Source organism: Camelus dromedarius, chromosome 1 (genome assembly GCF_036321535.1).
Source record: "Camelus dromedarius isolate mCamDro1 chromosome 1, mCamDro1.pat, whole genome shotgun sequence".
Lineage (NCBI taxonomy): Eukaryota > Metazoa > Chordata > Mammalia > Artiodactyla > Camelidae > Camelus > Camelus dromedarius.
Window position 1 is genome coordinate 44,600,853 of NC_087436.1, and position 144,179 is coordinate 44,745,031.

Consider the following 144,179-nt stretch of genomic DNA (forward strand, 5'->3'; position numbering starts at 1 on the left):
CATGTGGTAGTTTGGGGATGATTCAAATCACTTTTCAGTTTGAAAGCACATTATGATTTCTGTTAAATAGGGACATGGATAGTTGGGAATGCTTTGGATTAATGTCTAATTTACTCTATTTGCCTTTCTCCTTATAACTGGACAACTACTTGTAGTCTCGTAATTTTTGAATCATCACCCATGAGTCCTAAATCTTTAGAATGAGCTTCCTGACTCCTTGTTATTAGTTAGCAAATTTAAAGAACAGGGTGCATTGGCCAAATCTCCATATGCAAACCAAGTGGAAATTAAATGATCTAATGTAACAAAGGAACAAAATGAAATTATTTCTCGCGGTATCCTTTGTTTGTCTATTCTTAACCACCATCTTAGAGAAGTGTAAATTAAAAGTCGAAATGATTTATTTCAGAAACTAAATAAATAGAGCACACTGCTGCTTTTTCATTTCATTGTGTACCTTCACTTCTGGTATTTTTTTCCTCCCTCTGAAAGCGCTATTTCAACAAGACCATGTAAATGTCTATAATTGCGAGAGAAAATGTTAATATAACATTTACACAGTTCAACAGCTTCAAAGCTGTTTCATTGACTATGTTTAAAAGGAAACTTACACACAGAGGCCCCAAGTCCACATAAATGCTAGTTTAGTGGGACATTTGGTGACAGAGCCTTGAAAACAGAAACAAAAAAGAAGGGAAATCAAACAGCCCCATCTTCCAGCCTAATTCAAGCCATTTAGAAGCTCTATGCTTAAGCCTAGGATTACCAGTGATACTATCTACATCAGCTTTGCTGTTCAGGAAGAAATGTCCTTCTTATTACAGAAAAAAGGAGAAAAAGAAAAGAGGGGGAAAGAAAATAGTTTAAAGCTAAGTAATTCAGGCTTGCATAAATCTTTAATGGGTTCTGTCTTCGTATGATTGGCCGTGCGTTCTTTCCTCTGCCCAGGGGAAACACTGCATGTCTTAGAGGAGAATAGTAGTAACTCCATCTTGTGTGTTATATGATATCTTCAAGTAATCCCTAGGATTTCGGCTTTGTCTGCTGTAAACAAAAGGCCACCCATACATAATGTGTCTGGGCTATTCCAGACTCCTCACCTTAGCAGGTGACACCCATAGATGGACACGGACGACTAAGCCCACATGTGGCTGGAGGCAGTTTTGCTCCAAAGACAACTCGGAAAATGTAAAAACAAATAGCATGTTTCTCTCATGAGAACAAAGTGTGATCAGCACCCTGCAGTCGTGTCAATTTTCTAGGCTTTTCTCAGGAGTAAGAATGAAACACCAAATAATACACTTTGCTTTGTGAGCTGATGCCATAGATTCATTTGTTGACAATATATGAATGATTCCAAGCCCTCTGTGTCAAACCAAAACCAAAAGCAAAAGAGAAACTAAAGAGTAAATGTATCCATCGTTTGCATGTTAAGATTTTAATAAAGATTAATAAGAGTTACATAGAAGATTCTATTTTGTCTATTTTATCATCATTCTTATTTTTTATTTTGTTGGGGATGTGCTTACTGAGCTAGGCTCTGAATGAGTAAGCTTCCTAATTAATGGATTTATTCACTCAGCAAATGTACACCTACCACGTGTAAGAGACTTTCTTTCTCTCTGACAATATGAGAAAACTTTGACTTTTAGATGTACCTACTACACAGGCTAACTTGGTAAAATTTTAAATCTGAAAGCAAGTCAGACCCAAATCTGCTGTTTCATTATCACCTCTGATACAATATCAATTCTCAGCAATTCTATGCTTACTAATTGCATTGCATATACATAGCATGCCTTTGTGTTGTTACTCATTAAAGAGTACCAACAAACAGAGGGGGATTTTTGAAACTGGCTAAAATCAATCATTTAAAAAGCTAAATCTTATAATAAATGGTATTTTGAAAAAAGGCCAAAAAAACATAGTTTCTGCTCTTCTTCAGTAAAATCAGAAATCGTTTCTAGGATACATTTAATTTTATTCATAAGTGCATGTTTAATTTTATTTCAAATTCCCAGGAAAGTTTCTGTGTGAGGTGGAAAGAAAATATGCTTTATCAAATATCAATTCTCAGTGGAAAGTTAAATTACAATTTTGAGTCAATGAACTAATGTAACAAAAGACAAGATGTTCATCAACAAACACATATAGTAATTCAAATATTGAAAGTTTGATGCAATATATAACATATGGTGGCAAATATAGTAAATGAAAAAGCATGTGGTTGGTAAAAGAGAAAAGGGATTCACAGAGATACTATAATTTTTACCATGTATTTAAAGCATCCATTTCACAATATATTTCTAAGCAGGGTTAATATCTTTATATGGTACTTTCTTAGTTACCAGAATTATATTGATAATTCATTCTGAGGCTACGCATCATGAACTAAGAAAAAGCTAATTAATTGTTCAACAGATCAAGTTGTTGTTTGAGGTTACTCAATCTCCAATATGTAAATTTCACAACAAATAAATTTTAAAAATCCAAAATGAGAGCAGCATATCCAAATGGCCCAATCATATTATAATTCCATTAGTAACATGTTAATGTATTTTCTATGACCCATAATTAAATGTGAAAATATATAGAAACTCTATTATATGTTAGTTATTCAATGGCAACCAAATGCTTCAAGTATGAGTCATATAATTCAGTATTTAATGAGAGATGTTTCAACAATTAGGAATTCAGTATATAAACCCTAGGTGTTGACTCCTTTCTTTCCTTTTATCTTTAATTTTTTTCCTTGCTGTTTTATTGAGATACAACTGACACAACAACAGTGTAAAAGTTTAAGGTGTGAAGCATAATCATTTGATTTGTGAACATCCTTAAATGATTATCACAATAAGTTTAGTGAGTATCAATCATCTCATACAGATATAAAATAAAAGAAAAAATTGGTTACCCTCTGTCACCATACAGAGATATTACATGATTATTGACTATCTTTCTCATGCTGTACATTTCATCCCCATGACCCACTTTAAAAATTTTTTTTTTCAATTATAGTCAATTTACAATGTTGTGTTAATTTTTGATGTACAGCTTAGTGATTCATTCGTACATGTGTATGTATATTCCTTTTTGTGTTCTTTTGCCCTACAGGCTATTACAAGATATTGAATATAGTTCTCTGTGCTATACAGTATGACCTTGTTATTCATCTATTTTATATATATTTACACTTTATTTACATAAGGTGGCAAATATGATTTTTATTTTAATATATTTAATGTAATCTTTATCCATATTGAGCTCAGAATATTTTATCTTTGGCCAGTGAGAGTCTCTTCAGCTTCACTTTTGAACCCATTTGACAAGAATTTAGTAGATTTTGACGCTTGCCTTGCTATCTGATGTGCCAGATAGTCTGAACTTATTTTATGTATTTTGTGTTTCCGAGGTATAATCAATCATTTCTGTAAAAGTTTCTGGTTTATTTTAATGAGTCATGAGATTTAGAGACACAATTTAGAAATGTTTGTTAATACTGGATTTTTCATTGTTTCTAGACCTTTTCAGTGGGTAGAATAGTAAACATATAAATTTAGTGAATATATAATTTAACGTTTTTGTGCTATGTTTGAAGATTATCTTCTGAGTTATGATATTCCTGATTCAAATTGAGGACTATAGAAATTGTATTTAAATATTTTATTATATGTCTACTTTTTTTTTCATATACCAAGCCTCCTGGGATTGCTATAATTAGAATACCTCACGATTATTTGCACATACAACAATTTCAGAATAATGATGTTAAAACCAGCACCACCAGTTTTGACAACTATAAAGAATCTAAGTTTTTGCATATGCTATTCCTTTTCTCTATTATTTTTGTGTGTTTGTTTTCCCATCAGAATTGTCAGGTTATATAGACATTATGTTTTATAATTTCTACCTTTCAGTTCTCAGTTAGTGTTAGTTCTACAAGTAACTACCTCATTAAGGCTCACCATCAGCATTTAGCTCTGTTTCTCGAGACATTTTGGTTTCTGAAGCATATTTTTTAGTAGACTCCTTCAAAAGAACTTATGAAGACAATATTCCCATAATTCTTGCATATTGATAGTAGTTTTTCCCTGCCCTCTGGACTGAAGGTCAACTTTGATAGATATTATATATTTAATTCACATTATCTTTACTTGAGCATTTTAAGTATGTTATCCTATTTTCTTCAGGCATAAAATATTGCTGTCAAACTATCTGATAATGCCCTACATTGTATGCCAGCAGGGAAATGCAAGTGAAAACAACAATGAGTTACCACTAAACACATACTAGAATGGCCAACATGCAGAACACTGATGACACCAAATGCTGGTGAGGATGTGGAGCAACAGGAACTCACATTTATTGCTGGTAGGAATGCAAAATGGTACAGCCACTTTGGAAGACAGATTGACAGTTTCTTAAAAACCTGAAAATGCTGTTACTATATGATCCAGTAATCACAATCCTTTTTTGCAGGGTGGGGGGGTATTAATTAGGGTTTTCATTTACTTACTTATTTTTAATGAAGGTACTGGGGGGTTGAACATGGGACCTGTGCCTGCTAAGTATGCACTCTGCCATTTAGCTATTCCCTCCCCTCCCTGCACTCCTTGTAAACCCAAAGGAGTTTAAAAGTTTAAAGTTTGTGTCCACACGAAGAACCTGTACGTGGATGTTTATAATAGCTTCATCCATAATTGTCAAACCTTGGAAGCAACCAAGATGTTCTTTAGAAGGTGGAATGAATAAATAAACTGTGATTCATTAGGACAATGGAATATTATTCAGCACTAAAAAGAAATGAACTATAAGGCCATGAAAAAACATAGAAGAACCTTAAATGCATATTAATAAATGAGAGAAGCCAATCTGAGGAAGCTACATACTGTATGATTTTAACTATATGACATTTCGGAAAAGACAAAACTATGGAGGCAATAAAAAGATCAGTGTTTGCATTCTAGTAGCTGGTGGGCAGGGAGGGATGAGTAGGTAAAGCATAGTGAATTTGGGGGAAGTGAAACTACTCTATATATTATAATGATGCATACATGTCATTATACATGTGTTCAGATTTTTCAAACCCATAGACTGTGCAATGCCAAGAGTGAACCCTAACATAAATTATGGACTTTGAGTCAATATAGTTTCATCAACGTAGTAAATGTACCATTCTGGTGAGAGATATTGATAATGGAGGAAATTTTGTGTGTGTGGGGGCATGGAGTATATAGGAAATCTCTGTACCTTCCTTTCAATTTTACCATGAACATAAAACTGCTCTACAAAAATAGTATTTTATGGAAAAAAAATTCTGATGATATTTTAATTTTCTTTTCTGCATAGATCATATTCTTTTGTCCTCATACCACCATTAGTTTTTCCCTTTATTTTTAATGTTCAGTGATTTTCTTAGAATATGTCTTGTTGTTGACCAACTATATTCTTTGGTAAAAGATATGCTTTTTCAATAGGAACCTCAAGTTTTTTTTTTTTAATTTTAGCACATTTTTCTTGAATTAAAGCTTTTAATGTAGTTTCTGTTTTCTTGCCTTTGTTGCTGTCTTAGGGACTCCAGTGATTTTTTATGTTGAATTTTCTTTGCCTGTCTTCAGTGAATATCAATATCCCTTTAATCACCTTCTACTTCTTTCTTAGACATAATATTGGTTTATAACATGTAAGTTTCATGTGTACGGCATTATATTTCTAATTCTGTATACACTATAGCATGCTCATCGTCAAATATTTTATTTACATCTGACATAGACTTGACCCCCTTTAGCTATTTCTTCACCTTGCCCATCTACCCTCTGGTACCCTCTGCTCTGTTCTTTGAATATGTATGTTTGTTTTTGTTTGGTTTGGTTTGTTCATTTGTTTTGTTTGTTTGTTTTTGTATTCCACATAAGAGTGAAATCATATGTTATTTGTCTTTCTCCATCTGACTTAGTTCACTAAGCATAATACCTTTAAGTTCTACTTATGTTGTTGCAAATGGCAAGATTTTGTCTTTTTTATGGCTGAGTAGTATTCCACAATCTCACATCTTCTTTATCCATTCATCTGTCAGTGGGCACTTGTTGTGTTTCCATGTCTTGGCTATTGTAAATAATGCTGCAGTGAACATAGGGGTGCATATATATCTTTTCAACTTAGCATCTTTGTATTCTTTGGATAAATACCTACAAGTGGAATAGGATCATAAAGTAGTTCTGTTCTTAAGTTTTTGAGGAATTGCCATACTGTTTTCCATAGTGACTGCACCAATTTACACTCCCACCAACAATGCACAAAAATTCCCTTTTCTCCACATCCTCTCGAACATGTTTTTCTTGACTTTTTGATAATAGCCATTCTCAAGGATGTGAGGTATTATTTCATTGTGATTTTGATTTAACAGCATGATATTGGAATAAAAACATACACATAGACCAATGGAACAGAACTGAAAGCCCAGAAATAAAGCTACACATTTATGGACAGTAAATGTATGACAAAGGAGCAAAGAATATGCAATGGAGAAATGATAGTCTCTTCAATAAATGGTGCTGGGAATACTGGAAAACTACATGCAAAAAAAATGAAACTATACCACCACCTCACACCAGACACAAAAATCAGCTCAAAATTGAGTAAAGACTTCAATCTGACACCTGAGACCATAAAACTTCTAGAAGAAACCATATGCAGTATGCTCTTTGACATTGGTCTTAGCAATATCTTTCTGGCTCTGTCCTCAGGCAAGAAAAACAAAAGCAAAAAAAAAAAAAAAAAAAAAAAAAAAACAAAACCAAAAAAACCCCAAATGGGACTATATTAAACTAAAAAGTTTCTGCGCAGCAAGAGTAACCATCAACAAAACAAAAAGACAACCTCCTGAATTGGAGAAGATATTTGCAAAGCATATATCCAATAAGGGGTTAATATTATGAAATACATAAAGAACTCCTCCAACTTAACAACAAAAAACAATCCAAGTTAAAAAAAAATAGGCAGAGGAGCTAAATAGACATTTTTTCTGAATAAAACATACAAATAGCCAACAGGCACATGAAAAGATGTTCAAAATCACTTCATTCTTTTTTTAAGAAACTTTAAAATTATTCTTTTCAACTGTAAATTTCTCATGAAGCATTATTTATTTTTTCAAAATGTTTCTGTGTTTCTTCTTATTTTTCATTCCTTAAGAGACTTCTTATTTATATCTAAATCTATTTGCATTTTATCATCTCATTGCTGAGTTTTTTTAATGCTGATCTATAGCATACTTTCATCTCTTTTATTATTTTCTTAAGATCTGTGTTGCACTAAAGATGGCTACAAGTTCTTTGACACTCATCAGGTTTATGCTAGGAGTGATGGTAAGGTTTACTTTCCCTCCCTTTACTCTAGGCTGGTCTGTGACTGCTTTGACCAATAGAGCATGCCTATTAGTGACACCTTACCAGATCTGGATGCAGTTTTCATAAAGACTGGGGGCTTTCTTCCTGCCCTCTTTGAGCCTCAAACCACTGTGTAAGAAGTCATGTTGCCCTGAAGCCTGTGAAAAATTCAAGTCACACAGGCAGGATCTTAAGAATGAGATTCCTTTAGGAAAGAGCACCAAAGAACATCAAGGTGCCTGCTGCCTGTGTGCTTGGATACACTGGCTTGGGACTGCATCCTCCTGCCCCGCTGCTCTAGCTGGTGCCGCACGGATTAGAGACAAACTGTCCTGACAGGCTCTTCCTAAATTTCTGACCCATGAAATCATGGGCAGAGTGAAATGATTGTTTTGAGCTGCTACATTTTGGGATAGTTTGTAACCTGTGAATAGATAGCCAGTTTCCTTCAGCTCCTTTTGAAATAGTACATTACAATTTTGACCTTTTTAAAAAACATCTTTCAGCTTCATTTTCATTGACTATAGGAATGGTTACTTTGTGCCTTATTCTCCTTCTTGTTTGTTTTTAAATCGTATCTTTGTATGAGATTTGGCCTCATTAATTTAGTTTTCCTAATAGGTTCCCAAGGCATTTCCAACTCTACAACTCTACAGAGCTCCCTCTTCTGCCATTTCATGCTGCTGTATTAAAATATTAAAATATTTGGCAGCTTTTTTTTTTTGATATATCCTAAATCTGTTCTCTTGCCTCACTTTTTCCTGGATTCACTTTTTCCTGTGTCTTTGCTGTTCTTTTCTGCCCAATTTTGATTCCACTTGGCACTTTCTCTTAAATGCAATGCCCCCTCCTCTAAAGGAGTCCTGGGGCGTGATGGGAGGTCAGTTTTAAAAGCTCATCGGGGCAAACTGCTACAGCTCCTTCTGACTGGACCTCTTGCACTTATTAGAATTAAAGAGAGGAAACCACACTCGGTTTCAGTTTTACTGGCCCACTATGCTTTCCATTTATTTCTAGTTATTAACTGTTTGTTGGGTATTTGGGTTTCTCCTGTTCCAGGTCTGCCAGACACTCTCTTGATTTCTCTCTGCTTTCTCCTTCGCAGACACTGCTAACAACACAGATCTTGGAACTATTGACAATTCATTCTTTCACACTTCTACTTTGTTTTGTGAGAGATACTTTGTCACCTAGTTTTTTTTTTTTTTTTTGTATATATTGTCCACGTGTTGTTGGTATTGCTTTCTAGTTAATCTTTCTGTTTTCACACTGGAGTCAGGAAGATCCAAAGCTATGTGGTCAGTTGCCACCTCCACCATCTTCCCATAATCCTCACATCGTGCACTAAATTCTTAAATTATGTGCTGTTTTTTTATAAGTGTTTAAAAAAACAATCTGCATTGCTTATAAAAGAGATCCCATTGTTCTGAAAGTTTATTCCCCACACATAGACATATAATTCTTCTGTGTTTAAGTTTGACCCAAAAGTAATATACAAATATAATAAACAGCAGTTAAGCATCTAATTAACTATAATTTTATTTGTCTTAGAATTTGGAAGAGTTTTTGTAAGAAAGATTAGGATGAAGTCTTGTAAAATAAATTGTATAAGAAGTTGTGTGCTATTGCTGCCTTTTCTTTTACCTCAGGAAAAGATCCATTTACATGGAGCCTCAACTCAGTGCTGCAGTGGCTGATAGCACAAGTTTGTAGTGAGGAAGATGGAATTGAATTCTGCAAACAAAAGCACATTTATTAAGGAGAGGTGATTGAATATTTTTCTTTTAATTAGCAAGCATTTATCGACCAATTACTATGTGCAATTCTTTATCCCCAACATAATGAAAGTAAAAAGGATAAGACAAAATCATCCAGTGTGCCACAAACTGGCCAATGAAATTTACACGTATGTAATTACCAATAATATAACAAAGGGTGGCTATCTGAAACCTTGTTCGATGTTTATAAAAACATCTACCTCAAATACAGGGTAGCTACATGAGTTTCATAATGCATAGGAAGAGCATTAAAATGACCAATTTGGTTGATCCTAAATGTAGTTAATAAATGTATGCACTTGGACAAAGCATTAATGCATCTAGATACTCTGCACCTCAGTGTTTTCATTTGTAAACTACAAGTTCCAACAGTTTTGAAGAAATAGCCTTTAATACTTCTACGACTTCTTGTTAAATACTTAAAACGTATGTATCCCCCGTCTAATCTTAAGCTACTGATTTCCTGTGTGCAGTAATTTACAGAAAGTACACAATGCAGTCTGGTCCTTTCATAGGTTTTTCCTGTATTTGCATATGCTTAGAAGAACACATTTTCTACTTGGTTAATCAGTGGACTTTCTAACTTTCTAGCAGTTTCACAGTTAACAAAAGTCCATTTGTATCACAGTCACCATCTTGGAAAACTAATGCTTTGTTCGAATTTACAAATTCCTTTTGTAATCCTTCCTCTTGATTTTTATTCCATTAATTATTGAGTCATTTGACTTTACTTAGTTACCTTATTAACCAAGTACACTATATCCAAAGGACCTAGAATTCTTTACATACTAACGATATCTTCTGTCATGAGTGCTTCAATCTGTGACCTGACCAGTGATCTGGGAAGCATAGGGATAAAAAAGAGAGCATCCTTGATTAAATCAATCATTTAATCAACAAGTATTAAGAGCTGTGAGAGAGATTAAAAAAAAAAAAAGAAGATAATTATCTCTGCTATCAAAGAGCTTACAGTCTTGTTAGAAATGTAATACATGCAAGAGGCAATTAGAGAATAAGACAGTATATAATGAAGTGTTTAATCGGGGTGTGGGTGTGACCTCAGCTTCTTTTGCTGTAAACTAAAGGGTTAGATGAGATGGGCTTTAAGATCACTTTCAGGAATATGATCTTGAAAATTGGAATAAGAGGACATCAATGAAGGTAAAACCTTAAAGAAATAACTTGTCTCTTTGCCAACTGTTTCTTTTCTCTGACCCACTCCCATTTCACTCTCAGCATTTTCTCTTTATAAGGTCCTCACTAAAAAGTATAATTTAATTGGTCACACCTCATGATTGTAAATATAAACTTTTTTGGCAAACAAATACACCATCAACTAAAATAGAATAATAAGCAACTAAAAAATACCAATGTCTAAAAATCTTTAATGTAATTACTTTTGATGAAAATAGACATACATGTTTTCAGTGAAAGCATGAGTTCTAAAACACTAAAACACAGTGCCTGGTTGGATTTGAATCTCAGTTAGAAGAGAGGCGGGTGATTCTTGTTGTGCAGATGAAGCAGTTACTAAAATTACCATCTGAGACAGCCTTGAAAACAGTGCTCATTGAGGGTGTGACATCACATACCACATGACTGCTTCAATCAACCATCGTGGAAAGAGCGGGAAATACAAAGACTGATTTAGGGGAGCTGCTTCTAAATATTCTGGTGAGTTAAACGAAGAAGTTAGCATGCAGGAATTTACATTCTCAGATTGAGGTGACACCAGAAGACCATGATCATCCATGGATGTCCTATGAGGTTCATCGCTTTATTGTATCTAGTTGGAATTGCCTAAATAGATTGTCCAGTCTGACTCTGAGTTGCTAAGTTACAGTATAGGTTATATTCCAAACCTCTCCAAGATTCTTGTAAATTTTACAGCATTTATTGGGAAAGAGTGAGACCCCCCAAACTGGAAGAGAGAGATTATCAGGATTCTAAAAACCCTCAGTATCTAACACTGTAACACCTACTAAAGACTGGCCATGCTTTGTTTGAATACCTTATAAGTACCCCACCTCATAACAAAGGCCTCCAATCCCAGTCATTCACCTGATTGTGACTGAAACTGTGTTAAAAAGTGGTAAGGGCCGGGACGGGGAGAAACAGAGAGTCAGCTCTCAGAGTCCTCCTTCTACTCCTAGATTATCAGTTTCTTTAGCTCCTAGCCCAGGTCTGCACGTTCTGTGAGGTCACTGTCATTCCCTCTGCTAAGCAGGGGATTGTGACAAGTTCAGTCAAGTGTTACCTCCAAGTCCACAGCTGCTCCCGAAGTTCTGTCTTCAGTGAAGCACATCAGCCCAATCCCCAGCACCAGGCATGGAACAACTTATCTGACAAGAAGCAGCAGAGGATTCCAGAGCACTTTGCTTTCGTCTCTCAGTGGCAGTAGTATGATTCTATTGCATTCCCCTAGTATGTCAGTTTTCTGGTTCTTTGTTGTAATTTATTCTGCAGGGACCCTGTTTGTCTCACCATTGTTAGGGTATTATGCAGGTCCATCCTTTAGAGGTTGAGGAGCTGATAGGAGCTGGTAGGCAGGAAATAACCGTGATCTGTGTTTCTACATAAGACACATGTGCATGCAAGGGGATGAGAGATGCATGCTCTGAAAATCCAGTGAAGCTTGTGGAGATCCAATAGTGTGCAGTCTCCTTGAAGGAAATCTCCTTGAATGTAAAAGAACACTTGCCAGACTTTGCATCAACTGGCCCCGAGAAAAAGGCATAATGCCTGTTGGGCTTCTTTACATTGAGAGGCAATTTAAACCCTACTTGTGGGTGTTTTCATACCCCATTTACTGAGTATTCCTTAAGGCTGCCAGCTTTGAGCAGGTCCCAGAGAAAGAAAAGACTCTTCAGCTCAGCCAGGCAAAAGTGGAAGCAGCTTTCTCTCTTGGGTCTATGGCCCAGCATGTCCAGTGGTGCGAGAAGATCAGAGAAATTTGTGAAGCCTCCGGCAAGGCTGGAGAGCAGAATCACAGCCTGAGCGCATTAGATTTTGGAGCAAGGCTTTTTGTGGTTATAATTGTTCTGCTGGCATGTTACTGGAATATATCGAACACTCGGAGACACCACGGGATCCCGTGTCCTCGGCTGTTCTTGTAGCAGAGCCATGGGATTAGAAGCACCCAGCAGCAGCGCATTGTCAGCGTGATGGAGTTTGCACAAGACCGACCTTAAGCACTTTTTAAAGTCACATCTAAGTTGCTAGGGCAGGTGTCTTAGACTCACGTGGTACCTCTTTGGCTGCATCGCCATCCTTCCCTGCCCTGCTACCTGTGGCCTCATGAGAATTCCCACAGAAGCCGCCTGCCAGTTTACAGGTCGCTGAGGATGATACACTCTCCCCACCCAGAAGTGGATGGTTCCTGCGTTACAGCTGTATGTAAGAGTGGGCTCTAAGGGCAGATCTTCCTAGCAGACAGAACCTTTAGCAACAGTTTTCTAGGAGACGTGGCCAGGGACTCTTCAGTGGCTAACGTTTTGGTCAGGTGATCAAAAGATGAGTGACAAGAAAAATTTAAGAATTTTCTTTAAGACTTCTGCTGCTTCTCATGGGCCAGGGGAGAGGCCGTCTCCATTCTGGGGAGCCTCTGGGGTCCTGGCTAGTACCCGAGGAATATGACATAGCGACCTAGGCAGGCAGGGTCTTCAGGAAGGACAGTCTGTGTTACTCATCCCTGTAAGGACCACGACCAGCGGGGTGCCATGGCTGAGAGCAGCGGGAACATGGACTGGGCATTAGAGGAAAGGATTTACCAGATTCCGTCTCTGAATTCATTGTCATTACAGAAATGAGGACTGTTGTCAGTACCTGTAGTGTATACATTTATACAGAAAACACACACACACACAAAGCTCCCTGCAATACCAGTATTTCAGATGCAATGAGATTGGCCATGGACTCTCCTCTTCCACCCAGTCCCTGCGTTCAGATGGAGCGGAACTATAGTTCTTTTCTTCTGTGAGTGTGAAGGAGTGAGATCCGCAGGGCAGAGAGGTGAGGCCAAGTCAACAAGCAGCAAGCAGCTCCATCTCAGGAAGCTTGGGGTGGAGGGCTTGTCCCTCCATCTCCCATGTCCTCTGGCCCAACATCCTGTGTCAGGATGACTGGAATCACTGCCAAAGTCCTAAAAGTCATAGTCAGAGACATGACACAAATTCTTCCCGTTGATACTTAAGGCAGAGTAGACATGGACTCCCAGGTGGTTCCTAACCACAGTGGGGCCAGAATAGATTTGGTCTGTGCAGGTGAACCCCTCTCTAACTTTCAATACAGGTTCACTCCAGCCTGTTCATTAATTTCATTTGACCCCCACATTTTCTGTGTCTGAATTTTTGAATCCCACTTATTCCTTGTCTTTCCACACCCTCTTTTATTCAGTGTCTGACTATGATTGTTAAGTTTATTATTTAATGTCTAGATGGTAAGATAATAAGGCAGGACTCTAACTCAGTTAGAAGAAATAGACTTATCAGAGATAAGCACAGTAATGGACAGAACTTTGTGTCCACCCTTTGAGAGGGGATGGGACATTTTCAGTTCTATTTGTTGTACTTGTGTGATAGTGGGAAAATATTATTCTCCTTGTTACTAAGCTTCTATTTGATAAGAAGTGATATATGGATGTTAGGAGCCAAAGGGATGGACTGGTCACCTCTTTTGTCATGCTGTTCTTTCTATATTGACGAGGTTAAAAAGCGGAAAGCCCTATTTCCCAGGCTCCCTTTATGGTCGGTCCTGGATGTGGATCCTCCAATCCAATGCAAGGACTTGAGATTGAAAACCAAAGTGAGGCAGAGGCCATGCTTCAGGAAGACCAATTGCATCTGCTGACAAACAGTATTGAGAAGGCATTTGGTTTCTCTTTTCAGCATTAGCCGTGCACTGGTGTCTCACCAAGTTGGTTGGTATTGAGAGCCAGGCTCCAGGAATCCACTGGCTGAAGTACATCGTACCGGGCGTGGCATTGTTCTGGAGCGGGTGGAGATAGCAGTTCACTCATTCAGTTCATTCAACAGATGCTTACTGAAAACCTGTCATGTTCCAGACTCTCTTCTAAGTCCCTGGCATATCAGTGAACAGAGCACCCCATGATCGCTGCTCTTTTAAGCTTACCTGCCAACAGTTTCTTGGTTTTGTGGCTTATGCACTGTTTCCTTAACAGGGACAGTGACAGTGTGTCCTTGGCCAGGGAGTTCCTGACTATAAGGAAAAAATAGCAGTTCCTTTGTGTGCGGCTCTGTATATGACTCTGGAAGTCATTTCAGGAAACTCAGTTGAAAGTCTTTTTTCAGTCTTCCCAGAGATTTATGTGTTAAATAACATCCTATATTAAATTCCTTCTTGTTTAAGCTATTTAGAGAGAATCATGTTCTCAGGAAGGGATGCTCACCAATAATGACTATCTTGGAGCGCTCTTTCAGTCCCCCTTTGGCCATGTTGAAAGTCCCACACATTCTTTAATGTCTACCCAGCTAAACTCTCACCTCTGACTCTCTGACGCTTGTCTGTCCCCCACGCAATTAATCGCTGTTTCCTCTAAGCTGCCCTACCATCATAGCAGTTTGTAAATGCTTCTTGTATAGGGCTTAGAACTGGGTTGCCTCCCTTGCTCTCCTCCTGTTGCCCATTCAACGCACAAGACAGGGACTGGGTCTTGTTGACTTCTGTGACTTTGACTGCTGACAGTGTCGGGTAAATTAGTTAGCCATGTTTCATTTGCTCGTATATTAATACATGAATCACAAATATTCTTCTTACAAAAATGTTTTTAACTGCATTTATATACCCTTCTTTTCCAAATAGATTTATTTGTACCACTTTAAACATTATATAGTAAATTATTCTTGGATTTTATGTTTAGGAATAACATCAGAAATTAGGTAGTCCAAACTCCTTTACAGCTCAGGAATTTCAGGCCAGAACAGTTTGGTTTCTTGTTCCATGTTTAGTGTTCTTTTGTCTTGTTCTACAGTTCCTGATAACAGATTAGCTTGACCTTGACCTGGTTTGTAATTGTCTTTGTAGCTCCTCAGAGCTCCCCATGCTTTGCAAGTGAGAGGGTGATTGGCCAGTGAAGAGCTCAGTCCCTCAAAAGTGTATTTATAGGACTTGAGTTGCAGAGATGGGGTGTTCTTCATTTAGAGCAAGTGCCTTTGTCAACCAATAAGTTCATGGACACTAGAAAAACTGTCAAATATTTGATTCTGATTCCATAAATTATATATCACTCTCCTCTGCATTATAGCTTTCCTCCATGAGGTGCAAAATGATTCTAAATATGAATGCATGTGCTATTGTTTATAAAATTGGAGTACAAACTAGTTTGGTCAAAAACAGTATGTTAAAGAACACTTTGTACAGATTTTCCTTTCAGCACTGAACCTATTTTATTGTAAGCATGTCCTTCCATTTCTCTCCCAAGAGATTGGTCTCCCTGAGAACAAGCCTCGTGTCTTCATGGAAGTAGATTTAATTCCTAACAAAGTGTTTGGCATAGCCTGTATGTTTTATGTTTTTTCAGGAAAGTTCTTGGACAGAAATAGGCTATCTAGGCTATCTGTGAGACAACCAAACTATTAAATTTGCCAAATTAAATGAAGTGAAACCAATTTATTCCATCCCCTTAGACTAAGAGTTTATTTTTTGTAGAAATTGATAGGTGCTTCCGACTAGTTTATAAATTGGCCATTTAACTTTAACCAGTTTCTGGAGGCCTTTACAGTATTTCAAGGAAGAGGAGCATTTTGTTTTCTCTGTATTAGTTCTTTGCAAAGGCTGCTCAGTTCTCATCCCCAAATTGCTCCACACGGCGTGGAGTGTCTGGAGTACAGGCGTGGCAGCACTTTGAAATGACCCCAATTAGCAAACTTGACAACTGCTTCCACAAATACAATCAAAAGTGGAAAAGGTTCATTTTTAAGTGGTACTTCTGAGAAGGGTGAACTCATGATGGAAAACATACTCACATAATCACTTACAAATGAATCATCTTGAAAATGAGTCCTACACAAGTTAGATATAAAACACTGTGGTCATCACAGAGCACACGTGTGAACGCTAATGAGTGTAATGTGAGGCCCTTCATGTTGACTGTCGTGGTGGACAAGCAGGTGCTGTATGAAGACCACGGACTAAGAAAGACAGTTGTTCAGGAAGAGTTTCAAGTGAAGCTGAGTGACAACGATTCCTGCATGCTTTAGAACAGGAAGAGCAAGCCGGAAGGACTTTTTCTTGATCTAAATTCAAAGACATTGCAGACTTAAGTGCCATAATAAAAACAGGAATCAAATTTAGGACTTGGATGCTTAGCTCACTCAATCTTTTTGTCGTATTTCTCAGATGAGTTGAAGAGTAGATGATAGGTCATTTGGGGATGAATTTTTATACATCTCAGGGAATATAACGTCTCAGACTAGCAAAAGTAAAAAGACAGTAAGAATTTTTTTTTCCTACAAGAAGCTCACCTGGATTACAAATACACATTGACCATAAATTAGAGCCCCCAGACCCAAGCCTTTAACACTCTTAGTGAAGAGTTAGGTCCTGTGAGCAATTAATGTGTTAACTTGATTCATTAATGCAGAGAATATTCACGATTTTTCGCCTCGGAAGAGACGGATTCTGTCATCGCTTTAATAGCACTCTGCTGGAAATCAAACACAATTTTTATTCTAGGGAATGATTACTGTGTCTTGTTTAATTCTCCCCTAACAAATGTCAGCACTAATGTATTACAGATTATTCAGTCAATTTGATGGTTCCAGGTGAAAGAAAGGAACACAAATCTCTTCTTTTAGTGTAAAAAGGGTCAGCCGGATGACTTCCCCTGCAGGAGCCGAGATGAGGCTTGACATGAATCAATCAAGAAGGCTCAATTTTACAGTTATAGTGCCTAATGCCTAAACATGAGCGTACGGGTGGAAATTAGCACCCGATTATGAGCATACATGATCTTCCCCTGGAAGACAATAATATTGGCATTAAGCTTCTCAAGAGGGAAGATGCTGCTGGTTTTTAATATGTCTTAAATTATGTCAGGAAAAACACTGGAACATCACACAAAAGCCACAGTCAGTGTCTATTGCTATCTCATAAAGCTGGAGATCTTTACAACAATATTGACACAGGAGCAGGCAAGCAAATGTCAGCCAATATAACATATGAAATACTTAACGTAACCAATTTTCAGCTGTCAATCAGCAGGGAATAATGACTGATGCAAGGAATCAATACGCCACAATTGAATTCCAGCTCACAAACTTGTTTCGTTCTGTGCTATAAAAGACTGTCAAATGTCACACCCCAAGAGATGCAACAGGATTCCAAAGATTTATTTATTTCAAGCTCTGAAGTCTATTAGCAATCGTGCTCCTTTGCTATTGGAAATAGAGCTCCAGTGACATTAAATTTTCAGAAATGACAACTCGCTTTTCTGACAAATTAATGATAGGACTTTCTTAGTCCCGTATTTATTTATTTTTTGCCAACATGAAGTACAATTATACTCAACCAATTCTTGGGATTTCGGAAAGCAAATATTTGACATAATTTGTCAAGTAAACTGCTCACAGAGCCAGCCATTCTTAAATAAGTTGTCCTATACATTGTAAATAAGTGGAAATTGCATATGACAAACCTTAGGCTTATGTTAAATCCAAACCTTAATATGCAAATGCTTGATCGCAAATTAAATCTATAAAATTTATCTTCCCCGAATAACAGTATTAACTTCTAGTCTCCCTACTGCATGGTTAACTTTTAGGAAAAAAATTCATACATCCGTGTAAAAAAAAAGCTGTATTATCCCAAACACCGATAACTTATTTTATCTCATTCTGTGGTGGCAATTTTAGAGTTGATAGTCTGAACCTATTTTTTTAAATGCTATTTTAGTATTAATCAAGCCGCTTTTAAAATGTAACTTTGATGTGATGTAGTAACTAGAGAGATGCTTCCTATAAATGGGGAGAAAAATAAAATATAGAAAGTTGCTCTCTACCGTTTTCTTGGTATTCCCACAGGAACATTTTTTTTTTCTTTTCAGCCCTATTATTATACGTTCTGCTAAATATTCTTCCCGAATCAAAGAGGAAGAACATGAGTTTTATAAAAGAAAGGAACACTGTGTCAATGGCGACCTCCTAGCAAGCAGTCTTTTTCCCTTTGGGGCCAAAGGGAAATACAAGTCACACACCCTCTAAGCAAAATGAAGCAACAAGTTAGTCATCCCTCAAGATCCAGTTACACGCAGTGGGCAGGTACAGATTTCTGCCGTTACCAATGGCTGTAAAGGCAGGGCAAAGTGAAGGCCTGCCACTCTTTGGGCCGGAGCTCACAGAGGCATCGGCTAAAGGAGCACAAATATAACCAGGACTCTTATTTGGTCAGGCCCTTGCCTGTGGCCTAATTTTAGGCTTTTTTTTTTTTTTTTTTTGCATAAAGTGCCAGTGTGGTGGGACCATATATCGGATGGACTTAGCACTCCACGGGGGCTGATCCCTAGGGTAGATTTTATGATCTCATGTCAACTACCATTATTAAGTTGATCTGACTTAGCATTAAATATTTAAAAGGAAATTATTATCTTCAGATGTACTTGGTGCAAGAAAGATAATAAATCCCGAGTAGAACACGTTGAGAATCTGATGTTTGTTTATGAACAGACCAGCAAGACGCCCACATTGTTTACAAACGGGAATAAATACTGTTAAGGCAGAGTTACTCATGTGGTTGAGTGGGCTGATTGAACCTGGAGAGAACATCTTGGGCAGAGCTGCTGTATCCTTCATTTGTTCTTCACTGACAATGATAACATCGAGCTGTAAAAGTTGAGATTGAAAGGCCACTAGTATGTTGTCTAATTTCAGCTGCAGAAGCTGCTGTGCTCTCCTGGTGACTTTATGAGGGAATAAGATTATAGGTCACAAGAGCTTCTTTATTTCCCACCTGTAGCTTCTAACAACATTTTATTAAGGATTTTCCTATCTTCTTTCTCTGACCTGTAGGGGTTGAAATCCTAACAGCTGTTGCAGGATCTTGACCAAATGGTATTAACATAGGTTACTGACTCCGAAATGAAGTTGCCTTTTATCGGAGCTCTATTTCTGGATGGCTACTAATATTTTTACTGTGCTAATAAGATAAACATATCATTAGGTAAATAAAAAAGGAGCCCTTAATGCGGTTCAACAGTTAGAGCTTCATGTGTGCTTCACAGAGAATCACACCAAGCTATTATTATTTGAAGGTTTAGTGTTAATTTGTAAAACAAACATGTTGGAGAGTCGTCCATAAATACCTTCTTGACATGCGGTTGCTTCCTGGCTTGTTTAGATGGTTTTTTAATTACTCGCTCACTGACTAGATCTCCAAAATAAAAACTAGAGGGAGAATTTTAATTCATATACGTATAGTATACCATCTTATTGGAGGAGAGAAATTCTTGTTTTCAAGAATTGTTTTTGAGACGAGATGTATGGTTTCTTGCCTGGATAGTTTTGAAGAGTAATGAGATATTTGCAGGACACTTGGAGAGCAAGGGAAGGTGCTAATAAGGACCCAGTACTGTCAGTGGTCTTCACTCAGAGCTATACTTTAACTGAATAAATGTAAACACAATAGAACAAGAACACCCTATTCACCACTCTGGTAGACTGAAAACTGGAGGCAACACATGGGTCACATATATTCCTGTATTGTTTTATGCCAAAGGCAATGTTGCTGTTTTGTTTTTTTTTTTTTTTTAAAGAAACTGATTGTATTTTCCAGACATTATCTCATTAATTCTAAATCAATTTAGTTCCAGACACAGTCAAGTTAGACTCTCTTGAGGTCTTTTAGGCTTTAATTTCTAAAATTGTTGACAAACTTTTACTACTATTAAGCAAATCGATTGGAGAGTCCACTTCATTTTTTGCTGTTAGTAAAATGTGAAAAAAAAATAAAGTTCCATTTGTTCTGTAGTCAGAGGGAGGATTTGAGAACACTCTGACAGTAATTGTGTTTATATGAAACAGATCAAAAAGAGTCAATCTGGTGTTTTCAGCTGTCTTAATGACAAAATCAGATTGTCTGCAAAGCTGATTCAATCAATAGTGGAGAAATCGGTTGATTTGGCAAAGTGTGATTGGAAAGAAAACCAGTGGATTCAGTACAGTCATGGCCTGTTTATCTAAGAACCAAGTATCTAATGTGTTATTTACATTGAGGCATTTCTCTGCTCTGCATTTGTCCTTATGAATGTATACATAAGTCTAGTAGAGAAACACTCATTGTATAGGATATCTTTGATTATTAAAAGGGATCAGATTGAGAAACCACCAAAATTTAGCTGTTGAAAATTTGGATTATGTGTTGCTAGAAAGACTCATTAGGTAAGAAGGGTAAGAACTAAATGATGACAATAGGGATATATTTCAAAGGCATGTATTTAATCTAAAAAGAGGTGAATATTCAAAACTAAGTTGATTTTATTTTAGAGGTTTTCTTGAGCCTCTCTTTATGTCCACCTCTTTTTTATATAATACAATTCTTACAGGAAAATTTCAGTTTCTAATCTGTGTCAACTTCTTAGAGGTTAACAGAATTGAAATGCAAATATCAAACTGGGCAGACCCAGTGTTAAAGCTTGAATTGGGTCCCCCCAAAAGATGCTGAAGTCATAACACACAGTTCTAGTGAAGGTGACCTTATTTGGAAATAGGGTTTTTGCTGATGATCAAGTTAAGATGAAGTCATTAGAGGGGGGGATAGTCCCATATGATTGTGTCCTAAATAAAAAGGAGGAATTTGGACACAGATATGCACACAAGGAGAACATCTTGCAAACATGAAAGCAGAGATGGAGCGATGTGTCTACAAACTGAGGAACACTAAGGATTGCCAGCAAGCCACCAAAAGCTGGGAGAGGGACATAGAACAGATTCTCCTTCCCTCAGAAAAAACTAACCCTGCCAACACTTTGATCTCAAACTTCTACCCCCAGGGTTTTGAGACAATAAAATTTGATTGTTCAAGCCACTCAGTTTGTGGGACTTTGCTGTGGCAGTTTTAACAAAGAAATACACCCAGTAATCACAGACCAGTATGTGTTATCAAACTTTAACTTTTTATTTTTTGATTTATGATAAGAAGACAAAGAATAAAATCAGCTGAGGACCTTCAAGTCGCCTATCAATTGCATCTTTTCCTTGAACATGGGTCTGGGGTAGTGTAGTCGTCCCAAATGTGCTTGAGAGTCTACCACAGAAGGTACAACTCCTGAAATTTCCAGAACATTCTAGATCTTGGGCTAAACAGGATTTTACTTATCTTTGGGCAGTATCCTACTAGTGTACCTTGAGAAGAGAGAGAGAAAAGTTTCTTTCTTGAAACTTTACATTGGAAATAAGTTTTTTTCCCTTAACTGTTTTATCAATAAAGTCAAAATAGAACAAAGATTCTCACCAAAATGTGGAGGCAAAGCTCACTGAGTCAAATTAGTCAGAAAGCCTGTGTGAGAAAGATACGGCTCCACTAGTCCCCTCTGCATGGAAACCAAGTCACGTGAGTCAAATATTTTAGAAGACAAGATAGCTAAATGACCTTGTGTTTGTGTCTGAAAACCAGCTCATTTGACTGTTAAGTACCTGATGCCAATGCCTTGATGGAATTGATTTATTCCTCACCAAAAAATGTTTCTCCTCCACTAAATATACAAATTGAAATTAAACTGACTGACCTAAAAAGAAAAACATACCATGAACTCTCTAGATGAAAAGAATATTTTCTCATAGGTTAATATTTTTTTCAGTCTTATCATAAGGACATTACATAAGCACAGATTTACTTCATATGCCCATTTCTTTTGTATTTGGTTATTATTTTGAGATCAGACCTCCCAGTGAATTTGTACATTACTAAACACTAGGGAAAATGTGAAATGTGCTGTTACATAATATTGTAAAACATCTCTATTCCTCTCTCTCTCTCTCTCTCTCCCCTGCAACTCCGCTCTTTCCCTCCCTCCTTCTCTCCCCTCCTCTATCTTATTTCTAAGTGGCCCCCGTTCACAGGTGAGAAATGGCAGGATAGCACAATAAACTTGGGAAAGCAATGATGTCATTGAAAGAATGAGGACCAGCACTTTCAGCCTTCTGATTGGTAGCCCGATATAATTATTCTCTAAACCAAACTTCCTGTCCATGTACTTAGCATGCAATATATATTGGGTTTAAAATGATATTTTCAAAGCCTCTTTGCAATGCCAAAAGTACCATTATGTAGCCTATTCTCTTTATTAAAAGATAATACTAAAAGGTTATGTAAAGGCAAAAGATTAAATTGTTTAAAGTAAAAATAAGGGCCCTTTACAATTGACTTCTTGCCTGCATTTTATAAAACTAAAATGAGTTTATTTTGCTAAGTCAAGCAGTAAAAAGAAGGAAATACTTCTCTTTTATAGCCATGTACCTCTAAAACCACTGTCCAGGAATTTTCCAGCACTAACATTTTTGGTCTGCAGAGACCAAAAATATGCAGATAACGTTAGTCCCAGCAAAGATTCCACAATGTAACCAAGCTTTCTTTACATACACAGGGGAAAACAAACCCATAGACTTATTACAAATTTCAAAAAATGTGGCCTCATAAAACTGTCATTCAGAGACCAAAAAGGACTCTGCTTTATCTGCTTCGTGGTGGACCTTAACAACGCCTCTGAGCAAACGATGGTCAACATAGTACTTATGCAGAAAACTGTGACAACTTGCAGAGGGTTCTTTTTCCTATGAAAATATTAATACTGCTGCACAAGGTTTCATAGGATGCATGGTGACTTACTAACAAAGAAATCTGAAAAACCCTTGAAAGCAGGACCTACAACAAAATTAGAGAGTTGCTCAAATTCTAATAGGTATTTGTTAAGGGTCTAGAAGGTATGCAAATTTTTTTCTATAAGCCACAGAAATTTCTCTGTCTTTACCAAAAACGGAATTGTCAGTAAAACCTGGTAAGCCTCATTTGGAAACGTTGCATTCCAAAAAGAGCATCTTGAGGTTGGGCGACGAAATTCTAGTCAACTATTGTACAGTCTTCAATTTGGGCTTCTTGACTGAAAGTAAGATGACACTGATGGACTGTCTGGGTTGGTTTGCTGTATTGGGAGTAATTTCTGATTAATTTACAACATAGTATTTGTATATTGGCCCCAAATAATCTTTTTTATCTTATGTATTTTTTAAAGAAACTTGTCATCTCAATCACAGGTTAAATATGATAAAAGCAATCATAATTCACTTACCAAAAAAGAGGCACCAAATTTACATTATCACCTTCCAAATTTGTTCATTAAAAAATTCTCTTCAGAAATATTACAGATAATAAAATACCATTTATTATTTTTCATATTAATAACTTCTAGATAACAATAAAATTCCTCTAAGTTATACATGTAATGATATTATGAACCTTGCTTTCTCCTGCCTGAAAGTATTGTAAAGATATTTAGAAACAAATAGTCTTAGACTTTTGGATTTCAGAGGTCAGGACATTCTCTTTTTAAAAAGTGGGACTGGGGAAGGATCAGGAGCAATGTAAGTTTGCTAACTTATTTTGTCAAGTAAGGACATTATTATTTTTTTTAAAATCTGTCCCATATCACCACTATTTTATAAAAGAGTCACTTTATTACAAAAAAAAAAAAGAACTACGATAGATTCTTGTGTTATGTTCACAAGACAGAATAGTTGACAACTTTACCACCACATACATAAAAATCTTGTCTTATTTTTCTCATTTTGTCCTGAACTTGTGAAGACTTGCTCAAAGCCAGCCATGAGAATTGGCACATGGAAACCACAGCATTGTATTTCCTTAAGAGGAGAAAGAAAATTAAACATAAATTCTGCATTTTAGAAAAGACATGTTCTAAATTAAGGATGCCTGTTTAAACTCTTTTGGCTATCTGGCTCTCTATTCATGGTTATAATACATGGAGTTTTTAAAGAGACAGACTCTTTGCAGCTTCTTTTCTTGCAGGAACAAGAAAACGCGTGTGGCTGTTCAAGTTAAGTGGCCTGTGTGTGTATAGACGTGGGGTTTAGTCAGGCTGCCACCTGGGAAGATGTTTGCGGCTTTAGGAAAGAGCAAAGAAGAATATGTTGACTATAGTGGGTGATGATCTTCAAAATCTCTCAGTTTTACCTTTGTGACTTTGATTTTGGGAGATCAAAGAAATGAGTTCCCCACCAGTGACAGTTTTTGGATGAGTTATGCCCCAAAACTCCTAAAGTTATTTTGTACTTTTAGATGATGTCATCTTACACTTGTATTTATTTTAGACTAAAAATATAATAGATAATTTCTCTGATTTCCATAGTTAGGAAAAAACATGAGCATGTTTTTTGTATAGTTTCCTTCTCCTATTAAAAAAGAAATAAATGGAGCATCACATATCTTTTATTTTTCTCTTTTAGTTCTTTTATTATGCTTCTGAAATAAAGGAGGAAAATAAAACGTCTCTAAGTTATACATATGATGGTATTATGAACCTTGCTTTCTGCTGCCTAAAAGTATTATAAAGATATTTAAAACCAAATATGTGTGTTTTTACATATACGTATTGTCCTAATATGAAGAGTAATAGGAGTTATTTAGTCTTTAAAGTAAAATGATTAACTATGATTTAAGAAATGTTGATTAAATAGCTTGTACATTGACACCTTTCTAAAATTTCAAGATAAACTTTAACAGCATGAAAATTACGTGATTTTTTTCTCACTCAAATTTTAAAATTAAATTAAATTAAATCCATGAAACATTGGATTTGCAGCATTGCATCTAAAATCCAGGATCCTACCAAATTCGGGCTATTAAAAATGTTCTTTATCTCAAGCAGAACTTTGGCAAAACAGTTTCAGAAAATGCAGGGTAACAGGACAGATTTTTCCATTCTATCAAATCATCTTACTTTTGTGGGTTTATGTCACGACCTAAGCATTATTCATTCAATGTGGCATTAAAGGACAGTCACATTTATTCAGTGGAGAACGTTTTTTTCTTTTTAATGTTCAACTCATAAAACTATGTCAAGAGGTGATAGAGTTTTGACAAATTGATTAGAACTAAGATGGTTTAAGTTGGAAAAACTCTAACGTACATGAAGAAGACACTACAGAACGTACAGAAGTTTCAGACACTAATAATATGAGTCATGTGAATCCAGTTCGGCAGCAGTGATGCTGAAACGTTTCTTACCCTTCGGATAACACGATAAATGTGAGACAACCTAAAAGTATCTCACCACATATTTTATAATATCATGGGTCTTTTAAAGGATAATTTACTGAATCTGTAAGAAAAAATAGAGCAGTGACATTTAGTACTCTTCAAGAGACTTTCAATCCAAGAAGAAAAGGCACTTTATAAACTCTGAAGCTCATTAACCTTCATAAAATACTGGTGAGTTAGGTGGCAAATGTTACTCTTCTCAGTTCATAGATGACTGAACTGAAGCACCAGGAGGTTAACTGATTTTTCCAATTCATAAAGCAAGTCACAGCATAAAGGGCGGTCACACAGAATTCTTGACTGTTGGCTCATGTGAGGCTCTACTCTCTGGATAAATAATTTATTAAATAAGCAGATTATAATTTACTGGATAATGCCATAGACATTTGTCCAAGTAATTTGCTCCTGATGCAATTATAACTCTCTAAAGGGACAAGATTGTCTAATTTCCCCAAATACTGTAATAGTCTGAATCACTGCAGGTGAGTAATTGAAGGAAATATTCCAGACTGCTTTTATACTAGTGAAACTATTAAACATATATGACTATTTTGAAAGAATTAACAGTAACTTACCAATAAATAAGATAAACATCACATTTAATACACCTTCTATGAGGAACATTTCAAATACAATAAATGGGAGAAAATTATATACATTTTTATTTATTGTTGCTAAGGCAAAAGTGAAAGGATATCTGCTTGTTTAAAAATAAGGGATGATAAAAAAGGTAGGAAATCTACATATAAAAACATATTTGCTAGGGTATTATTAGAGCTAGGTGATGGGTCTATAGGAGTTCCCTTTTATTATTTTTCTTACATTGTATAAATTTTAAATTCTGTGTCACAAAATTTTAAAATAAAGTATCTAGAACAGTTTCTAGAACATGTAAAATAATTATTCAAAATAAAAAATAAGATTGAAGAATACACATTTCACAGTGGGTATAAGTTTGACATATTTTGGCCAGTGATCTAGAGTGTTATTTTATACCAAAAGCTATTTAGGTGTATAGAGTATTCCCAAGTTGTAAAATGTTGAAGGATGAGCTCGTATGTTAGCTTCATTTTTTTTAAGACAAAACAGAAAAAAATGAAATAATTTGCTCAATATTAAATATTGTGGTCCTAGAGAATTCTTTATGTTTCTTGGAATTTGGGGACCCTGTTGGACACATAGTTTCAGACAACGGCAGGCTGTCTGAACAAATCACAACATCTTCATTTACATTGACGAAAGTGAAATTGCCATCAGTTTAATTATAGTCAAGAGAATTAGAATAAAAAGAAAGGGAGACAAGATGAAGAAAGGAAGGAAGGAGGAAGGGAAGAGAGGGAAGAAGGAAGCCAGCGGCTTCTGGACAACAGGGAAAGTTCATAAACTTTACCTTGCACCTTTCCTTCTCTCTTCCTTCCCATCTCGTTAGGTTTGTCTCTCATTGTTTATCACTTGAACGATTGTAATGGCATATGTATGAGTTTTTTCACTCTGTTTCCTCCAGCTTCAATCTATTTCACAGGCCATTGCTAGTCATCTAAGCACAATTATGATCATATTAAGTCCCCCACTCACAAACTTCCAAAGGTTTTCTGTTTTCCACGAAATTAGGGGAAATAAATCTCACTTGGGAATCAAACATCCTTCACAGTATAATGACTACCTACTTTTCCAGCTGCATTTCAATTCTTCTACCACTTGATATCGCATGTTTCAAGCAAACTTAAACCTGTTCATTTTTCCTGAGTATGCCTGGGCTTTCAAGTCACTCATGTATATACATACACACGTCGAATTTTGGCATCCATCTTTCTCAGTGCCTGGGATGACGTTTTCTCATCCTTCTGCCATGTCTTTTGCCTTTTGTTCCTTGGACTTTGTAGTCAGTTCTGAGTCTCAGTGCACAGAAGTGATGAGAGATGTCTCATGAGTAGACATAGAACAGGGAACTCTGTCTTCCTGGTAATCTTGGCTCTGTTTTCTCTGTTAGGCCTACTCTTCTAATAACTAGAAATCTATCATTTTTATTCTTTGAGAGTGTAGTCATCTTCTTCAAGTAACAGTATTTCAGGTTTTTTGGCTTTGGGGAACTAATTTCCCCTTACTGTCAGTTCATGGGATGATAAGACAAGGACGCGTGTAATGTGGAATACATTGAGCTGACATATATAGCAGGGAGAAGTGATGGTCACTCTATTCTAGGCTGGAAAGTCTGCAATTTTGGTTATGTGGTAGCAAAACTTCTGTTGAGTGGTAATGTCTTATAGTGGAACACAGAAAATATGACAACCAAAGTTAGAGTTTAGGGACATAGTAGAAAATTTCAGAGGCTCCTTCTCTCTGTGAGAAAGCAAAAATGTATGGCTTAAAACTTAAAAATAGTGATCCTTGGATGATGGGAAAATTAAAATATGAGTCCTAGGCTATAGTTAATTTCAACAAAGGGAGAAAGATGAACAAGAAAGTGTGAAATTGTGCTGGGACCTGGAGAAAGCCTCCCCAGATTTCCCTACTGCTTATTGTTTCCCCTTCCAGTCAATGGAAACCATCGGCACCATTGTAAAGAGCCATACGTAGAAATGTAGCCTGGCGCAAAGGGGCAGATTGATTGCCACCACGCTGCGTACTGTGTTTGTGCATTGCTCTCAGGCCAGGGACAAGCGAGAAGCACTGAGACCTTAGACACTGAGACCCTCACACTGCTGGGATCTAGATTCCAGGCTTATGATAATGCAAGATCTCTGGCTCAGTTACTAGTTTATGGAATTGGATGAATGCAAATAGAAAACCCACAAACACTTGGAAAATTGTGTTTCTGAGAAACCCCACTTCGATTTTCCTTTCCAATGTTATCTCCATAGCCAAACTCCATGCGTTTTGGGTGTGGCTGGCTCAATATTTGGTCTCCAGTTCAGATGCCTGATTGACTCAGATCTGGTCAATTAAATTTCCACATAGCCTAGAACACAGGGATTGCCTCATAGATGGACAGATGACCTAAAGTGGCCAATAATATGAGAGGTAAAAATTCTTTATCTGTTGTGGTCTAGAAGAACTTATTAGAAGTTCTTAACTGGAAGAACTTAAGTTTAGAGTTTTTGAAAACCACTCAAAACTTTTTGCTTGAAATCAATACAGGAAAGTAGATCTGAGAGATTGGGGAATGGAAAATGCCTAAGAACTGAACATATTGTTTAAACTTATGAAGTATCTATATGTAAAGACAATTCTGTTCATAAACTTTTCTGTTCTGTGAGGGAATATATTTCCTTTTTCACTTGTGTCGATTTGGGATTCAGTCTCCAATAATAGAAATTCAGTAATTACCACATAAACAGAATTGAATTAAGTTAAATTGAATTGAGATTGTTTCCATTGCCACAATTTAGAAGATTAAAACGATTCTTCCATCTGATTAAAGATATACCTAACAAAAATTAACTACAGGGTGGATTCTACTTTGGGACGATAGTATTCCTTTGAGGTAATCTTTTCAATTCCCACTGTAATGCTTAAGAAGCACCAAAACTTGTGAACTCAAAATGACACTGAAAATTAGCGCCAAATATTATTCTAGTGCCAGAATCTGGGAGGAATTTCCACTAACAGCAGAGCTAATAGAACAGAACTGAAAAAAACACCCATCATGATGCACTGCAGGATGAAAACAAGCCTCATGATCTGAAAGTGAATGAAAATATTTATCACTCGCTATTTATTCCCTATTTCCAAACAAGTAGGCTCTAAACAAACTTGAAAACTCAGAGGCACCTTGTACTGCCCGGTGCCTCTGTTCCTCTCTTCCCTTAACCCTCAACCCCACACACCCCTGGTAGTGCTGTTAGCGTGTTCTCTGTGAGTAAACTTTCTCCAGGTGGGAAGTAAGATAGAATACCAAGGGTCTATTGTCAGCCTGAGTTTTAGGAAGCAAGTTGAGAGAAACTCTCATCTCAGGACACCATAACTTCACAAGCTACATGCCTAGCAAGGCCAGATTTGGGATAGGAGTTGTATGTTTCTGTTTAACTTCCAGTTTTAGACCTAAAAATACTAAACATGTGCACAGAGAATGAAGAGAGACTGAAGATTCCATACTTTATTGACTAATACATTTAAGTGTACGTAGATTTGATATTTCCTGAGGATTGGGCTCATTTCATTAATGAGATTTCTCCTAGTTTTAGAGTAAGTAAAAAAGAAGTAATACACCATGACAAAAATGAGGCATGACCAACTGGAAGACTCAGAGAAGGAATAAACCTCACAAAAGGAAATGACACAAGAAATGTAGGAATATCTTTTTTTTTTTTTTAATGATTTGCCATTCTCAGTATACAACAAGAATCTGTGGTTCTTTGATATGGAAAGAGAAAACTAAAGGAAAAGCTGTCAGAGACTATAAACAACTTGATGATATAAAAAAGTTCACTGAAACTAGGTAGGATTACATGCAAATTAAAAATTTATTGACTAGCAATATGAAAGTATTGTTGGAAGCTTTAAAGAATAGGATTTCAGCTTTTTCAAGTTTTGACTGACCTTACAGTCTTTGACATCAGATTTTTCTAATTTTTTTTTTCTTTTTAGTGCAGAGTTGTGGAATAATGAATCATGGATGAAAAGTAGAAACAGGAGATTGACAAATGTAAGGAGAGGAAGACGGCATCTCTGTTGTACATAAACCAAGTTCTCTAATGGTTGAGAGCGTTAGTTCAATCTTAGTGGGTTATATGTTCCCCTGGGGGGTAAAGACTTCAAAGAAAAGAAAGTGAGAATTTATTTCTGCTATTGTATATGACTTGCTCTTGGGGAAAAAAAACAAAACCCAAAAAACATCAACAACACCAAATTCATAGAATCAAAGGGTGCGATGGTGATTGCCAGAGGCTGAGGGGACAGGAAAATGAGGAGTTACTAATCAGAGGCCATAAAACTTCAGTTAATCAAGACGAATAAGTTCTAGAGACCAGCTGTATACACTGTACCTATAGTCAACAACAGTGTACTGTACACGTAATTTGTTAAGAAAGTAGATCTTATGTTAAGTGTTCTTACCACAATCAGATAACAAGGTAAAAAAAATTTTTTTAAGAGAAAAGTGTTGAGAAAAAAAAACAACAAAAGTACCTGGCACAGGAGAGATTTAATGTATAATCGAAGATAACTTTCTTTTGTTACAATTGAGTTTTGTAGATTGAATAACTAAAAATTCAGAATTAATCAATCTCTATCACAAACAAACTTACCAGTAATGAGGCAGGAGAAAAACTTAAAGATTTATTGTTATTAATGAGTTAAAACACAATTAAGAAATTAAGGGAGGGGGTGGTGAAAGTTACAGAAAAAGTTATGATGATGTGCATTAAATTAGTCAAGTGGGATTAAGTCAAAATACTCATTAGAGATTTGTTCTTAAAAGTATTTAAGGCTTAAAAAATATATGCCTGAAAAGCAAACAGATAATGAAAAATAAAATGCTAATAATGATAATCTTGTTCCTAATCCCCCTTCCCAACCTGGAAAGTGAAGAGAGATGGTGACAAGACATGGGACAAGTACAGACAGGTCAGTATTGCCTCAAATTATAGAATTCGTTGTTGACTTTGATAAGTAGATAAATATGTTTAAAATGTTCTTTAAAAATAAAGTATCACTAGTAGAATTTCTAAAAGCTTAAAATATATTTCTCAAAGTGCTAAAGACTTAAAAAGGTGGGAAAACAAACAAGCAAGTAAACATTAGCACAAAATGTTAACAACATTAGAATACTGTATTACTGAGTAAAGCAAGCAGGCTGTGAAAATAAAAGTACGGTATGGGCTCACTTGTTAAACTCAAGAAGAAATAACTAAAATGTTAGTGGTGGTTATATTTGGCACAAAATTATAATTTTTTCTATATAATTGTCTGTCTTATACATGGAGTACAAAATTACTTTTGTAATCAGAAAATAAGCTTTTCTTTTAAAAAGAGAAGAAACAAATGTAAGCGCCGATGTAGACTATTTCTAGAGGGTGTAGCGGAGAAACAAAGAGTTGAGGAAATTTGAGAACTTGAGTGTTTGAAGCAAGAATTTCGAAGTATATAAAAAGATGTACATATTTGTGGGGCGAGAAAGTGGAGAAGGTTAGCTTATATTTGCAGCTGTGTTTTTCTCAATTTAAAGACTGCTTCTGCGAGCACGATTTCAATGGGCAGAAAAGCATGATTGACCCTAGTGAAATAACGGAGTATATAAAGTCTGTCTTCTGATTGCATCAGTTCCTTTAGTTTTTTGTTCTTATCTCTTATACCTGAGCATTCCATAGCCAAAAGTTCAGTTGGCCTTGTGCAATTAATCCAGCTGCAAAGAAAAATATAGGGCCCTAACCACAGTATAATTTTAAAAAGTGTTGAAATATAAAATCAGGCAAGCAGTTTCAACAAGTATTGGATTTTTCCAGTCTACCTTCTTTTGGAAATGTCATTTGTTGAAATATTAGGAAAAAAATGTCTGCCTTTGCTTCGCCAGTGCCTTGACAAGTGGTTGATAATCAAAACTACAATATCTTCATATTTCTTCCCACAGCAAAGTCTCTTCTACGTGATTCATTTACGAGCATTAACATTGAAGTAACTGATCACGTTTCAACCAGGCCTCACCAGGAGTGATGTCAGTTAATAATGCTCCGTGTCTTAAGTTAGATTAATTTGCATCATCTAGTAGGAGGGGAGACATCCTGGAGAAACTAAAGGTCTCTCATCATGACTGTGCTCTGGCCTAAATCTTATGAGTCACACAGGACAAGCAATTCTTTTTGCCCCTTTTTCCTTTCTTTGTTCATATGACACCAGTGAAGTTTGTGGATTCCTTTTGAAAAGAATTAGTGAAGTCATTCCAAAGATGGACACACTGGGGTCAATGTTGAGGTTTTTAGAGGCTGGCGTAAAATAACCATCACTACTGTCTGTTCCACAGGGCTCCTTCTGACTCTTATCTTAGATGGACTGTTTTAAATCTCTCCCATCCTGTCCACATTGATTTTGATAGATGTTTAATCAACATTCATGTCTTCTAAGTATGAAACCTTGTGCAATCAATCTTTGTAAAATAAAGCAATTACAATATGTTTATTAACTTGTTCATTTAATCTTTCCACAAACTTTTATTTCGTACTAAGTTTGGTCAGACATTTGCTAAGAAATGAGGATATAAACATGAATAACACAAATTTCTACCCTGATGGAGTTTATGATCCAGTGGGGTATGATTTCAGAAATCTTTATATTCCACCATTCATGATTCTATTAGCTCTTCTACAAGTAAGTTGGAGGGTGTGGAGGGAGAGGTGAGAAAGGCAGGTGAGATACCTACCGGAATTTGCCATGGATGTCATCTCTTCCTGTCGGTCCTTTCCTTAGCATCTCTGTGAATTAGAAGAGCAAGGTCTGGCCAAAAGGGAGCTCCGTCTGCCTCCAGGGGTCAGTCTCTCCTTGAAAATCCTTCCCCGAATCGCCTGAAGCCACTTCTGAGGATCGCAGACTTTCAGGTAAGAAGAAGTCTTCAAGAATTTTTCTTGTATAGAGAAACCAGTTCTACGTTTTCTTTCAAACATGAACTGAATCTCAAGCAAGTTTTTCCCTTTGATTGAGATGGAAGGGCTTGTGAGGGTGCTGTATGTTTACATGCACTTTCATATGTCTTTGAAACCTAGACAAAGATTTTTGCCTTAGGCCACTAAGGGAGTGAATATCACAAAAGGGATTAGCATGCTGTGCTTCATAGCATCAAATCTTGGATTGAGGTATTAGATCATACTTTTAATTCAAAAAAGCTTCACATATGTCCAATGCAAGTCAGAATCATGAAGGCACATGACTGAAAAGAGAAAAAAGATTGGCTTTAATTTGAAGTGAATCTACTATGATGGTTTATTTGAAAGACAACACAAACTTGTGCATTCAGGATGCTAACATTCTAGCCCCACTAAGAGGCCGCCCCATAACCACAGGTACGTGCTATTTAAGATCTGCCTGCTTATTAGGAACCCCTCCTTCATTCTACCCTGTCCCAAAAACTCACTTAGCAATTAACAAAATGAAAGCATTCTCTTCCTGGAATTTTGACTTTCAGGTGGGGAATTTAATTTGCAAAACTGCCTGCAACTAATTAAAATGAGTAGTCACTGTTGGTTTCAAATGGATTATCTCTGAGAAAAATCACACTTCAGATTGTCAAAAGAGGGTTTATATCCTGATTTTGAAAAAGCATCTCCTTCCATTGTAAATGCTTTCTCTGTTCAGCCGACTGATGCTCATTCAAATTAATGGAATCTGAAACCTGAAGCCACACACTGAAGCTGATTGATAATCCAAGGTTAGTTTCATACATAGATGCTTTACATCAGAGTATTTTTGAAAGAGTTCTTAGTCCTTTTTCCTTTCTCTTCTCATTTCTTTTGCTTCTGACAGCTATTTCTGTTGCGGAATATACAACCAAAGAAGTGATGTTGTAGATTTAGTGACTAAATTTAAAATACTTTTTAGCTCACCAGATATTTATTTGTATTGAGCATTTTCACCAAGACTCTTCACAGTTAATTTCATGTATATAATCCAGTAACAATCGTGTCATAATTGGAGGAGGTATAGCTATAATGCTGCCAACTTTAAAGCAAAATTCTACATGTCTGAATACTTGAACATTTTTTTGTTGTTGTTTAAGCAACCTAACTTTTTCAAGTTTAATCAAAAATTCAAATTTCAACCCATTTGAATACTAATATGGACTTCATTTTCTTACATTGATCAACTTGAATTAATTTGGTTAGTCTAATTATAATAAAATAGGTCTACTAACATTTATCATCTTTAGAGAGTTGATAACAGGAAGTGTTCACAATGTGCCTATTTCTATACCCAGTACTCCAATTTTTCTTTTTTAAGTAAATCAGTTTAGTATTTGTATGAACTAAAGGGTCAAGAAATACTAAACATTGAAAGAATTTTATGTTTTAAATATAAGTCAGTATCATTAAGCTACTGCTCATTAATGTAGAGGTAATACAAACAAAAAATTGTTTTCATGAATTTGAATAGGGATAAATGATACAAAATTAAATGAATTTCAACAATACAAGAAAATAGGCAGCTCATTATATTTTGATGCCTTATCACTGTGAGTAGGTTCAGAAAGGATTTTCTGATTTACTTCTTCCTTCAGGAATATTAGTTTACACTATATGAACAAATGTATCACCTTTACACAAGTTTCGAATTTATGAAGAGATTTGAATGCTTGGAACCATAGAAAAGAGATGTCACTGCTTAATTTTCTTAAATTATCAGAAACTTAATTTACAATCACAACTGACCAGTGATATTAAACAAAACTACGTAATATTATGATGTTTAAAAATATCACTCTAAAGTGGAAGTAAAATATAAATATATTTGTACTTATATATTTTCTTGCATACATGTTTTTCGTTACACTTTGCTGGTTTGGAGCTGGTTAGGAACTGTCTTTTAAGAGAGCTATCTAGAAATTAAAAATAGTACTAATAACATTTTGGAAACATTTGTTATGATTCATCTCTCTAGATCATGCTCCAACAAGTATACAGTTTAAAAGAAACATAAATGTGCATCATTTAGGAGTATGCCCAAAGAATACTGTGCTAAAAAACACAGAGCATTCAGCGAGAATGGGTGATTACAAAATGCATGATAGTAATAGGTATTGAAAAGAAATGTGAAAAAATCAGGAAGATATTTAAAGTTCAAACCCATTTTGAGCACACAGAAAGGGTCCTGTACACCAATACTTAAATTTTGTTTTCTGGCAATGTGTTGCTCCCATAAATAACATTGATAGTTGACTTAGCTAATTTATGGGTTAACCCAGGTCATTCTCATTAATTTACCAAAAGCTTTAAAGCCATTAGCCGTGCTTGCCTTTGATCATTTCTAAGTTTGCCCCAGGATTCTTTTCTGAAAACTGTTAGTTTACCTCTCCCATTTTTTATGATATAATCCTCAATCTTTCACTCATGTTGTGTGTTCTTTAGGTGTTGATCTGCGCCCCACTAAATCACTTCAGTTTTCCTTAATGGGTCAGGATTAAGAGTTTCCAACTTGAACACACACTTAGGTGCTTTTTCATGTACATTCCCTACTGCCTTCTATGCCAAGGGCAATGTGGAGCAAATGACAGCCTTAAAAATTCATATTTTTTATTTCTTTGGAAATCACTACTAGAAAAAAAGGCGGTGGGGGGGGAATGACAACTGCTTGGGGCATAACCTGTATGAAGAAGCAAAATACTCACATCTGCCTCATAAAAAAAAATCCCACAGATTTTGCTATCAGGTGGAGAAAGTTGGGCTAACTTTTTTTGCCAGAGGTTTACTGAAAAAAAAAAAAAAAAAAAAAAAAAAGAAGATTTACATCTTGGAATGTGTTCCTGACTCAGAGGAGGGCACTGTCCGTGATTTCACTGGGCAACACAAAACAAGCACTACCGTCGGGTCGAGGGGCGGGAATCACACTGACTTCCCACATGCTGTGTCTGATGACATCTGTTCTGTTTGCTACATCTCAGCTCCTGAAGAATGACAAGTTCAACACAAAATCTCTAACCAGATACCCAGACATATATTGTAACCTTTCAACAGTCTCTGCGACCATAATCATGGATGAAAACAGTCAGAAGGGTGGGATAATAGTATAGAATGGGCATGGATATTTGAGTCAAGAGAGATCTGTGTTCAGATTTCGGTTCTTCCATTTAACCTCTTTCTGCCTCAGTTCATCTATGAAAAGGGATAGTGATACCTATTCTGTGTGTTGAGATGAGTTATTGGAAATAATGTATACATTGTGCCTAACACAATTCCTAGTACTCAGGGAATATGCATTTATTTCCATAACCCCTTGTACCATGATCAACAACTCCAACGTTGGGCTGAAAGGGAAGTTTAAAAAGGCAAATGGAAATGTCCTTTAATATTTCTGATCATGACAGGCCATTGACACTCTGAAGGATACACTTAAAGACACAGATAACAAGAGGTCATACTATATCTGGTTATCTTGTATGGATTGATTCTTGTCATGGTTAAGGACCATGGATTCACCCAAGCTAGGTTTTCTGAATGGAAGTATGTTAGGGAAGCCCACATTGGGAATACAGATAGCTTTTCAAAAAGTATTGTTTTCTTTATTGGAGGGTCTTGGCTTCAACTGTATTTACAGAAGGAGATAAGACTCCAGTGGTAGTTTCCCAAAAGAGTATCTTTTCATTTGCTTTTCTCTCTTCATGTGGGTTGGCAATGTTTTCTTCCTAGCTACTAATTTTTCTCTTGGAGTGAAAATAGAATGTTCTAAATAATTTAGGACAACTGAGAGCCTTAAGGGATTTTAGATTTCACTGAGGCTCATATCAAATGACTAATATGTTGAAGTGTTCTAAGTGTTTGGAATTATTCAGGGCAAGGAGGACCACCCCTTTATTGATTGTAGACTGAAGAATATCATGGAGACTTCTACTCTCCTAACGTGAAACCCAGGGATAGTTCAGAGCCTGATACCTGTCAGAACTGAGAGTTAAAGACACCCCATGAAGAGCACATCTTTAACTGTAATGTTTTGACCACCTCTCAACTTGTGTTTTCCTATTATATAGTTTAAAGTAGAAGAAATGGTAACCAAATGTGATAGGATTTTCATATCTTAAGTTGAATTTCTATGACATGATGCCTAAGCTAAGCAAAATATTCCTTATATGATTTGATCAGAGCAGAGTTCTGTGGTACTAATTTTACTAAATTTTGTTCTGGATAATCTGCTTCTATCAGTTTGGTCTATAATTGCCTTAGGTTTTTGTTTGTTTGCTTGTTTGTTTGTTTCTTTCTTTTATACCTTTTTCCAGTTGGCGTGTCATCCTTAAACTTTGGGTCATTTTTGTCTCCACATCATTTCACACAAATGTCAAAGCCACATTTCCTCTATTCTGTTAAGATACTTTGAAGTTAAAAAAGAGGATTTTATACAGTTTAATAAATTTCGCTCTGTTTATTTTGGCTAATCTTTCTGGAAGATCAAATTTTTAACAAATTTTGATTTAACCATTCAACAATACATGAAAGTATCTTTTGACTCTGAGAAGTCTATAAACCTGATCAAAATGTTTTTCTTGCCTTAATTTATATCTGATAAAACTGAAAAGCAAAACAGGATCACACCATAGAAACATCCTTTTGCTTTGACACAACACTGCTTGCACCAGAGAGGCAGAACTCAGCAGTATTATCAGTCATAACTCTATAGCTTAATGGTCAGGAAAAGGGTATTTCTCCATTTTACCAACATGGATGTCATGAGGCTCCACCAGAAATTTCTTTGAAATTATGAGTCATTCTTTGATATGTTTTCTTTTTTTTTTTTTTTAACATTTTTTATTGATTTATAATCATCTTAACAATGTTTGATATGTTTTCTTAATCTACCTGTCTAGTAAACTTATTAAGCATAGAATTGATGTTGGTTTAGACTTTTTCTCCCCCATTAGTAAGGTCACATTAAATTTTAGTAATCACTGTTTTTTTTAGATACTCACATTATTTATTCAAAGTTTCACTTGAGTTTTTTCTAGTAAGAAACTGTGAAATTACTCGATTCTAAGGAGATCTAATATCTGAGGCAAAGATAATATGATTCACATCTCTATTTCCTAAGATATAAATGTTTACCTCTTCTTGTGTATTAGAAAAACCTATATAGAGTTTTTTAAAATGCTGAAACCTGAGCCCTTCCCCAAGAGATTCTGGTTGAATAGTTTGTGATGAACTAAGTTACCTGTAGTTTTTTCGAAAATTATACAGGTGGAGACCTTCACTTCTGAGAGTAATGCAATAGGTTATGGTAGGCTAGTGGTACCACTACCTTAAATAGAAAAATACAGATAATTTATTAAAAATTTATTTTTTGAATATATTAACTTGCTCTGGAAGCACTGAGATAAGTAAAATTCTAGGTAAAGAGAACGATATTAAGTCTTTCAGGACTAAGGACACAGATTAATGCCAGCCTCTCAATCCAAAAATGTGGTTCAGACCTAAAGAGTAGGGGAAAATCAGAAGTAAACTGAGTTCTACTAAACTAAACCCAGCCATACCCCAACTTAATTTTTGAGTGTGTTATGGTGATTAGACCTTCACCCTCTCTGCCTAACAAACTCTCTTTGGTTGAGAATAACATCATCTAAAGTCTATATTGGTCTTTAGTTCAAAATGCTTAGCATAATAAAAAAAATGTAGACACACTAAGAGGGAAGACAATCTGATCAATAACTGAAAGAAAGTCAAATACTGGAAGCTGGTTCACATGACCTAGATATTCAGGTTAGAGGAAATGGAGGAAAATACAGAAAAAATATGTGAAAACATGAAAGTTTCCAATAGAGAAAGTATCTGAAAGCAAAAATAATAAACTGGACATCCTCAAACTGAAAACTACAAGATCTAGAGTTAAAACTCAGGGTATTAATTGATTAAAACTCAGAAATTAAAGCAGTTCAGACAGAGCAGAACACAATACTAGCGTGTATAGCGATCTATAATGTGAAGAACCAATTCAGCTGAGTGATTTTATCTTACTTAGAAGGTCACAAGCTAGCCTACTAGTCTTTCATGAATTCTAGCAGAAGGCAGAAGATCCTTGAGTCAGAGACAAAGAATTTTATTACTCAGAGCCCAATAGACAGCATGAACTTCATTTTTGTACAAGTTCCTGACTCTCACCAAGTCCACAAAGTAATGCAGGGGGGCATGTGTGAAGACCTACACACAACCACACGATGCCACATTGTGTTTCAGGAGACACATGCTGGTCAGAGGGGGTTCACCACCCTTATAGCAAGCAGAAATAAGCTTGCTATTTGTCCTCAGTCCTCAAGTTTCCTTACTGCAAACACAACCCCGAGAACTGTCCCAGTAAAGTGTAGTCAGGGTCGTCTGTTCTTGGCATATCCAGCAAGTACATGCGGGAATGCTCAGGGCACATGATGGAAATGTAGAAATGAGGGAGAGAATGAAGCATCAGAAAGAGGAAATAAGTAGTGTGGGTAAATATAACTGAATATAGCCTCTATAGAACAATAATTGTAGTATTTTATAAATTTTAAAATATATGTAGAGCTAAAATGCATAACAACAAAAATGTAAAATGTGGAAAGAAGAAAACACTTTAATGTTTCTAAAACTCAAATATTTCTATTTTTTCAGGAAATTAGAGAGTATTTTTTATTACTCTGTTGTTAAGGATACATGGTATACCCTCTGGGGTAAACACTAAAAGAATATATTATTAACAAATTACTAGAGGCCACTGAAAATTTGAATGGTTTGTTACAGAGTACAGTAAGCCCTAGCATACAGATATATGTGAGAAAAGTGTGGACTGTGTCATTAATTAGAAAAGTGTCTTAGTGTAAAATAAATGGAGCAATTATTGTGTAATTATTATTAATACAGAAGTGGAAGAATGAGTGTCTGATGCAGGACAAGGATTATAAAGAAATTACAGGACAGACTTGAATGACATCTTGTCAATAGGAAATTACATACAATTCTATGTGTAAAATATAGTTTAAGAAGAAATTGAGAATAAACTCTTTATTTTTATAATTATTGTCAAGGAAGAATAAAATACAATCGAGCCAGCTATGGAACACAGGAGAAAGAGCCAGTCTGATGTGATTAAGCAACTTTGACTGGGTTTTATAGTCATGGAATCAAAAGGTTGATGGGCACCTGGAAAGCCATTTAAGTTCCAAAGTTAACCCTGAAACTTTCTCCTCTGATTCTACTTAAATTGTACACACCTATTTAGAAGAAGGAGAATGTCTTTCCATGTGGTTCAGGAGATAATCTTCCATCCCCCATCTTTCCTATCAATTCAACATACATTATGCCTCCACCAGAACTTATCAAATTGTATTGTACTGTCTGTTGACATTATACCTCTGTAGGGAGGGTCTAAGTTTATTGAGGACCAGGAGAGGGTCTGCGTCCATGTTGTTTGCTGTAGACCCCCAGTGGTTGACACAGATATGGTACACAGTGCGTGCTCAGGTATATTTTGAGGCCTTTTGATAGCCAGTTAGTTAACAGAGGTATCAGTTTGGATCCAATCAAAACAGAGAAAACACACAGTCATTAGACTAAGAAAGTTTAATATTAAGAATTATTAACTATAACAGGGGATCGGAGCAACAAGGGATTGGTATGTAATAATGGAAGAAAACTTGAGAGACTATAAAAGTATGCGGCAGCTCTAAGGAACAGCCACTACCCTTCATGCTGAGATAGAGTGCCCAAGGAAGATGCCCTGACTCCTCTTCAGGGCTTCATTCCAAACCTTGTTGGAGACAGCACGGCCATGCCCGCTGATGACAGGCAAGTCATTGTGACGCCATGCTGGAGGAACTTGCAGGAAATGCCGTCTCTGGGGTGCTGGGGAAAGCTGTTCACAGGGAGATGTCTCACCTGAGGCACTCCTCACTACAAAACCCTCCAAGGTGAGGAGGGAATGCCAAGGGCAGCTGCTGGCTGCTGGTTCACATGCACAGCAGGAGCCAGACACTGGAGCAGCTGGGAATGCTGCACGAGCCTGGTGCTGCAGAAACCAAGCATGCTGTAGGAGCCTGTGAATGAGCAAATCAGAACTGGAAAGCGAAACCTGTACTTCCTGCATCGACTTTCCAGCACCCTGTTTGACAAAGCTTCAGAGCCAGATGACAATGGATAAAAGCATTTTAAGGGCCCAGATTCAGTCTTACAGAGCAGTCAAAAGGGGTGAATTTGGGCCTGAAAGGTATTTAGCTGATAAACTACTGATTAAGCAGTCACACACGTTACTATCATTATGGGACACACTTTGCCTGCCAATCAAAAGGTAATTGTGCTGGTACTGTGAAGTAAGGCCAAACAGCAAATCAGTTCTTTATGGCATTAAATAATCGTTCACTGACATCACTTATTTCTGGTTCTCTTAACAAAGTTACAACATTTTCATTAAAAAATAATTTAGAACGTTCATTACTCTCAAGTCCTTCACATTTTCTCTCATTGCTTCATAGTCATTAGAGATTATTCCTATATCCTTTCTGGTAGGGGTTCCAGCCAATTAGTGGTTACCGAGCAGACCTTGTCAGGATTCACACCATGGCACATAACAAAATGTTTTAGAAAGAGAGCTCAGTTCCATCTAGGTCAACATACAGCTGCTTCAGTGCTGCCCAGCAGGATGTGTCTGCCATCCTAATGCCTGTCTTCAACTCGCGGTTAGTGACAAGTGGTCATTTACTTGCTAAGACAAGCTCCATGCTCTTCTGCACTTCTCCGTCTGGCTTTATCTTCTGGGAGACAGTCTACATATGGTTCATCACAGGTTGGCTCAAGGATGCAGAATTTGGTTTTTGTCTCTCTTCTCTGTGTCTTGTTCCTCTCAAAAAATTAATTTGGCATTTGTTTTAGTTCTCTTCCATTTTATGATTTCTTTTGATTAAGATTTTCTCTAGTCTAGGTAGAAAAATACAGCATACCCATTAGGAAATATAAAAGCATTTGCCTGTTCTTCTAAATCACTTGTTTAGGAAGGAGACATTAAATGTGAAAGGCTTCAGTTTAGATAGTTTTATACATGTATATATTTTCATCTACACACTATTACAAATTCTCAAAATGAAACATGTGGTCTCCCAAAGAACTTTCTCACCAAGGGAAAGCTGATTTTGGCAAAGAGCCTCCTTCATTGACTTTCAGGGAATTTAGGTAGGTTTCTTAAGCAGACCCTGCCCTTCAGATTTAGTGCAAAAAGAGATCAATCTTCATAGATGTTCATTTTGAACGCATTTTTAGATACTTTAAGTGATCTCAAGCCTGTCGCTTTGTATCTTAAAATCTGCCCAATTACCTTGATAATTGGCAAAATGAAACACTAAAACTTACTGCTGATGAAAGACAAGCGACCAATTAAGGTATCAAACATGGGGCGAAGCAGGCTTATTTTGCACTGCCAGCTCCTGTACATCTGAGACGCAATCTATGCTGCTCTGAACACGGGCTTAATTTGCCAAATGTTTTGCACCTTTATGTTAAGACCTGGGAAATATCTATCAATATCTTGGTTTTGCTGCTCACCAGAAATTTCAAGTTATGTGTTTGGGGAAGTACAATAATGTTTTTTTATATATTTAATATGTGTGAGAGGTCAAAGTTTATAAATTACACGATTGCATTTTTACAAGTGTGTTGAATCTTTAAAATTCTTTTTGAGTACTATTAAATGGACTTTCCATTTCTTGATAGTTGTTCTTTTGCTTCAAATTCTAGCCATTCATTAGCAAAGATAAGATCATTTTTTTTTTCAGTATTCAGAGTCCTGTTGTCCTGAAAACAGCTGCTGTGAGACTGTTTAAAAGTCTTCAACTAGTTAAGAATATATACATTTATATATAAATAGCTGTGTCATTCAAGTCTTTCCACTTATAATTTATATTCTTTGAGCTTCAACCAATGCCCAACTCTCAGCCAGTCCCTGAGGATAATATTTAGTTTGACTCAGAGTGGCCTAACATACTTATTGTCAGGTATATGTTTTGCTAATCAAATTTGCACTTCTAATCTAGAGGACTCAAGGGATGAATTCCTTACCCTCTATTTTACTTAGCTTACAACCCCGTGGGCAAGAACAATTTCCATTATCTGATTTTGTTCGTGATTAAGCTACAGCAGGAATAGTAAAAAGCAGAAAAGAAAATGCTCTTTTGCTAATGCATTTTAATACAGAGTTATGTTTAAAAGCCCCCCTTAAGAAATCATCATATTATGTGGATATTACCCATGGCATTCACACTTTGTAAAAATTATTTACCCTATAGTTTTAATTTAAATATCTTGAATGTAATTGTTTTCTATTTTTAGCCATGGTTAAGTCAAACACATTTCTTCTTAATTTGTGCATTCTTCACAATCATATGACTTTATTTCCTGATTTGAAAAAAAATATTAAACCATGTAAGATCCATCTATTTTAACTAATCTCATTTTGAGTTCTAATGTTCAAATTGATGTGGTCATGATCTAAAATATTTTAAAAACAATTTCAAGGAAATTATTATCTTTTTTGGCAGACACAGATTTCATGTCTACTGAATTTCTGAACAAGTGAAAGATAATATCCATGTAAATCTGTTCCCTTTGCCAATGATAAAGTTAAGTGCTTCTAAGAATCTATCCCTACTCAAAATTTATACAAGAATAACTGATTTTGCCTTTACATTTACTTATTCAATGTCTTTAAATATACCTACACTTTAGTGTATAGGAATATATTAATACTTATACAATCTGGATTTCTACTCTAATTATTTCAGCTCTAGATAATTTATTTTATTTTATTTTTGCCCACATTGCTATGCTTTTATAATAGTTTTTTACAGCTGTTTTTCTTTTCTAATTTTTCATACTTCTCTAATTTTGACTTTTCTCCATTATTTTTTTTCTTTCTTGGCTCCTTTTTAAGTTCATTGAGTCATGCACTTGTGGGGTCCTCAGCAAATTCGAATACCTCTGCTGACTTGTAGATGTTCATTTTGGCTGTTAAAAAATGCACGCTCTTGCTCTAGGACAGATCATTTTTCTTTGATGACACTAAATAAGATCCAGCCAGACAACTCAGTTTATTTTTTCAGCTGTTCTTTCATAATAATTTTAATAAAAACTGTGAAATGATTCCAGTCCAAGGAGGCGGCTAACCCGGGAAGAGAACAATAGTGTACCAAAAATGCTTTTGTGTGATTTCTCAGATGGGTCCTTCACCAAGAAGGGCTTTCATTTCAGCCAGAAGGACGATGAGAAAGCATGAGCGCTGTGTCTCTGAACTCCCTTTGGATAATACTTCTTGACATATGGAAAATGTTTCCTGAGTTATGAAAACTAGTATCAGGACAGAATTTACTAAAAAGGCTCTGGCCACTGGGGTGGAAGAAGCATTAACACAATCCTTAAGTACAGTCTTTAAATCATAAGTATCCTACTAATGAAAGAAGTATAATTATTTTAAATTTTCTGAGTTTCAAGAGACTGTAGACAAAAGAAAGCTATAATCATATACCTAATCATGTGCAATTTTAAAATTTCTAAAAAATCAAGTACATGCACTGGATAATAAATGTAAATCTCTGTCTTGATATTTTTGTTTCTTTTTAAATGGAAAGAGTTTTAAACTTTGTTTTTATAAATGTAAAGTTTTAATGTGATCATCTCATTAGGTAAAAACCTCTTTCCTATGTTTTCAGATGACGTCAAATGAAAAAATGTAATAACCATTTGAGTTGACATGTGCTGTACACTAGAGTCACTAAAATCAGACTTATTAACAAGATATCAGCTAGTAAATTATTTAAAATTCGTGAGGCTATATGTCAGAAATTCAAGGTAGCTGCCACTAGATAGTTGTCATGCCTTATTTACTCCCCAAAACTGTTCCTCCAGTCAAGAAATTTGACATGCTGGGAAATAAAACTAAATTCAAATTTATTTTCCAAGTTTTCAAATGCAGGTCTCATCACTCACTAAACTGTCTATAACAAATTTCATGCAGACTTCTTCCAAAATTATTGACAGTTAAATCCAAAGTGACTTCAGAATGACAGGCTCAAATATTGGGATATCTCCAAGATTGTCTTACTGAGGACGGCTTCAAGGAAGTGACAGTGTGGCTAAACCTTTAAATCCTTTTCAAGTATCAGAACTTTTTTTTTTTTTTTTTGGTTTTTCTTTCTACTTTTATTTTTCTGGTTAATTTTAATTTAGTTTTCTCTATTTCCTAGTCAGCATCAATATTGAAAGCATTTGCAAACATTAATTAGCAATGTCCAAGTTACTAGCTCTGGGTTTTCTCAGAATAATTCTGGAAATTTTTAGAATTTGTGGAATTTGGAAAAACTCTGTCTCCGACTATGGACAAAGTTCCGCAGGTGGTATAGTTGCCAGTAAAGTCTTCAATGAAAGTCATTTAAGTTACCTAAGAGACCAAAGGAGGAATACCAGCTCAGAAGGAATATTTCACCCTAAAATGTCCCCAAACTTTTCAATTCTTCTCAAATAGAAAGGGCAAGTCTACTCCATGCAATAGCTGGTTATAAACCAGGCAGGTTTTTTATGCGACTGTGGTAGGATTGAAACCCTGACCCCAAACCAAGGCAGCCCAACTCAGGATTTCATTGCTATGCCAACTTTCCATTCATGGTCCCTGAAGTAAAGGCTTAACACTCGATCATATCAATTTTATATTTCTTCTTGTTTAATACCTGTTTTCATCACTTATTTTACACACACACACATATATACATATATTTTTTACCTCTTCTTCCTTATACTCACATAAAGTATTTCAGCTTTAGTTCAAAGCCTCTTACTTCCTTCTCTCCTATACTTAGATAAGTTTTAAATGTTCCTTTGACATTTGAAGTCTGTCTTCAGATAGATGACTGATAGATAGATGGACAGATAGATAGATGATATTATCTTGTAACTTCTTAATGCTTCTCTCCACACTGCTAATAACTAAGCAAGGTTAGGCTACCTAGGTAAACAGCTTTTTAGCACGGGGTAGTACTTACTGTGATAGCGTGTGCTCTAAGGGGAAGAGCTGAGGATATGGAATAATAAAACTTTGTATTTGATTTCGACACTTGCTTGCTCTGTGACCTTAGTGATGTGATATAATCTATTAGAGATAAGCATTTTCTGTATGTAAGCGAGGATTAGTAGTTTCTGTTCTACATGTCTAACGGGGCCATTAGAACAAGTTAGAGCAGCAGTTTTCACACTAACTAGGGGAAGGATCAGGTATGTATGTATGTTTTTGTTCTGGTACATCGCAGACTACACTTTTGTAAAATACAGTTAATACTAAATACTAAAAAAAATTTTTTTAAAAGAAAGAAAACTTAAAACATACAAAATACAAGTCACTTCTCTTTAATTGATAGATCTAACTGGCATAAAATTGCTCTGTTGATATCCATAAAAGTTTGTAAGCATTTACTCAGTTTTTGTACTTCTTTTATGAGGGTCTAAAAACAAACAGTTACGATTACTCTTTTGTGTTTTAACTATTCAGTATATAATCCATATGGTTATTTTCTTAAACAAGTCTGTGCTTGCCTTTTATTACTAAACAGGGCTTGTTTACTCCACAAATTTTTTATAAACATACACTACATAAAATAGTTTCAACTCCAAAGACTATTAATAGGCTATTAATTTTATCTCTTATGCCAAATGAGTTCTTAAACTTAGCTATCATGCAAGTTATACATATGTAAAAGATTCAAAAAGAAACTAGGAAAATGATAAACGCTATCTGTAAATGAAACTCATAAACAATTAAACGTGTCTAAAATGATAAAGGGAAGATGTTGATTACTCTCCCTAAAATGTCAACTTTGTAAACTACCTTTATCTTCTACTTCTAGTTTCCTACAGAAGACTCCACTACACCTGGGTGTTTTCAACTAATATAATGATACGGGATGAAACTGAATCCACTAGTTTTATTTAAGCCTCTGCATCTCAGTGTGAATCTGTAATCTGGATAATCCTTACATGCCAAGAGTTTTGGGGAGCATGTGAGTACCTTGTTACAACGATATAAGCTGCTATGGGAGTGAAGTGAGACATTTTCATGGTGCTAACGGGAATCTAGGCAAAAGAACAATGCTGCTTCCTCAGGAAAATAAGCACGATGTGATAATAATAATATCCTAATGAGAGAATCCACGCCTTCAAGAAATTTTTGAAAAAATAGACATTTGGTAAAATACCACGTGATTTTATGAACCCAAGTGCTTACAACTAAGGTGGGTTAATATCTAGACCTGAGGGAGTGTGCTTGTCTCTATGAGTCTGTTTCGTGCAACCTTTAACCTACATTTATGCAGCTTATACAGTCAACTAAAATAACGCACAAAATAATATATTTAAAACTTGAAATAACTCTTCCAGATTGAGTTTTGGGTTTTTTTTTTTCTTTTAGTATTTTAATAGTTTTAAACATGAGGGAGTTGAAGTCCTGAGAGGTCAGGTGCATAGCCTCAAGTCTCCAGCTCTCCGGTGACAGAGCACACTCGTGAGTCCATGTCTGTCTGTTGGAAGTAGCTTCCTTACACACTGTGCCACACTGGGTCCCAGGTACTTATAACACTGTCTTGTATTTATACAGCCAATTTCTTTAAAGTGTTCAGAGAAAATCTCTATCTGCTACTCTCTTTACCCTTTCTGTTAAGATTTCAAGCAGTTTGAGTTTTCTGTGAGGTAAGCAATGGAAACTAAAATTCAGCTTTGGAGAGATAATGATTTAGGTATGTAAAGTGATTTGTTCAAGGTCACAGAGCAGATCAAGAAGACAGGTAGAATGAAAACACATTTTACACTTTTCCTGTTTTATACTTTTTCATTGGCATATCTCTTACTAGTTCTTTTTCTCTCATAGAGGCTAAAATATTGCAAACAAATGAAGAGATTGTTTTTAAAGGATTTGTTATATAGCCTGCTGGGAAAGTTAAAACACATAAAAAGGTCAGGGAAATAAACACTCTTTTATACCATTTAAAAATCAAGGATAGAGATAGGTTTAAATTTATAGTGTTAGAGTATCTCCAGGACCACACACAATCTGCCATGCATTACACATAGCAGATTGTTAATCAACGTGCAGAATAAATTCATACATGAAGGGGTCTAGTAATGAAAAAAGATATTTACATAAAATAAAATAAATTGTCATGTTTAAAAGTACCCACTCATTTGTTTGTGTGCAATACATAGCAGGCAATAAATTACTCTGAACACAAGGCTCATTTCATGCTCTCAATGAGCTTATAGTCATGCCAGAGAGACACACAAGTAAAAAGCCAATTTATTCATAGAATATAAAGTGCTGGGACCTAGGTAAGCACAGGCCGCCTAATGGGAGGCTTGTAAGGTCCTGGAGGAAGCAAAGTCTGGTGGATGTTAGGCATCCCAGAAAGAGGTAAGCTTGTGTAGAGCCCTGAAAGAGAGCATAGGGGTAGTAATTAACGGTGCAGGGGACACAAAGTTTGAGAAATATTTATACCTCACAGAAACAAATGCATTAAGTTTTTTTGCATTTTAATTAACTGAAAGTCTTGAAGAAAATTTTGGGAATTTTAGACTAAAGGTCTAAAGCTGTTAGAAGCTGTTCCATCTTTGGACATGGATTTGTGTATAATGCGGTAACCCAGACTTCTGGCTCTGTGCTGAAGCAGGTCACTTTCACTCCCACTTTTTCTCCCTTTATATGCACACTTATTAATTGGATGTTAATCTACTTTTCTCTTCATTCAGAGAGAGCCTGGGCCACTAGCATCACTCCATGAATCAAAACCTTCAGCTGACTCACTAGACTTGCCAACTCATATCACCTGGAAAATGTCATGGAGCCAACTTCTTTTTATTAATGCAGGTCATTCTATAATGTATGAATATCAATAAAGTATATGAAGCGGAGATGTTGCTGAAAAAGAGAGGATAAACAATAGAATTGCTCTAACCACAAAAGTACAACGTTATCAAATAATTCTCACCAACCAACAAGCAAGACTCAAGAATTTTAGAATAGGTGCAGTCTGAGGCGGATGTGGTGTGCTGGCATGCCTCCACAGTCCCCCTCTTCTTCTGGTGGCCATCCCCAAGTTTCTGAGCCCAAGTTTATTTATGTATTTATTTAGTCTTTCAAAGGTAGAGCTCAGGATACAACTTGATCCCACCAATGTGAACTTGTATAAGATTGGAAAAACAGAACTGAAGGATTATATTCCCCTGGCTCCAGCTGGTGCTGCTAAAAGGCATGATCTTGGAGACACTGGGTATTTTTGCTTGAACGTTCGAGTGCCTAGTCATCAGCTCAGTGGGTGTCCAGGGACATTGGTAGCGGGGCAGGTAGAACTTCCTGAGCCCTGGAGAACTGTTATGACAGAGCCCTGGTGAACACGGCAGGTCTCCAGCAGCCTCCCTGTGCCCCGCCCTCCTGAGGAGTGGGCGTGGCTCCCTGACGTGGGAGTCTTTCCTATGGTCCTTGTGAAAATTCTCTGCCAGCATTGTAGCAACCCATTCCTGCACTAAATCTCTGTCTACTTTCAGTAGCTAGAATTCTTGTAGCAGAGCAGTCCAGATGCTTGGTCAAACACAGTTTTAGGAAATAAGAATTCACTGAATCGGTCACCATTCTATAGGTAATTTTGATTTATAAATTTTGATTGGTCTTGAACATACCACATTCTAAGCTATATATAGAAAACAAACTATGAGCTCCTTGTGGAAGGAATTTGTATTTTATTACCTCTGGTGTCCCTCATTTTATATGATGTCCAGCATGTAATGTAGCTGCTCAGGAAATGACTGCTGATTGGATAAACTAATCAAATAATTTCATCCATCTATCCAACTTTATTTTTTTTATTTTAATTTTTTAAAAATATCATGTTAGGTGTAAGTTAATTATAGCTGAGATTATTTCGGTTTTTTTTCATATTCAAGTTAATAGTTTTTACCTTTAAAATTTCTTGGTGTTCTATGTGACAAATTGCCTAGTTAATTCTCTCATTTTAATTTTTGATGTATACACTAAACAACAATTTCTGCTGTATAAAAGGCAGCCATTCCAGCCAAACCATGAATAGATCTAAAGAAAGTTCAACAGAAGACTGAAAATACTGAGACACTTGCATGTTAATTTATAAATAGTTGAGGGAAGGTACAGCTCAGTGGTAGAGCGCATACATGCACAAGGTCCTGGGTTCAATTCCCAGTACCTCCATTAAAAAAAAAAAGTATGACATTAAAATCATGCTTTCATGTGTTTAGATGCTCAGATATACATAGTTGAATTTGAGTTCCAAAAGCATTAGATAATTATTATAAGGTAATTTCATCAGAATATTGGACAAAACTGATGACATTTTGTCTTTTCCAGTCCTCTTCATTGACACTATGAAGTAAAACTGTTTAAGAGGTACCAATTTTGTTATTTTATAACAAGGAGACTTTACATCACCACTAGTCTGAGTAAAGGATCAACTACTCAGAACAGTGAGCCAAGATTATTTCTATTCATTTGTGATTATGATTATATTATAAATAAAATGCAATATAAAGCCAGAATATAAAGCATCCAGGAGAGCACAGATTATGTTAGAATTACTATGGTATCATGGAGAAATGACAGGCATGCAATTTTGTGCCAAAAACAAACCTCTGTTCATGACTCAAGGTATAAATATCAAACTAAAATCTGAATTACATCTGTAGATTCACTATCTGGGCTTCAATCTCTTTTCTTTACTAACTTACTCCTAACCAAAGTCATATAAATAAAAGAAGACACTAGGCCTTCAGTGAGAGATGGGGCTAAAAAGAGCTCTGCCAAGAGCTATTTCTCTCTCCATAGCTCTCCCTTTATTTTCTACAAAAATCTCAACTGACACCCTGGCTGGTTTCAACATATTTTCCTGTGGGCATGTAACGAACAGCAGCAGCAAAGCCAGCTCCCAGGTCAGCAGACTTCACATTTGCTCTACTGAGCAAGACAGACTCGAGAAACTAATAATCTCAGAGTCACAGCCAGTGAGCTGCTTTCATCTCATACCTAGGGAATCTAGGCTCATTACATGTTTGATAGGGAAAAATATGTTGATGGAAATACATGGGCACTTTAGGGTAAAGAAGCATCAAGGGCAGTGATATGAAAGGACTTTCAAGAAACTTTCTGTCTCTCCATTCATTGACATTTCTGACAGCTTGAGACAATGAGAGCAGATGGTGATGTGGAGAATTGGGGTGCTCTGGGAGACCTCTTGAGGACTTGGGTACCACCGGTTGAGTCTTGCTTGTTGGTTGGTGAGAATTATTTGATAACGTTGTACTTTTGTGGTTAGAGCAATTCTATTGTTTATCCTCTCTTTTTCAGCAACATCTCCACTTCATATACTTTATTGATATTCATACATTATAGAATGACCTGCATTAATAAAAAGAAGTTGGCTCCATGACATTTTCCAGGTGATATGAGTTGGCAAGTCTAGTGAGTCAGCTGAAGGTTTTGATTCATGGAGTGATGCTAGTGGCCCAGGCTCTCTCTGAATGAAGAGAAAAGTAGATTAACATCCAATTAGTAAGTGTGCATATAAAGGGAGAAAAAGTGGGAGTGAAAGTGACCTGCTTCAGCACAGAACCAGAAGTCTGGGTTACCGCATTATACACAAATCCATGTCCAAAGACGGAACAGCTTCCTTTAGTCAAATAAGGTATGAAGACATAGAGGCATAGCAGGTAAGGAAACAGATTCCAAAGCATCAACAGCTGTAATCGCTTGTCAAGTGACATCACACTATGGATTGTCAGTATGATAGTTCAGTGTCAGTACAATTAGTTGAAACGTGAAAAATGCCATTTACTTTGTCCACATGATGTCAAAATGTCTCTTTGTCAGTTTTTCATGAATTACTGCAAATGCCTTGTTAAACGATAGACTTTCCAGGCTCTTTCATATAAATAACATTTTATAGGACTAAAAGTCTTGAAATTATTTCATCATTTTAAAAAAAGCAAGTATTTCTTGGTTCATAAATATTCATAGAAACATAATTATTTTGTCTTCCACTTAATGTTCAGTCTAAGATGAAAATGCACATGACTAAACCAAAAATATCTCCTGCCAGTCTTTAATTTTAGTGTTTGCTATATGTTTCAACCATATACTAATACAAATTTAAGGTTTCTCTAGTAAGGCATCCATCTTATGGCAGATCCACCTGTTTGTCAGATGTTATCATTTTATTTTCCTGATTCAGATGAAATGCTGTTCACGAGATTCAATTTCTAAAATAGCCTTTTTTTTCAAAAGGTTGGAACCATTTTTATATCTTGTGTCCACTGCACTGTGTGTTATTACACTCTATATACAATTTATATATGCATTTGTTAGGTGGAGTCCTGCAAAAGGAGGAAAAAAGAAAAAGCTTTAAATGGGCATTTTCAGGTCCATACTTTCCTTGGAAAGCAATATGGGGAGGGATACTAGACTCTTGGCGAGATTGCATTATGATGTAGTGACCCTGAAAATAGGGTCAGAAGGAGGTCTCCCTGCTAACTGGAAAACTAATCAATATAATTCAATATAAGGACTGGCACCCCCAAATCATATAACTTCTCTCCTTTTCTGTTCCTCTCCGCTATCAACCCTGAGACTCCAGCCCCCTCCGCCTCATGGTTATCCCCTCATTGCTCATACACTCATAGTCCTGCATGTAGGCAAATACTCACAAAAAATTGTAAGAATCTTCTATCATTGGTTACGTGTATAAAAGCCAAGAACTTTAAGCTGAATGCATTTTCATATTCAACTTGTTTGAACTGAGATTTATCTGAAATGAGATTTAATTTACTTAAAACAATAACTTGAGCATGGAGCTTTAGTTTCAGGTAAAATAAATGTGTAGAATTGTATTTTCTCCTAATAGATCTATTTTATTGCTAATGCCAAAACCCAGTTATTTAGATTTGTAGGAGGTTATCAGACAAACTTCTCTGTGGACTGGGCTGCATTTGATTCAGATCAGGTACACTTACTGAGAAGGAGAGCAAGACAAAGGGTAGAAGGTCACTGGTGACTAATTTTCTGAAAACTAGCAGCTTGTGTAAGTAATAGAACATTTATTGCCTTTCGATGTTGTCCCGGCAATGAGCTAGAAAATCCATAAGAATTCCCAGCCCTAGCCTTTATTAAGGCATAGCCCTGGATTAGTTTAATGTGCAATTTAAAGTCACTGCCTGCCAATACTTTGCTTACTTTTCTTAAGTAGGGCCACGTTCCACCCCGACTCCCCAATCAAGTTGTCAAAAAGATTAAAAAAAGAGAGAGGTGTACTTTTTAAAAATTGTTTGAGAGAGAGTCTTTTTCCAATCTAAGATGTGCATTTATTTTTTCTTATATAGTACCGATCCTGATAAAATGACCAACCCCCAGTGAAGCAGTTATTATTCACAGGAAATTCACAAACGCGGAACATGAGGCCTGTTCCCTTTGTACCCTTCTGCCACCGACTCAGGCCGACCAGGCCTTAATAGCCCAGTGCTTGTGAAACTGTTTTAGTATTTTAATATGTAATTCCAATAACAAAGTAACTTTTAAGACTCAAAGTGTTTTCCAAGTAGAAAAGTGTTAAATGTTTAGAAAAGAATGAGTCTTAATATTAACACTGTCAGATAAGTGGATAAGAAAGGAAACTAACAGTATTTGATGCTAAGCACAGTGTATACTTTATCTCTGAATCCACTAGACAACATCATAAAGTAGACTGCATTATCATCTTTATAAGGATGAGCAAACTGTAGTTCTGGAAGTTTAGAAAACTAGCCAAAGTCATAGAACTAAAAGAATTTGTTAATTTTGCTGTAACCTAAATACCCCTAATTCTTTTTACATGACTCTACACTGTCTTCCAGAAATATGTTGTGGGTCAGAAAATCCTTCAGGCTTCTGATAATGTCTCTTATTAAACTAGATCTTTCAAACCTCTGAAGCATGTTGAAAAAATGCCAACTAGTCTTTTCACGTGTTTAAAACAATGTGGTGGGTGGAAAGTGAGTATAGCTCAGTGGCAGAGCACGTGCTAGGCATGTAGGAGGTCCTGGGTTCGGTCCTGGTTCAATCCCCAGTACCTCCATTAGTAATAATAATAAATAAATAAATGAACCTAATAACCCCCCCAAAACAAACAAAGAAAAAGAAAAAACAACATTGAGTCCAAGCTCATAGAAAAGTAAAAGAAAGTTTCATAAATAGAGGGTTTATAAAGGAAGCTTATTTTCTTTGGTCATTAACTCAAGAAAATGAGAATTGGGCCTGAATGCAGATATCAAATGAAACAGAAAAAAATACAAACAAAACTATGCTAGTACTTCTTTGCTCTTTTTTCTTGATAGACGTTATTGTTAAATAGTGTTAAAATTTCTAAAGTTAATATTAAATATTGTGAAAACAGTATTTCAGAGTTAGCTTATTATTCTAATACTTGCTTTGCCTTAATCATAAAAATAACAATGGGGTAGGACTCTGTTTTTAACCATGTTGATATTTTTGTTACTGCCTACAGTTCTTAGCACACAGAAGGTACTTCATGAAGGTCTGGGATTGGATGTAATGGCCAATGAAATACTTCCACCAGAGTCTTCATACATTTGAAAGCTGTAACACAGAATATTCAAATAGAACAGAACTGTTCCTCTCTTAGTTTGGACTGATGTGCCAATAAAATAGATATCCAGTATCAAAGTAAGACTAATTTTCAGTACAGACTTTTCAGAAGAAATGTCTTAGAGCTGAGCAGGGTGTGTGGGGGCTTCCCATCTGAAACAACTTAAGCCTAAGGATGGGCTCTTCCTTAGGAAGACCCAAAGAACTAGAGAAACTAATTATTGAAGTGAGAGTGTTTGTGACAACCTGAGGGTAATGCCATCGGACATTTAAAGCTGGACATTGTGAGCAATGACAAGGGAAGATTAAACCCTCTTGACTCAGCATCCTGGTGGATCGGGTTGATATGAGAATACTGTCCCTGCTAGGTTCTTTGTTCACATGCTCTATCAGAGACCACATTTACCAATGGCACAAGCAAGAAAAAAGACTGTTTCTCTCATTTCAGTCTAGGGGGAAGTAGTTCACCTCTGCTCTTCAAGGCTGTCCTGTCTACCAGCACTGTATTTTTGTGGTGGAATCCCCATCAGAACGTTTGAGGATGGCTTGCTTCTGCTTTCTTATGTCATCAGCAGGAAGCATGAGTGGACACATAAAATGGGAATTTGGATAATGAGAAGAGTTTTGCTGCATCAGAAAATATTTAGTGGGATGAATAACATTTTAGTTAGCTTTAAAGTTTGCGTAGCTGTTCCTCTGGGTGGAGGAACAGTGGGGGATGCAGGAGGTAGGACAGCATGACAAAAACGTCATGGAGATAGAAAAGTAGATAAATGCAATGCTGGTTTGAGGAAGACAAGTCTTTCTGGCTTGCCTACAAAAGTTGTCTGTTCATAAACTATGTTCCAGCTAACTTTTTTTTTTTTAATCTATTCTACTGTTGATGGGAATTTGGATAGTTTCCAGCTTTTCACTGATGCAGAGAGTGCTGCTCTGAACATTTAAGCATATATCCTTAGGTGAACATGCTTACACATTTCTGATGGGTATAAACCTAAGAATAGCTGAGTGACAGGATGCAGATATGTTCCACTTTACTAGATACATTTATTGAGCATGTTGGTATTCTCTTTTGTAGAGTGTATGTTTAGAAAGAACTTTGCCCATTTTTTTAGTTGCCTTTTTGTTTTTGTTTTGTTTTCCCTATGGACTTTATAGGCATAATCTATTGTCAGAGGACTTCTAAAAATTATCTTAGAGGGACTGTAAAACCTATGGGACCTACTAGAAATTCCATACAGGTCTGGGAAAGAAAGTGTCAACACAGTGAGTTCGACAAGGAGTACTAAGAAATAATTTTTTTTGTGATTGAATCTTACTAAGCCCAACTCATTGAATAAAACAGTTATCCTTGAACACATTCTCTATTTATACTAAATATTTATGTGTATATGTGTGTGTGTGTGTGTATCCATATTTTGTTTATTTACCAAAATGAGGTTGTGTTACATACACCAATTTCCTTTTCACTTAATTTACATTATTTTATGGACGTCTCTCCAGGTAAACACACAGGCATGCTTCATTATTGTAAATACTTCAGGGCTTGGCTCTGTCATAATTCATGCAACCATTCTTTTACTGATGTTGCCAAGTTTTTGTCCTTACAATGTTGCTATAAGCATTCTTGTATATAAATCCGTATATATAAATGCATATGTACGTGTATATGTATATATGTAGGAAGAATGTTTATAACAACAATGTATTTTGTTGTTGTTGTTGTTAACTGATACAGATTAAATTCCCAAAGTCAAGTTGCTTTATCAAAATTTGTATCAGTGGTGAGGCCCTAGGTTCAGACACAGTGTTTAAGCACTCTGGTTAAGGAGCTCACTTAACCTCTTCTATATTATTAAAAGAGCAGACTGAGTAGCTCTCATAATGATCAGTTCTCTCGCACCTTCTGGTTTTCCTCCACATGTTCATTTTTTGTACTTGTCTAGGTTTGAGCAGCCCTTCGTGATGGTGCCAAGCAGGGACCTCAGCAGGGCTGAGTTGTGTGCTCTCCCCGCACATTAGGAAGGCAGTAAGTGTGGTCTGGCAGCACATTTACTCCTCCTCAATGATTTCTAGGTGAAACATGTAACATAATGACAACAGGTTGCATTTGCTTGTGACTTGACAGCTGGTCCAGGCTAGTACTGGCTTGAGAATTCACCTTGGAATCAGCCCACATCCACTCACTAGGATTAAAAAAAAAAAAGAGCATGCAGGCAAAATATTGCCTTTTAAAAATCTGTGTTTCTCAGTCTTTAGACTTTTCCAAATTTAATATGTGTAAGATTTTTTAATATAAATTACTTAATGGGCAGAGCCCATAGACATTTCTATTTATGCCTTCCTTTCTCTCTATAAAATTTTGATGAGCAATGAAGGAAAAATTGTAAAACAAAATGTTTAGAATTTTTAAGTAGCTCTCTTTTGAACTTCAGAACGACACATGGGTGATCTGCCCCCCACCTATTCCTCCAATACCATCTTTCACCAAATCTTCTTTTGCTTTTGGTGGCTGTGTCTCACTGGTCTTCATTCAGCTTCTTGCATATATCAAAGTCTTTGGATTCAAGGCCTTTGCACATGCTATTTCCACCCCTGGAAAGCTCTCCTTCTTCCTGACTTCCTAAACTCCCTTGCATCTGGTTAATCCCTACTCACCTTTCATATCTTGGCTCAGATGTTACTTCCAAGGAAGGCTTTCCTAAGCCCCCTAAACTAAGCCAATTTCTTTTCTTACTCTTTCATTGCACGTTGACCCTTTTCTTCGTATTGCTTATCTCAGTTTATAATATCTATTATTTGTATGATTATTTGATTTCTAGCTGTCTCCCCAGTTGTTCCAGAAGCTCCATGAAGAGTTTCCATTTTTTTTTTCTTATTAGTATATCCCAGTAGCATAGTACAATGTCTCTCATAGGGTAAGAGCTCAATAAATATTTCTAGAAAAAAGAGAATATATTTAGATTTTCTTTGGCGCTTCTAGATCCAGTTTGAGATAATGTGATCTTCTAAGTGGAATATACAATGCAAGAATTTATGTAGATTCTGTGTGAGGAAATGATCTTTTTTTTTTAAAAAAAAAACAATTAATAGGATAAGAGTTTGTATCAGGATAAAATAAGAAAAATTGGTATCAGAAAGGTCATTCACATGCATGAAAAACCCTGCCTGCAGTTTACTCAGTTTCTCAGGAATGTTCTACATGATGGATAAGGTGATAATATATGCAGGGGTTTATCAACATTTCACTGGACTTCTGACCTTGTCATAGGCTAGGAGAACTTAGTTGAAGGGCTGAGATACCTTATAAATCCTATGGAAGCTAGACAGAGAAATTCTTTCTAAATTTTTTAGTGTACATGTTTATATTTCAGACATGGGGAGAAATTTGGTTTGCTGGAGGAAATAATCGTGGGTGGTGGGCACTGAGCAAGACAATATGTGGTATTAGAGGCAGCAAGGGTAGACCACCCGGAACCAGCAGCCCGTTGTAAGAATTTTGAATTTTACCGAAGGATCCTAGAAAGCCACTAAAGTTTTTAAAATAGAGAAGTACATGATAAGACTTACAGTTTTAAAAGGTCTTTGTTCGCTCTATGAGATTAAGCAAAGATTCATTCAAGGAAGAACTTTGAGATTTTTTTTTTTTTAGTGATCAAGATAAAAGATGCTGGTAGACTGGGCTAGTGTGGCCACAGTAAATATAGAGAGAAACAGACATATTTGAGGGGAAGATATCAAGGATGAATCTCAGATTTATACCTTGAGGAAGTGAGTGGATTAAGCAACTGATACTGTTTGTTGTAATGAAGCTGACTCCAGGAAAATAAGGTAAAAGGAAAATTAAGAGTAGATCTCTGGACAAGGTACCTGTTGGACATACAAGTGGTTTATATGGTTGTGAGGCACAGAAGAACAATCTAGATTGGAGATACAAAGGTGAGTAGCACCCACATCTGAATATCATTTAGAATGATGGAGCCACATAGGAAACCGGAAAGAGGTCACCAGTGTATTGGGAGGGAAGGTAAGAAAATATGGCACCACAAGGAAGGAATGGTCACATTTGGCAAATGCTGCTGAGTAAAAAGGAAGTTGAAAGTAGAAAAAAAAATGTTATTTTATTTTGACTCTTAGCTTGGGCTGACAACAAAATACATAGGCTGAGTGACTTAAACAACAGAAGTTTATCTCCCACTCTTCTGGAACCTAGAAATCCAAGCTTTTGGCACCACTCCTGGTGAAAACTCTTCTTGGCTTTCAGATGGCCGTATTCTCAATGTAGCCTACATTCTCACTGTAGCTGAGGGATCACCTGTCTTGTGTCCCTTTCATAAGGACGCCAATTTCATTCAGGAGGACTCTTCCCTCATGAACTAATTACTTCCCCCAGCCCTACCTCCAAAGACCATAGTGTTGGGCATTAGGGCTTCAATAGATGGATTTTGGAAAGAGATGTTCAATCTATAGCAGATCTGGTAACCCAGATCTCATGGATAGTTTTCAGTGGAATGGCAGTGCTTGAAAAAGGATTGATTAATTATTCTCATGGAATGAGCTGACTAGTCCAGGCATACACTTCAAAGTTGTGGTTTTAAAATTTTCAGCCTGTATGTCACACTCAACTTGCAATACTTTTTTTAGTATCTAATTAAAAAGAATTGTTGTCAATGACTAAAACTCAAATTTCACATAAAAATGCTCTTGAGAAAAAAAGAACCGCAAGATCTGAGCCTTGTTTCTGTGTGGCAGTAATGAGCTGGAGATGAGCAGCTGGCTGTTTGCCCCAGTAGATGGTTGCCTCTGCTCTCCAATTTACTACACTCCCAACCAGTCCACCACCACCTGCTTCATGTCACTTGCCTAGCCTTCCAGACATCTAAAATTGCTGCTCCTGCGTTAAAGGTTTGCATTGGTGCAAGCAACTTAAGGGAGGAAATATGTGTCCCCTTTTTTGTGCTCCAAAATATCTCACACCGGCTGCTGTACTAAGTACACAATAAAGTTCTGTTAAATTGAGTTGACTTGGGTTTTATAAAATTGAGTAGCTTCAAGGAGATATTGGGAAACTCATGAAAAGAATTTTTAAGAGGGTTGGAGGACAAACTAACTTCACAATTTCATCAACATTTGAGCTGACCGTTTTCACTCTTATAGATAGCTCTGCTACACAATCCCAACTGTGTATTTTATTGAGATATTGTCTGCATCTGTGATCATCTCTGATATGGTTAATTGTTTGAAAATTATTTTTGCTATTAAATAATTTCTAATTTGTAAAGTTTTTCATTGATGTATAACATGGTCGATACAATTTCCAAAGGTAGTGTCAAATTTTTACTCCTTCCTATCCTGATAAACAATAGGAGCAAATTTAGTGACTTGAGAGCGTGAGATGGATTCTACCCTTGAAGACCAGGAAGACATGTGGCACCAACATGCATCAGGGCAAGAAAGAGGTCTTTTGTGTAGCCCATCCTAGTAATGTAATTGATGGGCAGAAGACAGAAGTGGGAACTGCCAATCTCCTACCACATATGTCCTGAATTTGCTTCTACATTGTGGAAAGAGTGTGTATATTTATATCTCTTTCACAAGAACTCTGAGAGCTAAAAATTAAAACATATGATACTAGCTTAGTGCCTAGCAGTATTATATTTAATACGTATCCCGTTCTTCTTTTCAACCAGCAGTAAGGTCAGGTAAGAATGGTGAGATTGGAGGTATAGGAAACATATCCAATTGTCAATTCACAAATCAATTAGTTTATTGCACACAATTAGCATGCAACACAGGTTAGTCGAAGTAGGCAGAGAAGAGACGAGGGTGATGGACCACTCCAAGAAGAATCCGGGAAGGAGGCATCTCAGCATGAGCAGTGGTCTCCAGGCTGGCAATTGGTCTTGCGAACGCATGAATAGGAAGCCACGTTCTGTTCTGGCAGAGCCTCGGGCAGTGTCTGAAACAGCTCTCAGCATCGTGGAGGGGAGCCTTCCAGCAAAGAGCCTTCAAGTTGCTTGGCTCAGTGGTTTCATTTTAAGGGATCTGCCAGTAGGGTGTGATGGTTATGTTCCAGGGGGTCTTGCCTCTATTGTTACTCCTTCTGTTCCAGTGAAGTATTTTCACAGATATTGCCAAACAAATTCCTTACCTAAAGTAACACTCTTAATTTATCACTTTAAGTCACTCACAGTCTTAAACTGTACATTTCAAAACAACTAATATGGGAGTTCACTTTGGCCACTTTAACTCCATTTTGAGCTACTTAGCATAGCTTGAATTCTGTGAGTTTCACACAAGATAAGTAGATATCATAGCATAATTACATCATAATAATACGCAACGAAACAGAAATACGTGAACCATAGTCAAGAAAAAAATGTCGGTCAACAGAAACAGGCCTACAAACATCCTGAATGTTGGAGCTGACAGCTGAAGATTTTAAACTATTTTTGATAAAAATTTTATAAAACCCAGAGTAAAAGATAAGTAAAATTGTCAGGATACATTTGGAAGCTATAAAAAAGAAACAAATGAATTACTCATCTGAAAAATACAATACAAAGACAATATGAAGTAAAAAATCAGGATACATTTGGAAGCTATAAAAAAGAAACAAATGAATTACTCATCTGAAAAATACAATACAAAGACAATATGAAGTAAAAAATCAGGACATTGAAAAGAACAGAAGAAAGGATCAATAAACCTGAACACAGATTAACACAAAGCATACAAACTGAAGCACAAAGAGAGAAAAGATTATTAAACCAGAGTCTCAATTTGTACTCAAATACCCATAAACAAGGAAATGGATTAACCAGCTGTGCTATATCCATGTAATGCAATATACTCAGCAATAAAAAGAATCAGACTATTGATACATTCACTAATATAATGAATCTCACATGTTCACAAGCAAAAGAAGCCAGACATCAAAATTATGTGTATAATTCCATCAGATAGAATTCTAGAAGAGGCAAGACTAAGCTATGATGATGGAAATCAGAGGAGTGAGATCCAGTTGAAGTGTGTGAGAATTAACTGGAAAGCTCCACAGGGTACCACCTAGAGTGATAAAAATTTTACTTATCTTAATAGGGATAGAGAACTTATGAGTGCTCACATTTATCAGAACTCCATGAAATAAACACAGAACATCAGTATATTCTGTTGGGATTAAACCATACCTGATTTTAAAATTGTTTAATTCAAAACAAAATGGCACTGGCTCAAGCACCACACTTGGCCTCTTTGTGGACCCACCCTGGCTCCTCCTCTCCCAGTTCCTGTCAAGCAGAAGCACGAGAAGACTTGATAGTGCTTAGAAGCTCAAAGTTCTGAAAGGGATAAAATCCAAAAATAAGAAGTTACCCCAATGGCCAATGGGGGCTTTCTGATACATGTTTTACAATAACTCTTAATCTATTTTTTTCCTAAAAAGTCCACCTTTAAACATATGATGTTTGTACTGTAAAAAGAGAGGAATAAAGAGGACATTCACTCTTTCCAGATAAAATTCCAGATGCTGAAACCACTGGAATAGTATTTGAGAGGAGTAAGAATACCACGAGGTGAAGGCTGGGGATACCACATGCAGTCCTCTGGATCGTCCTCCTTGTGTGCCTAGTAGGACATTACTTGGGGATACTGGGGTAAATGAACTGCATGGTACTAATAATAATTTATGGGATTCAGTCTTACTATTTACAGTATTTTTCTATACGTTATCTTCAGTCTTAAAATAACCGAATGGAGTCAACTTTAGAGTCTCTATTTTACAAGTGTAGAAACGAAAGTGGCAGGTATGTGATTTACTTCGTGAGTGAAAGAACCAAGACTGTACCTTAAAATTAACACTATTTTTAACTGTACAACCTGTACGGGCCCAGTTTTGTGAGGCATGCGTCTTTGAGAAATCTAGGAAATTTAATTCATCTAGAAATTGTCTATTAGAGAAACTCAACAGATCAACGGTGTTTAGAAATTCTTCTCAGGTATCAAAATTCAATAATAAAGCTTTTAAAGATCTACCACCCAGACCTAAAAATACTTTTTCCTTAGTTTAAAAATATATGCTCAACACTTTTTTTAATGACAACACTCTATAAATTAACACAAGTTCTAAATTGATTAGTATTTTTCTCCTTTATAAAGAAATTATTGTCACTTTCTTATCTGTCATTAATTGTGTCTTTAACTCCACAGATACTCTTATGGGTTGAGTCATGTGCCTCTAAAAAGATGGTTGAAGTCCTAAATCCAGGTATCTCAGAGTTTGACCTTGTTTGGAAACAAGATTGTTGCAGATGTAATTAGTCAAGATGATGTCATGCTGGAGTAGCATAAACGCCTAACCCAATCTGACTGGTGTCCCTGTAAGAAGACAGCCATACAAAGACAAAGACACACAGGAGAACATCACGTGATGACGAAGGTAGGGATTGCAGTCATGCAGTTGAGAATCAGAGGACGCCAAGGAACACCAAAGTAGCTGGATTCATTTTTCACTTTTCTATTATTGTTTTGTTTTTATGAAGTCATAACTTCCGATGGTATTAAAACTTGAAAAATTCTTCCTGCATTGTTTGTTTTCCCTTAGCATCCTAGTAGTTAGATATAATAGAAGATTTCTTTTGCTTTTTAAAAAATTTTTTGCAAGAGCTCACCTGAAGAAAGCCAGCCCCAAATCCCTCCTTACATTAAGCATTTATTTTCTGAATGAATGACTGGAGTCAAAAAGATTTTGCAAAAATTTAATGTTAAGCATCTATCTTTGCATAATTTAATTGCTTCAAAAATTCTTCAGTTAACATTTTCTTAGCCCTGCACAGACTCGTGATGATGTTTTGAACTTCTGACCATTGAATGGAGTCAGCTATTTGGCAGATCTGCTTAGGATCTGTTTTCACAACGTGGAACTTATTTCACACCACCTTTCTTATTCAGGTTTGCATTGAAGCTGCTCTCCCCTTGGGCATGAGTAACAGTGTTATGACACTGGCTTCAATAAGCAACTTTTTATGGTGTCTAATCATGTGCAAATGTGTTAAAATTGGTAGTTTTTAGCAAACAGTTATGGAACATATTACCGTAAGGCATTTGTTCATGGCGTGACAATGATTGGCCCCTGGCCACTTAGATGTTTTATTTAATAATGTGGGAATTTCAGTGTGTTTTCCTTTCATTATTTTTAACTTGAAAACAGAAACAGAAAGCCCCTTCTTTAAAGTTAAAACTTTACCGCCTACAGTCTGTCAAAAGCAATATAAGCATCTGGATTTTGGAGAGGGGCGTTTGCAAGATGTTAATTTAATATACTGGCATATTTCATGCATGCTTTTTATATTTTGTATACGTGAAGCTGTCTCTGCAGTGACCACCCAGGAATGATAGACTTATTTTCGAGATTGTATACCGAAGCACAAAAAAACCTTGTTCAAATAATAGTGCAAATACTGGATTCAGCTTAATTTCCTTCCACTTAACACAGTGCTTAAAATGCCAGATAGCTGTTGTTGTGCATTAAAGAAAAAGACATAACTTTTAAGATCAAGCTTTGCTTTTCCACAAACTGCACTCATTTCTACTCCCCTCTCTCCATGCTATCTCCCAGAAATGGGTCTCTGTGAAATATAAGATGTTCTGCAGATACTCTAGAAAGTGAATTTTCAAATAATTGCTGGAAATAATCTTGGGTTTTCAAAAACTAGAATTTTTAATCAAAATGGAATAGTGTAATAGTCTACTTGATGTCTAGAGGGGCAGAACACTATGTATTTTAATGTTTACTGAGATGAGGATGAAAATATTCTTTATTTCCAGCACACTTTAGTACTGTTATTTAGTATCCAAAACACATCTTTCAGCTCTTTCAGAGATCTTTCATGAGATTTACCTCTTAAGTTTAGAATTAGCTTCAGCGCTGTTAAAATAATGATTAAAGATAAGAAGCCAAACACATTTTAATGTACACATTAGATTTTCTTAGTTTCAAATTTTGAGAGATCTGTTAAAAATTGTTTTCAACTTACAGTTTATACATAGCACAAGTTTGGGGACTCTGCAAATTCATTTACAGAACTAAGCTATCAATCCAAAAGGAGCAAACAGGAAAGAAAACCTTTACATTGGGGCTACTTGGTTTCAAGACTGGAGTACTTGGAGGTCTTGATCCAATTAAGCGTGAGTGTGTGTGTGTGTGTGTGTGAGTGTGTGTGTGTGTGTCTAGGGGAGGAAGATGACAAGATGAGTTGTGATTTTCAGATGGGAGAAGCTGAACACATCCAGAAGTCCACATGCAGATCAGCCTTGGTAGACACCACTTAACATTCTTGATGATTGCCCAGAAAGGCTAAATCCACTTGACTAGTGATACCCTTAGATGGCCGCTGCCAGGAGGATGGAGAGAGGAATGGTCCAGCATCGTCTGTAGGTAACTACCCAGAGCTTCCATCTTCAAATGGGAAACAAGCGCTACCTCTGCTAAGTGTAAAATGCAAAATGTAAAATATCATGACCAACTCAGCATATATATCCTGAGGAATTACTTAAACATTTAAATCCTTGGACATTTTAAATTGTATTTTTAAGTGATTTTGCTATTGCTCCGACTAGAAAGATTTTAAATATTATGGAAAATGCTACTTAAAAGAGACCAAATTCTTAGCCTGGTGTATAAATGTTTTGCAATAATGCATTTTCTTGTTTGATAAATTATTTCTATTATAAAATAATATGCACTAATTTTAGAAAATTTATATATTTAAAACATGAGGAAGAAAATAGAAATAACTTATAATCTTATTGCTCAGATTGAATAATGATAACATTTTGGTATGTTATAAAATATAAATTATGTATAAATATAAAAGTATAAATATTTTATAATGTTCATTTCATAATATACAACATGCTACTTATGCACATATATATGTCTCTACTCCTATGTATAAATGTGCATGTAAATATGCCTCTTTATAACAAGGCTGATGAATTTTTTTTAATTGAGTTATAGTTAGTTTATAATATTTTGTTAATTTCTGGTGTACAGCACAATTCTTCAGTCATACATGAATATACATATATTCATTTTCATATTCTTTCTCACCGTGAGCTACTACAATATATTAAATATATTTTCCTGTGCCATACAGTAAAAACTTGTTTATCTATTTTATATATACCACTCAGTATCTGCAAATCTTGAACTCCCAGTTTATTCTTTCCCACCCCCTCCACCCTGGCAATGAAAAGTCTGTATTCTATGTCTGTGAGTCTGTTTCTGTTTTATATATAAGTTCATTTGTCATTTTTTTTTAGATTCCACGTATGAGTGATATCATAGGGTATTTTTCTTTCTCTTTCTGTCTTACTTCACTTAGAATGGCATTCTCCAGGGACATCCATGTTGCTGCAAATGGTGTTATGTTGTCATTTTTATGGCTGAGTAGTATTCCATTGTGTAAATATACCACATCTTCTTTATCTAGTCATCTGTTGATGGACATTTAGTCTGTTTCCATGTCTTGGCTGTTGTAAATAGTGCTGCTGTGAACATTGGGGTGCAGGTATCTTTTTGAATTAGGGTTCCCTGTGGATATATGCCCAGGAGTGGGATTGCTGGGTCATATGGTAAGTCTGTGTTTTGTCTTTTGAGGAATCTACATACTGTTTTCCACAGTGGCTGCACCAAACTACATTCCCACCAGCAGTGTAGGAGGGTTCCCTTTTCTTCACAGCCTCTCCAGCATTTATCATTTGTGGACTTTTGAATGATGGCCATTCAGACTGGTGTGTGGTGATACCTCATGGTAGTTTTGATTTGCATTTCTCTGATAATTAGCGATATTGAGCATTTTTTCATGTGCCTGTTGGTCATTCGTATGTCTTCATTGGAGAATTGCTTATTTAAGTCTTCTAGGGCTAATGAATGTTTAATGTAAATGATGTGTTTCTGTTTTTAGGAATCCCTAGTTCCTAGTTGTCTTACTACATTGATAGTAAAAGCAGCACTTACCTGTATAGGAGTATGGTTTTCCCATCATTAAGAGCAAACTGTGAGCTCTAATGCCCCCAGGGAGGAAGAGATGCCCCTTTTAGAGAGGAGGAGGAACTGAAAGCCCACCCCTTCCGGCCTAGAGTGGTCCCGAAAGAAGAAATGAAGAGGCAGGAGGAATTAATCAGGTGCTAGCATTCCATTCCCATTGCACCTTGGACTAATTTTGAAGGTGGATGCTGTTGAGCCATGTGAATAGGTGTGGGGCGATCTTGAGAACACTGAAGCTAGTGTCGATTCCCTAGGCGAATATGGGAAATGATTCAAGCTGCTGGAAGAAGCCCAACTCCAGTTTGGTACCACAACCAGCAGGGTGAATGATGAGGAGCAGAACATGGACAGTGGGAAGTGAGCCTGACAGAGGACTTCTGGCTCCCCGTGGCCTTTGGAAGGCTAACTGTGGTCCAGAAATCCCAGTGAGATTCCTTGAAGGGACATATCATTGTAAGGTTTGCTGGGGGACCAGCAGAAGCACGGTACATGGACAAAGAGGCCATGTGATTGGGGACTTTGAAACGAGACTTGAGTAGTCAAGGCCACGAGCAGGAGGGGTTGGTAATAGCATGGAACACTAAGAGAGCAGATGGGACCAGTGTCTCCTTAATGTGCACCAGAGCAAGGGCAGGGAGAAATGAGCTGCAGAAGTTAGTACAGATAAAAGGCCATTGTGGGAAAAGGAAGTCTTTCTCCTCAACAACCAGAAAGTCATATAATTTTCCATCCACCCATATGTCATCTAGAGAGAATCTGAGGGAGAATAGAGAAATTCCAAAAACTAACTAAGAATTTTCCCCAAATGTACTGGATCTTTTGAACTGACTTTTAAACTGGAAAAACCTGATTGTTATTAGCAATTTATCCCCATCTATCTATCTCTTTCAGCCCAGAAGCATGGGAAATAGTGAGGAAATTAGATCACTTGAAGAAAATAAAGAAGTTATATTTATTTCCCATCTGTGGAGCAGAGTTTAAATATGCAGCCCTGATACATGCACGTGAATCTTTCAATCATCTGTGTGTGTGTGTGTAAAATAGAAACTAATAGAACCTTCCATCTTCACCTTGTCAAATATCACAGTCCTTCCTTGTCTCTAGTTTTGCCTATATGATCATATATTAAATGTGCCATAATGTGTTTAATCAGTCCTCTCTTATTACATATTTATATTACTTACATTTTTTGTTTTATAAATGTGAACATTCTAAAATCAGCATTTTTCAAAAGCTAAATTAAGTGGTGATGTTTCATAATGTAAAAGAATTAGACGCATAAAAGCTTCTTACTGAAAATAATGATTGATCTCTTAGCATTGTGGTATAAATTCAAATTTCTATAGGATCCCACTATTACAGTGTCCTCCAAATCCTTGTCCAAGAATGCCTTAAAGGAAAACATCCTCTCAGAACTTTAGAAAGTATTCTTATTGAACAGGGTGCATAATAGACATGGATTATGGTGTCCTTCACCATGAGAGCAGAAATACTGTTCTACTAAAGACCCATTGTAGCAAAAAAAAAAGGGATGGGAAGTTGAAATTAAGGTGTAGGTTATTATCAGAAGAATGAAAGGGTAGTTGCTGTCAGTTCCAGTGAGAACAGTTAGGGCAATTCTTAGATGAGATTTCTAATAGCTAAAAAAAAGGGGGGAGGAATGGATAATTCAGGGAAAACTTGTTTATACATACATCCTTTCTGCGCTTCAGTTTGAAAGAGGAGATGTCTCCTGCACACTTTTTTTTCTGCCTTTTCTTTCACTACATTGCGTATCAACTGTCTTAATTTGCCCCAGAGAGAGTCGGTGGCTGCCTGAGAAGCACTGCTTTGATTCATGCACTTTAAATTCTCATTAAAGCGGGTATAAGTTTGGTTACGGCACGTTGCTCTGAAAGCAGTTGGGTTGGTGGGGGACAAGGAGAGAGTGTGTAGAAGAAACAACTGGTTCATATTCTGGGAACACTGCCAGCGTTTGATTCAAAACCAGAACAAGTGCTGGCTGTCAGCTGAATCTGTGCTTAAAATAAAAGAAGGCCCATAAGAGCCTAGATTAACAGGAAGGAGGAACAATCTAATGCAGAAATCTTAGTACAAGTAGCTGAAAATGGTGGGTGCTATCCCTGCATATTTTGTGGCTTTTAGTATGACTGCAGATGACTTAGCTGGTCAAATAGGATGCAGGAGCCCCCTACCCCAAATGCCCTATGAAATATTTCGTTAATGGTCTTTATGAAAACTGTAAATTTATGAAAACCAAGAAGGATCACAAATAAAATTATTATGAAACACGTAAAGCAAATTCAGAATGAGTGCCAAGCCACATCTCATAGGCCTTCACTGCATACAAAATTGATGAATTTTGTTATTGATGGATTGTAATTGGTGAATTTTGGCGGCCAGTAACTACATTTTAAAATTTGGCTATAACCTGATTAATTCTGATATTTGAGGATTAAGTCATGAGCTGGGCTCAGGTTTGCTTCAGTAAGAAATTGGTTTGCTCCACCAACTAATTTTATTGTAAGTAAGTCTGTAAAGAGAATGATTAATTCATTCACACAAGAGGACAATAAATTATTTTTAACATTTTATATAGCAGGTATATAAAATTGAGATGATAATTACAAATCATTATATGGATGCATGAAAATGGGCACACAGGAACATGTGGCTGACCATATCTTGCTAGATTATTTTGGGTTGTTGAGTATATATAACTGGAAATAATAGATAAGCATTTCTTTCACAATATTTTTATTGAGATAGAACTAACATATCACATTATATTAGTTTCAGGTGTGTAACATAAAGATTCATTATGTGCATCCATTGTGAAATGTTCAGCACAGTAAGTACAGTTAACATCCATCACCACACATAGTTACAAAGTTTTTTCTCGTGGTTAGACTTTTTAGGATTTATTCTTCTAATACCTTTCAAATACATACTACAGCATTATTAACTAAAGTCTCCATTCTGTGTATTACATCCCTAGGACTTTCTGTTTTGTTACCAGAAGTTTGTACTTTTGGACCACCTTCACCCATTTCTTTAAAATATTATGTAAATCAAGTTCTCTGATTCAGATTGTCTCCCCAACTAAGTCCCAGCTACTAAAGATTTACAATGTCAGTTAAAAGATACCGGCATTATTTGATTTCACAGATCTTCAGTGGGACAGCGAAGAGAAACTACTGTGAGCCCTTGATTGTTACAGAAAGCAAGGAGTAGAGTCCACCCTTCCTGCTTTTCAGGGTCATATTCAGTGATTCACATATTCAGTGATTCAAACGAGCTTGTGGATGGGTGCGAAATCCCACACAAATCAGCCATCACAAAGTTGACCAAGAAGCAGAATTGCTTTGTACTGTTCTGCTTTAAATAAATACAGATAATTAAATAAACCTTTGCAGCAGTAGAATAAAGCATAAAGCCAAACTTTGCCCAGCCGAAGGCTGCCTTGGCCACTAGCCAGAAGCCAGAGGGCCAGGGCTAATTTGCATAAAATTGAACAGATTGCTGCAGCTGCCGTCCTTATTAATACCAAAGCGTAATCATAATCAGGGGACATTCCATCCACAGCAGAGCCACCTCCTGTGCAGTGCCACCCATTGCTTTGTGGGACCTACAGGCGCTGATACGTGATCCCACTTTGAAGAGAGAAGCTATTTCTAAAAAAACAAAACCAAACAAAACTTTTTTTCACTTTGTTAAAAAAAAAATCCCCAGCTCTTTCACTGAGTAGACTTACCAAGTACCTTGGTCCTTTGACTTCTCAATGTAAAACACCACAGATATTTCTGTGTATTGTCATGACTTGGCTAAAATTGGTGTGTGGAAATGAGTGAAACCGTTGATTGCAAATTTGCTTCAAAGAGATTGTGGTGAACTTTTCACAACTTCATTTTATTTGCACGTCTGCAAAATATTATTTATGATACAGTGACTGCCACCAGTTGCTGATGATGTCACACTTGGCTTTTTACTTTCTGTCACCCTGATTTCAACTGCGGGAAACTCCACACAGCAGTGAAAGGCAGTGAGATGTCAGAAAGCATGTGCTATGACTTATCACGCCCCCAACATGCTGAGAACACAGACACTATGTAATGCCTGATAGAAAGCCTTTGCATCAGGGTATCAACAGCTCTCTTTGTCAGTACCACCAAATGAACTGGAAGATCGCTGTTCTACAGTTTCTCAGTCAGGAGGGCTGTCAGCAGCTTCGTGAAAGCTATGTGGGGAAAACAAACCCTTGGCCCACAGAAAGGTGACGTAACAGACAAGCAGCACTGGCAAGGATGGGGTGGATTAAATTAAAAACCTATCATATTTGCTAGCTAACTGTGGATGACAGTGTTGGAGTGTACGATAAAAAGCTTTTATGGTGCTCTGAAAATCCCATGAGTTTACCACACGCGAATACATCTTGAGCTCATCTATCGGTTTGGAACACAGTAGAAATAGTGTTGGGTTTTTCTGATCATACAATGTGCATCGAAATAGGAAAAGAAACTCAAAATACCTGTTTAGCACCAAATTTTGTTGGTAAATTTTAAAATTTAGTATACATCCTTTCCCTACCCCTATTATTCAAGCATGTTTGATTTTCTGTTTAGGATTATATATTCATCACCACAGAATTCCCAGTGTGCAGAGGGTGATATCTCTATGCTAATTCCTAAACCAAGGATTAGGGATTTTTTTTTCAGTCATTCTCAGATAAATGATTAAAATATAAATATATAATCCATATCTTATTAGAGAGATAAAGTATGTAGTTTTTTTCTCTTCCCACTCAACATCATTCTTTGTCTTCTATTATCTGTATGAGACTAATTCTTAAATTTCCATCTCTAGTTCTAAATTCTATTTTTTATTCTTCATGCATGTTTCTATTTTAGAAATGCAGGATGATCTCCCTTGAGTTCCGATACCATCTCTATTTTCTAAGTTTTTGCCTTAATCTATTTAAGCTTGTCTGTATGTTCATGGTCCTTGTTCTGGGCATCAGCGAAAATGAGCTCAAATACTGTATCTGCACTTACAGTCACGTGCTTCTCTTTGATGTGCTTCTGACTTGATAACACCTCTCTTGTGCCCACTTCTCTTTGGGTTCATCAGCTTGAACTTCGAAGCTTAAACTCCAATCTAAAGACTATAGGATATGCTTACACATTTGGCTTTTCCCTTCCCAGGTGCCTGTGGGGTAGAGAACGCATAGTTTTAGCTCAGATCAGGACTTCTAACTCAATCAAATTCCCTTGGATTTTAAGGGAAGGCTCTTATGATACCTAAAGAGAAGGAACACTGATCTACAGAAGGTCTAGCAACTGTTAAGCCACAGTATTGGGATTGGAATTTCGTTCTGATGTTTTTTTTTAGAAGGTATTAAAAGGCTCTTATAGCCATTTATCAGTGTGACTTTATTCACTTCTTTGGGTCTGCTCTTGATCTTGCTTGGTTGCACTTTCTATTCTAATTCTCCCTTTGGAACTATGTGCAGTTAAAACGAGACAAACTTGGGATAATTTCCACTTGGGACAAGTTCCCACTCTGAGACCTTTGAAGGATGACTCCGAACAAAAGTATATCATGTGAGCAATTTAAGCTTGTGGTTAATGTAGGCAAACATAGAGAATCCCATTGGTTCCCACAAGTCCTACAGCAATTTTTCATATAAATGTTAATCTGATCCAGTAACCAGTAACACCTTTAGTTGGCTTTTTGTTGTTGTTGTTTCCTTACCTCTATCAGACAACTTGAGAGTGTGATGGAAATCATGCCTAGTGGTCTCTACAGATTCAAAGAACTGGTAATTCTCATACTAGCCATGGTCATCAGCGCTAGATGATCTCTTGATCATCACCAGGTCAGGGTGGTGTTCTGCTTAAGCCTCCCCTTAAATACCGTCTACTTTTCTCCACACCAATCACACTAACGAACTTATGAGAATGGATTCCAGTCTTCCAGATGACCATGTAAGTCATCTTTCTCTTCTGCCCTTTCTTCAACTTCTGTACCCATGGAAGCACTGTCGATTCTGTTTATGCAGTTTGATCATTACCTAATTTTTCATCTGGATTATTGGAATAGACTCGTAATTATTCCTCTCGCCTCCAATCCATCTTCTGAAAAATGTAACCTTTCACTAAGAATAGGATATTCTCCCTAAAATGCAAATTTTCACACTTGCCAAGTCAGAGACCCTTGAACTGCTACTAACAGTATTAATTTTGAAGTCCTTGGGATGGTAGTCAGGCAAATATGTGACCTGGTTTTAGCCTACTTTTTCAGCACAAACTTACCTTTTTTGTGACCTGTGTTCCAGACTTCAGAAAGTGAGGCTGTTTGCTATTATCTGACATAACTGTGTCTCTTCCCCTCAGCTTAGTAACTTCCTTCTTCCTAGTTGTCAACATTTTTGAATGTTTGTTTTCCTAGCATTAATCACTGCCTTAATTTTTTTTTAATTGAAATATAGTCAGTTTACAATGTTGTGTCAATTTCTGGTGTACAACATAGTAGTTTAGTCATACATATACAAGCTATAGCTCAGAGGTCCTGGGTTCAATCCCCAGTACCTCCATTAAAAAAAAAAAAAGGAAGCGGGGAGGGTATAGCTCAGTGATAAAGCATGCGCTTAGCATGCATGAAGTCCTGGATTAGCATACATAAGGTCCTGGGTTCAATCCCCCATTACCTCCATAAAAAAAATAAAATAAAATAAAAATATTAAACCTAATTACCTCCCCCCTCAAAAAAAAAAAAGAAGAAAAGAAAAAAAGAAAAGAATTAAAAATATATAAAATAAAAATAAAATTTATTTAAAAAGTGAGTTGTCAAAATTTATTAAATATAAATGTCACCCAGTGTAGGCATTCCAGATCCCTCCCTGATTTTATAATTAATCATTCTCTTATGTGCTAAACTTAGAGCTGTACGTTCAGGGCAGGTTTTGTACTCAAAGTTACACGGTCTAAACTCTCAGTCTGCAAGTGAGAGGACGTTTTGGAAATACTTGGTTGTTGAGATCAGACAACTCACAGTTCACAGCACTAATCTGCACTTATCATGTCATCATTTATGGAAAAGTTAAATAACCGTAAAGTTGAAATTCACTTTAATGCCCCTGCGTGTATTTCATTCACTCACTAGTTCCCACTGCATGACTTTGGGCTTTAAGTCACTCCCATTCCACAGAGTCTCTCCATTTATGTCTGAGAGTTCATGGCGGTGCAGGAGTGGGGGGGAGCTCTGTGTGCTCCTTTGCACACTTAGACCTTTAAGCTCTTCTGTCTTTCCACCAAGTTTCTGCAGCAGATGTACCATGTTGGCTTATTAACAGGTCTATTGTACTTAATCTCTGAGAAAACCAAGTGTAGGGCTTCCCCACTATCTGTAGCATATCCCATTTGGACCCACTGACTGGACAGAATCACAATATTCTGAGGTAAAAGGAAATTATCAGAAAACACTGAATTTCCCTAAGTTTGGATTACATCTTTATATCTCTGCTTTGAAGCAACATTACTTTCATCCGAACTTTCTACAGCTCTCTTGAAAATATTTCCTTTAGCTTCTTCCTATATTCTTCACCTCCACAAGGACTCAAAATCAGCCCATGGTATCAACATGTAATCAACAAGGAAGCTACTTTCTATTGCTTTCATTTTTTTTCTGTCTCCTAGGCATTTGTGTATCAATGTTTCTGTCACTCCCCTCCAGTCAGAAAATAAGCCCTCAAGCATATCAACTCATGCAGGTAGAGTGTCATAGCTGGGCATGTTTCTTTGGAGAATGAGTGTTTCAGACATGGTCTCCTCCACAAAACTGCTGGCTGAGTGTAGGTCATGACCATGTCATAGTCACCTTTGTACTCCCCAAGGCATCCTGGGAATGAGTGGCAGATAGTTGGAGCTGAACAAATATTTGTAGTTTGAATGAGGAACAAATGAAACAATATTCTAGATTCTAAAGGTAGGTGATCTAATACAGAGCATTGGATTATCTCCTAGGAATAATGCAATGTTTTAAATTAAATAGGTTTTGTTAAGTAACCACATATAAAACTAGAGTACTCCTACAAAAAAAAGGCAGACGTTAACTAAGTGGTAAGTGCCCTAGAATAACATTTTTCATCAATCTGGTTTGTTCTTTGATTTAACTATGACTTAATAAATTCCAATCCTTCTATCTGTGTAAAATGAATCCGAAATATTAAATATAACATTAGTCCTTTGGGGATAGATTCCCAGTCTAAAATAGCCTCACAATCCATTTCTTCTATATATTATTTTGCCTTGATTTCTTTTTCTCTTTTAAAGTCTTTTTCCCCCTTTTCTTTTAATGTCATTTCTCTCTTTTAATGTCACTTGTGGTCCTTTCTGCATCAAGAACAGTGTTGGGAATGAACTTGCCAAATGTTTCCCACTCTATGATTTAAAATACATATTTTTTTAAACAAGAAAGGTGGTGCCTGTGTTATATAGTTATAAATTTGCACCTGCTAGCCCCTCAACTGTCTCGAAAAAAGTAAGTAAATCCGCATAAGGCCCTTTCTTCCATCTCTTCATTCACTTTAAATGAGGACAAGAACTTGGTAAGCATTCTGTGGCTCACCATACCTCGCTGAATGCCAAATGGGGCCTCTGGCTCAAGTCAACATTTCCTTCTATTAAAAAGGTGAACTGCAAAGTCGATTCTGAAAAGTTAATCCTTATAATTTAAGCCCTTATTTGTTCCACATGAGCTCACTTCCAGATTGTTACTGAAACAAATTTTCTTTTATTTGTGTATTCAAATAAGTATGATTCACTTAAAAAGCAGACCCACTGAACCACATTTGCATATCCTAATTAGTTTAGCCTGTTCATTTTCCATTCCCATGTTTTTCAAATAAATGCTTTTGAAGAAGAGTAAAACTTAACTAACATCTGAGGCTGCAAGTTCACAAAAAGAAAAAAAACTGAAGCACTGACATACATATTAGCTAAAAAAAGGCAAGAATTTCAATGTGTGGCACAGAGGATGTGGATTTGATTCTTGTTTCATAATGGGGGCTTGATTTGTGTTTAGTATGTCCCAGGATGTGGGTGGCTTCAAGGCCTGCTCATTTGTGTATTTGTATAACCAACACAGAGTAGAACTTGCAGTAATATTCAGAGACTCTAATGCATATTAAGAATTTATTGATTTTTGAAGACTATTATTTTATAGTCTAAAATATGCTAAAGATAAAAAGTGAAGACAGATTAGCAAGAAACTGCTACGGGAGAAAGCTGTCCACCAAAAGGAAATACCAACTTTTGAAACCTTTTTTCACAAACATAGGTACACATTTTATATCGTATGGAAATACAAGCCATTGATTTGGAAGAAATTTCTCTACATGGAACATGATCCGTGATTGGCTTTCAATGAAGGGAAGAGGAGGGAAAATAGGATTCCATGTCACAAGCATGGTTTCAAATACACAATTATCTGCCTAAATTGATTTCTAAATCCCAGTTATTCCTACAAATTAGAAAAACACGAAGTAGAATGATGTCACTTTCATGTCTCAATCCTGTTACACAGTATCGTGTTGCTGAACTCTGCTGAGATGCATATGTGGGTGTTCGCTGGTAATTTTGGAAGTTGTTGTGATTTAAACCCACCCACTTAGCACTCTTATACCACCTTCCCCGTACTTATAAGAAGTAAGGGAAACATACTCCTTATCTTTTCATTCTAGTCCAAGTCATAGATCAAATCTGGGGACCTACTGTTCACATATTTCTTTCCACTCACTAATACTGCATCTTTGGATTTGAGTAATTATTTAATTGAATGCATCTATTTAATCTGAAATAGTTAATAATACTTTCATAATACTTGATTCCAGAAAGCAGTTGTTCCTAGAAAGTTATACTACGTTCGCCCTCATTTAAAAGACAAAAGCAGGAAAATCATTGTAAAAATGCCACAAGAGCTACTCTGTATTGAATATTTTATTGTTCTATTGACTATTTTAAATTGTAAAGGTAGTCAACAAATGAAATCAGTAACACAGATTGAATATCATACAGTGTCTGAGGTATTAAGGATGAAAACCTCTGAGTTACATAACCCCGGGGTGTCCTTGCCCACAGGAACACTTTGCTATTCTACTTCCGAGACTGCACAGGCTACTTACTACATTCAGAAGAGCAATTCTACTAAATAGAAAGAGTAATCTTGGCTTTGGGAGACAAAAAGGAAGGTTTGAGCCTAGAGAAGTCTCACTCTCCCTTTGGATCAGGGTAAATCGAATAGACTCAGCATTCATAGGAAACCGTCTAGAGTTAGATTCATAAACAAGTCACATAATACTTATGCAGTGAAACATTTTTTTCACAGTCAAAATCAAAACTACCTGAAAAATACACAAAGCGATATTTTGTCTTGTTCGTACAAGTCTACTCTCATATTTTATTTTCTGTACTAAAATGTCAAAAAAAAAAAAAAAAGAGAGAGAGACCCCCAACTCCAACAAACGTATGAGGTTTAGTATAAAATGGATGACATGTTTAAAGTGGTGTCATAGCCACACATTTCTTATTTTATTTGCGTTTCCTAGAACTAGAGGAATGTTGAAAAAATCTGTGAGTTAGCTAAGAGGGTACAAATGGAAGAGTATCTGTGCTCCAGCTGAAAAAGTATCAGCGGTGTCATGTCGGAGACGGTTTCCAACTCTCTGTTGCTTTCTTGTGTGAAAAATGACGTTGAGGTGCTTGGCAGTTCTTGTCAACAATGTGTCCGGGCGGTGACTGTACGATGCTGTGGCAGCAACGCTTTCAAACAAAAACACCAGAACCTGTGAAGTATGTGTCTGTGATTAGTACCTGATGCTGAGCACCATGGGTGCCCCAGCTCATGTTTTTAATGGATGATCTTCTTTATAAAGCTAATGAGGCATCCTTCTCTGTTCATCACATTGATGTTGAAAAGATCATATGGCTGCAATCAGTTCTTAAGCATGAAAAAGTTTGTTTCTTCCCTTTCCAGATCCATCCACAAAGAAACACATGAAATGCCATTTTTGCCTGGCTGTAGACATCAACTTTCACAACAAACATACATAATATACACAGATTGGTGAGCATAGCAGAAATGCTTAGAGTTCCCTGATTCAAAATAGCAAGAAATCCAACACTTCACTGCTACAACTTAGAATCCTTCCAGAAACATTATAAATTTTTAAAAGACAAACTGTAATCTGTCATAATAGCTTCTCTTAAATTTATTTTCCAAAGGAATAGCAGATGCATCCTTCCCATTGTACTCCCAAACCTATATGCCCTAATTGTAAAATTCTAGTTACAAGAACATGTACTTTGGTTCCATGAAAAGCATATTGAGTTATGGCACATTCACATGGTACTTACCTGATTGGCAGTCTTTTTTTTTAGGTTTATTTGTTTTTTAAATGGAAATACTGGGGATTGAACATAAGACCTCATGCATGCTAAGCAGGTGCTCTACCACGGAGCTATACCCTACCCCCGTGATTGGCAGTCTTGATTGCGTTTCTCAATAAATAATGTGGCTCTTAAGAAAGACTGTGTTACCTGGTAAAACCATTTATAAAAAGAACAGCTGATGTATAAAGCATGAAGAGGAAACTCAAGTGAAAAACTTTTATCAGTGTTTGAACTGTAGTTGTATGTATGAGTACATGTGTGTCTGCGTGTGTATGTATGATTGGAGCTAAGTAGATGATATATTAAGTTTGTAGGCTCTGTATTTTTTTACACACCATATTTAGTAGCGCTTGTATGAACACTGACAAGAAATAGAGAATGATACGAATTTCAAGATATTAAAAAGGCAGTACTTTTTATTTCAATGAGAGGCAGCATTTCTTGACAGAAAGTGCTAACTCTAATTTCTGGGGAATACAAAAATTAAACAAACAAAAATATACATATCTTTCCCCAAAGAACTTAACAATCCATCAGAAGAAGCAAATGTGTATAGAAACAGTTATTAAAAGTCATGTTCTCATCTTTGCTCAGCCTGTTCTAAAACTCAAAGTCAAATTTGTGTCTGTCAATGGGAAACAGACAGGATTTGAGGGCTTGATCTCCACCTCTTGCTTCTTTTTATTTTTCTTCCACTTCAGATTCTTTATTTTATAATGTTTTGTTTTGACATGTTTCTGTGAGCTATCTTTACTCCTCTTTGAATCAAGAAACAAAATCAAGACTTAAAAAACTAAAAATAGTTTTACCATATGATCCAGCAGTCCCACTCCTGGGCATTTATCTGGAGGAAACTCTAATTTGAAAAGATACATGCACCTCAGTGTTCATAGCAGCACTACTTACAATAGCCAAGAAGTGGAAACAACCTAAGTGTCCATTGAAAATGACTGGTTAAAGAAGTTGTAGTATAAATATAGAATGGAATACTACTCAGCCATAAAAAAGAATAAAATAATGCCATTTTCAGCAACATGGATAGACCTGGAGATTGTCATTATAAGTGAAGTAAGTCAGAAAGAGAAGTAAAAATACCACATGATATCACTTATGTATGGAATCTTAAAAAAAAGATACAAATGAACTTATTTACAAAACAGAAACAGATTCACAGACATAGAAAACAAATTTATGGTTACCAGTGAGAAAGGAGGGAGGAGATGGAGGGATAAATTAGGAGTTTTGGATTTGCAGATACTAACTACTATATAGAAAATAAATAAACAACAATTTCATACTGTATAGTACAGGGAACTGTATTCAATATATTATAGTAACCTATAATGAAAATGAAAAAGAATACAAAAAGGAAAAAAAGACTTAAAATATGTAGGGGATTATTAAATATAAAACTCACATAATTAAATCCATGTTTTAGGAGGATGATTCCAGCAGCACTGGGGAATATGGACTGGGAGGGGGAGACAGGATACATCTAGGATGCTATTGTTATGGTCCCAGATGAAAGACAATGAGGACCTAATCCAGGGCAAGGGCAATGAAACAAGGGTGGAGGGGGCACACTTGAGGGACATTTGGAAAGTAGTGTCTGCAAAGCTTGCTGACCATTTGCACATATAACATACAAGAGAAGGAAAAGCGAGACATCAAAGATATCCACTGAGTTTTTCTAAGTATCTTGGCAAATATTATCATCTAAGAATAGACAAGGAACTCTAGAGGAGGAGGCAAGGGTGGAGAGCCCAGCAAGATAAAGAGCTCATTTTCAGACAGTGGAATGTGAGTGCTCACACGATCTTGAGGTAGGGGTATCTAAAAACAGTTGGAAATCCAGATTAATAGGTTCGGAATATAGTTAAGGACCCACAGAGAGGTTTCCATCAACAGAGAAGAAAAAGAAACTGAAACAGAATCCTGAAGACAAGAGCAACATTTAAGAGCGTGCCAGAAGAAGAGGTGATAGTGAAAAAGTCCTAGAAACAGGTGTAAATACAGTGAACAAAGGAAAGATGCATCAACAGGAGAAAGACTTGGACCTCTAACGATGGCAAGCGTGTCTTCTTTTGTCTCTCCAGTGTCTACTGCAGGGTTGGGACAATAACAGGAGCTCAAACTATTTGATGAATGATTTTTAAAAGGGATAAGAACTTCAAACACAAAGCCAAGTTCAATTAAATGATTATGAAGGAAATGTTGTCTTGGCAATTCATGTGTTATTAATAACTTTTGTCAGAAAAATGTGGAAGTGTGGGATAGGGTGATGATGTAAAAGGGAAATTTATGGAGACAGGAAAAGGTGAGGAGAGCTTCAGCTGAGTGACAAAGGCAGAGATACCCAATGAATAATGAAATAGCTTTGCAGTGCTTTTTGAGGATAATGATGTTGACGTACAAAATGAAAGAAAGGCCAGATGGGAACAACATTAAGGTGGAAGTGCAGATGGAGAACTAGGGGGAAGAGGAGTTGATGGAGAGGCATTCACCATCATGGAAAAAGTGCTGGGCAGGGAACCAGTATGCCCAAATTCTGATTCGAGACCTGTGAGAAACTAACTGTAGAATCTTCAGGAAAACAATCTTCCTGCGCTCCTCTGTAACATGAAGAGTTTGGATTAGAAGGGAAGTTCTTGCTCTGGGGAACCAGACATGCACTTTCAGCCCTAAATCTCTCTAATTCTTAGATTCCCCAGTTAGGGGAAGAAAAAGGAAGTGTTATATAAGACAGACTCTGGATGAACAGGAAGAATTAGGAACATTTCTATTCAACCTACACAAAAAAGATTTTATGTGCCTTTCAGAAAAGAATAGAAGTAAAGGAAAAGTAATACATCTATCAGATGCAGTGGACAAAAAAGTACGAGTAATGGGCAGAAGCCCTTTCAGCTCAATCTCCCGTCCCTTTTGCTAAGGAAGGATAGAATCATAATCTGGGGATATGCCCTCCAGAGCCACACGGTGAGGACAGTGGATGCAAAATCACATGATCCTGACTGGCCAATGAATTTCTTGCTCTGCCAAGGCTTTTGCCAGGAGAAAATCAGAAGAATCTGAATCTCAGAGCTGAATCTCAGAGCATCCTTTCTACAGGTCGCAACTTGACCAGGGACTAGTAGGTTCCCTGTGATGCCCTTTCCACCCTCTGCTTATTCCTTGGCACGAGCAGTTTGAAGGCAGGTCCTGGTCCTCAAATTTCCTTCTTCCCCCAGGTTGTTACCTCAGATGCAGAAACTTCATGCTGGTGTCTTATTTATACATCAGACACATTAATTAAAAGTGGAGACCTTATTGTGATTGGCTCGTCTATTCTACCTTGCCTAGGGAGACAAAGTTCAGAAATACCAGAAATTAAAACGTTTTGCAGCAGTCTTGTTGATTAATACAACATGTTAAACTTTTGCTTGTTTTTTTTTTTAAGTGAGGTAGTTTCAGTTCATCTAAAACAGACACTTCCATCTTTTGCTTATCTTCCAATGTGAGATAACCACAAATAATTTTAGAAATCTCCCTTGAAAGAGAACGCAGGCCAGACAATGGTGTGATGTGGCCCAAGACATTAGAAACACTGGCTGGAAGCCAAGGAGCTTACACCTTGAAGTTCAACAGGGGAAAAAAGCGATTTTTCCAAAGATAAAAAGATGAGTAAAGTGGGGAGGCCCCAGGACTGATGGGTGGAAGTTGCCTGCATGTAACTGCAACATAAGAATAGAGTCTTTAAAAAAAATTATTTTAAATGTATTTATCTTTCAAAATTTTCCTTTTTGAAATAAAGACACATTGTATCAAGGTATACAATGTGGATATGTGGAAGGGATTATTTCACACTTCAAATGTGTGCTTGGAACTTTGATCAGAGCTGTGAATCACCTCAATTGTACACAGTTTGTATCTGAGAATTTTCCTACCTTATATTACAAAATGTCTCCTTGGATAATGGATAAACCACCCCAACCCCACATAAGATGGAGAAAATGAAGTCACCAAAAATTTAGAGGAAAACAGTGTTTCTCAAACTTGTTTACATTATTGCCCCAGAAGGAGTCTTTTTCAGACAATTTTTTTTTAAATCTCCCTCTGCTTGGCATTTAGTAACACAAATACACCATATATATCTATTTATGTATTAAAGATGTTTCTGCCCCTCAAAAGCAGTTTTCACAACTTTGAGGATGATCCTGCCCCCATTAAAATGCTTGAAGTAGAGAGAAAGCTCTATGTATTTATATGCAATGTCTTTCTTTTGTCTTTTGCTTTTTTTGTTCAATATGCCTTGTAGCTTTTTTTGTCCCTCATTTCCTGCATTACTATTTCCCTTTGGGTTTAGTTGATTTTTTTGTAGGGTAATGGTTTGATTTCATTCTCATTTCCTTTTGTGTATATCCTATAGCTGTGTTCTTTGTGGTAGTGATTTTACATCCTAGTTATAACGTTCTGATTGAACTAATACATCTTAACTGAAATATCATAGAAAATTATATGAAAGAGAAAATATGGAGTTACCAACCAGCTCTACTATAACAAGCTTTCATAGCTGTCCATGTATTTGCCTTTACTGTGATTTGTATTTCTTCACCCAGCTTTGAGTTACTGTCTAGTGTCCTTTCACTTCAACCTATAGAGATACCTTCAGCATTTCTTGATATGTCTAATGATAGTGAACTCTCTCTGCTCTTGTTTATCTGGAAATCTCTTCATTTCTTTCTCATTTTTGAAGGACAGTTTTGCCAAAAATAGGCTTTTGGGTTGACAGGTTTGATTTGTTTGCATGTATTTTAAACATATCAGCTCACTGCCTTCTGGTTTTCCAAATTTCTAATGAGAAATCTGCTGAAAATCTTAAGGATCACTTTGATGTGGTGAGTTGCTCTTCTCTTAATGTTTTCAAGATTTTCCCTAAATCAACAATACTTCAATAAAATTTTTTTTTTTAATTTTCTCTTTGTCTTTTACTTCCAATAGTTAGATTATAATATCTCAGTTTGAGCCTCTGAGTTCATTCTACTTGGAGATTCATGAATATATTTGGATCTTTATACTCATTTTTTACTAAATATGTAGAATTTTCTGCTTTTACTTCTTCACGTATTTTCTCCGCCATGTTCTTACTCTTCTCCTTCTGAACTTCCATGATGCATGTAGTGTGTTTGATGGTGTCCCACAGGTCACTTAGGGTTTGTTCACTTTTCTTCAAACTTCTGTCTTTGCATTCCTCAGACCCAATAATTTCCATTTCTCTTTCTGTCTTCAAGTCATCATGATTTCTTCTGCCTATTGAAATCTGCTTTTGAATTTTGCTAATAAAGTTTTTATTTCAGTTATTGTAATTTTCAGCTCCAGAATTTCCTTTTGGTTTTTTTTAAAAATTTTCTATCTATGGATGTTTGCCTTTTGTCCATATATTGCTTTCTTGACTTTGTCCATGTCTTCCCTTAGTTCTTCAAGCATCTTTAAGTCTGTGGTTTTTCAGATGTGGGGTTTGGGGCTACTAACTTAATGCTTATTAAAGTCAATTTTCTTTATCTTTAAAATGGGAATGATAAAATAATCCTCACTGGGCTGTTTTTGAATATTTAGGAGTTCCAGGAGAAGATTAATACAGATTATTGATGAATAATGTATATCTGTGCGTGAACTTCCATATCTTGATGTTTTTTAAGATGATGTTATTGACACTGATCATAATCCAGTATAGGATGTGCTGGACTACAGAGGTGATTGTCAATAATGTTGTGACTACCACCGCATTCAGATACCCTCTTGCTGTGCATAAAGAAGTCTAGATGTTCAGACCTTTCTATGAGACATATGATTTCCTGAGAATTCATCTTCAAATAAGACTTTCTTTTCAAGTTACTGCTTGGTAAGCAGACTTCTAAATGTGTGCTTTGCATCAAAGTGTGGCCAGTGTTAGCCACCACAGCAAGAGGCAAGCTCTATTCTCCTTTTGTTCCGCTAAGCAGTGACCCAAGCACGTTACATTAACACCTTTGGAAAGATCAGGAGTATCAGATCCCTTATTGGCAAATGCACTATTCCCGTGCTTATTTGTGATTGTAAACCACTCTGTCAGAATGAATTGTGTGGGCACTGGCCATTGTGGCCGTCATCATGAGTTGCTTACTTTAGAATTACTGAGAGTTCAATTTCATGTTTATTAAATTTTGACCTCTCTGAAGAGTCTCATATCGAGGGTCCAGTTGAGATGAGGAGATAACAAGGAAGGCATTTTAAACGGGGCAGCAGAAGCCACGATGACAGGAATGACTCCAAAGTAAGTTATGCTGATAGTCGTCATTCTAGTGTTTGAAATAGTAGCAGTGCCTTCTCTTGAAAACCCCAAAGATGAAAGATATGTAAACATGAAATATGTGTTTATTCTTATACGTATTTTTTCCCCTTGTTACCTTCCAGCTGGCAGAGATTATAATGCATAGGCTTTCCTAGCATGAGACAGCTGTTGAATATGTCTCAGTGTGGAATGCTACTTACGGTCTACAGCAAAAATAGTAAAACCCACCTTTTTGCTACAAGTGTTTCCTGGTAAAGGTATAATAATTTATACAGTGACTAAATTAGTTCTATAAAACTTCAGTATTACTTCTTTTTTTTTAACATTTTTTATTGATTTATAATCATTTTACAATGTTGTGTCAAATTCCAGTGTTCAGCACAATTTTTCAGTCATTCATGGACATATACACACTCATTGTCACATTTTTTTCTCTGTGAGTTATCATAACATTTTGTGTATATTTCCCTGTGCTATACAGTGTAATCTTGTTTATCTATTCTACAATTTTGAAATCCCAGGCTATCCCTTCCCACCCTCCACCCCCCTGGCAACCACAAGTCTGTATTCTGTCTGTGAGTCTATTTCTGTCCTGTATTTACACTTTGTTTTTATTTGTTTTGTTTGTTTGTTTTTGTTTTTGTTTTTTAGATTCCACATATGAGCGATCTCATATGGTATTTTTCTTTCTCTTTCTGGCTTACTTCACTTAGAATGACATTCTCCAGGAGCATCCATGTTGCTGCAAATGGCATTATGTTGTCGGTTTTTATGGCTGAGTAGTATTCCATTGTATAAATATACCACTTCTTCTTTATCCCGTCACCTGTTGGTGGACATTTAGGCTGTTTCCATGTTTTGGCTATTGTAAATAGTGCTGCTATGAACATTGGGGTGCAGGTGTCATCCTGAAGTAGATTTCCTTCTGGATACAAGCCCAGGAGTGGGATTCCTGGGTCATATGGTAAGTCTATTCCTAGTCTTTTGAGGAATCTCCACACTGTTTTCCATAGTGGCTGCACCAAACTGCATTCCCACCAGCAGTATAGGAGGGTTCCCCTTTCTCCACAGCCTCTCCAGCATTTGTCATTTGTGGATTTTTGAATGACGGCCATTCTGACTGGTGTGAGATGATACCTCATTGTAGTTTTGATTTGCATTTCTCTGATAATTAGTGATATTGAGCATTTTTTCATGTGCTTTTTGATCATTTGTATGTCTTCCTTGGAGAATTGCTTGTTTAGGTCTTCTGCCCACTTTTGGATTGGGTTGTTTATTTTTTTCTTATTGAGTCGTATGAGCTGCTTATATATTCTGGAGATCAAGCCTTTGTCGGTTTCACTTGCAAAAATTTTCTCCCATTCCGTAGGTTTTCTTCTTGTTTTACTTCTGGTTTCCTTTGCTGTGCAGAAGCTTGTAAGTTTCATTAGGTCCCATTTGTTTATTCTTGCTTTTATTTCTTCTAGGAGAAAATTTTTTAAATGTATGTCAGATAATGTTTTGCCTATGTTTCCCTCTAGGAGGTTTATTGTATCTTGTCTCATGTTTAAGTCTTTAATCCATTTTGAGTTGATTTTTGTATATGGTGTAAGGGAGTGTTCTAGCTTCATTGTTTTACATGCTGCTGTCCAGTTTTCCCAACACCATTTGCTGAAGAGACTGTCTTTATTCCATTGTATATTCTTGCCTCCTTTGTCGAAGATGAGTTGACCAACAATTTTAAGAAGATAGAAATTATCTCAAGCATCTTTACTGACCACAATGCCATGAAACTGGAAATCAACAACAGAGAAACAAAGGAGAAAAAAAGGAAAGCATGGAGATTAAAAAATATGTTATTGAAAAAACAATGGGTCAATGAGGAAATCAAAGCTGAAATTAAAAAGTACCTTGAGACAAATGATAATAAAGCACAACCACCCAAAACCTATGGGACACAGCAAAGGCAGTGCTAAGAGGGAAGTTTATAGCAATACAGGCCTTCCTCAAAAAAGAAGAACAATCTCAAATAAACAATTTAACCCACCACCTGAATGAATTAGAAAAAGAAGAACAAAAAGCCCCAAAAAGCAGCAGAAGGAAGGAAATAATAAAGATCAGAGAGGAATTAAATACAATAGAGATTAACACGACCATAGAGATAATCAACCAAACCAAAAGCTGGTTTTTTGAAAAAGTAAATAAAATTGACAAACCTCTGGCCAAACTCACAAAGAAGAAAAAAGAAAGAGCACAAATTAGCAAAGTAAGAAAGGAAAATGGAGAAATTACAACAAAATAGAAATACAGAATATCATACGAGAATATTATGAAAAACTATATGGAACCAAACTGGATAACCTAGAGGAGATGGACAAGTTTCTGGAAACATACTGTCCACCAAGACTGAATCAAGAAGAATGTGAACACTTGAACAATCCGATCACTAGAAAGGAAATAGAAATAGCAATTAAAAACCTCCCTACAAATAAAAGTCCAGGACCGGACGGCTTCACTGGGGAATTCTACCAAACATACAAAGAAGAACTCATACCAGTCCTTCTCAAACTCTTCCAGACGATTGAAAAGGAGGGCATACTCCCAAACTCATTTTATGAAGCCACCATCACCCTGATACCAAAACCAGGCAAAGACACTACAAAAAAAGAGATTCATAGGCCAATATCACTGATGAACATAGACGCCAAAATCCTCACCAAAATTATAGCAAATAGAATCCAACAACACATAAAAAAGATTATACATCATGACCAAGTGGGGTTCATCCCAGGGACACAAGGCTGGTTCAACATACGCAAATCAATCAGTGTAATACATCACATCAACAAGAGAAAGGACAAAAACCACATGATCATCTCAATCGATGCAGAAAAAGCATTTGATAAAATTCAACACCCATTTATGATAAAAACTCTCGTCAAAGTGGGTATAGAGGGAACATATCTCAACATAATAAAAGCTATATATGACAAACCTACAGCCAGCATAGTACTCGACAGTGAAAAACTCAAAAGCTTCCCACTAAAATCTGGGACAAGACAAGGATGCCCACTATCACCACTCCTATTCAACATAGTCCTGGAAGTCCTAGCCACAGCAGTCAGGCAAGAGAAAGAAATAAAAGGGATCCAAATTGGAAAAGAAGAGGTAAAAGTGTCATTATATGCTGATGACATGCTACTATATATAGAAAACCCTAAAAGGGCCACACAAAAGCTACTAGAGCTGATTGAAGAATTCAGCAAGGTAGCAGGTTACAAAATTAACGTTCAAAAATCAGTTGCATTTCTTACACTAACGATAAATCAACAGAAGAAGACAGTATTACTTCTTTACTTTAAAAAATTAGATATTTTAAAAGATAAATGTATGCAATGTATATGATGAATATAAATAATACAATATATAGTCTCATACAAATAAGTAGTATACATAATGTAAATAATGGCCAAAAATCTGAAAAAAGAAATACGAAATGAAATGAAGTTGAGCAAATATCACAATCAACATACTCTTTCCCTCTTTTTCTGAAATATTTAATTTTATCTTTTAAAAGTGCATTATCATTTAAAAGTTCTTATTTTAAAGAATTAATAGGAAACATTATTTTCCATAATTTAAATATGTATTTTTAAAGTGCAAGATATCACAATACTTAAAACTTGCTTCATTTTAAAAATGAATTTTTTTGTGGCAACTTACAGAAGAATGTATACATAGCAGGATAAAGAAAAATAAGAACGTTAGGAAACAGGAAAAATAATGGTAGGAAAAGTTAAGTGAAATAAAGGGCAAGGTTACTACATGTATACAGGTATACATTTCTGTATATCTGCCTATGAACATCCTACAGACCAAAACAGAATAAAACATGAATTAAAATACGACACCAGATCTATAGAGTGACTTTTCTTAGTGCTGAGATCACAAATATGTCACGGAGTGAAGTAAAGGTTTCATGATGAATAGCTTTGTGTGCGTGTGTGTGATGCTACTTTAAATTTGTTTCTAATTCATTTTTCGTATTATTATTGAAGTATAGTTAGATACAGTGTGTCGATTTCTGGTGTACAGAGTAATGTTTCAGTCATACATAAATAGAAATATGAAAAATATCTATGAATATCATTTTTATAAAAGTACTACAGAACATTATGAGGTTTCATAGATCTATCTCTCATAATAGAATTCAAACTACCAAAGTATAATGAATTAAAACTAGTTCCATGAGGAGATCCAAATAAGAGTAATTAGACAGCTGCGTGATGGTCTATCTTAGTCGAAAGATGAAATATCTAAAACAGAGGATGGAAGATAAGGAGTGGGAATTAATAGCAAAATTTTTTTTTAATAAAACCTTGCAAGGATTTTTTGTTTCTTGTAGCCAAAAGATCTTGACTAGCACATTCATGAAGGCAAACATTATGCTTTATCTGTGACCTCATAATAATAAATTGAATATTTATTATAACTACATTTTGTGACGAGGCATCATAGCAATGCCTTTTTCAATGAAAACAAAAATCTCATTACCAAAAAACTATTCTTTTCAGGTATTTTATGGCTAGAGTGTTTTTTTCTTTAAATACAGTTTATTTTGTGCTTTCTTTTTTTCAACGTCTGTCCCTAAATATTTGTTATGCCTAGTGATAAAGTATTTACAAGAAAAAAATGTGGGGTAGAACAGTAATTTTTAAAATATTGGGTATTTTTTCATTCAGTATGTTCTCCTTATCCTCTCTCTTTTCTGACTTCATTTAATTTTATTGTCCACCTGGGATTTATTCCCTCAGAGAGAAATGGCAGAGAAGAAAGCAGAAATAACCTCAAAGTCACTCTTTTAAATTTCCCAACCCTAATATCATTAAAGTCACCATATTAGTTGTCTCTGAGTCAATATAAAACAAATCAGAACAGGCAAAGAAACAAACCCACCAAAAAACACAGCAAGTAGGGGAGTACTTCTAAGGGAAATGTAGGAGATTAGAGCAGGAACAAATTTCTCCTGAGATATTATGTATGTTATAAATAGTACATTTAACAGAGTAGGCAAAATCTGGAATTCTTTCACCAGTTTCTGCTTCTTTATTTTTAGAATGAATTTACTTGACTGAACTAGTAAACTCATAAGTTAAGACAGTAATTTAGATAATAAATAATCACAAATTCTATCAGCCGGCTCATACGCTCATCTGATCAGATTATAAAGTCTCCAGAACTTTTTTGCACATCCAGTGGTTAAGTGGTGAGAACAGTGGCTCTACTGAACTCAGGTGACCACATAATTTATCATCCAAGCTGGGACACTTATGAAAGTGAAAAAGGATGCTATTAGTAATCATACCAGAAAAATTGATATAATGGGACTTTTCAAACAAACTGAGATGTCTGTTCACATTTTCCTTTAACAAAAAAATTTTTTAAAGGAAAGTTAAATTTGGCAAGTGTAGTGCTGATATTCAGTGATAAGAACTCTTTTTTTAACATGAGTTTTTCATTTTTTTAACTCAGAATTCAGACCTAGATTAGTAGCTTCCTTCTGATACGTGGTTTAAAATTATTTCCAGATTTAATTTTCCTTGTGGGAACAAATCAAATGTAATATAATAAACATGTAGTATTAAAATCTGTCCACAATAATTTAAGACAATATCATTCTAAAAACTGGAGAGAATTTGCTTTAGGGAATTTGATTTTTGTCTCTCAAAGACAAAATGGATTTAAAAAAACCCTAATTTCAAATATGTTGTGGCAAATGAGTGAAAACTTAAGTGCAGTAAAGTCCAAGGAACAGTTTTACGGAAAGAACATGGCTGTCACTTTATCCTACGCTTACTGTTGGAACCTTGAATCTAGTACAAACTTGATGAAGGTTTTTAAGCTCAGGATATGTAATGTAAATTATTTTAAATTTAGAGGCTAGGACATAACTGTAATGCATTTTTAAGAAGTGAATTAGTGTAATTCTATGAAGATCAAATTGATCTTTGTAATACACATAGATAATGTAAGCATATACTATATGATAAATACATATGGATAAATAAATATCACTGTATATTGTAATCTACTTAACTCATGAACTAAATTTTCCTTTAAATATTTTGTGTCATTCTTAATGACTGTCTAATGTTTTCTTGTTTCCATGTGCTATAGGTTATTTTTTTTTTCAAATGCTATAGGTTATTAAATTCGATTTTATCCAGATACGTTCTGCAAACACATTAGCTCATAAGGTGTTCTGGGAAAAAAAGAGGAGAGGGTAGATTCTGATTAAATACATTTGGAAAAATGGCATAGTATATCCCTTTCTTAAGAATTCATGGGATACAAATTAACTCATCCATGTAGTTCTGCATGAAGAAATCTTCTAAATTTTGATAACCCAGTCTTTCTCAAACTTATTTTGTCAAAGACTCTTTGACTCATGTAAGCCCTTTTCATGTCCTGTAGAATTAATAATTTGATTTGCTCACATGTTGGGTAATATTGATTTTTTAAACTCCCTCTAGTTGAACTTTGAGGCTATTATCTTTAATTAACCAGTGTTCAAATTTAATGGTATTTAAAATGGTTAGGATAGATAGCTAATAATGTTATAGTCTTTGATAATGATTTACTAAGAATACATTAAATCCAGAGATGTAAGAGTGGGCAAACTGATTTTTAAATTTTCTTCTAGCTGTAATATTCTATAGTTTGTTCTATTATTATTAGCTGCAATGAAAGAGATAACTTTAAAGGATCATATGTCATTAAGGATATATATATATTGAGATATATAAAGATTTTTCTTACTGGTTATTTCACTGTTTTAATTGGTCAGTGAGGAGAGAATCAAACTTTACAATTTATATGTAGTTATGATTAAATTAATTAAGATTAAAATTCCAGGTTCTGTCCAGATACTAAGTTGGCCTAAAATACACATACGTGGAGCAATTTAGACTTAGATCTTGGTGTAGAAATATATTTATCTTTACTCCAAAACCAGTTAAGGTATTTTGGAAACCACAAATAGCTCTAAAATGAATCTGAGATTTTTTTCAGGGGTCTTATCTGTAAAATAGAAGAAATCCCTGAATGATAAAAACAAACAATTTTTTTTAAGCCTTAACAATTGAAAAATTACTTCTCAGTGCACTCAGGAAATTTGATGTCTCAGCTTTAGAATTATGTAAGTATTTCTTAATCGTAAATTATTGTAAGTACTTTTTTAGTTGACTGTGTGGGTGAAATGGTTTGCTTTTGTGGTTCGAGAGTAATGGAAAAGAATGTCGCTGTTTGGGTCTTTCTCTCCTATATTTTATTTTTTAAAGTAAAAGGAATAAAGGTGACAAGTTAAACAAAAAAAGACTGTAAGTGCTGTAGAAGCCAATATAATTTTTCATGTTTTTGAGGCTCTGGTGACATTTCATGAATTTCTAATTCTTCAATGTTATTTAGATTTTCAAAGGAGTCATTTAACTAATTACATTTCCTGTTATGACAGTTTTGGTCTTGCATTCTTTAGTTTGGCTTGTTTAAATTTGTAACTTCTATACTGTACTGTTTAGTTTATGTGGTCTAAAACCTGTCAGGGTTTTCTGATATTGATGCCCTGATTGTATAAATAAGGTTTACTTTTTAAAAATTATTTTGTACAACAAAAGTTTTCTCCAGATTCAAGCTAATAAATATTATTCTGCTTGGTTATGCTATGGATTATTTTGTAAGAAAATTCTCATCCAGAGTGACTCATGCATTGTACATTCTTTTCATAAAAATGTCTCCTTCTCTCATTAATATGTAGCTACTTCTATGGTGAAAGGAAATCACTATTCAAAAGTGCCAAGCTGCAGGTCTACAAAGCCAGTCTCCGTTTCTTTCCAGGTTAGATGACTTTTGTATGGAAGTCACATTTTCATTATTTTTTTCTATTAATCTCATGTAGAATTCCATTTCAGCCTCATGTTTCTTAAATAGAATGAGCAGGCTGGGTTATATTAGCAATCTGAAGACTTGCACATATACATTAGAGATAATATTTCAGAAAGATGAAAAAAATTCTGCTCTCTTAGAAAGCTTCACGTGTTCATTAGTGGTCACATCATGGCTATTTCCCCCTCCCTCACAGATGTTATGTTTGTATAACTTTTTACATATCTTCAGGAATCTTGTTTTTGGTCTGAGTACTATGCACACATTCATCAAATGTGTAATATTTAAAATATTATTCAGGACATTTTTGCTGCTTAAAAGTGAGGTATTTCAACAGGATACGCTGATATCGAATTTTTTTCCCCCTTGTGCCCCTCTTGGTAAACCTCCCTTCATCACCTTTGTTATTTTCCTCTGACCAAATGACATCAGTCAGTCAAATTGTATAGAGTTAATTTCCTAGCTCAGGTGTTCAGAAGGATATTTTATAAATCATGCTTTAGGTGTTTCCTCTGCTTGAATAACAGGTCATAGAGAAAAATAATTCTATGTTGTTGGAACATGTTTCATGTTATTTTATGTACTTATAGAATTGGGAGCAAAATTCTTATTCTCAAAGCCTGGCTCTGTTACTTATTTATTATAATTACATGTGATCTTAAGCAAGTGCTGAACCTCTTTCCTGTACGTTTTCTCGTCTAAGATAAAGTTAAAATGTGGAATTGGGAATTTGCAGCCTATAGAGGGCAACTAGATAGCTATTTCATAGACTTTTTAAAATTAATATTAAAGGATACAATCATATGGAATACAAATTAGAACGTTTGCTACGTAACAGGCATTGTAATATGGTAGCTATTAATTAACATCATTTCTCTGTTACCAGAAACCTTCAAAATATATCCAAAGTATGAATAAAAACTCCTCATTTAGACTTGATTTCTCCTTGGTTAGTAATTATGAAATTATGCTGTAACAGAACACTGATAGTCCTTGACTTGAATTGAATATAAATTGAATAATAGAAGTCTTATTTCAACTTGCAAGAAAAAAAGCATTAAAATTTCTCAATTATTTTTGTGCATATCTTACTGTTAAACACTATTCCATTTCTTAGGGCTTGATCGTTAGTAATATCTAACAGATGAGTCAGTGAACGAACGGGTGGCAAATACTAATAGAAAAATTGCAGAACATCTGAAAACATCTGAACATTCTTAGTTAAAGCTTTTTCCTCTGTTTACAAGTATTTGCTTGAATTTTATATTCCACATGAATAATAACCACACTTTTGCTAGAAAATTATTCCTAGTTCATTCAGTAGAGATACATACATTTTATATGTTCTTCTGCCCAGGGCTTGGAACAGAACAGTATCTGGACAATAGTAAGTACTCAATATATTCCTCTTGAATAAATGAGTAAATAACTGAATGCTTAAAGAAAAATACTTGATACTTGCAGACCTTCCTAAGATGCAATGTAGGGTGGTAAGACAACTTAGCAGATGTATTGTGGTAGCAGATGGAGACAGCTAGTTTTATCCAATAGTCTACTGATGAGAAACAAGCTGAATTTCATTCCCAGGGGAAGTAGAACCGAGTTTTAAGGACTTGGGCTTTAATTAATTAATTTAAATACGAAGTCTTGCTTGCCCTTGCTAAATGAAATTAATAACATCTGTTTTACTGATTTTGAAGATTAAATGAGTTAATTTCTTAAAAGATATAAATCAGTTATTTAGCACATATTAAGCACTCTTTTCACAGCAACCATTAGTAATATTATTACTATATATTAAACATTTTAGACTTACTTGGTTAACATCAAGAAATTATTTTGCCTACCCGTGATTTTGCTCCATTAAAACATGGCATAGTAAAAGCATTTTAAAATCTGACAGAAAAGTGAAATTATTAGCATATGTAATGATACCCATTTGTTTTAGTCCATTCAGGCTACTGTAACAAGATAGCACAGCCTAGGGGGCTTGTGAATGAACGGAATTTATTTCCTACAGTTGTGGAGGCTGGAAGACTGAGATCCACGGGCCAGCATGGTGGGGTAAAGGCCCTCATCCTGGTTGCAAATTTCCTGTTGTATTTTCATGTGGTGGAAAGACCTTGGGATCTCTGTGGAATTTCTTATAAGAACACTAATCACATTCTTGAGGGCTCCATCCTCATGATCTAATCACCTAGGAAAGGCCCCCACCTCCTAATATCATCATCTTTAGGGGTTAGGATTTCACACGTGAATTTTGAGAAGACACAAACACTCAGAACCTGGCACCACTGGATGGTGGGCTTGGAAAATCATGACTTCTGCAATGCGTGTGATGCCTGTACAAGTGAACTTGCATCTCATGTTGTACAGTCATTAAGTCTTTTGGAACTCAGTTGTACCCATAGTGGCCAGCCATCTGGATAATTTTATTGCTGTATTCTCATCATCTTCATTTGCTTCTTGATGCCATATTCTATTTTATTTCATTTTTGCACACTTTTAAATGCTAAGAAAATTGGAATAGAACATCTAATTTTCTCACATATCCAAAGTTTCAGATTTTACCTAGATTTTAAAGTGAATGTGTGGACACATGACACTTAATAGCTGCTATTCCGCCTGCTGCCTCACACAGCATTGCATGTGCATTAGATGTAGTATTTCCTATTACCTAAAGGGTAGATATTACAGGTCCTGCTACTAAGAGTATTCAGTTTGCAGACATGATGAGTGCTGCATTCATGAAATAAATGAAAAGAGGAGTTGAGCAACTTTGCAAGTTAGGGTACTAGCAAACAGGTGTGTTGTTCAAAATGATTTAAATGAGTCTGGAGAGGGTACTAGTCGATGATGATAGGATAGTTTTGGAAGGAAAAGTAGACAAAAAGTGACAGAAAGATGAAATGCATCTGGTATTTTTTAAAGTCAAATCAAATAAAGAAGAATCAAATTTATCACCCAAATTTCTATGTTAAAGCTCCAAATTTCAGCCTGTTCTTCTTTCTTCAGAATAAAGAATAGCTTTTAAATATGCATAAACCATCTCTGTGATTTCTGCCCAGCCCAGCAAGAGATAATTCAATTCCCTGCTATTCAGTTCCACTATGCCTACACTTGAGTTAGACACTGAGCATAGAAGATGAGTAAGTCATCAAAAGACAATGTTAACAGAACAAGAAGACAAGCCACGGGCTAGGAGGAAATATTTGCAAAAGACATCTGATAAAATGCTGTTTTATCTAAGATGTGCACAAGATTTTTAAATTCAACAATTGGTAAAAAAAAAAAAAATCCAATCAAAAAATGAGACAAAGACCTTAAACAGACACCTCACCAAAGAAGATATAAAGATGGCAAATAAGCATATAAAAAGATACTCCATACTATATATTTCATGAGGGAAATGAAGGTTAAACCAAGAAGATACCACTATATACCTATTAGAACAGCCATTATCCAGAACACTGGCAACACCAAATGCTGGTGAAGATGTGGAGCAACAGGAACTCTCATTCATCGTTGGTGGGAATGCACAGCCACTTTGGAAAACTGTTTAGAAATTTCTAACAAACCTAAACATATTCTTACCATATGATCCAGAAATTGAACTCAGTATTTATGCAAAGGAGCTGGAAACTTATGTCCACACAAAAACTTGCATTCAAATGTTAATAGCAGCTTCATTCATAATTGCCCAAACTTGGAAGCAACCAAGATGTCCTTCAGTAGATGAAGGGATAAATGAACTATGGTACATCCAGACAACAGAATATTATTCAGCACTAAAAAGAAACAAGTTATCAAGCCATGGAAAGACATGGAGGAAACGTAAATACACATTGCCAAGTGAAAGGAGCCAATCTGAAAATGTTAAATACTGTATGATTCCAGCTATATGACATTCTGTAAAAGACAAAACTTTGGGAGTAATAAAAATGTCAGTGATTGCTAAGGTCAGGAGAAGGAAAGGATAAATTGGTTGAGCACAGAGGATTTTTAGGGCAGTGCAATGACTGTGTATGATAATTGTAATTGTGAATATATTTGTGCAAACCCATAGAACATACAACACCAAGAGTGAATCTAGTGTAAACTCAGGACTTTGGGTAATAGTGATGTGTCAGTTTAGGTTCATCAGTTGTAACAAATGTACAACTGGTGTTGTACTGGAATATTGATCATAAGGGAGGCTATGCAGGAGTAGGAGCAGAGAGTATATAGGAAATCTCTGGACCTTCTGCTCAATTTTTGCCATAAACTTTAAACTGCTCTAAAATAATTAATAAAAATTAATTAAAAATTATGAGCAATATATAGTATTCAACTTCGAGGAACTTCTCATTAGTATAGTGGGAAGAGCACTGGCCTTGGAGCCAGGTTTGGGTATTAGTTTTACTACCACCACTGTCTTGTGGGATCTTATGTAAATCATTTAATCTCTCTGAGAATTTTTCAGTCTAATCCACTGCATCATCATCATCGTATCTGTCACCATCACCTAAATTCAATCCCTCCCTCATTTTTTCCTAATTGGACAATGGCAGCTATGCAATTTACATGCTTCCTCCACTCAAATTCATTTTACACCCTACTGCCAGAGCAATGCTAAGTATCACTCTTCTGTTTAAATCCTTTAATAGCACCCCATATTTTCAGTATCAATATAATCTCCATAACACATTCTTCAAAGTCCTTTAGGATCTGGCCACCACACCCTTCTCTTTCTACCACTTTATGCTGGTGTTCCAGGCGTCCTGAATTTCTTCCTTACATATCCTTGGAAACACCATGCTCTTTCACTTGCCTGGATCTGGGCACATGTTCTTTCCTTTACCTGAAATGCCCCATTGTACTTTTTCTTCAAATTCTCCTTTACCGAAAAACTCCCCAAAGGAGTTTTGAAAGACTGCTTTGATCCCTGCAATCTGAATTACTTGGCCTTATTTTGCCTCTAGGCAAAGGATTTATCACTCTGTGTTTTCAAAATGTATTCTGGACTAATTCAGCCATCCACCTTTTCATCACCTGCACCCAAGGAGCTAATCGCAGCTGGAGAAAAATCACACAACCATGTCTAAAGGTCTCACTTTGAGTTTACAATCAGTAGTCTCACATGGGCTCTCAACATGGCCTAGAAGTCCAAAAGCTCACTTATGTTTCTCTAGAAAGTTCATTTTTCCTCTTACAGTGATAACTACTAATGCCATTTTTTTCTTCTATCCCAATTTCTTAAACCTTCTGTATTCCTCTCACTAGCCTTACCCTTCATAGAGACTAGAGAGGCTCTGAGGCTCTTGTATTAAAATCTGGTCCTCCTCTTAGGCCTGAAATACACTCTCTGGTCTTGTTCTCAAGAACTTCATTCCGTCTTTATGCTCTTTTTAATAGTTGACTTTCTTATCTGTCTCTGCTACCGGTCTGAACCGCCAGTGTGTAGAGGCAATTTCTTTTGTCTCTGTGTCCCTGGCAAATATTGAGAATTTATGGTAGGTTCTGATAATACAATTTTTGATTTCAAGGACTACAGATGGAAGAAAAATAGATGTTTAAATAATAAATAAAATAAAGTATAATATGGCTTATGTAAAGGGTTGAGTCAAGAAAATCTTGCTCTTCAATTAACATATAAGCTGAAATCTAAGAGATGCCTTGGACTTACCCAGAAGAAGAAGTAAAATTGTGTGCTTCCAGAGATGGAGCTACATGTACAAATGTCCAGAGGCCCTGGGTGTACTTATTATTCAAGGAACTGAAAGAATCAATGTAATCTATACCATATACTTCAGGAGGGATTGAATTAGGGGAGTAAAGTGGTGAGGTTTCCAAGGTCTAGACAGAGAGTTTAGATTTTTATCTAAGATCAATGAGAGCTCATTTAAGGATTTTAAGCATAGACTAACATGCTCAGAATTCATTTTGGAAAAATCCCTTTTATCACAGGAACTGAATTGTTTGAAACAAATCAAGTCATTTGGGTCCATTAGACAGCAGTTTATTACAATAATGCAGGCTAAAGATTATGACCCATCAGTATGGAATTGAGAATCTTTGGCCTCTAGAGGCCAAATGGAGCCATGTTAGTAGAGAAGATATTCTAAGGAGACGATAACGACAGGAGAGTTAGGACGTTTCCTTATGGGAGAGTCAAAGAAGAGAAATTTGTAAAGTAGACTGAGGAGGGACAAACCAAGATAGGAGAGTATCTTACCAGGAGAGTAGATGTTACTGAATCCTAGAGAAGATGTTTCAAGCACAAGAGATTAATAGACTTATATGACTTTCAGAGAATTCATAAGACAGCAAAAGTTTTACGCAGAAAGGTGGTCAAAAGACTAAATTCTCGAACACACCGATATATAAAGTTCAAAAAAATGAGAAGTACCTGCATCTTTCAGGGATGTCAACTTATTGAAGACAAACTCTATGTTGAGCTATAGGTATAGACGTTTATTAAAGGAAGATAGGATAGTCAACACCGTCAGGGTTTTCTGAGGATAAATGGGATATGGATGTGGAAATTACTTGTCACCATTTGTACAGGCCTTTTGCACACTTGGTGTTGCAGGTTGACTGGGATTATTTCATTTGTGAGAACACTTAATTTCCAAAGAAATAATTTTTAAAAAATACAGTGTGTTTAAAAAGCTTTCTTTTTATTTTACAATGAGCTAAATTACCCTTATGGTAAGTGCATTTTTTTCAATTATGGAGAGCCTGTGAATTCAGAAAACAAATGGGCCAGTTTGGAACTGACATAATATTTAAGTAATGGTGTTTGGTTTGTTGTAAAGAACATGAGAATTCATTTTGGACCTACTCAAAAACAGAATAAAAATGATTAAATAAGAAAGCTTTAACCATAAGGTCATGGTGTGAATGCCTGTGAATAAATATACCTAAGAACACTTTAGTTATAAATAACTTATTCTAAGATTTCCTCTATCTGTAGTAGAAATAGATAAATAAATTCAATGTCTATGATGCCAATGATCACTTAATGGGCAGAGCCTTTTCCAACTAAGAGTTTCATATATATTTGGTGACTGCAGTGCAGGATTAGGGTATCTTTTAGCATGCTGACTTAATGATGTGCCTGAATGGTCAGGTTTAGTAGAAAATGTTACTAACGCATGCATCTATGGTTTGTGTGTAATTAGAGCAATGCCAACCAGATGCCCCAGAGATTCTTGAGCCAAGCAAGTTACAGGACAGAAAACTGAGGCAAAAAAAGGAGAAAGACATCAGAGGGGCCCTTGAGGAAGACACTCCAGTTTCATAAGCACTGACATTTAAGCATGAACATTTCTAAAATATATATTGCCCAGGCCATTTGGAGCCAATACAAATTCTCTGAAGATGTGGTAGGTTTCAAAACCTCATTCAAAGGGGGAGAAAAGACATTTTGCCAATTACATTAAATTTTTACTAGTTTTGCACAGCTTTAATTTAGGCCAGCTGAACGTAACACCATGCTAATCCCATACACCCACTATATTAAAATCACTTAATAAAATAATTGCTTCTAAAATACATTAATATAAATGACCAATTTAGCAAACAGCTGAATACCATATTTCTTTTTCTTCTTCAATAAGTGTTGCTTTACCACAAATATCTTGGAAAAACATGAATTCTTCCATCTGCTACAAATTAATGTGAATAAAATCCTAGTAGTCATATTGCCTTTTGTCTATTCTGGGTGCATAAAACATACAATCCGAAGTGAAGGTAAATAAGATGCCTTGCCACTCTCTGTATGCTAAGAAGCTCACTCTGTTAGCTAGACTGCAGTGCACCCTGGGAAATGTTGGATCTGTGCCTGCAGTTCTATTTGTTCAAGTAGCTCGTCTTGAAAGCCTGCCCAACCTCAGCTGTAGAGTTGGAAGATACAAAGCAAGCAATTTGGATTTTCCAAATCATCCGTCCCTGCAAAGGCAGGAAGGAGTCCAGTAATGACAAAAACTCCTCTAAATCTTAAGTAACCAATCCCCCAGGAGACCAGGATCGTCAGAAGAAATTCAGCTTCTTCTGCAAGCTCATTTGACTGTGTGCATGTGTGTGTGTGTGTGCACGCGCGCACATGTGCTGTCGTCTCCATAAGGGTGACCGAGAAATGCCTGCTATCACTGCCCAACATCTGTGCCTATTGCTGCCTCTCCAATACAAACTTCCAGATTTTGTGTCACAGCTGCAGTGAAACAGACAGTTGGCATGGCAGATCTCCTTCTCACGTGTACTGCATAAAGCTTGCAGTACTAGTGTTAAAAGTTCAAAGCCTGTCACAAAAGTAAACCTTCAGAGGCAGTGCCATGATGTCTTCAAAAGGGTTTAACGATAACTGAAAATCTAGTCAAATTCTATATGGATGTACGGTGACATCTGAAATAAAATCAAGCACACACATACAAAAAAGATATCATTGTTTTGGAGACAATGCAAACTGAGGTAACATGCCAAGCAATATTTATTGGGTGGGATTTATATCTATGTTTGGAAACTGTAACAGAGATTTGTGAGGTACAACTATTCTATATCAAAGTTTCTTAATCGGAAAATTTCCACCACTGTTTAACAGGATAACTCAGGATGTCCTTTATGTCTAAGATTTCATACATGTGACTCAAGTCTGGATTAGTAAGAAAAAAATAAATTTTTCCTACTGTGTGTTAAAGCATATATCAAAGATATGCTAAATTATTTCAAAATTGATACTTGAATAAAGATGTTCATGATTTTTAGGTGTGTTTATGAGAAAATATTTTTAAAAGTCAGCAAATTTTTATTCTGTATGTGGATTGCATAAAATTATTACTGAATATGAACTCAGAGTTTATGAAACAAACAAGTTTTCTCTATGCTATTATTTTTACTCTTCTCTTACTTAAGAAATGTGTTTGGATTTGCATATAACCAGTAAGAAAATTACCAAGTGCATTGAAGGAAAATTTTTACAATTGAATGATTGGTCAGTTCCGAGTACGTACACTGACTCTCACTGCAAAATATTTTGTTATATGTCAGGTGAGATTTTAAGAGAAATCAAGTATATATTTCACACTTAGGCAGTTTAAAATCTAGATGTAGGAGAAAATAAGCACATAAATTATTATGCAGCAAAGTGCATATGAAAGGTTCAGAATTTCAGAGGTGAGCAATTTGCTTGTTTGAAGACTTTAGACATTATAGCCGTAATGACCATGTACAAATCACATTCTATGACTATGAGCTCTGTAATTGTAGGGAAGCAGGTGAGCATTTATCTTCAAGAGGAGGAACAACCCTTCTCTGGTTTTGTATAAATGTCCTTCTTGTGATTTATGATGCAGCCTTGCCATTATAGGAAACTTGTGTCCCTAGTCACTGGGATGGATCCGTGACCTAGTTTGGGCCAATCATGATTTAATCATTTGTCATAATCATTTCAGCATCAATTTTCTGGCAAAAGGAAAAAGAGAGAAGAGAAAAATGGAGAAGCTAGAAGAGGAGAAAAAAGGAGAGATGAAAGAAGTAGCAGAAAATATGTAAGAAAAAAACCCCATGGAATGACTTAAATAGAATCTTATACTGTTAGTAGGTATAACCATGACATAGACAATATATGCAGGTACTTTTGAGCACTTTTTAAAAACATGATTTATTTGTTTCTTTTTTATGTAACTTTTGTTACAGGAAGCTTTGCGATTAACTCTAATGGTTTTAATAGTTTGTGCCCAAATGAAATATCTATTCCACTGGTAATATATTTGTCTTTCAAAAGCTGCCTTCCAGTACCAGAAAACTCAAATAAATTTATATTAGAATCACTGAGACTTTCAAAAATTTATCCAAAAAAGTTCATGTGAATAATTTTTGTAGAACTGTATTGTGTATCATTGTAATTTGGGGGAATTTTCCAAGATTCCTCTCATAAAAGACACCTGCTCATTTAGATCATCAGACATAGTGGTTTTAATTTCATTATTTACCTCAACCTGCCTCTAATAACTTTCAAGCCATTTGTAGCCGTTTGTGAAACCATTTTGACAAGAAGAATATTTACAAAATCAAGCACACACAGATGTACCCCAAATAGTGACTTATAACTATAGAAATCTTCAAGGCAAGTAGCTAAGTATTTTGTAACTGAAAACATTTCATTCACACTTTGACTTATATCACTACAGATGACCACAGTCACTTTCTTGTTGGGTAGAACCCAGTAAGTTCTCTAAGTATGATAAACATTTTTTTCTTTCTCAAAATTTAAACAGGCTGAGCAGGTGTGAGCCTTCTGCTAGGATGGGGCTGGGGCTGATCATTTATTCTTAATTTTCTGTGGTATGTAGTGAAGGAGAAGGATGTCTAGAATGCTGCTATATTTTTGGCACCAGGCTGTTCTCTAAGTTAAGGAATATTGAAGAAAGAGAGGTTGAAGGAGAGAAGATGTGTGAATATGTAGGGTTAGTTATTTGGTATATTTCCAAGTCACATTCGCTAGTTTACTGAGTCCCTAACTGAGTGTATGATCATCTATAAAATAATGTATTTTACTGTCTGGAAAAAGCCATGAACTTGTCTATCTGAGTTCTACAGTTGGTTCCTTGGATGACATTATGTCAAATCTTAACTCTTTTTTCTAGACACATTTTTATATGCATCGTGTAACCTATTATATTTGAGATCAATTCAGGGCCATGTTTCTCTATTTGCATAAATATCTTATATGCACCAAATAGGGATAAAAGAAGACATGGAAGTGGAAACAATTCACAAATCTTAAATAAATAGGGGAGAGCAGAACCAATTATTTGGGGTCTTTTTGGTGGTTTTAGTGAGGAAGACATGGAGAATAATTATTCCCAAGGTAATTAATCTGATTTGCCAAATTCTAGCTATAAAACCATGAAATGCAATTATAGCCAACTGAAGAGTTAAAATTTTGTACAATGACTATATAGGATTAGAGTAAGAGCTGGTGTGGCTAGATTCAGATCCTGGGTCTATGACTGATTATAGCTGTGTGACCTTCAAGAGGGTACCTGGCATCTCTGTGTCTCTTTTATTCTCATCTGTGAAATGAAGATAAAAATTGTGCCTTTTTCATAGGGCTGTTTTGAAGATAAAAGAAAATAACAGATGTAAAGTGCTTAAAATAGTATGTGGGAAGTACTCAAAAAAGCTAAGAATGCATTTATCATTCAGATATTTGAGATGATAACCATAAAGTTGTCTTGGCCGAGCAATAATTGTGTTGTGCTCAGCCAATGAAACCCACATTGCTTTAATTAACAAGTGTTAATAAGTTTACATAAGATTCAAGCATAATTATACAGAAATAAATGTGATTTACCCAAAGGTCTCTATCATCAGTCAGGCTATTCTAAATATTTAACTGACCAAGCAGAGTGCACGCCAAGCACTTCACCATGGTGTGGCAAATAGCTGATAGCCTCTTGTCCATAATAAATGAAAGAGATTCAACTGTAAGTGAAGAGATCTTTGCAGAAAAACAAAAAGGAACAAAAGAATAATCAAGGTGAATGGTGTATGTACATATTTTACACACACATATATATACATATATTTATGATTGATTTTAAGTGTTATGCAAGTTCCTTGGTATCCCGCACCCAAAGTGCCTGAAATACACCAGAAATCAAATAAACAGCTCAGTGCTCCAAATCCCCTTCAGTACCTTCCACACTCCAGGCTCTTTCGCACTTCATGGCCTTCACACATACTGTTTTTCAAACCAAAGTAATTTCTACTCATGTATTGGAGCTTACTTCCAATGCCAGTTCCTAAAGGAAGTCATCTATGATCTCTAATCTTCCAAAGGCCAAAACTCCCTCCAAAATCCCTCTGCTGAGACCACCACGATTATCAAACATCTTCTCATAATGATACTTTTGACACCATGGACGCTTTCCTTGTAAGAGTGTCCCCCACCTGGTGGTGGTGGTGGTCTTTGGACTATGTTGGAGCAAGCATGACAATGGAATTTCACATGGCCACGAGTTAGAGAGTTCTGAAGAGGCCAACATGCTGAGACCATAAGGCACAAGTTCAAACTTTGCATCTGATCTTAAACTTTAGCGTATGATACAATATATAATCTCTCCTCCCACCTGTTTTTGTTTGTTAAACCTAACCTTCCATACTATAAAGTTTCCCCAGATGTTTCATGCAGCAACTTGTGCTCGTATCTCTTTGGCCAGGACTGTGTATAATGACTGCCTCTTAGTGCCAGGAAGACTAGGCAAATGGCTACCTTAGACAAAATCAAAGTTCTTACAGTAAGAAGGAAGGGAACATCTCACATCCTAACTGTACTGTTTCCTCTCTTGTTCACCCCAATTCATTCTCCACCCAGCAGTCATGCAGTGTGCTTTCCAAAAGAATCTTATCATATCAGTTCTCTGATAAAGCTCTTCAATACAATCCAGTTGAAATTAGTATATAAAAAAGTTCAAAATCCTTACCGTAGCTGTCAGACGTTGCATACTCCGTCCCCTGCTTCACTCCCAAGACTCGTTTCTCATCCTATTTCCCTTACCCTCCATGCTGCAGTCACACAAGCTTGGCATACTTTTTCTCACCCATTCATTTTTGCACATGCTGTTCCCTCTGCCTGGCATGGTCTTGCCCTCACTGTTCACTTGAATAACTTCTCATTTTTGAGATACCTATCTAAATATCATTTACTCAGAGGTCTGCAACTTCCCAAATTAAACCAACTCCCCATTTCAATCTTTTCTGATCCCCTTTAGTTCTCATTTACTTGTCTGGCAAAAATGTGTTATCATATACTTCTTATTTTATGCCTGAAAAAAGTTTAATGCAATCTTGTTTTTAACTCCTAAGAATCTAACAGATGAAAAGGGAGTAACACGTACAGCTAGTCTTCTCTATATTTTCAACACACACACACACACACACAACATAACTTAATTAGAGTTTGCCTTTGAAAGCTATGACACTGTGAGATCTTTATTTCCTCGAAGTCAGTACAGAAGCAGGAGATCAGACACCTTTCTTTTAGTCTTTTCCAAGATGTCCCTGATTCTGTTCTCTGTGAGCCATTTTTCTCCTCCTGAAGGTCTTCTTCTTACCCACTTCTGTTCCTGTATAGTGTATAAGGTTGGTGTGAATCTCAGTTGAACTGTGTTTTTGTTGCTCTGAATCCTTTCTCAACTGTGTAGCCCTTAATCAAGATAAATTTGAAACAGTGACAAAGCGTCTCTGAAGATGTCTTCTCTGATCAAGCTATAACTCTACTCTTTGAAGGTCTAATTCAACTGACTGCTGCTGTGAGGTTAAGTGCAATTTTCACCGAAGGTTTTCTGGTACATAAATCCCTTCTGCTACATAGATGAGAAGCTGTGCATACCAAGTGAAATGATCTATGATTTTCACAACTTTTTTTTTCTAATGGATTACTGGCCAGAGGAGCAGAGATTGGGTTGAGTAGAGACAGTTGAGATCTTTTTGTTGATTCTGTAAGTTTTGGGCCATCTTACCCTATTTTGTGTCCCTAGAAAGGAAGAAAAGAAAGAAAAAAAAAAGAAATGCCAACAATAGGAACATATTTATTGATGTATTTCTCTACTCTAAAAATGGTAATAATAAAACTAATTTTATAAAATTTGTGTAAACTTATAAAAAATTATCAGATAGTTGGGCATGTGTTTAAGAAAAACTCATGGGTTTGTATCTTGCACATAAAAATCATGCCTAAGGCATCTTGGAATTATAAATTAGACTTCTCTAATTATTAGCATCAACCTCTTTTGCACTGATGAAACTGCAATATTGTGTTTTTATTATAATACCTATAACATACTACCTTGTGTAATATGTAAATTTTGTCCTTTTTTTTTTTTTTGGTATGTCTATCTTCCCAAATGGACTACAAAGTCTTTGAGTGCAGGGATATAACAGACACTAAAATTTTTGTTGAATTATTGAATTTTTTAAAGATATTTTAGAGCAACTTATATTTAATTAATGTAATAGTATATATATTTTAGATAGACACATTATTTAAAATCCTTCATAAATTATAAGTGACACTGACTACATACTCACTTAATACTTTATTTGAATAAAAACATAGAGCAATAGTCCTTAAATCCTGTAAGTCTATCAGGTACTAAATGTTCTTTTAGAATGCTAATTATAGTATAAAATGTCCCAGTACATTTTCAAATATAGGGGCAAATATTGGATGGGGAATTTCATTGACAAATAGGAAGCTATGCATTGATATAGTAATTGGAATATAGCAAATTTCTTAGATTTTCTTTCTCTTAAGGAAGTGTTTGAAATTATTTCTAGTGTAATTTAAGAGTGGACACCTTAAGACACTTCCCCAGAGTCCTCATCATTACTCCAGAAATATTGACTTTAATGTTCATTTCTCCCATAGACTTGTACTTACTGGTTACCATGGACAGAAGTTTGTGAAGGTAAAACTTTTCTTTTTGCTCTCTAAGAACAGTTTGGGTTCATATTAGGTAAATTTCTCAATGGCATGATGTACATTTTTAAATTGAAGATATTGATAATGAAACGAGGGGTAAAATTAATATTAAACATGGTGGCATAATTTTTAATTAAAAAAATCTAGCTAATTCATATTCCTCAAAGAATATTTTTAGCTATCATAAATCAAAGACATTAATGGAGATCCGTTTACACAAACATGTGAAAGTATTTACACATATTCAGTTAAATATCACAAATTTTCTTATTGTTCTCAATTCGGAGAGAAAGAGTAAAATATATCCACTGGTTTCTTGATTTTTCTATTTTCTTAACCAACTCTCTTTCTCACCTATCCATAATTAAAACTAACTTGATTTTCACATGTGGTAAATATGAGGAACAGATTGCAAAGGTCCATAGTCATTAAAATGCAGGTATTGGAACATGTGTGCCCCTTGTGGTACTTGAGAGTAACAAAAATGGCATCTGGTCACAGCTTGTCCATTCCAGTCCTTCACGCCTGAACCAGGATCACTGTTATGCTCCACAGAAATCTTTGCTAGCATTGCATAGTTACCTTGACATACTAGAGAAACTTCATATTATTCATCCATCCACACTAGGTTAATATACAAAAATTGAAACAAGTAGACAGCTAAAACCAAAGGTAGACATTGTTAGAAGAGCATATTTACTGACCTGATAAACCTGCTGAGTCATTGTGGGTGTACTGATATACATTAGTATGGAGTTGTTTTTGCTAAATGGTTAAAAAAAGCATTTATAAAGAGGAAACAAAATAACTCATTTTATAAGCTCTTAAAATATTTTTTCAGATCAACGAAATAATAAAATTAATGATATCAGTATGCCGATGTGTTTAAGAAAAAAATCACTAGCCATGGAGAAGTCGATCCCTAGAGAAATGGGTGAATAATGTTTCTGAGAATGATTTGCATAATGTTGTGTCCTGCCATTAAAAACAGCAGCTACCAGACAGTAATATGTCTGTCAGAATTTGCTATTTGAGTTTTCTTACCTCTTGTCCTATGGCAATTCAATAATATAATTCTTTATTTTCTCTAACAATTTAAAAATAGGGCCTATTGTCCTATGTGCCCAATAAGTTCAGGCTACTTATAAATTATAAAGCAGTAATAATTAAAATGACACAGTGTGTGTGCTTCCCAAGATGCTTTACAGGGAAAGGGGGGGTTCCAGACTACCGGCAGGTGAGAATGGGCTCAGGGATCTACCCTCTGGGCTGGACTTATTTGTCTATGAATGTCATCAGACTGTGAGGAGCTGGCAGAAAATTGCTTTTCATGACTTCATTCCTTTACAGGAGAACTGCTTTTATCTTCAACTTAACTTTAAATATTTTATAATTTACATCATTTTAAAAATAAAGTCAACCAGAACCCAAGAGGACTTTTGACCCAAATGTGGTAGCATTAATGTATAGAACTGAGAGTACTGGGGGACATTCTTGATGTTCATGTAATTAATACATTTGAGATTTAGACCAGATCTGCCAGTAATTCACTGTGCGATACTCGTCAGATCACATGCCCTCCCTGGCATCCATGCTTCTTATTTGGAGGTGAGAGGTCAAAATTCTCCATCAATTAGCTGCCTATTTCCCCATCAGCTCCCTTATATGGGTCTATGAGATTCTGGACGTCAGGGCCTCTGTGTATTCACTCTGAATAGAGAAGGCTTTCAGTAAAGGTTGAAATAAGCTCTTGATTCTAATGTATTCACCGTATTCTTTTTTCTTTTATTGAACTGTAGTTGATTTACAATGTTAGTTTCAGGTGTGCAGCAAAGCAATTCAGTTATGCATATACATACATACATATATATTTTTTTCAGATTCTTTTCCATTGTAAGTTATTATAAGAATTTGAATGGAGTTCCCTGTGCTATACAGTAGGTCCTTGTCACCTTATCCTTTTGATATAAATAATTACATGGGGCCATTTAGAGAGTCTAGCATTCTTTGTGATATGTCCATTTTGAAATTATTTCATCTCAATGTTTTGTGTGCCATTTAATCTCCTAGGTAGGTCATAGATCTATTTAGACATAAGCTCTCACTGACTGCAAAATTCTATAATAAGTTGTGTTTATAAGGATAAGGTCTACCTGGTCAGTAATAGAGTGTTAGTTTCATGACAGGGACCTTTTCCTTGTTTTGAGAGCAATGAAAACGGAATATTTGTTCAGTTCCAGCAGATCTAACATACAGTCTATTTCTGGTTTTGGGGCCAGGGCCTATGCCCACTTCTTCTGTAAATGTCATAAGAATCTGTGTACCTGAAGTTCTGTATGTTTTGTTTTCCCTTTACAATAAACTAAAGTAAAAAATGTCCTTATGATTAAAATGTTCACACTGATTTTATTAACCTTTAATTTCTAACCCAAGTATTACAAATCCTTTCCTGCCCCGCAGTGTCTTGTAACAGTTCTTGACTTATCAAGCACAATTGCATAATCACATGACTGCTGCAAGACAGGATACTTACTTTCTTTAGTTTGTGTAATGGTTATTCTGAGCCATATATATGTTTATAGACTCAGTAGAAAACAGATTTTTTTATGAAAGCAAGATATAAGACATTCTTACTCAATGTAATTTTTTTTTAATCATCATCCTAAGAGCTACCATTTGTAGCACTTTATATCCCAGGCTCTAAGCTGGTTGTTTTACACTCATCCTCTCATTTAATTTTCATAATGACCTATGAGCTATCATAATCCCCCAAATAAAAATATTCTAATACTTTAAAGAAATAGATCAATGTGTTCTCATATGTAGTTTACATATGACAAGTCCACTGTCTCAACTTATTTCTAGAATGAAGGAACCATTAATAAATAAAACAGTAAAGATATGCTTAATTATCATGTGATTAGCCATTGTCTACTGTTAACTTGTGTTTAAAGCATTTTAATAACTTAATAAATGAATCATTACATACTTCAGAGAGGCCCCTTATCATAATTCTATATCTTTTGATCAGGATGACCCAAATACCTATGATAAAATACCATTTTAAGGGTCATCATCTCCCCCAGAGAAAAATTCTTAGAGACAGGTGACTTTTTACACTTTAAACCCTTGAAATAAATACCAAGAATTGGATAGTATCTCTTTTCCTGAGCTGCTGAACCCCTCACCCTGACCTGTCTGCTATATAAAACAATTTTCTGAGTAAACATATATTGTGATTCCACATATGAGTAACCTCATATGGTATTTTTCTTTTTCTTTCTGTCTTACTTCACTTAGAATGACATTCTCCAGGAGCATCCATGTTGCTGCAAATGGCATTATGTTGTCATTTTTATGGCTGAATAGTATTCCATTGTATAAATACACCACATCTTCTTTATCCAGTCATCTGTTGATGGACATTTAGGCTGTTTTCATGTCTTGGCTATTGTAAATAGTGCTGCTATGAACATTGGGGTACAGGTGTCTTTTTGAAGTAGGGTTCCTTCTGGATATATGCCCAGGAGCAAGATTCCTGGGTCATATGGTAAGTCTATTCCTAGTCTTTTGAGGAATCTCTGTACTGTTTTCCACAGAGGCTGCACCAAACTGCATTCCCACCAGCAGTGTGAGAGGGTTCCCTTAGAACATAAATACAAAACAGAAACAGACTCATAGACATAGAATACAAACTTGTGGTTGCCAAGGGGGCAGGGGGTGGGAAGGGACAGACTGGGATTTCAAAATGTAGAACAGATAAACAAGATTATACTGTATAGTACAGGGAAATATATACAAGATCCTGTAGCTCACAGTGAAAAAAAAAGTGACAATGAATATATGTATGTTCATGTATAACTGAAAAATTGTGCTCTACACTGGAATTTGACACAACATTGTAAAATGACTATAACTTAGTAAAAAAAAAAAAAGTTAAAAAAAAGCCAACCCTCCCCCCCATAGATTGCATATGTGCACACACAAATTCTCACCTGCATCAGTGCATTTTAATGTAACAGCTCTACTACTCTGACTATTGAAAAGCTTCCACATTGTGACCTCACTCCCATACGTTTGGATGCGAAGGTACAGGAAATGATGAATCCAGAACTTAAGAGGAAGGTACAGGTGGCAGGCCTTTAAATTCAAGTAGTAGGAATGCCAAGGCGTGGGAAAAGATCTGCCGCTTTTTCGCCTGTGTTGGCAGTGATTCTGCTGGGCTTTACACGAGTAGCCTCTTCTACCTCGTGGTCTGTTCCGCACATTGGTAATAACTTTTGCGTCTCTAAATCTAAAGGACAGATGGATTTATTCTAACAGTGTTTTCTTTCTTTGGTGGAGAATTATACACTTTTACTTTGGCGAACAACTTCTGTATGAGGTTTCATCAAAGTAATGTTGCTAAATTCAGCATAACAACTAACAGGAGAAATGATCACCTCAAATGACTAGATTAAGGTATTTGTATCTTAAACAATATGTTTATTCCTTAGGGAATGTCTGTCTTATCACCATTTCTATTCTGAATGAAGCAGATAAACAAGGTAGTTATAATACTTGCATATTCTAGGCAAGGTCCGTCTACCAAAACACATACACATTTTAAGAGTACAAACAAAGCATGTTTAAGGCTCATGCAATAACCAGATCTGAATGTCCAGCCCAGTCCTCTCTCCTGTGCACCAGACTTGTGGTTAAACTTGCCACCTCCTCCTGAATATCTCCAAATTCCCTTAAATTTAATATGACTTAAAAAAAATGGATCTACTCTCTACCAACATTGCCTCCAGGTTATCTAGAAGTAGAACTTTATAATTCTCTAAAGAACCAGCCAAGAACCCACCCCCACCCCCTGCTTTTTATCCTAGACATAGGCGGCAGTGACTTTTCTAAGGATAGAGGCTAATAGAACACAGATGGTCTGGTTTCATTTGGTTTGGGTTGGTGTTGCTTCTGTGGTTGTTTCGTGGAAAGTCCTGAAGCTCTACAGTATCTTTAAACTTCCTGTGCCTGGGAGTTTAAAGTCACTGAAGAATGGTCAAGCCATTTTGAATTAGAGACAAGAAGCAGTTATCAAACACTTATTATTATAAAGTACTATAAAATAAGTGTTTACAGCACAAAAATGATTGGGAAAGCTATTGCTTATAAAAAAAGCTCTCAGTCTAGCCGAAAAGGCAGGTCTATAGGGAAGAAATTGACATAGCTCAAAGGTGCCATGGGTAAGGATGGCTTCTGAGTCAGAAATCGTGGATAATACGTGGATTTACCCAAATGAGTATGTTAAAAGTAGTAGGTCCTAAATTAGCTACAATTTCTTTAGCCAATGATCAAGTGGATTAATCTCAAAATAGATTTGATATTATCCATTTAATTCTATATTTAGTATTTTTCAGTTTTCACATTTGTGCTGAGACTAAGTCATATTTGGCTAATAACTACATGGTCAGTTATAAGATCTGGGAATTGAATTCAGAAATCCTTCAAAATCTTGGACTTGTGAAATATTCAGCCTGTCATTCTTGAGATTTTCTGCAGCATCTTTGGTGTAAAATAATGACAGTTTTCTAAAAAAACTTCAGAAGTCCAACTGATAAAGCCTTCACAGTTCATTGACATAAATGTTCAAAAAGCAAAATAAATAATTTCAGGAACAGAAAGTTTTTTTATCACTTGCATTAAAGGAAGTTCTGTAGTAGGTAATTTTAGTAAATCATAAGAAATGTCTCTCAGATGCAACTGAACTAAAACCATTGCTGCCTAAAAGACCTTAGCATGTCAGCGTTTTCTATGACTCCGATGTAGGTGATCCATCTGAAGTTAATGGCTGGGAAAGGATATGGCAATGATCAACATAGCTACAAAAATGTTTTAAATGGCCCCTTTGTAGTCATTTCAGGGGTTTATAAACCATTTTAGGATAGAAAATCAAAATGAGAGTACAGTCCTGCTAGTTTTCCAGCATCAGTTCTGCTCATCAGCTTTGGCTTTTCCTTCTGAATAAAGACACAAGGTACAGCCTGGCCACACCACACCCTGTGACCTTCACTTACAACTGAGTACCAGTAAGAAAATATGAAAATTAATTTCTGAAGAATATGCTTCTGCTTAAAACCATTTCAACTTTATCAAGAAATCTTTGTTTGTAAATAAAGAAGCAAAAATTCAATTAAGAACGGGGGCCTAACATGTGAATACGATTTACATGATTAAGCAGCGATAACACATTGTTCTGCATTTAATTCCCACACACAGTGTTGAACCAAATGTGAAACTGATACTTTGGTGACATTGAATATCCATAGCTTTGAAATGCGCTGCCAATTAATTACTACCAAAGCTATGTGCCTGAAAGTTTCTATTCCTCTGTACTGTGAGGTTCTTAATATGGTGCTAAGACAAAAACACTACAGTGTTACAACACTGTGAAAGAGAGTGCAGTCATTAAAAGTCTCATGCATACTATTGCACGAGCAGAAATGAAAATGATCTCTGTACTCTGACTCGACACTGAGACTCAGAACTCACGTCCAAAATTGTGTTGTTAGCAATATGACAGGTTCCAAACTGTGAACATAACCAAACACACATTTAAATCATTAACATCACTCCTCTACTCAAAATGGAAAGGAATGTATGATTAAACTGATAACTATGTCAAGAATTAACCAACTCCGAGAATAGTTTTCATCGGGGATCTCCCATGCTTTACTAGACTTCACGTTGAACGTTGCTAAACTGCTCTTTTCAATCCAAAGCACCAAAGAACAAATGTATATAAGCAAAACTTACTTAAGTGGGGAACACGACTCTCTTCTCAGCATGTCACAGGGATGAAAGAGAAGGAAGAAAGAGTAGTGTTAGGCCTGTGGGCCAGATTGCATTTCCATATTAACAGCTAGAACACTTAGAGCCAACATTTTGGACAACTCCCCACCCCCAAAATGCGTAGGTCTTTAGGACGTGTCTCTTTTTGCTGCTGTTATTACTGAAACTATCTTCTTTTTGTTGTGTGATAATAGCAATAATGAATGATCCTTGCCCAATTCAAAAAATTCAGAAAATTGTACAGACAATGTTAAAATCACCTACGCGGTTATCACACAAAGAAGACCACTAATAAACTGTGGTGTGTATCTTTCCAGACTCTCCAGTTCCCACACCCCCCCAGCCCTCGTATCCCACACCCCCAATGTCCTCATGCCTTCACTCTGCTAAGCTGGAGGATTTGCTAAAAGTCTTATGAGCAGCAAAGGGTAAAGCAAGGATAAGAAGTCTTTGTCCAGGATTTTGAAAGATTTCTAAATTTAAATCTCAAAACTTATAACTGACCATGTATAATAACTACATGCTAAACATGACTTTCAGTACAAATGTGAAAACTAGAAAATACTAAGCATCGAATTAAATGGATAATGTCAAACCTACTTTCAGATGAATCTATTTGATGTGTGTCTAAAGAAACTGTAACTCACTTTGTCCCATAGAAGCTAAGGAAATCTCATTTTTCTATATAGAAAATAAGTAAAATCTTAAAAACTTTAAAGAATATATTAACCAATTCTTACTCTTCAGAAATATATTAAATCTTTCCATCAAATCAACTCATATTTTTATATTTTTTAGAAAGAAACTATAACGTTCTCATAATCTTGTATACCATTCCTAGTTTAGATGATTTTCATATATTTGGTATTATTTCAAATTAATTTGATGTTTTTTTCTATTTTGTGTTTTAACTAATAAATAAGAAAATATTTTTAAACTACTTATGTATCTATATAGTTACTTTCTTATGAAAAGATCAATTCTTTTATTTTATTACCTTACCAAATTCTTCTTAGAACTTTTAAATGGATTCAATTGTGTTCCCTAAGTATACCCTATTAACTTATAATGAAAAAATCATGTCTCTTCCTCTTTCTGGTTCTAAATTTATTGCAACGATTGGAATTTGATGTTATCCTGTATTCATTAGCTGGTGTTGCTTATACCTTTGTTTGTCCTCTTGACACGATTTCTATGCAAGGTATCTGTCATTACCCCATACTTTACAGTGCTATATTGGGGAATGTTAAGTTCTGTAATAAAAATGTGAGTTTCTACCAACTTATTGTGGTATTTCTAAACATTTGTCATATATAACCTGATGTCATGCTTGGTGAATCATTCAGCATATGTATACATACATGTATATATACATGCATCTATCAGTTATATTTATTGTGAGCTATAATTTTTAAAATATATTTATTTCAGTATACCATATGTTCAGTAAATTGCGTAAATTATAAGTATGCATAAGGAAATACATTCTTACATATATACTATATACTCAGCTTCCAGATCAAGATACAGAACAGGTCTAACACATAGAAAGAAGGCTCCTTGTGCCTCTCCTGAGTCACTAGCATGTGCTCGCAGAGGTAATCACTATTTGCCTTCACCATAGATTAATTTTGCCAGTTCCCAACCTTCAAATGAATGAATGAAAGAGTATGTACTAACAATCATTTCCCAGTTTGTCCCTGACAAAGAGGCCAAATAAAGGGAGCCACAACCAGACCTTTGCCAAGAAAACCATTGGACTTAATGACATTATTTTATAGACTAAAAATCCCAGAAGCAGGCTGAGGGCCAAGATGTATATAATATTCCTAGTTCAGTTCTGAAAATACAGTTTAGTAAATTCAGTCTAGGATGTTTTATGTGTCATACAGTAGCCTGGAAAAGTTAACACATCACCCAACACTTAATTATTATAACTGATACTTAAGCAGAGGAAAATGCTACCAGAAAAGACGTACAGATTTGATTACTGTTGAGCTGACTACATTTATTCACACCTCAGCAAATGAAAGAAAAATCAACAAGGACGGTCTAAATCTCAAAGAGCTACAATACAATGCAAACTTCAAGCCTGCACATTCCGTCATCAGGGCAGAGCATCCTGTTTTGTGGAGAGCACCAGTGTGAAGTCTCTCAGCTCAGATAAGGCTCTAGATGATCACTCATTTGGACCAAAGTAAGTTATAACTTTATTCCAACATCAAAGTCTCTAACTTACTTAGGACTTAACCCTTTCTATCATCTTTCACTATGAAATTGGTTTTCTCTATTACCTTGCTCAAATCATTTGTCTGTTACTGATAATTGCTCAAAGGTGCTCTTTTTCTGCCCTTTGATTTCCAGTAAGTCAACAGTAATTACCAGACAGTTTCCTGTCTGTGACATCACTGCGATAGACCTTTATCAGGCTATATAGTTTACCTTAGCTATAATGACAGAACTTGCAATATTCTAAAATCAAATCCATTTTACAGCTCATTTTACAGCTCCAGGGTTCATTGTAACACTGATAGCTCCTGTGTGATGAGATTAATATATCTTTTACTAAACATGTAGAACATTTGTTCAGCCAAGTTTTGCTAGTGATTTTAATATTCTTCACCACTTCAATCAATCAATGACTCAAATAGAAATAATAAGAAATGCTATTCATATTTGAACTCTGTCTGCTCTGGATTGTGCAGGATACACACACAGAAGCATTCACACCATCAAAGCTTCAGTTTTAATTCATTTCACGTTAATCTGCCAAAGGATATCTTCATATTGATTTTATGACACTTAATGACTAAGAGCCTTAGTTTCTGCCCATCCCCCCTCCCCTTATTGGCCATTCAGTGGAAAAAAAAAAAAAAGGTTAGCAGAAACACTATGCCAAAAGAAAAATAATAATTTGGGACAGTTAAAAAGCATGAGAAAACCTCATTATTTATTTAATAACTACATGATTTAACATAGCTTCCTTTATAAGAAGATATTTGAAATCCTATAAAGCATCCAGTTACAAATGTTATTCCAATTTGCATATTCAGCTTCAGTTCTATAAGTTAAATGTAAGCAATTGGTCTATTTCCTTTATGTAAGGTTTCAGAAAATATAAAATGTGATGTTAGGTCTTATGTATTCTTATATGCACCTCAGTGTTAGGTGTAAAATACATTAATCTCATTGTGCCAGTAGAAACAGCAATAGGAAATGAATAACTTTTAATGATAATGATACATCCCAATTCAATGTATGGTTCCTAATGTACAGTTTGACTTTTACCTTAGCATTCATATCTGAACAAAAGAGCACAAGTTAAAGATGACAGATTTGTGTGGGGTCTTCTCTGGATCTTAATGAATTAATATGAAGTAATTAATGACTAAACTTGTGACCATAAATAATTTATTAAATCTGGGTCTTTAACCTTCTTCTGTTAATTGATGGTAATAACACTTGTCTAAATCAACTTATTATGAAAGTAAAATGATCAACCAACATGAAAAGGCTTTACCAAGGGAATAGCCATCAGATATAAGATATTATTAAATTAAGTTTGTCTTCTTTCTGACTGTTAGGTTGGACCCATTCAACCCTTTACTTTCCATCCTGTCTTCCCAGAGGAAGGAGCTCTTCCATCTCTCTGCTTTCTTGGCACTACTCTGTCAGGAAGGCCTTTTCTCTGCTTACAATCCACACTCCTTCTATTCTTCAAGACTCATTTTAACTCCCACTGCATTCACATCTCTAATTTTTTCTCCAACTTTTTCAGTCCGTGTTGACCTTTTTTACTGTACATCTTCTGTCTTATGTTCTGTCAAAAATAAAAGTGTTTGTTTTTTCCTGAGTGAGATTAATGGTTTTTCCTATAATTACAATGAAAAAGATTGGTTAGGGTTCCGTGTTCACTTTACTTCCTTCTACGTTCAAACATAGACTTTGCATCAGTCTGCTCTTCTTCCCTTCATAAGGGCAAACAAAGATTCCTCCCTTCATAAAGTGCACATTTCAGTCAACAAAAAAGACAATGAAACAAATTACTAGTAAAGTGGAAAGTATGCCAGATGGAGGGTAAGTGTGGAGAAAAATGAGGCAGAGCTAATATTATAGAGGATGATATAACAGTGCTTAATAATATCCATCTAAGCAGAGACTGTCAACTTTACTAGCACACATGCCTCTCTTTTCCCACAACCAGATGCACAATTATCCCATAAAAAGTTCCCAATCTCCTTTCATGTTAAGTGCAACCTTTCAATTAAATTCTCGTCAATAAGTTTTGGTGTCAGTTTCTGAATTCCCTTTTCAGACATCACTTGACATATGCTCTTTGCTCTTTTTCTTCATCACTTTTGATACTTGACTTCCTGATGAGGATGCTGAAACTTAGCCACCATCTTGGCTCAGGATGACAAGAGTCTCATCTTAAGGTGACAGGACAATGAATTGAAAGGAACCTGAGTTTTAAGAACTTTGTGGAACAAAGCAGTGATAACAATTTTGTACTGTCTAATTCTGGAATTTTATGTGAGAGAGAAATAAATTTTCATCTTGTTTAAGCCATCGTTCTTTGGGATTTCTATGACATAAAGATGGACTTAATTCTAACTGATAGATCCACCTGAAGGCAAGATTCTTCGACTCACTGATAAATTCTGGGTCTTGACCTGCTAATAAAGCAAGAAGAAAGATTGTCTGCATTTGCAGCTGAGTCTTTCTGAGAACAACTTGGGAAGCCTGACAAGGGGAATCCATTCAGGCTTCCACTCTCCCACTCAAAGTAGAAATCCAGAGACATTCAATTACAATTTTATTTTACCTTGAGACACTTCGGTAAATTGACAAAGTTTACTCTATTCGTTTTCATGGAAGTGAAAAAAGTAAGCAAAGAGAAACATTTAAAAGGTGATTTGTGTACCATAAATTTTCTTTCCCCTCATTGAATTTATTGTGTAGCTTAGGTGATTTGCACAACCTTCTAAAATGTAATGGACAAAGTAACATTCTATAAATTTGACCTGATTTCCATTCCATGAGGAAAAAAATACACACACACACACACACACACACACACACACACATATATATATTCAAGACTTCTTAGCCTTCACCAGTCTTGAACAACACACACACAAAAAAAACATGTTGCATTATTTTATTTAAATATATATAAAAACATAAAACAAAGCAAAAGTCCCTTGTGGTTATAACTCTTGTACAACCATAAAATCAAAGCAAACACTCAATTTAAAATAAAACAAAATTTTGAAGTCAGGAAAAGTTTAATTAATATTATTAACTTAATGTGACAGATGTTATTTTGCTGAGACTCAATTGCTGCTTGAAACATTAATATATACCATTACAGGAAGGTTTCCAAGTCCATTATACTTACCTGCTGTTCAAAGGTTTAGTACTTTCCTAGTTACGTGTCTTCAGACTACATTGTTTTAAAGGACACAGTGACATAATACGGCTTTCACTAGAAACTAAGACATCTCCTATGTATTAAATCTGCCTCTGATGATTTATTTTTAGCCTAAGAAAGTGAAAGAAACTGCATTAATACAATTTTTAAATATAAATTAAAAGTTAAGTATAAGAATCATATGACAGACTCCCCACTAAGATGAAATAAGATGGACTGGATTTATGCTCTGTCTGATACAACGTATAAATGGACAAAATATATGAAAAGATTGCTATCAAGATATTAGATACCAGGCAAGTAAGGGCAGTGATCTCAGAGATAAGAAACATGACATGAACTCTATGATAGTTTATGGCATGAATACTGATTAGCACATGCTTTTGGGAAATGTGCTATAATTACCTAAAAGAATTACAGAGAAGAATGTCCAGAGTTCACAAAATGTTGGAAATTACATCTATTCTTAGCAACCACAATGGAAAACTTCAGAATTTACAGGTGTTCAGTTACAGTGTTAAAAAGGATTATGCCTCAATAGTGGAGAAAATTTAAGTTCCTAGTTCTGTTTTTTACAAAGTTTAAAAGCAAAACTTAAAAGGATTAAACTGTTTATAAATAAATTAGCCATGTCCCAGAAAAAAATTCTAACAATATTTTTAAGAATACGAAAATATCAACTATATAACTATATAATATTCACAATGTCTGATGTTCAGTCAAAAACTACCAAACATGCAAAAAAAAAAAAAAAAAGCAGGAAAATACAACCTATAATGAGGCAGCTGACCCAGGAATGGCATAAATGGGAAAATTAGTGGACAGTTATCAAAAGTTTTTATAACTATGTTCCAAATATGTAAGGAGCTACAGAAAGGATTGAACATGTTAAGTAAAGGCATGGAATCTATTTTTAAATAATCTTCTAGACATAAAACACAATGATTGACATGAAAATTCATTGGATGAGATTTTAGCAGATTAAAATTGAAGAAAAAATTGGTAAACTTTAATAAATAAGAATAGAAACTGTTCAAATGAAACACAAAAGGATTAGAAAAATTTGCATTATTGAGCTGTGGGACAATTTCAAGTGATGGAATATATGTGTAATTAAGAGTCCCCAAAAGAGGGGAGATTAAGGGACTAAAAATTTTTAAAGTAATAATAAAAATTGCCAAAATGATGGAAATTAATAACCACATAGTTTCAAGAGGCTAAAATAATTACAAGCACAAGAAATCCAAAGAAAACTACACCACAGCACATCATATCAAATTACTTTAAATCACTAATAAAATCGAAATCAAAAGCAACCAGAGAAAAAAGATGCATTATGTATCAGGGATTAAAGATAAAGATGACAGCCAATTTCTCATTGGAAAGTGCATACTGAAAGTCATGGAGCTGAAAGAAAAAATCACAACTTTCAACCTAGAATTCTTTACCCAGCAAAAATGTCTTTCAAAAACAAAAGCAAAATAAACATGTATTCAAACATACAAATGTTAAATGAATTTATTATCAGCAAACCTGCTCTATAAGAAAAATTAAAGGAAGTCATTCAGACAGAAAGAAAGAGATGGCCAGAGGGACACCTGTATCTACTTAAAGGGGCCACATCATAGCAAAAGATAACAACATAGGTAACTATAAAGAATTGTGTTTGTAGATCTCAGAATGTATCATAGGCCTAAATATACAACTTAAATTCTGTAAAACATCTAGAAGAAAATATAGGATTAAATCATTATGAACTTGAATTAGACAAAATTTCTTAGATACTATGCTAAAAACATAATTCATAAAAGAACAAATCAACAAGCTTGACTTCACCAAAATTAAAAATGTCTTCTCTTTGAAAGATCCCATCAAATAAATGAAAAGACAAGCCATGTGCTGGGAGAAAATATTTGCAAAATATAATAAAGACTTGTCTTTAGAATTAATAAAGAAATTCAAAACTCAATACTAATAAAACATACAATCCAATTTAAAAAATGAGCCAAAGATTTGAATAGACACTTAACTAAAAATGGTGTATGAAGGACAAGTACCTACATAGTAAGATATTCAACATCTTCAGTATTAGGGAACTACAAATTAAGACCAAAAATACCTAGCCCAATGCTAGACTTGAAGTAAGACTGTTTTTGGTAAATCACTCAAAAGTACAATAAATATATTGAAACTAAGGACCAAGGGTTTTCCAACTCTTGGTTTGAACAATACCAATGTATCTCCTATTATTTAAAGAGATGCTAAAATATCAACTCTAAAAATTAAATTACTTTTTATTTAGCTTGATTTAATAAATAAATGCCAGAAGACTTCCTTAGAAGTGGGCAGGAAAATGTCGAAAATTTTATAATAGAGAGGTAGTGAACCATCATGATAAACAAAGATGTCAGATAATATACAAGTTTCCTTCTAAAACCTTATTGCCTTGCATGATCTGAGGTGGACCATCATAGGATCCCAGCTGCCATCTGCCCAAGGATACCACTTAATACGGATATAACAGTGTTCTTCCTCCAGTGAATCCAGGCCACTTCCTATTGTCCCTCATGTGCACAGGTAGCCTTTTCCCAGGTAGATAATTTGGGAGGCAAGAAATACCTCCAATAACTTTGATACTAAGAGCACTAGTATATTTAACTGTTGGTTTTCTGAGTGGGTCTTCAGAAAGAGGCATCTTACCTCACTTAGTTTAATCAGACTGGCATGATTCTCTAATAAGAGTGAAGAGAGAGGGAGAAAAGAAAGCAAACAGAAAAGAGAAAATACAAAATTAAGAGATGTAAGAGCAAGGAAGACTTGAATTAAATATTATATTAGATTCACTTTTGATCATACTATCATTGTGTAATATCATCAAAGATATATTTTATAGAAGAGATCCAATGCCATTAAAATCCAAGTGGGGAGAGAGAAAATGAGTAAGACTCAGGGATGTGATACCGAGTATAGAAGTTCTAAAACAAAGCCTTATTTTCCACTGTCCATAGCAGCCATAAAAAGGCAGCACCCAGCTGGAGGGCGACTCCTCCTCTCTTGGTAAACTGGAGAAGCTACCTGAAGTGTGAAGACTTTGGCTAAAACCCTGGAGAGGGCATTCTGCAATAAACAACTTGATACCACTTTATCTTGTCATACAACTCTGAAACTCTTCACAATAATTTGAAAATATGCTCCTCTGCTTTGTACACAGGACAAGCTCCCACTAGTGTCTACATAAGAAGAACAGGATCAAGCATGCTGTGTCTAAGTGGACGTGCCCCAGTCACCCAGACAGCTCTCTATCTTTGATTGTTGTATTAGCTCTAATTCTTCAAGGCAATCTTTGAAAAAGAAAATGCAAACACCACAACAGCTGGAGGAAACAGATGAGTCCTTGTTTCTAGGCAGTGCCTCACCCCAGTGTTTTTGGAGGTTAACTGGAAACAATCACTACAGTTGATGTGTGTGTGTATATGTGTGTATGTGTATGTATATATATGTATGTATGTATATATACACATACACATATATACACACACACACACATATATATGTATATATCTACATTTATACATGCATGCAGTGATTAAAAACTATTATTTTGGCTTTCCTTTAAAAAAAATACCATAGAACACATCTACATATTTAACTGTGGTAATGCAAGCACTATTTCCTAATAATGGAGATTCCACTTAAAAGTTATCTACTGCTGATTCAAGAACCCACCACATTGATAGTTAAACATACATATTGTATCCTAATAATTATTCTTCGGCTCTGTTCCAGCCCCTCTGAATAGAAAGTATTTCAATGATTAAACTTTTTTGTTCTGAAATATTATATACCAAGGTATACACAGTGGTTATCTCCAATTGTGAGAATATGGGTTTGTTTTATTTTAGTTGTTGATTCATTTTGCTTGGCTCCTCTTTTTTTCTACAATCATCATGGTTTTGCTATCTTTCTAATTTTTTTCTTTATTTTAATTTTAAACTTTAAAAAGACAAATTCCTTGTGCTGAGTAACTTCTACTTGCCCCTCGAGGCTCAGTCTGTATGATTCCTTCCCACCTTCCCCTGTGCCCAGGAGGCTGATACATGCAGACCGCATGGGTGGGCTTCATTGTCACCCGGCTACCATTTTAAGTTTGGTCAATGAGAAGTAGGGGAAGATCACGGCATTAATGAAATTCAACATTAATTCATGATTTAAAAATTCTTAGTAAATTAGGAATAGAAGGCTTCCAATTATTTTTACCAACAGTCATAGATTTATATATTTCCTGTTTTTCTAAATTAGTATTTTTTGGAGAATTTGGCCATTTCATCTAAATTATCAAATATGTCTGTGTAACTCAAGTATATAAGTCTGTAGGAATTGTTTCTTTCCTTATCATTCTTAACTTTGGTTCTTTCTTTTTTTCTTCATTATCAGTTTGATGAAATAATAAAATTTCCTCTAAGACTGAAATAAGACAAGAATGGAAATTAACATCACAGCTATTCATCATTTTACTAAAGGTCCTATTAAGAACAATTATACTATTTGCTTATTTATGTGCACTATGTATCTCAATGCTTGCATCCATAAAAGTGAAAATGAACACAAACATTTTTAGACAATTTATAACAAAGGAGCAAAGAACATACAATGGAAAGAATAGTGTCTGTAATAAATGGTGTTGGAAAACTGGACAGCCACACGAAAAAGAATGAAACTAGACCACTGTCTTACATTGCACACAAACATTAACTCAAAATAAATTAGAGACTTGAAAGTACGACCTGAAGTCTTAAAATTCCTAGAAGAAACCATACTCAGTAACCTCATTAACATCTTAGCTATGCGTATGTGAAACTGACTCCAAAGGCAAAGGAAATATAAGCAAAAATAAACAAATGGGACTACATCAAACTAAAAATGTTTCTGTACAGTGAGGGAAACAATCATTAAAACAAAAAAGCAACCTACTAAATAGAAGATTTTTATAAGTCATGTATCCAATAAGGGGTTAATATCCAAAATTTATGAAGAACTCAAACAATTCAACAACAATGACAACAACAGAAAATCAACCCAATTAAAAAATGATCAGAGGGGAGATGGAGAAGATGGCGGAGTAGAAGGACGCTCGCAGGTCACCCTCTCCCACAAATACACCAAGACCCACATCTACAGACCTACTCAGCCAACCAGAGCACCTGTGGAACTCCGACAGAACATCGCCCTCTTCAAAAGATAAAGACGCCAAAAATCTGGTAGGAGAAAAGGAAAAAAGAAAGAACAAAAGGCAAAGCAGCGCGCGGGACGGGTCCCGCGGGGAGGGAGCGGCAAAGGAGGACTGGCGCTCGCTCGCTGGGTCTCCCCTCTCCAACTGAGAGGCCAGCGGGATGGAGGGGGAGCCTCCGAGGCTCGGATCTGTACAGAGCAGCCCTTGACTAACAGAACTAAGTTAACCGGCACAGAGCGTCCCCCCGACACCCAGCCTGAGACGCGGGCCGGCAGCGACGGGCAGGGCCAGGCTGCACAAGCCGGGGGGAGGACGGGGGCGGCTGCACAGAGGCAGCCCCGGGGGAACGCAAGGGGCTGCACGCTGTGACTGTGGGTGCACAGGGCAGAACAACCTGGGCCCTCCATAAAACAGCAAGGTTGATGTGCTCTCGGGGGAAGGGTGCACACCCCCATCTCTGAAAACTCGTGGAAAGTTTTTGGGGGAAGAGAGGCGGGGCTCAGGCACAGCCGCCATATCCTCCGCGCTGAGCACCCAGGCGGGGGCAGGGTGAAACCTGCATCCGCACGGAAGGGCTTAGCAGCCTCAAAGGCCAGACTGAGACTGGCCTGCAGCCAGGGACAGATAGGATCCTTCCATCCTGGTCCCTCAGACAACTTGCTCCACAAAGACAAACAAGGAGCTGGGTTTTGGCTCGGAGCAGGGACAGGGCTGTCCCTCGGTCTTCCCCGAGCCCACCCGCGGAGCGCCCACCAGGGCGGAGCGCGCAGCCGCACAGAGAGCGGAGTTACCGGTGGCGCAGGTAGAGGGAGAGCGGCCCCCCCGCCTTTGGGGCAGGAACACAGCTCCTGACCGAGGTGCTGGGAGGGGGCACGACCCGCCCTCCTACCTGGCCAGTCTGCAACATCTGACTGCGGCATCCGGAGGGGCAGCGACCCGCCCGCCCACAGCAGAGAGCTGCACCTGCCCCAGTGTTAGGAGGAGGCGCCATCTGCTTGCCGACAGGTGCTGGGAGCAGCACAGAAGAGGGCGCCAACGGAAGGCCTCTGAAAACAGCAAGCTGAACTTCCAAAACAGGACGAAGACAGAAAGACTTCACATTAAAAACACACAGACTCCAGGAGAACACCGACAACCCCCCCCTTTTTTTTTAAATCTGTTTTTACATGTTCTATTTTCTATTACTCTCTTAATTTTTACTTCTTAATTCATTTCTATTTCTCTTGGGTTTTGATGTCCTGCTATTGATTAGACACAGGTTTCAAATACATCTATTCATCTCCCCCCCCTTTTTTTGTAAAGGTTTTAAAAGGACATCTCAACCCGATTAATACTCTGCTTCAACTCACTCTTCTATTATTCATTATACACTGTTTTCAAACCCTCTTTCTCCCTTCTTTTAAAATTCTTTCTCTCTCTCTCTTATTTTTTTTTCTTTTTTTCCTAAGTTCGATTCCTAAATAGGCATTAGATAGATAAAATCCTTAAGGACCAAAATAAACAACTGATACTCCATAAACCACAGTGCCAAAGAGGTATGAGCAAGATGAAGAAGCAGAAAAACATTTCCCAATTAAAAGAAAAAGAGAAATCCCCTGAAAGAAAGATCAACGAAATAGACATCGATAGCCTACTAGATCAAGATTTCAAAAAAGGAGTGATCGAATTGCTGAAGGAATTAAAAGAGATAGTGTTTAGAGATATAAAATATGTCAAAAATGAAATTGAAGCTATAAAGAAGAGCCAAGTAGAATGGGCAAACTCATTGACAGAGATGAGGAATGATCTAATAGCTGTGCAAAGCCGACTAGATAATGCAGAGGAACGAATTAGTGATCTAGAAGACAGGGCAATAGAAAGCACCCATTCAGAAGAACTACAAGATAAGCAAATAAAAAATAATGAAAATAGCATAAGGGACCTATGGGATAATATAAAGCATCCCAATCTTTGCATAATAGGGGTCCCAGAAGGAGAAGAAAGATCAAAGGGGATTGAAAAGATTTTTGAAGAAATCATGACTGAAAACTTCCCAAACTTAAAGAAGGAATCAGATATCCAAGTACAGGAAGCTCAGAGGGTCCCAAACAGGAAGAACCCAAATAGACCCACACCAAGACATATCATAATCAAGATGGCCAGAGTCAAGGATAAAGAAATTATTCTAAAGGCAGCAAGAGAAAAGCAAAGAGTAAGTTACAAGGGAACCCCCATCAGGGTCTCAGCTGATTTCTCTACACAAACACTACAGGCCAGAAGGGAGTGGCAATATATATTCAAAGCCCTGAATGAAAAAAAGACGCAGCCTAGGATCCTTTATCCAGCAAGGCTATCCTTGAGGATAGAAGGAGGAATAAAGAGTTTCACAGACAAAAAAAAAGCTGCAGGAGTTTAGCAACACTAAACCCATGCTAAAAGAAATATTGAAAGGGCTATTCTAAATAGAAAAGCAGCAGGATGCTACAGAAATGAGAAACACACAACTGGAAAGGTGATAACTCATGAATTACAAATAAAGTAAACATGAAATTATAAAAGAAGACATACAAATTACTGAGAGTGGGAGAGGGAGGCAGGGAAATATAGAATATTTTTTTCTTTCTTTTTAAAATTTTTTTTAACAGTAGGATGGGTTTGAGATTATGTTACTATCAGTTTAATAAAACAGTTATAGTAATGGGTTGATAGATTTACAAAAAAGGGTAACCACAAGCCAAAAATTTACAAAGGAGTCACAAAAATTAAATAAAATCCATGATAATACAAAGGAAAATTACCAAACCACAAAAGGAAGAAGAAAGGAACAAAGAAGATATACCAATTCAACTGCAAAGATAAATTCAAAATGGCAATAAACACACATCTATCATTAATTACTGTAAATGTTAATGGACTAAATGCTCCAGTCAAAAGACACAGAGTGGCAGACTGGATAATAAAGCAAGAACCTTCAATATGCTGCATACAAGAGACCCACTTTAGGGAGAAGGACACATATAGATTGAGAGTGAAAGGATGGAAAAGGATATTCCATGCAAATGGAAAAGCCAAAAAAGCAGGTGTTGCAGTACTGATTTCAGACAAAATAGACTTTAAAACAAAGGCCATAAAGAAAGATAAAGAAGGACATTTTATAATGATTAAAGGAGTGATACAAGATGAGGATATTACACTCGTTAATATATATGCACCCAATATAGGAGCACCTAAGTACATACAAGAATTACTAACAGAGATAAAGGGGGATATTGATGGGAATACAATCATAGTTGGAGATTTTAACACTGCATTAACATCACTAGACAGATCTTCCAGACAGAAAATAAACAAGGCAACAGAGAAATTAAATACTACAATAGAAAAACTAGATTTGGTGGATATTTTCAGAACATTACACCCCCCAAAAATAGGATATACATTCTTTTCAAGTGCACATGGAACATTTTCCAGGATCGATCATGTACTTGGGCACAAAAGAAACCTCAACAATTTTAAGAAGATAGAAATTATCTCAAGCATCTTTACTGACCACAATGCCATGAAACTGGAAATCAACAACAGAGAAACAAAGGAGAAAAAAAGGAAAGCATGGAGATTAAACAATATGTTATTGAAAAAACAATGGATCAATGAGGAAATCAAAGCTGAAATTAAAAAATACTTTGAGACAAATGATAATGAAAGCACAACCACTCAAAACCTATGGGACACAGCAAAGGCAGTGCTAAGAGGGAAGTTTATAGCAATACAGGCCTTCCTCAAAAAAGAAGAACAATCTCAAATAAACAATTTAACCCACCACCTGAATGAATTAGAAAAAGAAGAACAAAAAGCCCCAAAAAGCAGCAGAAGGAAGGAAATAATAAAGATCAGAGAGGAATTAAATACAATAGAGATTAACACGACCATAGAGATAATCAACCAAACCAAAAGCTGGTTTTTTGAAAAAGTAAATAAAATCGACAAACCTCTGGCCAAACTCACAAAGAAGAAAAAAGAGAGAGCACAAATTAGCAAAATAAGAAAGGAAAATAGAGAAATTACAACAAACAAAATAGAAATACAGAATATCATACGAGAATATTATGAAAAACTATATGGAACCAAACTGGATAACCTAGAGGAGATGGACAAGTTTCTGAAAACATACTGTCCACCAAAACTGAATCAAGAAGAATGTGAACACTTGAACAATCCAATCACTAGAAAGGAAATAGAAATAGCAATTAAAAAACCTCCCTACAAATAAAAGTCCAGGACCGGACGGCTTCACCGGGGAATTCTACCCAACATACAAAGAAGAACTCATACCAGTCCTTCTCAAACTCTTCCAGACGATTGAAAAGGAGGGAATACTCCCAAACTCATTCTATGAAGCCACCATCACCCTGATACCAAAACCAGGCAAAGACAATACAAAAAAAGAGAATTATAGGCCAATATCACTGATGAACATAGACGCCAAAATCCTCACCAAAATTTTAGCAAATAGAATCCAACAACACATAAAAAAGATTATACATCATGACCAAGTGGGGTTCATCCCAGGGACACAAGGCTGGTTCAACATACGCAAATCAATCAGTGTAATACATCACATCAACAAGAGAAAGGACAAAAACCACATGATCATCTCAATCGATGCAGAAAAAGCATTTGATAAAATTCAACACCCATTTATGATAAAAACTCTCGTCAAAGTGGGTATAGAGGGAACATATCTCAACATAATAAAAGCTATATATGACAAACCTACAGCCAGCATAGTACTCAACGGTGAAAAACTCAAAAGCTTCCCACTAAAATCTGGGACAAGACAAGGATGCCCACTATCACCACTCCTATTCAACATAGTCCTGGAAGTCCTAGCCACAGCAGTCAGGCAAGAGAAAGAAATAAAAGGGATCCAAATTGGAAAAGAAGAGGTAAAAGTGTCATTATATGCTGATGACATGCTACTATATATAGAAAACCCTAAAAGGGCCACACAAAAGCTACTAGAGCTGATTGAAGAATTCAGCAAGGTAGCAGATTACAAAATTAACGTTCAAAAATCAGTGGCATTTCTTTACACTAACGATAAATCAACAGAAGAAGAAAGTAAAGAAACAATCCCCTTTAAAATAGCACTCAAAGTAATAAAATATCTGGGAATAAATCTAACCAAGGAGGTGAAAGAATTATACACAGAAAACTATAAACCATTGATGAAGAAAATTAAAGAAGACTTTAAAAAATGGAAAGATATTCCATGCTCTTGGATTGGAAGAATCAATATGTTAAAATGGTCACACTGCCCAAGGCAATCTACAGATTTAATGCAATCCCTATCCAATTACCCAGGACATATTTCACAGAACTAGAAAAAATCATAATAAAATTCATATGGAACCATCAAAGACCTAGAATTGCCAAAGCATTACTGAAGAGAAAGAAAGAGGCTGGAGGAATAACTCTCCCAGACTTCAGACAATACTATAGAGCTACAGTCATCAAGACAGCATGGTATTGGTACAAAAACAGATATATAGACCAATGGAACAGAATAGAGAGCCCAGAAATGAACCCACAAACTTTTGGTCAACTCATCTTTGACAAAGGAGGCAAGAATATACATTGGAATAAAGACAGTCTCTTCAGCAAATGGTGTTGGGAAAACTGGACAGCAGCATGTAAAACAATGAAGCTAGAACACTCCCTTACACCATATACAAAAATCAACTCAAAATGGATTAAAGACTTAAACGTAAGACAAGATACAATAAACCTCCCAGAGGAAAACATAGGCAAAACATTATCTGACATACATTTAAAAAATTTTCTCCTAGAAGAAATAAAAGCAAGAATAAACAAATGGGACCTAATGAAACTTACAAGCTTCTGCACAGCAAAGGAAACCAGAAGTAAAACAAGAAGAAAACCTACGGAATGGGAGAAAATTTTTGCAAGTGAAACCGACAAAGGCTTGATCTCCAGAATATATAAGCAGCTCATACAACTCAATAAGAAAAAAATAAACAACCCAATCCAAAAATGGGCAGAAGACCTAAACAAGCAATTCTCCAAGGAAGACATACAAATGATCAAAAAGCACATGAAAAAATGCTCAATATCACTAATTATCAGAGAAATGCAAATCAAAACTACAATGAGGTATCACCTCACACCAGTCAGAATGGCCGTCATTCAAAAATCCACAAATGACAAATGCTGGAGAGGCTGTGGAGAAAGGGGAACCCTCCTACACTGCTGGTGGGAATGCAGTTTGGTGCAGCCACTATGGAAAACAGTGTGGAGATTCCTCAAAAGACTAGGAATAGACTTACCATATGACCCAGGAATCCCACTCCTGGGCTTGTATCCAGAAGGAAATCTACTTCAGGATGACACCTGCACCCCAATGTTCATAGCAGCACTATTTACAATAGCCAAAACATGGAAACAGCCTAAGTGTCCATCAACAGGTGACTGGATAAAGAAGAAGTGGTATATTTATACAATGGAATACTACTCAGCCATAAAAACCAACAACATAATGCCATTTGCAGCAACATGGATGCTCCTGGAGAATGTCATTCTAAGTGAAGTAAGCCAGAAAGAGAAAGAAAAATACCATATGAGATCGCTCATATGTGGAATCTAAAAAACAAAAACAAACAAACAAACAAAAACAAAGCGTAAATAAAGGACAGAAATAGACTCACAGACAGAGAATACAGACTTGTGGTTACCAGGGGGGTGGAGGGTGGGAAGGGATAGACTGGGATTTCAAAATTGTAGACTAGACTACACTGTATAGCACAGGGAAATATACACAAAATGTTATGATAACTCACAGAGAAAAAAATGTGACAATGAGTGTGTATATGCCCATGAATAACTGAAAAATTGTGCTGAACACTGGAATTTGACACAACATTGTAAAATGATTATAAATCAATAAAAAATGTTAAAAAAAATGATCAGAGGATCTGAATATTTTTCCAAAAAAGACATACAGATGGCAGGCACATGAAAAGGTGTTCAACATCACTAATTAGGGAAATACAAATCAAAACAACAAGGAAATGTTACCATACAGCTGTGGGAATGGTTATTTTTAGAAAGACAAAAAATAAGAAATGTTGGAGAGGATATGGAGAAAAGGGAATCCCTTTGTGCACTGTTGGTAGGACTGTAAATTGGTGTAGCCACTAGGAAAGACAGTGTGGAGATTCTTTTCTAAGTAAATCTAATTCTCTAAAATTAAGAATAGAACTAACATGAAATCCAGCAATTCCACTTCTGGGTGCAGCATTATTTTCAATAGAATATATATGCATACATACATTTACCCCTCCAGACTTAGTCTGGAGTCTTATATAAAATGGAATACTACTCAGCTATAAAAAAGAATGAAATCCTGCCATTTGAGACAACATGGGTGGACCTTGAAGGTATTATGCTAAGTGAAGTATGTCAGATGGATAAAGACAAATACTATATGGTTTCACATAAATGTGGAATGTAAAAAAAAACAAAAATGAAAAGCAAAATAAAACAAAAACAAACTCATAGATACAGAGAACAGATTGGTGGTTGCTAGAGTGGAAGGGTGTTGGGGTGTGGGCAAAATGAATGAAGAGGGTCCACTTTATGGTGATGCCAGACTTGTGGCGGTGATCACTTTGTGACATATATGGATGTCCAATTATAATGCTGTACCTCTGAAATGTACATAATAAAAGATTTAGTGAAAAAATAAAAGTGAAAATGTAGGCAGAACTTAAAAAGAGAGATATAGACAGATAGAAACGGCACGTCATATTTCTTACTGAAGCTCCCTCTTGCCCTCAGGGTATTCTCTCAGAAACTCTGCATTCTTTTACCATGTTGAGGGACGAAGCAAGTGAGACCCTTAAATGAAGATGCCATCACTGCCATACAGTATATCTAGTTCACCATATCCCGACATGAACCCAGATAGCCTCTTTCTAATGGCATAATTCAGCCTTAACAGGCATGTGTATAAGACACAGAAAGATATGAAGTCATACCATGTTTTGTCCATGTCTTGATAAAGAGGGCTCTGCCAGGTACCTAAATATTGATTTGTGCCTTCTTATATACCTCTTGCCACGGTATCTTATTAAGAGTCAGGATGGGTGAGAGGTGTGTCTTACTTTGTAGAGTGTGGAAAGGGTAACTGAAAAAATGTAAGAAACGAGAATCTGTGAGATGCTTCAGTTCCAGGCTTGTTCTACAACAGATCAGCTTTAGAAAAGAGTAAATATCATAGGGGAGGCTTTAAAAAATTGACTCCCTCCATACTACCCGTGCCCTCATAGCACATAAACGTCTTTCTGAACCTGCAGGAATGTGAATAAACCAGTTTAAAGCTCTGGCAGATCCTCAAATACAGTTTCCATTGAGGTATCTGCCTATTTAACCAGACCCAAAGCGGGAGTAAGTATTTTTAAGTCCTACCCAGGGAAGACAGAACTATACAACAGATCTAGGTATTTTAAAATTTCCCTAGGAAATCTAGGCTTTAAACATTTACCATAACTTAGCATTTTAAAACATTGTTTGCTCAGTTTTATCTTATGTTTCACTAAAACTTTGTCGTCATTAAAATTAGATCCTCCCTAGTTTAGAAAAGAAGTAAATGAAAGAAAGAGAACAGATTACATAGTTAATAGATACAAATGAAGTTTATGTTCCTTCTTATTCTTCCAAAGAATGAGCTGGACATGTTTGAAAGCCCAGAGTGGGGAAAAAGTTTCTCAAAAGAAACAAAGTTTAGGAACTCTCTATAATCCCTCTTCATCTTGGAATTCAAATGACAGAGGTCAAAGCTAGCATTTGGAAAAAAGAATTATTTCTCTTCCAGATGAGAAGATGAAAGAACAGGTACAGAAGAGAAGCAATTCGAGTGGGAAGGCATGTTTACGGGTGGATTATTTGCGATGGTACTGTACATGGAAGTTAGCAGTCCTTATTTGCATGAATGTTTTGTACCAACTATTAAGTATAAAATAAGCAACAAGGATATATTATACAACACGGGGAATATAGCCAAATTTTATAATAACTATAAATGAAGTATAACCTTTAAAAATTGTGAATCACTATATTGTACATCTTTAACTTATGTAATATCGTACATCAGCTATACTTCAATAAATATTTAGCTGAAAAAAACCAACATCCATTAATACATGTGTTAAACTACATGATTCTTGGGTCTGTGACAACTTTTTAGAAATCATATAGTCACAAGAATTTCCTAAGCTTTGTACTTAGGCCTGACTTAATGTAGCTATCCAAGTAGAATCTATTCTAAAATGAGAGCCCCATTTATGCAAATGATTCTTTCCAGTAATTGTGGTTATTTATCTAAAGCATTCTTAAAGGGACATGCCCGCTTTAAAAATGTCAGAGTGACAGCCCTTTACTAAGCATATACTTTAGTTTTATGCATTATTCAATATATGACAGAATATGTACCTGAAAATACTTTTTTCTATACACACACACATGCACACACACACACAGCTTGAGCAACATTTTATTATCCTGACTATAAAGATGCTGCCTAATTGCTCTCTAAAGCCGTTGCAATCATTTAAGTTCTATGAATTCCCACTTCCACCCCATCCCCCTTGCCAACGTCTTAGTACTGTTGCTCTGAGAGGTATGAAACTTCATGTTGTATTATTTCATATTAATTAGTTTGGTTACTATTAAGGTTGGACGTATTTTTTATCTTATTGTCTGCTTGGTTTCCTCCTCTGAATTTCCTGCTCATATTCTCCTCCTATTTTCTATGAGCTGTTCAACCCTTCCTTAATGAGTTGCAGAGGCCCTGTGACTATTCTGCACGCCAATTTTTTTTTGTAATTTTTGTGGGATGCAAATATCACAGTGCAATCCACAGACTGTGGTTTTATTTATATGTTTTTATTCGTTAATTTATTAGTATAATTATTTATAGTTATGCTACAATGTCAGTAATTTCCTCAAATCACTCCTTCACTTTTCTGACTTTCTTCAGATGATTCTGATCTCTTTTTAAACACTTCCATTGATATTTCTATCTCCTTGGGTAACTTTTCACTTCTAGAAATTCTATTTCCTTCCCTTCCGCAACCAAATCTTCTTTTCTGTAGTGTCTCCATTTTTCTTGAGATAATCCCTTATGCCCTAAACTGTGCAAGTCATCTCCAGAACAATTTTACATTCGCGTCTGCCAGGCATCACTACCCAGAGACCATTTTTGTTGTTGTTCCTGTTGTTTGTTTCTTAGTTTGGAATATGTGAGTGTGCATGCAGTGAATTCTCATAGGAACTTTTTTCTGGCCTCTAGTGTCTTTACAGCTACTTTGATGCTTCAAATTTTACGCAACGTTTTCAGTTACACTTTGTCATGCTATGGCAACTCCACACGTCCTGTTCCTTTCATTGCCTGAGGATCAAAATCTACGCCTTTACATTTCTAAGCTTGATAACGCTACCCATCCCTACCCCGCCAGTAGGGGGCAGCATTAACATCAGCGCAAGTGCTCATACTTGGAATGTTGGTTTCATCTTTTTTGGCAAGAGGATATATATATACGCAATGTATATACCTGTATCAACCTCAGCTATACAATCACAATTACCCCAAGTATGTTCTATTTATTTGGCATATTTAAATTGGAGGCAATGTCATATTGTGCTAGCCTGCTCTTTTTTTTTTTTTTTTTTTTTTTTTGCTTGTTTTTTATTGGTTTCTCCTGGAGCTATGGATTTTCTCTATTTAGGCATTGTGGTTGCGGTGGGGACACACACACTTGCACACATTCCACTCACATATGTGTCAAACTGGCTTCAGGAAGTGGAAGCACACCTTTTCCAGAGAAGCAGCAATAGGCTTTTTGTCTGTCAACAGTTGGTCTGAATAAAAAGGGTGCCTTCTGGTCACTGTCAGAACCGAGAATCAGTCAATCAACTCGCACACTTATTGAGTGTTCGACTTCAAATAAATCCCAACTTCAGGAACAGTGTTCATGAATTCCTAATACATCACCCTTCCTTCTATTTATATATAAAAAGTTTCATTGGCCAAGAGGTATTTAACAAATGATATTTTCTGGTGAATACATTCACTATTTTTCTTTTGTTTGAACTTACCAAAGATATCAAACTCACAGTAATATATTTGCAATTTTGAAATGATTATTCACAAGCCACAAATCAGAAAATATTTAGCATAAAGTAGTCTATTAGTACTAGGTTGCACTACTTTGTTTAATTTGGCAAAAAAAATTTAGTACATAACATAGATCATGCTAAAAATATAAATAGCTTTTAAAATAACTGCTAACAAGCAAATTAGCTACCGAATGGAACGGCAGCAGATCAATAATGACAGTAAAACTCCAGAGTTCTTGCTGATCTCATATTGCCTCTGAATGCAAACTGTAAAAGAGGTCCCCGCAGGCCTCCAACAATAACCTACAAAGAATGAGACACAAAGGGTATCGAGCATAAAGAGAGTTCAATTTCCCAAGACAGCCAGCTTTTGTCACATCAAACCACCTATTAGTCACAAACTCATACAACTAAGAATTCTCTGCCCTCCCGAGATCACCTGTCATCTTGAAAGAGATAAAACCAATGAAAGGCCCCAGTTTCTTTTCTGTAACATATTTAGTTTATTGTTTTCAATAGATCAAGCAATTTATGATGTTGCTATTACATATAAATAAGGTGCTATACTCTTAGATTGGAAAATGGCATGAATGTGTCAGTAAATGGAAAAGGAAAGGTAAACAAAATAAAGGTGGAAATAGAGGAATATACTCAGCAGGACACACACCCTCCTACTATTTCATATATCTTTATATAATTTAGAATCACTCAATTAATTAAACAATAAAATAAATATTGTAAGGAATTTAAGTTTTTACAGAGTAACTAAAAAGTAGCTGGTTTAATCTCCTGATTCAATGGATATAAAAAATGAAGTTCAATGAATTTAAATAGGTAGGGTAAGAGAGTAGTTTAATAGTAATATAGGGACAGGACTCTCAAGTCAATGTTTAAACACCTTTGAGAACTATTTAGTGTGCACACAGTACTAAAGCACTCCCTATAAATGCATAGTTCTATACAGGCCACATGATACAACAGGAAAAGCAACAAACTTGCTTGTGAATTGTCATCTTTGTAAATGAATATTGAGCGGCGATGGTCTGTCAGGTAGTGAGCTAATTGCTGGGATTCTAAAGATGACACCCATCCTCGGGAACTCTGTGGTCTAATGTGAGACTGCTGATAGGGATTTCAGTTGGGGAATAATTGGGTTTTGTGACGGCTGTATGCACAAGGTGCCACTGGAATACAGAGCAGAGACATCTAAATTGTACTGCAGCATGGGGAGGATTCGAGAGGCTCTCTAGAGAACAAAATTCTTGAGTTAAGTTTGAAAAATGGCAGGATAGAGCTAGAGAGAAAGTAAAGGGGCTAAGACTACCTCCAACAAGAGACCATAGAAGAAATGAAAGAGGAGAGGAATTGGAGAAGTAGGTCAGGGCAGGGTGGCAGGTGAGGTGGGGCAGAGGATTAAAGGCCTTGTGCATTAGCCTTAGTACTTTCAGGATCCTTCTTCCTCTCTGATATGAAAATAATTTAAGATTTTTAGTTAAAAGATTACTCTGTGAGCAGTGTGGAGGGTAAACTGAAAGACTAGAAGCAGAGAAAAGCTGTAAAAGTTTAATGGAAAGGCCAGAGGCCTTGTCAATGGGTAGGATGGAAAGGAAGGGTTGGCCTTAAAAAAAGATGTGCGGATGGACCTAGAGATGATCGTAGTAAGTGAAGTAAGTCAGACAGAGAAAAACAAATATCATATGATAGCACTTTTATGTGGAATCTAAAAAATGATGCAGGTGAAGTTATTTAAGAAACTGAAAGAGACTCAAACACATAGAAAACAAATGTATGGTCACCAAAGGGGAAAGGGGGGGAGGGATAAATTAGGAGTTTGGGATCAGCAGATACACACTACTACACGTAAACTAGATGAAAAATAAGGACCTACTCTAAAGCACAGGGAACTACATTCAATATCTTGTAATAACCTATAATGAAAAAGAATATAAAAAACAACATATATATATATAAATATATATATATATGTATATGTATAACTGAATCACTTTGCTGAACCCCAGAAACTAACACATCGTAAATCAACTATACTTCAGTAAAGACAAAAGGGACTATGTGGAAGGTAGGGTCTCTATAACTTGGCTGCTCTCGAGGTATGAGAGTGGTGACTACAATTTTATCCAGGTTTCTGTCTTGGTTTCTCAAAAAGTAAGGAAGTACAATAAAAAGAATGCTTCAGGATGAGAAAAGGGAATATTATTATTAAGGAAATATTTTTATTAAGTATGGGCATGTTGCATTTCAGATGGCAATAGGAGATCCAAGTGGAAACGTTCCACAGTGAATGGGGTACAATAAATAGAATTTAGGTTGCAAAGATTTGGAAGTCATCAGAGCCTGGGAAGATCTGAAATTTAGCATAAAGAGAACATACAAGGTTAAGAAAGCAAAGATGTAAAGAAACACTTGTAGGGCATCCAAATTAAAAAAAAAAAAAAGGAAAGGAAAGGAAAGAAGACTCAAGAAAAGGACTATGGAGTTTCTGGAGAAACAGGAAAAAGGCTGAAAAAAAAAAAAAGATTAGTATCATAGAAACCAAGGTAGATGAGTTTTTCAAAAGAGGTAGCAGTCATTAGGCTCAAAGCTGTAGAAAGGTCAAGCTGGAGAATATAAAAATGTCCAATAAATCATTTTAATTTGAAAGGCATCAGCAACTTTAGTGAGAAGAATTTTAATGTAGCCTTTAGGTGATGTTGATTAAATTAAAGAGTAAATAGGACACTGAAGAAATGGAGATTGCATGTAGAGATTTCATTTCCAAGAAACTTATCTGTGAATTAGTATAATAATAATTATTATTATATGATTAAGCCTTTTGAGTGGTTACCATGTGCCAGGTTCTTTGCCAAAAGCTCTGTAGTAACTAATCCATTGAATCATAAAAATCTCAATAAAATAAGTACTGCTAATCTCACATAATAGTGATAAAACTGAGGCTTTTGAAAGTTAAGAAATATGCCTAAACTCCCAGTTACTGAATTAGATATTCTTTTTTTAGCGATGTATACTTTTTTCACTGTTATTTTCAAGTTTTTAAAAAATTCTTATTTTTAATTGAAATGTAGTCAATACATAAAGTTAGTTTCAGGAGTACAGCAAAGAAATTCAGTTATACATACACATACATACTTACATATTTTTAGTTTCTTCTCCATTACAGCTCATTACAAGAAATTGAACATAATTCTCTGTGCTATACACTAGGTTTTTGTTGTTTATCTACTTTATATATAGTAGTTTGTATCTGCTAATTCCCAAATCCTAATTTATACCCCTCTTCCCCTTTGGTAACCATAAGTTTATTCTCTATGTCTGTGAGTCTGTTTCTGTTTTGTAAATAAGTTCATCTATGTCAATTTTTTAGATTTCACATATAAGTGATAACATATGATATTTGTTTTTCTCTGCCTGACTTTACTTATTATGATAATCTCTAGGTCCATCCATGTTGCTGCAAACTCAAGTCAGATATTCTCAACCACTATTCTGATGCCCACTAACAGATAGAGGGATTTAAAACTAGAAATATACCTATTGATCATTTGTATTTCTTCCTCGGAGAATTGCTTGTTTAGGTCTTCTGCCCATTTTTGGATTGGGTTGCTTGTTTTTTCTTTATTATATCATATGAGATGCTTATATATTCTGGAGATCAAGCCTTTGTCGGTTTCATCATTTGCAAAAATTTTCTTCCATTCCGTAAGTTGTCGTTTTGTTTTACTTATGGTGTCCTTTGCTGTGCAGAAGGTTGTAAGTTTAATTAGGTCCCATTTGTTTATTCTTGCTTTAATTTCTATTGCTTGGGTAGACTGCCATAGGAGAACATTTTTGAGATGTATATAAGATAATATTTTGCCTATATTTTCTTCTAGGAGATTTATTGTATCTTGTCTTATGTTTAAGTCTTTGATCCATTTTGAGTTTATTTTTGTGTATTGTGTAAGTGAGTGTTCTAGCTTCATTGTTTAACATGCTGCTGTCCAGTTTTCCCAACACCATTTGTTGAAGAGACTGTCTTTATTCCATTGTATACTCTTGCCTCCTTTGTTGAAGATTAGTTGACCAAAAGTTTGTGGGTTCATTTCTGGGCTCTCTATTCTGTTCCATTAGTCTATATGTCTGTTTTTGTACCAATACCATGCTGTCTTGATTACTGTAGCACTATAGCATTGTCTGAAGTCTGGGAGAGTTATTCCTTGAGCCTTTCTTTTTCTTCAGTAATGCTTTGGCAATTCTAGGTCTTTTGTGATTCCCTATAAATTTTATTATGACTTGTTCTAGTTCTGTGAAATATGTTCTGGGTAATTTGATAGGGATTGCATTAAATCTGTAGATTGCCTTGGGCAGTATGACCATTTTAACAATATTGATTCTTTCAATCCAGGAGCATGGAATATCTTTCCATTTTTTTAAAAAAATGCTCAATATCACTATCAGAGAAATGTAAATCAAAACTACCATGAGGTATCACCTCACGCCAGTCAGAATGGCCATCATTCAAAAGTCCACAAATGACAAATGCTGGAGAGGCTATGGAGAAAAGGGAACCCTCCTACACTGTTGGTGGGAATGCAGTTTGGTGCAGAAAACAGTATGGAGATTCCTCAAAAGACTAGGAATAGACTTACTATATGACCCAGGAATCCCCCTGGGCATATATCCAGAAGGAACCCTCCTTCAAAAAGACACCTGCACCCCAATGTTCATAGCAGCACTATTTACAATAGCCAAGACATGGAAACAGTGTCAATATCCATCAACAGATGACTGGATAAAGAAGAAGTGGTATATTTATACAATGGAATACTATTCAGCCATGAAAATGACAACATAAAGCCATTTGCAGCAATATGGATGTCCCTGGAGAATGTCATTCTAAGTGAAGTAAGCCAGAAAGAGAAAGAAAAATACCATATGAGATCGCTCATATGTGGAATCTTAACAACAACAACAACAAAAAGAACAAAAATACAAAACAGAAACAGACTCATAGACATAGAATACAAACTTGTGGTTGCCAAGGGGGTGGGGGGTGGGAAGGGGCAGACTGGGATTTCAAAATTTGTAGATACTGACAGGCATATGCAGAATAGATAAACAAGATTATACTGTATAGCACAGGGAAATATATACAAGATCTTGTGGTAGCTCACAGCGAAAAAAAATGTGCCAATGAATATATGTATGTTCATGTATAATTGAAAAATTGTGCTCTACAGTGGAATTTGACAGAACATTGTAAAATGACTATAACTCAATAAAAAATGTTAAAAAAGTGAGGTAATTAAATAAATTATATTTCCCATTTATAGGGATTAAAAAAATAAAATAAAAAATAAAACTAGAAATAGAAGCAAGACTGAGGAAAAGCATTTTTCTTTAATATATAAGAGGTGAGACTGATCACATTTCTATGCTGATAGAAAGGACTAGGGTCAAGGAAGAAGCTGAAAAAAAATTAAAGGAAATAAACCTTGGGGAAATCCAGAAGTCATAGGATCTAGTATATAGTTGGAAGGGCCATCCTTGTATAAGAGATAAAAACACATCTTCCAGGACAGCAGGACTGAGAGATGTATGATTTAAAAATACTTGTATCTCAAAACTTAGGTTTTCTCTACTATAAAAGGGGGATGGCAAAAATTGCTCTACAGATTTCATTTGTATTTTATGAAAAAGAAATAAAATGAGAGAAGCTAAAGAATTTAAGCTAGCTGTGCAGTTCAGAGGGTTGGTTAGCAGTAGTCTGTAGGCACGTGTGCATGTGTATTAGAAGACTACAGAGCATTCTGGAACAGAGGTGGACCTACCCGACACACAGCTATGGCTTCTAGGTACAACCTGTCTCTGATTGCTCAAAGCCTTTACTACTCCTCATTTTCCCCATCCCCTTTTTGGAGCTTATTGTCCACAGCAGACATTCTAGATGTCCTTCTAGCTCCCAGAATGTTCTAGAGCATTCCCACGGCACTCCTGGATATATACATCCTTAACTCCCTGCCTTTTGTCACACAGAAAATGTATCCTCTTTCCCTAGAAAAAGAGGTAGCTTCTCACTTTGAAAACTACTCTTTCCCCCTGTATCTTAAACTTCCTCCCTGAGAACTTGGAAGAAATAACAGGCAGACAAAACGGAGGTGTAGTCCTGCTTCTGGAGCATATTTAAGTACATGACTTGGGATGAGACTTTAATTCTATTGGATTTGAAAGTCTTAATTTGTTAAGTGAAGATAATACCAGTTCATAACAATACTGTTTGAGGCTGCAGTTCGGTATTGTATGTGAAAGTGTGTAGAGTCTGTTCTTATTCTGTTTCCTAACTCTCATGTATTATTTTTTCCCTCAGGCATATACTTCTCTCTTGGTTTTCCACTATTTATTCTCTCCTTGTTTTAAAAACATGATCACTATATTGTTAGTTTATTTTCCTTTTCTCTTCTTCCACATGGGGTCTTCTCCTCACATCTTGAAAAAATTTTTTCAATGGCCCATCTACACTCATCCACCATTGCCACATTTACCACTCCCCCCAAATTAAATCCTCCCTAGACGTCAGCAAAAGGCAGGCTATGTAAGAGGTGCTTGTTGGATTAATGAATGAGTAAAGAACATGTGTTTACAAGTTCATTTTATAAACACTTCAGTAAACTATATCTTGATTACAAAATCAATAAGCTAAGCCACACATTTGGTTTATACAAATGAAAACACAAAATGGCTTTATTATATCAATATCAGTAAATTTAGATGTCAGCAATGGCAGAACAAAGATCATCACTATAATGGCCCAGCATTTTACACTTTGCTAGTTACATTGATTTGGTTCAGAATGCGGGTTAGTGCTGGATCTGGAAGAGACATAAGGACGTAGCTGAAAAGAGACAAGCCGGGAAGGAAAAAAAAGAAATTTATTTTTCCAGTTTTCACTGAGAAATTGCCATTCCTCTTTTATGATTATCATTCATCAAAATGGATTGAGTAGATTTTATTTCTTCTGTTTTTAATTATTACTTATTAAAAACCATTTATTCTTTTAGAAAGTGATACAATAAGTGGTTTTGGTTCTCAATAAAACATAATAAGGCTGACTGGTTGCTAGGATCCCATCTGAGGACGATATTTACTAGTTTTACTTATTTTGGTGTACCACGAGTTTTCATCTCTCCATTACTCACCAAAAGGAGTAGGGTATGCATTTCAAGGATCTTCCAGGAATTTTTGCAGTGTGCATGGTCCACATTTCCCTTGATACACCCAGAAGACTTCTTTCCTAGTGTACATCCCTATAAGACCCAATCATTATCCCTGGATTGAGTAACATATACTTCGGCACATGCTGTGATTTGAGAAGTGCCAGAAATTACCCACCCATACCAATAATTTGTCCACCAACTTAATTGCCAAAACAAGTTAATGACATATGAATTATCCATATGAGAGATAGTCCAAATGCAGTCTGATTGCTTGATTAAATCTTTTACTCATTCAGTACTGCGTGACTATCTGGAGCTTATATAATCTATCTAATCTAATCAGAATAGACAGGAGAAGCACTCTGGTAACATTAACAACTCCCCGCAGTCTATAATGAGAGAGCAAGCGGAATCATACATAACATGGGTATGGTTCAGGAAATACGGTCATTGTAGCTCTAAGCAGTGAGAGGATAAGAAGTAATCCGAGCCGCTCTGGATCCGTCTGGGGGAGAGTCATGAAGGATGCGGGACTTGCACAGGGTCTTGACACACGAGTAGCACTGGAATAAGTTATATGGTATGAGAGACACATTCCCAGTGGAGAAACAGTGTGGATATGTGCACAGTTTGGGCTGAACTGGGTGTGAACACTGAGGCTAGGCTCAAAGACACATTCTGGAGCAATGGGAGAGAATGCTGAACGTGCAGATCAACTTTGGAAACTTTAGCCCAAAGAACTTAAATGGTAAGATATACACAATGGGGTAGAGGCGTGGGTAGATGAACAATAAAGCTCATTCAAGCGGATCTAATGTTTCTATGGAAGTAAGAGAAAGAGGATCAAAGGCCATCTGATAGAAATCAAACTTTGAATCAAGGTATTTTTATAGCTTCCTTAACAATATTCCTTATAGGTTTTGTACTGATAAAAGTTCCTAGGAATATGTTGTACATACATTTATTATCTTGCCATAAAACACTCACTTCAAGGAAAGAAAAGTAATTATAAATTGCTTACCTTATATACAGGAGGACTTTTGCATACAAATTTATTTTGTTCCAGTAATAACAGGTAGAAAGTAAGCTTCATGAAGTCAGAAGTTAGTCTGGCTTGTTTACCATGCTCTTCCATCTCCCAGAACTCTGCTTGGCGTAGGGCAGCTAGTCAGTAAGTATCTGTTGAGTGAAGAGTTAATATTGGAGCAAACAGTATGATCACTATTTTACAGATAAGAAAGCTGAAACTTTTACAGAGTTTAAATTCATGCCAACTGGACGCTAACATGTACCCTCTTTATTTGGAAGGTTAAATGAGTGACAGAGTCAGAAC

General features: G+C 36.0%; 1 long non-coding RNA gene across 1 annotated transcript; it reads left to right on the plus strand.

The window, feature by feature from the left end:
- Window positions 1-4,262: 4,262 nt before the first annotated feature.
- On the plus strand, window positions 4,263-63,269 carry LOC116156466 (uncharacterized). Its single transcript, XR_010382412.1, has 5 exons — window positions 4,263-4,371; window positions 30,038-30,095; window positions 30,975-31,015; window positions 32,852-32,979; window positions 62,984-63,269. It is a non-coding gene; the product is annotated as an uncharacterized LOC116156466 (long non-coding RNA).
- The last annotated feature ends 80,910 nt before the right edge of the window (window positions 63,270-144,179 follow it).